Source organism: Meriones unguiculatus, chromosome 10 (assembly GCF_030254825.1).
Source record: "Meriones unguiculatus strain TT.TT164.6M chromosome 10, Bangor_MerUng_6.1, whole genome shotgun sequence".
NCBI classification, from domain to species: Eukaryota; Metazoa; Chordata; class Mammalia; order Rodentia; family Muridae; genus Meriones; species Meriones unguiculatus.
Genome location: NC_083358.1, coordinates 106,269,604 through 106,413,081, shown reverse-complemented (window position 1 = coordinate 106,413,081; position 143,478 = coordinate 106,269,604). Strand labels below are relative to the sequence as shown.

The 143,478-nt window shown below is 42.0% G+C and overlaps 2 protein-coding genes across 5 annotated transcripts; both read right to left on the bottom strand.

The window, feature by feature from the left end:
- Positions 1-28,350: 28,350 nt before the first annotated feature.
- Positions 28,351-133,648, bottom strand: LOC132656957 (3 beta-hydroxysteroid dehydrogenase/Delta 5-->4-isomerase type 2-like). Of its 4 annotated transcripts, none has more exons than XM_060392995.1 (4): positions 133,539-133,648; positions 120,904-121,099; positions 117,035-117,199; positions 28,351-29,533 (listed from the first exon to the last, which is right to left on the bottom strand). In XM_060392995.1, exons 2-4 carry the CDS (start codon positions 121,046-121,048, stop codon positions 28,722-28,724), a joined length of 1,122 nt encoding a protein of 373 aa, XP_060248978.1. In that variant the 5' UTR covers positions 121,049-121,099; positions 133,539-133,648; the 3' UTR covers positions 28,351-28,721. The 4 variants fall into 4 exon arrangements, with proteins under 4 accessions (XP_060248978.1, XP_060248976.1, XP_060248975.1 ...); XM_060392993.1 differs by lacking the exons at positions 117,035-117,199; positions 120,904-121,099; positions 133,539-133,648 and adding exons at positions 30,693-30,857; positions 34,788-34,983; positions 41,597-41,725; XM_060392992.1 differs by lacking the exons at positions 117,035-117,199; positions 120,904-121,099; positions 133,539-133,648 and adding exons at positions 30,693-30,857; positions 34,788-34,983; positions 38,476-38,663.
- Positions 64,319-71,177, bottom strand: LOC132656956 (3 beta-hydroxysteroid dehydrogenase/Delta 5-->4-isomerase type 1-like). The gene is made up of 4 exons (XM_060392991.1): positions 70,753-71,177; positions 66,640-66,809; positions 66,476-66,477; positions 64,319-65,477 (listed from the first exon to the last, which is right to left on the bottom strand). Exons 1-4 carry the CDS (start codon positions 70,895-70,897, stop codon positions 64,673-64,675), a joined length of 1,122 nt encoding a protein of 373 aa, XP_060248974.1. The 5' UTR covers positions 70,898-71,177; the 3' UTR covers positions 64,319-64,672.
- Positions 133,649-143,478: the final 9,830 nt, after the last annotated feature.

Genomic DNA, 143,478 nt, shown 5'->3' with positions numbered 1-143,478 from the left:
CGGCCTTTGTCGCTCAGGTAAGTCAGGAGGTGGCCAGATTTGGGGGGATTATTTGGAAATTACATTGTGCTTATAGACCCCAAAGTTCAGGACAGGTAGAAAGAATGAATAGAACTGTAAAAGAGACCCTTACCAAATTGACCATGGAGACTGGCGGTGACTGGGTAGTACTCCTCCCTCTGGCTCTCTTTAGGGTCAGAAATACTCCTACTTTGCTAAACCTTACACCTTTTGAACTATTGTATGGAGTTCTCACTCCCTTAACTCTCCTTGGGGCCCCCCTTGACATAACCAGTAGTAACTCTGACTTGTTGTCCAGGTTAAAAGGACTGCAGCTTATTCAAAAAGAAATCTGGAGCAAGGTTGGCAATGCATATATACCAGGATCCTTAGAGGTGCCCCATCAATTCCAAGTTGGAGACTTGGTTTATGTACGACGACACCGTAGACAGAATTTGGAACCCTGGTGGAAAGATCCTTACTGAGTCCTGCTCACCACCACAATAGCTGTGAAGGTAGAAGGCATTGCTGCTTGGATCCACGCATCGCACATCAAACCCACTCCAGAGGACTCCACTTCTGACTGGAAAATCCAGCCCAGTGACAATCCCTTAAAACTTAAGCTTGTTAAAAATGTTGACCGTCAGTAATATCCACAAACTGCTGGTGCTTTTGGCTCTGCTAAATACTTGCTTGGGCTCCAGTCCTCACCAGCCCAAACTTTTGACTTGGGAAGTAACTAATCAGAGACATATTATAATTTGGTCTCAAAGGTAGCCCCACTCTTCACATGGTGGCTGGACTTGTACCCTGAACTTTGTAAAATGGTTTTAGGGGCACTTGCAAAATGGGATTTGCAAAGCCACCTAGACCCCGACGTGGTTGCTGAGCACTCCAGATGTGGGCCTTACAGCGAGAGGGGCTTAGATTCCTGGGGGTGGGGGGCTCTGGGACCACTAACCACCTCTGTGAGTCCTAACCTTTTATGTATGTCCAGAACCCCATCAGCAACCTAAATTAGTAAACAAATGTGGAGGAAGAAATGACTTCTACTGCAAAAGTTGGGGTTGTGAGACCACTGGCAATTCTTACTGGAAGCTTACTTCCAGTTGAGATTACATCATTGTTAGAGCTAATTATAGTCATGCCGAGCCCCCAGACCGGGGACCGAACAATAGGTGGACTTATCAGCCAATATGTAACACTTGGTGTCACCCCCTGCTAATCCGGTTCACAGATGCGGGGAAACAAATTTCAACCAATTGGTTGACGGGGTTCACTTGGGGCCTGCGAATGTATAAGGAAAGATATGATGATGGGTTGTTCTTCATCATCAAACTAAAAATAACAACCCCATCTGCTGAAGTGGGACCAAATAAAGCTGGCCCTTGTCTAGTTCCCACCAGTAAAATTGGACCCCAGACTACGGTCCCGCCTCCAACACTCCCCTCTCTGACTCCTAACTCAAAAATAGAAGATTTTTCCCCTAAGCCTCCTGGACCATACATTATTTCCCTAGCACAGGGAGCCATCCAGGCCCTAAATAACACCAATCTGGAAGCTACTGAGTTTTGTTGGTTATGTTTTGGGATTGATCCTCCATATTATGAAGGAATTAACTTTACAGATGAGATAAATAATACCCAAGAGTCAAGAGCCTGTTGTTGGACACAAGGGGAGGCTAGACTTTCCCTGTCTGCTGTTTCAGGGCAAGGACACTGTGTAGGTAGTATCCCTCCACCCCTGTTATCAGTTTTTATGCAACCAAACCTATAATGTTACAGACCAGTCAGGGTATCTCATACAACCGACCAATGGATGGTGGACCTGTGTGACAGGAATTACTATTTGTGTCAGTACTCAGGTGCTAGCTAATTCATCTGACTACTGTGTCCTGGTCCAAGTAATCCCCCGTGTCACTTACCACCCATATGAAGAGCCCTTTCGATACTGGGACTCTATGCGGGAACCATTAATACGAACAAAAAGAGATTTGGGGATTTCCCTAGCTATAATGCTTGGGATCAGACTGGGAGCAGCAGGGACAGCACTTGGAGGGTCAGCTATAGCCCTCCAAAATAGTGGATTAAATGAGCTCAGGACAACTGTTGATGAGGACATAGAAAGATTAGAGAGTACAATTAGAGAGCTAAATAATTCTCTACAGCCACTATCAGAGGTTGTGTTACAGAATAGAAGGGGCTTAGATTTATTGTTTCTGCAACAAGGGGGTTTATGCGCTGCCCTAAAAGAAGAATGTTGCTTCTATGTTGACCATACTGGAGTTGTCACTGAGACCCTAGACAAGGTCAAAGAAGGCTTAGAAAAGAGAAAGTGAGAACGAGCCTAAAGCCTAGGGTGGTTTGAAGGATGGTTTAATTCTTCTCCATGGTTGACCACTCTAATCTCCACCTTGCTTGGTCCTTTGCTAATTCTTCTCCTAACCTTTGGTTCCTGCATTTTAACAAGCTGCTTAACTTCATGAGAAAACTGATTAGTACCATCCAGGTCCTTATGCTTCAGCAGCAGTATCAGAGGTTAGATGTGCAGGCTGAATCTAGCCTTTAATTTTAGGGTTAACATTATGTCAAAGAAAAAGGGGGAATGAGAAACGAGACCAACCCAGACTAGAAAGCAAAACAACTAAACCTTGAATAAGGTCCAGATTAGAAAGAAAAACAACTGGGGCTACAGAACCTTGAATAGAGATCAGACCTGATGGCCCTCCCTATAGGGCAGAATGAGCTTATTTTGAGAACGAGGGAACCTGGGGTAGGGTGGACTGCTCTTGGAAGAAACCAGAAGCTGCCAGCTGCAAAACTATTTTTTTATGTTATCTTTCTGCTGACCAGTCAATGTAAAGAAACATGTGTGGTCTGGTTTTTAGGTATAAAAACTCTGTGCTTTGTATGCTCAGGGTCGTCTCCCGACTTCAAGGCACGACCACATCGCAATCAGAATAAACTTATGCCTCTTGCTTTTCCATCGAACCACAGTCTGTGAGTGTCTTTGGGAGGGGAGCTGTCCGGAGTTCCTGCATCGGGACTGCAGGTCTTACAGGCATAACAATGGTTACTGGTTCTAGCGGTAAACTCACATGTACTGACATACTGAGAGCCTAATCTGAGAGCCAGACCATTCCCTCAATTCCAGACTCAAACATGTTTCTCTCAAATGTCCTTTAACATCTGTGCTCAGAAAGATTCCTACTTCTTAACCCTTGTGCTATAGAGCAAGGAGAACAGAACATATTTAAGGGTATTCAAGACACTGTGCCCTTGAGAACAGCTAGAACTACCATTGCCAGCAGAGGCTACTATTTCCTGCCCATGGTATAAATATACATAGTGAGGGCATAACGAACAGAGAGCTCACCCAAGAAAGTTGAAACCTTCTTAACAGGCAGTGCAATCACTGCTTTCTTTGCTATTACAAAACTCCACAGCCAAAGCAACCTATGAGAGAAGGCATTGGAGCTGACTTACTCAGTGTTGGAGAAGCTGAAGGCAGGCCCAACTGAGAGCTCCCTTCTTGATCTGGAAGGAGGTAGTAAATATTTTCCAAATAAGGTTCAATGTTCAGGTTTATTTTTCAGATCCCTAAGCTTAGCTGGCTCTGACTTGGTGTGACTTATATACCTCAGGGTTTTGTGAAAGAAATCGATATGTAAAAAACATTTAATGAAATCCAAGCAACAATCACCTTTCCCTATAAATAGTTATAGATATAATTCTTACAGTTTAACAGTTTTATGGGAAGATAATCTTGATTAGGTAAACTAGGTCATACATGTAATTTGCATTTAACTCTTTTAAAAATATTTTATTAATTCTTTGAGCATTTCATAATATACATTTTGATCACATTCCCCTGTATCTCCCCCTTCTTAAATGTTCTCAGTTTGACCCTCCATTCAACTTAGACAGAAAAGAGTTTGTAGGTAAGTAGATAAAATTAGAAAAAAAAATCATTCTGAGTGATATAACCTAGACCCCAAAAGACAAGAAAATATTTATTCAGTTATTTGTTCACTGTTCAGTCTTTGATAAGCAAGCTACTATCCTTATAACCACAGAGGTTAGGTATATATATGGAGCTAGTGAAGAGGGAAGAAACTCTTTGGGGAAAGGGAAAAAGAATAGTTATGGAAGAATAGTGAGGGGCAAGAAAGGGAGACTCAAAAGGTCAGGGGAGGAAAGGAGGGGCAAGAAAGGGAATACAGAAAGGAACTGCTAAAACTAAGTGTCATTTGAGGGGTTATATGGAAATTTAATACAGTAGAAGCTTCTGAAAATAAAACATATATATGATATAAAATAACTATAAATTGGAAACATTAATAACAAGGGAGACAATGCCCTAACTGGACATCTCTTATCATCAAATTAAACCACCTGCACTGAGAATGGATTCCATCTAACTCATTTGTTGGCCCAAGGGGTACCATGGAAATCCCCCAAATAACCCAGGCTATTGTCAAGGCTACTGTCTGCTGACTACAAACTGATGGCAAGGCTTTAGAGGTGACAACAATACCTACTTAACTCAGTGAACATAGAGAAGTTGAGCTTTCATGCCTGCTGAATACTAGTGTTCATGGTACCAGAAGACACTCTGTGGACTACCAGAGGGTAAATATAAACATAAACCTGGCTGTAAAACCTGAAGTCAACATGGTGTTCTACCTACAAAGATATCCTGGTGTGGTAGTGGCACAAACGTCCTGTGAGCAACCACTCTCTTATTGTAATTAAGGCCTACACTTTGAGATAGAACCCATGCCTGACACTGCTCCAGTGGTCAAGAACATGAGGCTAGACAGGCCAGGGACCTAGGAGAAACCAAACACTATAGATCTTCTAGAGGTATGTAGCAATAGAATGACTCCTAATGACATCTTCTATGCTCATAGATCAGCATATTGCTCATTTGTCATCAGAGAAACTCCTTCCTGCAGAAGATGACAACGAATACAGAGACCCACAGCTGCACACTATGCAGAGCATGAGACCTGAAAACTCAATCTCAAATGCATTGTCTTCATCAAAACCCTATATTCCTCAGAGAACTCTACAAAAGAAGAGGCAGAAGTCATGTAAGAGCCAGTAGGGATGGAGGGCACCATGGAAACATGGCCCTATAGACACAACAAGTCTTAAACAAAAGTGAATTCATAGAAACTGTGGTAGCATACACAAGGCCTCACAGGAATAACTAGATGGGGTTCCAGTGCTGAGAGTGGAAATAGACACAACCCCTCTTTCCTACCCAGAATCCATCTCCATTTGATAATGGCATTCAGAGGGAAAGGAGTTGTTTTTCCAACCAATTCTCACTGAGTATGCAAACCGCACTGAATGACAGGCCTCATGACCAGCATAGTTGGCCAACACAAAATGAACAAAATGGTATTTATTGTTTTTTGTTTACACTACAGACCATTTGCTTACCTACTATGGTTCCCGATTTTGTTCTTATGGGTTTTCTGTCTGTGGAAATGTGTTATTGAAGTGGAGGGAGTTGAAATCTTGCTTCCAGATGAGACTCTTGTGATGTCTATGGTACCTAAAGTCAGAAGAGACAATATCCAAGTTTCGAAGGTGTCAACATTTATCCCTGCAAGACTGCCAGCCTCATACATCATTTGAATTGTCACTGTCTCTGTGGACATGACAGGGGTTTTAGGTTTCATTTCCTTGTATAGCTAAGAACCATTTTATAAGCTATTCAGACTTATTGTTTTCTCTCACATTTATTTATACATTTATGTATGTATGCATTTATCTATTGTATATGTGTACATATGCATGTATGTCTCTGTGCATGCATGAACTTGCATGTCTTGGCAAGTATGTCTAGAATCAGTTCTCTTATTCCACTAGGTAGGTCCTAGGGATTGAAATCAGGTGGTCCAGCTTGATGGCATGTGCCTTTAATCTCTGATTCTTGCCATGCCTCAAATGTGTCTTGATTTGTTCTTTCTTTTCAGGAAAATAGGGAGATGACAAGAAAGGAAGTGGACTAAGGGTCAACGAGGATGCAACTGTACATAGGAAGAGATGTGGATATGGAGGAGAAAGGAGAAAAAGTTAAATATAAATGGAAGGATAGTGCTTCAGAACTCACATTCAGTGGGAGATAATTTGGGGAGAAACTAAATATTTTGTCTTCATTTTCCTGGGACTCATAATTTGTCTCCTGGGTGTGAATGAAAACTGAAATGTGGGAATAACCATATACCCAGCTGTGTTCTAGAACTCTCTCTTTTACTGAGAGTGGACATTGTTGGTAAAATTCTTTCCCTTGAGGAGAAGTAAACTATATCTTTCTCCTTCTCTACTGTTCAACTGACACACTAAGGCAATGGTACCAACTTTCATCCTTAATACTAATGGGTTGACTGTGCTTACTTTCAGTGCATAGGTGAGAGGTTACTTCCATGAGTATGGGTGCTCCGTGTAAAAGGATGCCCTAGAAAATCTTTTCCTAGCCGGGTTCTGACTTTCTCATAGTTGAATAGACAGTGCTCTCTTTACCCTAGTCTTTCCCAACTGTATACCCTAGCCTCTCCATTAGGCCACATGTAATTAGAGTAGAATCATATATAACATGCTATGGAGTGGCTGGATACCCAGGTGAGGGTTCCTTGATCCTCCCTGTCTCCTTTTTCTACAGGGTGATAGCAAGGATTGATAGTCCAGCTAGGATGATTTTCTGCATTTAGGGACAGCTGGACTTTTAAGACAGCAGTTGTTTGGCTGGCTAGATAGTCTTGTTCAACAGAAGTGTAAGCTAAGAACATTTCTGCTTCTTCTTTTCTGACTAGGACCATGTATTAAGACCCATAGGAATTCTAAGTCCCCCTACAGGCTTTTGCTGATCCATTGAGGATCATGTTCAGGGCTGTGCTGGAGGGAAGCCAAGAGATCCAGGGCTCTGTCAGGGAGCACCAGCCTGTATTCAGTGCTCTAATATTCCTCTGACAAAGCAGTACAGTTATAGGAGCCTGTGGGAAGATGAAGGCTTTCAAACCAAAAGCCTTCATCTGGTGAACTGTGTTTTCTCCTTTTAGAGGAAAGCAAGATGAGAAAAAGAGCCAGTTCATCAGGAACAGAGGACTGGTCCAGTTGGAATTAAGGCAGAGTACCCAGACCTTGCTTAGGGTGCATTTTAAATCACCATAACTTTGGTGAGGTGTTTCATCTGTGATGTAGTAGAACTGTCCTTTGGTACTTGGTGACTTCTGGACTGAGGTCCCTGGCTGCCAGAAAATTTGGCCAAGCCACATTGTTGACACACAATTGTTTGACTCTGGATAATGTGCCAGTAACATTCAGAAGGCAGTGTTCTGGCTTGATATCAGGCAGGTGGAGCAAATAGGAGAATGGCCAGTCTGGCTGGACACCCTCTATGGCTGAGCAGGTTGGTGAGTGTCAACAGCCTGACCTCCCTGGATGCTCCAAGGAATAAAACACCATGGAGCTGGGAGATCTGTCAAAGTAGGAACTCAGTTTATTAAATTAAGCAGCCCCTCTTATAGGTTTGAGTCAAGGGGCAGGATTAAGGAAGTGAGATAAGATGATATAGAGGGTGAGGTTAGGTAATACAAGGGGAGGTGGGCCAGTGAGAAAACTCCATATAACAGTTACCTGGCAGGGTTGATTTTTTTTGTGTGTGTGTATTTTTCATTTGCATATTTTATTTTTTTTATTATTATTTTAATTTTTTCTTAATTACACTATGTTCATTTTGTATTCCCCCATAGGCCTCTCCTTCCTCCCCTCCCGATCCCAGCCTCCCTCCTCTTTCTGCATACATGCCACTCCCCAAGTCCACTGATAGGGGAGGTTCTCCTCTCCTTTCTGGTCTTAGTCTATCAGTTCACATCAAAAGTGGCTGCATTGTCCTCTACTGTGGCCTGGTAAGGCTGCTACCCCCCCAGGGGGAGGTGATGAATGAGCAGGCCAGTCAGATTATGTCACAGGCAGTCCCTCTTCCCATTACTATGTAACCCACTTGGACACAACTGCCATGGGCTACATCTGTGCAGGGGTTCTAGGTTATCTCCATGAATAGTCCTTGGTTGGAGTATGAGTCTCTGGGAAGTTCCCTGTGTTCAAATTTTCTTGTTCTGTTGCTATCTTTGTGGAGACCCTGTCTTCTCCAGCTCTTACTATTTCCCACTTCTTACATAAAATTCCATTCACTCTGCCCAACAGTTGCCCATCAGGCTCAACATCTGCTTTGATAGTCTGTAGGGCAGAGGCTTTCAGAGGCCCTCTATGGTAGGTTCCTAGTTTGTTTCCTGTTTTCTTCTGTCTTTCAGTAGCCCTCTGTAGCAGGTTCATAGGTTGTTTCCTGTTTTCTTCTTCTTCTGATGAACATCCTCTTTGTCTTTCAGGATGGGGATTGAACGTTTTAGTTAGGGTCCTCTCTCTTGCTTAGTTTCTTTAGATGCACAGATTTTAGTGGGTTTGTCCTATGTTGTATGTCTATATGAGTGAGTATATACCGTGTGTGTCTTTTTGCTTCTGGGACAACTCACTCAGGATGATCCTTTCCAGGTCCCACCATTTACCTGGCAGGGTTGATTTTAAGGCAGATATGCTGAATCACTTTTGCCCAGAAGTGGCACCTCTTAAATCAGAAGCTAAAGACAGGTCTCCAAATTTAAGCCAGGCTCAGGTAGATGCAGCAGGCCTTATCAGGCCCAACAGCAGTGAATTTTGAGAGCCTTGATCAATGTGTTGAAAACGTATGTTCTTTTCTTCTCATAAATGTACATGAGTTTTAAAGCACACGTATCCAAAGTGCCAGTCTCTTTCAGGGTCACCTATTAGCTGCTAGCACTGCCTTCTTGCCCATCTTTTTGATGTATGAGTATGGCTCAGACTCTGTACTCTCATGATGTTCTTCCTCATGGTAATTCAGGACCATTTCCTTTTATGAGTTGGGTCCTGCCATATCAACTGAGCTAGTAGATGAAGGATGGCACATCAACTTCAACTTAGGCCTCTAACAAGTTCTAGGTACCTAATCACACACAACATCTTGCCAGTGTCTGGTAATAAACCAAGAAGTCCACATGATTTCTGTTCATTTCTATTGTTAAATCCAGCTCCTTTGTACAATCTTCACATTTACTGAACCAACACAACTATGCATTTGGCACAGGAGCAATGAAAAAACAAGGAATTGACTCCTGTTATTTGCTTGCCCACAAACACTGGGTTGGCTATCAGGAATTTGTCAGGGATACCTAAAGTATCTTTATATTGAAGACCCCAATCATATTGTCAGAAAGGAACAGTTTTACCTTGCCATGAATGAACATTTTTTTCAGGCTGCCAGCACTGCCTTCTTGTCCATCATTTTGCTGAATCTGGTGTGGATCAGACCATGCATTTTCATGTTGCTCTTCCTCATGGCCATTTAGGTGAAAAATCTTATAGGAGTGGGCCTTGCATTATCAACGGAACTGGTGAGGATGAAGGCTGGAACATCCTTCAACACAGTTTGGACACAGACCTTCAACATATTTGGGCACCTAGTCACATACACTGTTGGTGTTAGAAAATAAATCAGGAGTCCCCATGATTCCTATTCATTTCTACGTAACCCTGGCTTCCTGGTGCATTCTTCACTGTTCTTGGTTAAAGGGGACCATGGATCGCAGTGGGATAGTGTGAGGACATGAGCAATTTAAAAAAAAATGGAATGACTGTGGTGTCAGGTAGCCAAGGTTTCTAGCCCTCAGCTTCTCTTTCTCTCTTTCTCTCTCATTCTTATTAAGTACTTTGATTTTAGAAAAGATGAAAATCTTTGTAGTGTATGCTTTGTCAACACAGATTTAAAATGATAATTTGTCATTTCATTATGAAGAAACAATTTTTAAATTGAAACAGTTCATGCAGCACATTCAAAGACAGTTTAGAATCCAGATGCTACAGTACCACCCCCAGTTGTACAAAGGCAATTGTACACTGAGATAGATGTTATGATGTTGGAGCTCCTCTTAATCTAATGAGGGCCCTAAAAGTGTCAAGAGGACCATCAACAGTGTCTGAGCAGTGAATACTGATCTGTGGAGAGATTTAATGTTTTCTTTGACTGAGGTATCCCATCTCTTCCACCTTGTCTTCAGCACCCAAGAATCTTTTTTTTCCATGTCTTTGACTGTTTGGTTTTTGTTTGATTCCCTAAACTATTCATTTCCAGTTTTGTCTCAGTTTGGGTGTTCCTTAGCAATTCAATTTCTACTTTTATGTCTTGAACCATTTTGTTCCTTTTACTCAGTGTTCCTTTATATTTTCATAGACATCATTATGGGATTTTTTCATATCCTCTTCAAGGTCCTTGAACATAGTCATAATTGCTGTTTTCAAGTCCTTGTGTTTTCATGTTGGTGTCTAGGCATTTAGTTAAGGGGCCTGGAGAGATTCCATGTGTTGATATCCGGTCTGTGTTGGGTGGGTTTTCTGTTCATTGGTTTCTGTCGCTGTCTCTGGATCTTAGGAAAGTGTGGTGCCTGTGGGTTTCCTGGGACAGATGTTTTTACAGGTTGGTTGGTGGCAAAGAGGAGAAGAGGTGAGCTAGTTTTAAAAAGCTGAGCATACTCCAGGAATGAGGTTAGGGGCTCCTGTGCACATCAAGAGATGGGTTCCCAAGAGTGTTGAGGTGTGGTGTGAAGAGGGCCTCAGCAAGTAGCTGGCACTAAGGCAAAGGATGATCTGGAGAGACAGGAATGAATGAAGCCTTCAAGGGTGAAAATTCCATTGAAATCAATTGAAGCGGATGAGAGTGCAGAGGTCCTAATGGAGGACAGGTAGGAGAGTGCGATTCACTAACCTAAATCCCTGCCAGATGTGGCCTGACACTGCTGTAACACTCTCTTCCCCTCACTACCAGAAGGGGCGGGAGAAAAACATTTGTTCCCTCTCTAACAGAACTTTTGTCATAGCTCCATTATTCTTCCCTTCATTGTGTCACTCTTCACCAATCCAGACAAAAACAAAGAACAGAGGACACTGAGAAGAACAATTATATGAACTTAGAATACCACCTTAGGTTCAGGAAGACATGCTTTTTAAAAAAGTGACACAGGATGTTATTTCCCATCAGCTCTAGGAGCAGACAAAGCTTTCTCCAGAGCTCCTATTAGACAACCACAAAAGCCACTGGTTTCTGTTTGTCTCAGGGATTCTCAGGAAATTGCTAACAAATATGTCAAACATAAATGTTAAAGAGCCAAAATCAGTTCCCCTGCACAGGAGAGAGAGCTAGCAAGAGAGAGAAACAGAGAGAGGGGAAGAGAAAGAGAGAGAGAAAGAGAGAGAGAGAGAAAGAGAGGAAGACAGAGAGAAAATGCTGTGTCCATCCAAAGGAGTGGAATATTACCACCACCACCCCCAGTAGAAGAAAGTGTCCACAAGGAATCAGTTTGCAATGCAGTTTCATGTATGGAGAGATGTTCCCACATGACAGGAACCCTAAGTGCACATGTTTCTTATCCAAAACCCATACAAATTGGGTTCAAAGAAACGGGAGCCACTTTCTTAGGCAAAGAATTCGGAGGGACACCATTCTTTACATTTTTAGAAACTGGAGAAAGTAAATGAGAGGAATGAAGAACAATCAAGAATCGTTTCCTGAGAACGTTCCAGTCATGAAACCAACAGCACAGCTTCCTTGCAAGCAAGGTCAGGCTGGAACCGATCACGCAATCTCTTTACCTAATGCATTACCAAATGAGAAATAATGTTAATGGGGAGATGAAACCAATGGAGAGAGCTCTGAACAACAAGAAATGCTGAGAGATTAGAACCAGGAGCTGAGGCCCAGTGGCCTGTGTGTCCCTGGGCAGGTGCTTGGGGAAGAAAGCTTATGGCTGGGTCAGTGCCTGGCAAGGTTTCTGGAAACTTGAGGAAGACACTAAGGTGGCCTCTGTGTCAAAGGGTGGCAAGAGGACCAAGGTTATGCTTCTGTCTCTTTTGAGGACCTGACAATGATTTTTGATAAGACCCAGGGCCGTGTCTTTGCCATTTTCACATCACTGAGTCTTTGAGTTCAGTATCTACTGAACAGTATCTCCTTTGAGTTCAGTATCTCTTGAGTTCAATTATCTCCTGCTTCACTAGTGTCCTGATCCATGCTGAGGTTTTTTGCTTTGCTTCCTCTCAGCTGACACGCAGTTCATAATCCAGATATCTCTGAGCTTTCTTATAGGAGAAGGAAAACATGCTGTTTGACTGTGTGATCAAGTGGCGGTGAAAGGGATGACCCAGTACACAGGTCATTTCCAAAAAGAGCTTAAGATGAAAGGGGAGAAAGTCCTCCCCAATCTGAGGACTTTGAAAGGGGCAGGGAGAAGCTGAGGGAGGGAGGGTGGGATTGGGAGGGAATAAGGGAGTGGGATACAGCTGGGATACAGGGTTAATGAAATGTAACTAATACTAATAAACAATAATAAAAAAAAGAAAAAAAGAGAGGGGCTGAGAATTGGGTGGGACAAGAGACACAAAGAATGAAGACCAAAGCAGGCTATCTGATCAAGGTCTCCGTTTACTTCTTTTAGTATATCCTTTATATAGGCAGGACAAAAGGAATATAATTACCTTTAGCAGGGTTACTAAGTAACTAGGAGTCACAGGATGACCCACCACAGAAGTCACAAGGTGTGTTAATAATGATTGTTTAAAAAGTTCCTCAGAAGTGTTGCTCAGGGTGCAATTTAAATCATCATAGCTTTGGTGAGAGGTGTCATTGGTTATTTGAGGTCTTGTAGGCCCCTGGCTGCCATGTTTGCCCAGGTCAGATTATCAACATATACTGGATTGGCTCTGGAGAATTTGCCAGTAACATCCAGAACACCCATATTTTCAAGGGCCTGAATAATCATTAAGTAATCATTATTTAAAATAATGGAATTTCTTTCTCCTTAAATGTACATGAGCCAGAAGGCAAAAGTGTGCAATATGCCATCATTTCTCAGTGTGCACTCACTGGCTTCTAGCCCCACCTCCTCAGCCATTTCTTTGCTGTATTGGGTAAGGATCAGTCCATGAACTTTCCAGATGGTCTTCCTCACAGCCATTCAGGACAGGCTCCTTGTAGTTTGGTCCAGCTACTAAGCTGCTGCAGATGAAGACTGCCACACTGACTGCCACACAAGCATCCAACAGGATCTGAGTACCTGCTCACAGGAAGCTCACCATCACTGTTGAGAAATCAGCCAAAGGGCCCACTCTGGCAATGGAGTCAGAGCCAACTCCATCCCAACTCCACTGGAAGGGTTACTACAGATCTAAATGCTTTCTTACCTGATCATGAATCCAATCTAACATCCTGTGACCACAGAATGACCCAAAATGTAAAGAGGTGACATTTACATTCTGGAAAACAGAGATTTCCAGGTTTCTAAGTTTATGTAGTACACACCCCCGGGAGTGTATGTGTTTGTATGTGCTTGTTTTTTCATTTGTTTTTTTTTTTTCAGTCCTAGTGAACAACCCTAGGCTCTTCCACATGTTACACATGCCCCTCCCACTGAGCCACTGTCCTACATTGTTCTAACAACAAGAGGAGAAAAGGGTTCATACATGTCCAGATCACAGCTCATCTCTGAGTAAAGTCACTGCAGGAACACAGGCAGCAACCATGGATGCTCCTACCTACTACCTTGCTTCCATGGGCTGCTCAGCTCGCTTACTCAGATAACCCAGGAACACCTGCTCTATGTAGACACAGCCCACAGTAGGCGGGACCCTCCCATATGAATAATTAATCTAGGAAATAACCTACAAAAATACTCCCATGACCATGTCGTGGAATCAGTTCCTCAGTGAGGTTCCTTCTTTCCAGGTGATTTATATGTGTCGAGCTGAAGAAAACCAAATTGGCGTTCTTACTTTGGAAAGTACTTCCCTAGTTGTTCCTTTAGGTTTTCTAAAAACTGACATCAATAAATATGTTTGGGGATACTGCTCAGTGATTGATGGTTTGCATGTTTTCATGTTGTGATAGCTAGAAACAACAAAAAAACGTTTAAAAGGATGCCCACACCAAATTAAAGCACTTACTAATATTCATGCATTTCCCGTCATTAAGGAGGGAGAGATTTAAATCCGAAAATGCACATTTTCAAAGGTAGTTCAGAACTTACAGCATGCATACTCAGGTATAGGGTATAGGCAATATGTATGTTTATTTACTTTTATTTTCTAGATAGAGTCCTTAATGGCAGTGTGCCTCATGCAGGGTGTATCAATACTCCACACTGGCTGAGCTTGACACTTTTCACATGATTTTCTTAGTTTGCGCTTTCCTTTTTCAGCTATCTCATGATGATGGGGATTCTGTTGTTCCTGGTATAGGTTGGGGAAACACAGAAAACTCCAGGGACACACATCAGCCTACTGAAGGGTCTAATGTACCTGTGCCTCAGTCCAATCCATGCTCACTTCATGCACGTAAGCACATGGCTGACTGTTTGGGGACAACTCTTCTGAGACATTCATGTTAACTGAATTTGCAAGGAAGCCAAAGAAGAGTTTGACAGAGGCAGAAGTAGAAATCGACAGCTGGGGATATGGATATCTCTCTTGGGACAGATTAAAACTTCTGCTGGATTAGTTTACTCTAGGTTCCTCTCTCCATTCAGGCAACCCCGAGGAAGGCCTCGAAGAAGAGAAAGATGGGTATGTTAGTTAGGCTTTCTGTAGCTGGGAAGAGACACCATGATCAGGATAACTCTCATAAAGGAATATATTTAATTGGACCTGGCTTACAGTTTTAGAGGTTTGGTCCATTACCATGGTAATAAGCACGGCAGTATGCAGGCAGACTGGTGCTGGGGGAGCCAAGAGTTCTACATCTTGATCCTCAATTGGCAGAAGGAGACTGCCTTCCACATTAGGCATAACTTGAGCATAGAAGAGCTCAAAGCTCATTCCCACAGTGACATACTTCTTCTAACAAGACCACCCTGTCTAATATGCCACTTTTTATGTGCTAGCTTTAACCACAAGTATTGATGGGGCTCATTATTATTCAAACAACCACAATAAGGAATAGCTGTCCGTGAAGAAGACAGGTACCAGGAGGTGGGTCTCTTTCTGCATGCTCTTTCCTCTCCTTTGCGCTGACATTACACAGACTGTATCAAATGAATGGCTATGACATGGCAGGTGGAGCCAGACACAGAGTGTAGTAGATTCACACCTTGGTTCTTTGCTGGTGTTGTGATCCCAGGAGGGGGCATCGTGGGTGCTTTCTGGTATAGCCACAGCTCCCACATTGGGACTTGTGGGACACTGTGGACTTGGCAATTGTTCTGCAGTGTCACATCATGGAGCTGATGTCATGCTGTGAGCTGCAGTAGAAGGAGATCAAGAGAGAGGCTCCCACACACCAACCTTTAAGAGGACAGAGCTCCTGGACCCCAGTCTTTCTTTCCCTTATCTTAGCTGCGGTCTCTTGGGGATTTCACCTAACATCTGTATTGCCTCCTTCTCTGTGTAATCAGAAGACAAAGTCACCTTTGCTTACTCATTTCTTGGGACAGGGGTGGACAGTGTCATAAGAAGTTTCCATCATTAAGATGTCTCTTTGGGTGGATGACACATAATGAACATCAGTACAAAGTCCCATTTTATTTCTAATATCAGAGATCAGACCTCTACTCTTGCCTGATGCATCTAAAACAAAAAGGGGGAATTGTAGAGAGCTGAGTAATGCCGCACCTTAAAGATGGAGCTGGTTTCCGCCTTCCACCTTCCAGATGGTGAGTGCTCTCTGTCACGAACAACTCCACATTTGGCTAAGGCTGAGGATCTGGCTTGCTTCCATGTATGTGGACCTATCTGCATTGCCCAAGTAGCATGCTGGTGTTGGCTACCCAGAGGCTATTTAAGCTGTGGTCTGGCTTTTTCCAGGGTCAGATGATTGTTCAAGGTTCCTGAATAAACTGCATTGAAAAAAAAATAAGATGTCTCTGATGCAAAATGGACACCAGAAGGATCTTCTGCTGTTACTGAGAGGAGGGAGCCTCAACTAAAAAAAAAATTCCTCCATAACATAGTGCCAAGGGAAGCCTGTAGGGCATTTTATCATTAGTGATCTACATGGGAGGGTACTTTCAATTGTGGGTGGGGCCATCGCTGGGCAATCATACATATGTTTTATAAGAGAGCAGGCCTATCAATCCATGAGAGCAGGCTATTAAGTAACACTTTATGTCCTCTGCATCAGCTCCTGCTTCCAGTTCCTGAACCATTTGAATTCCTATCTTGGTTTCCTTCAATGATGAATAGTGATCTAGAAGCTTAAACCAAATAAACTCTTTTCTCCCCACATAGTTTTTGGTCCTGATGTTTTATCACAGCAATAGTAACCCCTAACTTAGACAGAACTATCATGTTATTTATTTCTTTTGCTTGCTTGCCTTGACACAGGGTGTCTAGGTTATTTCTAAGGATGTTACAAAAACTATAAAACATTTGGTATTTGGGTATATGAAACAAAGGGAAACAACTAAGTATGAGGAGAAAGTGTGACATGTTTTACTAGGATGTGTAAGGAGAATTATAAAATAGAATATTTCGTTGTGAATAAGGGTTAAGGTAATGTTTGTTTGTTTGCTTGCTTGTTTTCCCTAAAACTAAAATCTGCTGTGTTTCCATTACTGAAGAAAGAGATAAGACCCAGAGTGATAGAAACTTTTGGATCATTCCCAAAGGGTTTCATAAAACTGCACAAGAATTTCAGAAAGGCACAGGACTTCTTGTAGATTCACAGAAGTTCTTGTGCCCACTGTAAGAACCTAGAACGTAAGCATACAGATCTGGTCCTTGAAGGAAAGAAATGAAGTGCTAGTTATCTGTCCAGAAGCCTGGAATCACATGTACATTCTAGCCTGGTGAGCTCTGTACAGTCTGTGTGGCTGGAGACCACACTGAACCCTCCCCTACACCCTTATCATACGGGTTGTTTTTCAATCTATAGAACCCATCTTTGTATATGGACTTTACAAAGTGTTTCGATGTGTTATGTCTGGTATTTATTTACCTTACTTTGTTCCTCAAGGAGATTGATGTGAGCTTTCTTGTGTACATGAGATTGAGTTATTTATCACCAGGGAAGTTTTCTCCAAATTGTGCTGTGCTTTACAATTCTAAATTAAACCACTTGGATCACACTCCAGAAAAGTGAGGCAACACCAGGTACTTAATCATGCTGATCTGAACTACCTTCTTGCCTCCCATGGATTGTTACCCTGTTGGTCTTGGTGGTGGAAGAGACCCTCAACTTCTCAGACAGATACATATGAGATCAAACAGTGCTGACTTTTGTAGATTAGAACAGATATTGTATTGCCAGTTTCAAGGGACCTTAGAGACTACCAGGAGGTGACTCAATGCAATAGCAAAAGAGCTTTATTACGAGAGTGATTAACCTCTGTACCCAAGTCTCTATGACACAGCAGTAGAGAAGTGAGACCCCAAGCTCTGAGTGAACAGGATGTTTAAAAGGAAAGTCTGTGAGCAGGGCATTTCCATGGCAGCAAGGAGAGGGGCACAAGTCTTGGGAGTTACAGTATTGGGTGAAGTTTAGCATGGTGAGATGACCTTTTCTGAGGCACACAATCACAATGGCTAAGGCATATAATTACAATGACTATTTTTCTAAACCATATCTGAAACATTGGGGAGAATTTTCCCACCCAATTCTCAGCTGATTCCCATTGATTATTGCCAGGGAGTTTGTCTCTATTTTCTATGAAGCATTTATTCTGCTGTATTTACTGGAGGCGGTTGCTAGGAGAGTTAACTTTGTTTTCTGCCAGCTGTATATTTTATGATATTTCCTGGTACCTGAATTCAGTTCCCAGTCAAGATCTTTATTTCAAAATGGAGCTATATTCAAGCTAAGTTAAACTCTTCAATATCAGGAAATAGGAAACATTGGTCTTGTAGTCAAGCCTTTGATTCTCCATGTCCAAATTGGAGAGTTTTCTCAACAAACATACAAACAAACAAAGAAACAAACAAACAAACAGGCTTTGGATTCAATCACCAATTCCATGAAAAAAATGAAACTTTGATTCTCCATTTTCCATTGGAGAATTTTCCCAATAAACAAAAATCCTTTGTGTTCAATCCCCACTACTCTGTAAACCAAAAAACCATATAAAGGTTAATTACATCTGATTTAGTAAAGGATTGTCACATCTTCCTGCTCCCTCTCTGGCACAGGCGGGAAATACAGATTCAGATATTTCTTATGCTTTTATTTTAAATTTGTGACTTGTGTGTGTGTTGTTTTGTAATATTACCAAATACTGTAACCTCTTCTATCTTTTTCAAACTAAAATTATTTTGGTTTTTAAAAAATTGTCTTACTTATTTTTGTGTTATAGTCACTGACTTTAGCCTACACATATGCCTATGCAAGGGTGGCAGGTCCCTTGAAACTGGAACTATACACAGTTGTTAGTTGCCACGTGGGTGCTGGGATTTGAACCCCTGTCCTGTGGAAGAACACCCAGGAATCTTAACCACTGAGCCATCTTTCCAGCCCCGAAATCCTATGTTTTACTACTGCCTCTGGGATTTCAGAAAGCCCTGCATATCCAAGGTATATGTATATAGAGATACGTATTTACAAATACGCCTTTGTACATGTCCCAAGTTTATATAAGCACTCTAGAAATCTGATATGTTTAAATATATTTTATGAACTGTCATTCTAGAATAATATATCTAAATGCTTCAAAAATCACCAAATCAATTTTTTCTATTTTTCTTAGGGCAAAAATGAAATTGCATCAAAAATGTGTTTTTTTGGATCAAAACTAGTATAGGAATAGAATTTGCTTTGTTTTTCTAGGTTTTGTTTTGTGTTTGTATGTGTATTTTCCTTTTAAATTTTGCAACTGTCAGTTCCCCAAACTGTGAGGATTATTCTCTTAAAAGAAGAATACTGGCTCAGAACCTTGAGATGTTAAACGTTCTTCTAAAATAGATAAAATTAAACTTGACCGTGGAGTCCAGGTAAGTTTGGCCAGAGAACCACTCTTTCTAATCCGCAAATGTGTCTTAGAGTGTTTAGACACTGACTTGTGGTGGGTAGAATGAGAATGGCCCCAGGTGATTTGTGTATTTGTATACCTGGTCCTGGTGGGTGGAAATGTTAGGGGGTGTGGCTTTGTTGGAGGAGGTGTGTCAGTGGAGGTGGCCTTTGAGGCTTTCGAAGATTTGCAGCATTCCCAGTTAGTTCTCTGCTTTGTGCTTGTTGATCAAGATATGAGCTCTCAGCAACTGCAATAGTGCCATGCCTTTCTGCATGCTGCCATGCACCCTGCCATGATGGTCATAGGTTCTCATCATCTGAAACTGTAACTCCCTAATCTGTTCCTTCTATAAGTTGCCTTGGTCATGGTGTCTTATCAAAGCTAAGTAAGATGGGTTAGGGTTAGAGTTAAGGTTGAGGCTTCAGTCACCTTCCTTCTTCATAGGACCAAATCAGACCAGCTCCAGGGATAGGTTCACCTTGGGAAGTGGGGACAATCAAAATGAAACTCTAGGATTTCTGAGAAGTGATTTGATCCAGACTCAATCTTATAAAGCTAGGGATGGGTGGGTGGAATCCAAGAAACTCGTTGTAAATGAACTCTGGGGAATATGGAGGAAGAGATGGCATTCATGATGGCCTTACAGCAGTAGCAGAGGACCTTCCTCAATACACCTCCACAGAAGGAGGTAAGAATGTAGAATCTGGGAAACTACACTTCAATCCAGTGTTTACACTTGGCCTTGGGGTGAGGTAGAGAGAACAGAAAAAAAAATAAAGTACCTCTCTAGCAAAGTGTTGTCACTTTCTCTGAGGATGAAAGACAGAGAGGAGGAATGATGGGAAAGACTTTGGGGGATTCCTGATGACATATGTGAAGTCCTGTGCCTCTCACTATGTTTCTGTACTGTCCATATGCTTTCCAATCTCCTTCTGCCCCATCCTCACTCCCCTTCCTTACAGCCTTCATAAGTTTATCTTTACATTATAATCACTGCCTGCTATGATCTGAATACTCTTTCTAGTCATTAATAAACATAATAAACATAGGCAGATTGAGAACATTCAAATGAGGCATTGGCCACTGCTAAGTTCTCTGAGTTAACCTTTTTAGTATGGCACAATATTTCCAAGTTCAGACTCTTTGTGACATTAAAGAACATTCAATAAAATGGGAACCCTCATCTGCAATCTAAAGAGATCACCTGCAAACCCAAGGTGATCCCCTCTGTTTATTTCCACCATTTTCTAGTTCTGGGTCAAGCCAGAACCACTTTGTCCAACTGTGCAATGGCTTTTGTGCTGTGCAAACCATGATTATTTCTGCTGAGGTCATTTATTGATCCACCTGTTTTTTTTTTTTTATTGGGCAGACAAGTAAGCATTCCAAGAATGCCTAACTCTTCACTTCTCCACAGATCAGGAGACTCGGCTTTCCTGTATCAGTTAACAATAAGGTCAACGTCCCATAGGTCAATGTGATCTAGGCAATTTTTCAATAGAGGTTTCCTGTTCCTCATGACTCTAGGTTATGTCAAGTTTACAACCAAGGCTACTCAATACCTGGCCAAAGGGTAGTCTTTCTGGGGCTTACATGTAATGCTTTTTGTTATTGTTTATAAAATCTTCTCTTGGCCTCAACCTCTTTGAGCATCTCAAAGTCAACTGTAGTCATGCATGTGCTCATCTGAAAGACATATCACTGTTTACTGGAATAAGATGCTTTTGGTGTTTGTTTGTTCAGATTGACAACAGTAGCTGAGTAAAGGAATGGCCTTATGGGAGAAACACACTAAGGCTTATGCAATCTACAGCCCAAAGGCCCATGTGGCCAAGAATCGCTCTGAATGCAGCCCAACATGATGTTGAGATTTTACTTAGAACATGATGAACAGTTCATGCCATTTAGTGACTTTATTATGAGGTTTCTGACCATGAGCTTTGGAGGTGACCAAGTCTAGGTGTATGGAAGGGACTCACAGCCTTTTGGTGTTTGAGGTTCACATGGAGCCCAGTGTAGGTCCCACATGGGACTACTGTGCAGAACCTTTCTCTACAATCACAGCAGCCTTTACTTTGTACAGGAGAGCTCATATGTTGTGCTGGTTCACACCTAGCATAATACCTGAAAGTGGTATAAACATGGGAAGGGCCGTGCTTAGGTTACTGAGTTATGTAGGTAAAGAATCAGAAGATTCCAGAGAAGGCACCAGAAACAATCTCATGGGTTTGCACATCCAGGAATCCTATAAAAACAATCAACTGAAAGACATATACACAAGGTATCTGTATGATAAAAAGAGAAAATATATAAATTAAATAAAGTAACATAATAACAATTAGATAAAAATAAGAGAGGTCTGACATGATCTTATGAAACAAAAAACACCTCCAATGATGCCATTGCTTTAGTCTTCTGTTGGCCAACTAGTGCCTGACATGCATTCTACTCTTATGAGTAAGTAATTTGTTTCCCCAGTGAGACTTCCTTAGAAGAAACTAAATTTTCACTTACAAGTGTTTGAACTGGAGATTGTTTCTTAGCCAGGAATGGGAGCATTTGTTCACGTCTTCTTTTATCTCTAGGACTCCAGTCCATGCAGACTTGCACAGGCCTTGACGTGCTGCCTCAGTCTCCTTGAGTTCACACGTGTATTGATCATAGGGAATAAAAAGGCATTGTGTTTTTGGTGTTCTCCAGGCCCTCTGGCTCTTGCTATTTTTGCCTCCTCAACCATGGGGTTTCCTGAGCCCTTTCTGGGCTCTCATATTTATATCTCTCAGAGTCCTAGACCATGTCCCATCTGTATGCTGCATGAGGCGGGCTGTTATCAGCTGGCAAGGACCATGTCTTTAAGGAGGCAATTACCAGCTGTGGACAAACTAAAGCCCAAACTAAAATCCTGCACTTGGCATAAAAACAAAAACGTATTTACAAAACACAAAGAAACCAAAACTTCCAGTACAGATGGGACCCAGTCCTGGTACCTGAAGCTTCATTTGCTGACAGGAGATACTCAGTTTGGGCTCTGTCTCACCCAGTATTTGTTCATTTTATTTAGACCACCTTCATTTATGCATATATTTTAGGAAGTTTCTACTATACCAGGTGTACATGTTACCCATCAAATGGCCTTTAACTTTAGCTGTCTCCCAGTATTACCTTCATCTACTCCTTCTTTCCTCATTGAGTTAATTCTCTCATTCCAGTCACTTCTCTTCATCCACTCATAGATATTTATTCTATTTCCTTTCCCTAGGGAGATCTATCTGTTTGTCCCCAAATCATTTATTGTATGCCTAAACATGGATGTTTTAATAATTGTAGCTTCTTATCACTGACTCAATAGATAAATATCCACACATAAGCAAATACATACCATATTTATCTTTCTGGGTCAGAGTTATCTCACTCATGCTGTTACTTTTCTTCTCAACAGTTTTCCCACATTTTCACTATTCATTCATTTTTTGATGGACATCTAAGCTGTTTTTAATTTCTGGCTCTTATCAGGAGAGCATCGATACACTTGGCTGAGGAAGTATCTCTATGGCAGGATGAAATGTCCTTTGGGTATATGCCCAAGAGTCTTGAGGTAGATCAATTCTCACCTTTCTGAGGAACTCACAATAACTTCCATATTATTTGTACAAGTTTGCACTCCCAACAAGAATGGATGAGTGCTACCTTTGTTTTACATCCTCACCAGCATGAGCTATTACTCATTTCATTGACCTTATCCACCCTGACTGGTGTAAGGTAAAATCTCAAAGTTGTTTTCATTTGCATTTCCCCATTGACTAAGGATGTTGAACATCTTTAAGTCTTTCTCAAGCATTTGAGGTTTTTTTTTCTTTTAGTCTTGTACATCACTTTTAACTGGGTTGTTTTCTTGTTATCTAGTTTGTTGAGCTCTTTATATAATTTGCATATTAGCCCTCTATATTGAATGTGTAGTTGGTAAAACACTTTTCCCATTTTGTAGTCTGCTGCTTTGTCTGAATTCTGGTATCTCTTGTCCTGCTGAAGCCTTTCAGTTTCATTAGATCCTATTTGTTAATTATTGATCTTAGGGCCTGTGCTAACAGTGTTCTGTTCAGAATGTCTTTTCCTGTGCCTATGGGTTCAAGGCTATGTCCCACTTCCTCTTCTTTCAACATCAGTATATTTGGTTTAGTGTTCAAGGTCTTTGATTTATTGGGTGTTGAGTTTTTACAGAGCGGTAAGTATGCATCTATGTGTGCTTTTCTACATTCAGGCATCTAGTTTGACCAGTACCATTTGTCAAAAATGCTGTCTTTTTTTCCAGTGTACATTTAAATTTGTATTTAAAATTAATTTGTCCATATGTTTGTGGATTTATGTCTCAGTCTTCCATTTGATTCCATTGATTGTATCTGGTTTTGTACTAATAGTACGTTGTCTTTAACATTATAGGACTGTTGTACAAATGAGAATCAGACATAGTGATACCTCTAGAAGTTCTTTTATAATTCAGGAATGATTCATCTAGGCCAGGGTGTGTGTGTGTGTGTGTGTGTGTGTGTTTCCATATGAAGATCTTTGAAGAATTGTCTTGGAATTTTGGCAGGGACTGCACTGAATCTGCATGTTTGCCTTTGATAGGATGGCCATAGTTACTATGTTAATCCTTCCGATGAGCACAGACATTCTTTCCATCTTCTAATACCTTTTTCAAGGTCTAAAAATTTTTAGCATTCAATCTTTAACTTGCTCGATTATAGTTATCCTAAGATGTTTTATATTATTTTAGGCTATTGTAGCGACTTTTGTTTCTCCAATTTATTTCTATGTCTATTTGTCATTTGTGTATAGGAGGCTACTGTGTTTTGTGAATTAATTTTCTGTCCTGATACTTTGCTCTAATTTATTATCAAATCTAGGAGTTTTCTTGTGGAATTTTTCATACCATTTAAGTATACTGTCAAAGTGTCTGCAAATAAAGATGTTTTGACTTCTTCCTTTTCAATATGTATCCCTTTGTTCCCCTTCAGTTGTCTTATTGCTCTAGCTAAGACTTCAAGTACTATATTGAATAGGCATGGAGAGACTGAACAAGATTGTCTTGGTCCTGATGCTAATGAAAATGTTTTGAGTTTCTCTCTGTTAGGCTGATGTTGGCTATAGGTTTGATGTAAACTGTCTTCACTATGTTGAAGTATATCCCTTGTATCCCTTATTTCTACAGGACTTTTCTGATGAAAGGACTTTGGATTTTGTCAAAGGCCTTTCTGCTTGTAATGAGATGATCCTAAGGATTTTGGCTGTCAGTTGGTTTATATGGCCTATGCTTATCAACATACACTTGTTGAACCATCCCTGCATCTCTGGGATTAATCCAAGTTGACCATGGTGGATGATCTTTTTGATGTGTTCTCAGATTCATTTGAAAGCATTTTATTGAGTATTTTTGCATCTATGTTCAAAAAAAAATTGTTCTGTAACTTTCTATTCCTTGGTTTCTAACTTTTTTTGGCTCTCAGGGTACTTGTGACATCATAAAACAATTTGGTCACTATTTTTTTTTTTGTTTCTTTCTTGTTTTTTTTTTTTTTGAATAAATTGAGGAGTACTGGCAAAAACATTACTTGGAAAATCTGGCAGAATTCTCTTTTAAAATCCTCTGGCCCTGGGCTTTTGTTGGTGGTGCTGTTGCTGGGAGAATTTTAATGACTGTTGCTATTACACTAGGTTGAGTAAGTCTGCTTAAATTGGCTTATCTGATCTTGACTTAACTTTGATAGGTGATGGGTATCAAGAAAACTATCCATTTGTTTTTGATTTTTCAGTTTGGTGGAGTACATGTTTTTACACTACGTCTTTATAATTGCAATTTCTTCAGTATCTGTTATGTTCCCTTTTGCGCTCATACTTGTTAATTTAATTTTTCTCTGCTTTTTGTTCATTGGTTATAAGGGTTTGCCAATATTATTGATTTTCTCAGAGAATCAGCTCTTTCTACTGATATTTTCATATGCTTTTGCTTCTGTTTCACATATTTCAGCCTTGAGTTTAATTATTTCTTGCTGTCTACTTTTTTCCTGAATGCTAGCCATGACATTGGGAAGCTGGATTAGGGTTTCTTTGAAGGCAGTAGTCTAGCTCTGGTTCTACCTTTGCTCTCTTCCTCATGGTACACCATGATGTAAAGAGGTTAGAGAATTCCTAGATAGTCATAAACATATTGTAAGGCATGACTGGTCTGAGAGTAGAAGATTAGAATGCCAATATATATGTATTTGTAAACACTATTTCCATGTGAACTGTATTATTTCAAATGTAAATGAAGACTTTAGTGGGCCAGAAACAACTTGTCTTAGGTTTTGACAATCTCTTTGTCAAAAAGTGTAAGTGCAATCTCTTGACAAAACCTAAGACAAGTGGTTTCTTTGGGCAGAGTGCAGGGAATTCTTTGAAAGAAGTGGAAAAAATTAAGATCAGGAGAGGACAGGAACTGTAAAAGGAGAGCAAGAGAACCAAAAAATCTGAGCACAGGAGGCTTTCCTGAGACTGATACTCCAATCAAGGACCATGCATGGAGGTAACCTAAGACCCCCGCACAGATGTAACCAATGGCAGTTCAGTATCCAAGTGGGTTCCACTGTAATAGGAACAGGGACTGTCTCTGACATGAACTGATTGGTCTGCTCTTTAATTACCTCTGCCTGAGGGGGAAGCAGCATTACCAGGCCACAGAAGAAGACAATGCAGCCACTCCTGATGAGACGTAATTGATTAGGATCAGAAGGAAGGAAAAGAAGACCTCCCTTATCAGTGGACTTGAGGAGGAGCATGCATGCAGAGGGTGGAGGAATGGAAGGATTGGGATGGGAGGAGGGATAGAACCACGGGGCTTCATACAAAATGAATAAAGTGTAATTAATAAAGAGTTAAAAAAAGAGAGATTGTCTTTGTTTCACTCATCCTCTAAAATATTTGACTAAAGTTCAAGTCAAAAGTAGTGGGCTAACTAATCTGGAAAAGGAAATCTCACCAGGACACTGTGGTTTTTTGCATTTAGGCTCCACTGGATAAAAGTGTAAGTGCATTTGAATACACTAGCATTCAGAATAGAGTAATTTTGAGAGCCCTAAACCTTGTCTCAGAAAGGAACATTCTTCTCTTCTCATAAATGTACATGGGCCTTAAGGTACAAGTATGAAAAGTGCCGTCATTGGTCACCCATTGACTAACACTGCGTTCCTGCCCATTTGTTTGCTGTGTGAGTATGGATCACACCATGTACTTTCTTTTTTATTTTATTTCAGTGTATTTACTTTACATCCCAAAGGTGTCCCTCCCTCCTCTCCTTCCAGTTTCCCCTTTACCTCCTTCCCTCTTCCCCTCTTCCCTTCTTCCCAGGAAAGGGGAGCCTCCCTCACCCCATATCAACCCTCACCAGAACATCAAGTCACATCAGAACTGAACATATCCTCATCCCCGAGGAGAGGCAAGGCAGCACTCCCAGAGGGAAGTGATCCCTGTGCAGTATAGTGTGAAATCAGGGATGTTGCACCACCACTATGATTACCCTATCGTTCTACCTGTAGGAATTTAAGTAATTGCCGAACACTTAAGGGGGAACCAGATAAAGAGAGAAATCTTCATGCTCCTCTTTGTAGGATTAGGCCTGTCCTCTCATCAGGGGGGAAAAAGGGGCCTCTGGAAAAGCACTAGTACAGACACAGCTCCTGGCTGACAACTTCCAGGACTCTTTTGACCAGGTCATGGCTTCCACACTGCAAGCCTCCAGTCCCTCCAGCAGCAGATAACCTCCCTTGTTGGGTTGTCTTACAAAGCAGGAGAGCTCTTGACCTGCTGAAGTCTGGGTTAGGAGGGACTTGTGTTGTACTGGGGGAGGAATGCTGTTTATCTGTTCAAGAATCTTGGCTGGTGGAACAAAAGATACAGGTATTAAGGATCTCCTGTGAGATCTCTGAGCATGCTATGCCCAAGTACTCAAGCTCTCTGGTAGCTTGGATCTTCCCCATTTTGGCCCTTTACTGTCCATTGGGACCTTCCTCCTCTTGGCCCCCTGTTTCAATTTCTAAAAGAGAAAACCTCAAAGCCAAGTCAGTTTTCCTTCACAGTCAAGGGGGTGAGGGAGGGAGTGAGAAAAGAAAGGAGGGAGAAAGAGAAGGGGGGAGTGAGAGACAGAGAGAAAGAAACACAAGGAGAGAAAGAGAGAGAGAGAGAGAGAGAGAGAGAGAGAGAGAGAGAGAGAGAGAGAGAGAAATGCAGAGGGAGGGAGGGAGAAAAAGAGAGAGATGTGTTCAGCCCCAGGTGTGGAATGTTACCATAGAAGAGAAGTGTCCACAAGGAATCAGTTTGCAATAGTTTCAGGTATGGAAAGAAGTTCCTACATGACAAGAATCCTAAGTGCTCCTTTTTCTTACCCAACCCTTTACACAGTGGGTTCAAACAAACAGGGGACCCTTTCTTAAAGCTAAGAGTTCTGAGAAGAAAGCATGCTTCATATTTTCCTGAAACTGGAGAATGTAAATAAGAAGAATTAAGAATTTTTAAGGACAATTAACTGAGAACTTTTCAGTTACAAAACCTGACAGTACAGCTTTCATTCTTATAAGGCCAGGCTGGAACCTAAAGCTAAATCTATTTATGAATATGCCTTAAGAGGCAGTTGATACAAACAAGCTCTGAAAAGCAGAGTGGTGGTGGGGGGGGTCTCCCTACCCAAAATGCTGGAACCATGCAGCAACAAGACAAGACACTCTCTACTGGGGAGCCTTGTCAAAACCTGGTCCTAGAGTCTGGGATCTGAGGACCATCTCTCTGTACTTTCCAAAGAAAAACCGGGAAATCAGTAGCTTGTGAAGGTGGGTGGGTTTATTTATAGTTCTGTCTTGACTATGGAGGGAAACTTTCTCATGTCTCCCTACCTTTCTTATAGCAGTGTTACAATTTTATAAAAGAACGGGAACAAAATCCTCCAGCCAGGTGTCCATTTTGTTGTGAGAAAACGTGTAAACCTGAGAATGTTCTTTTAGAGATGCCTCACCGGGACCCAGCATGGGTGGGATCTCCTGCAGAAACTGTGAATCTTTGGCATTCCTTCTGTCATGGTTCTTCCTACACAAAATACAGTAATCTATTCTAGTCATGTATTACACCGCAAAAAGACAATGTGCTGGGATTAGTCTCACACCCCCTCTGTTCATGGCTTTTCCTCAGTCCCTCAAATCCACAATCTATTTCTGATCCAGCATGGCCACGTTTATTCACAGAAAAATGTCTGCAGATGAGCTCTTAACACATGTTTATTGTTTCTTTCACTCAACTGCATAAACCAAAGCAGAATTTTCCAAAGATGAGAAATGCTGTTAATGGGAAATGACACCCATGGAGAGAACTCTTGAGCAACAAGAAGCGCTTAGTAGTTAGGAAGCAGGAGCTGAGGCACAATGGCCTGTGTGTCTCTGGGCAGGTGTTTGGGGAAGAAAGCTTGTGGCTGGGTCAGTGCCTGGCAAGGATTCTGGGTACTTTAGGAAGACACTAAGTTGGCTTTTATGTCAAAGGGTGGCAGTAGGACCTGGGTTGTGCCTGTATCCTTTCTGAGGACCTGAGGATGATTTCTGATAACACCCAGGGCCATGTCCCTGCCATCTTTACATCACCGAGTCTTTGAGTTCATTGTCTCTTTGTGCTGTTCCACTAGTGTCCCGATCCACTCTGAGGTTTTCTGCTTGGCTTCCTCCCAGGTGACACACGGCTCATAGCCGAGATCATGCTGGGCTTTCTTGTAGGAGAAGGCAAATGTGCTGTTGGACAGCGTAACCAAGTGGCAGGTAAAGGGGGGCCGGTAGTTGTAGACTGGACGCAGCAGGAAGCTCACAGTTTCCAGCAGGAAGGCAAGCCAGTAGAGCAGGGGCAGAGGAAGGCTCCAACTGGAATCAAGGCAGAGGCCCCATTCCTTGCTCAGGGCATAATTTAAATCATCATAGCTTTGGTGAGGGGTGTCATCTGAGATGTAGTAGAACTGTCCTTGGATGCTGGGTGACTTCTTGGGGTCTCGTAGGCCCCTGACAGCCAGAATGTGTGCCCAGGCAACGTTGTCCACATACACTGGGTTGGCTCTAGAGAATTTGCCAGTAGTATCCAAAACACCCTTATTTTTCAGAGCACAAGTTACTGTGTCATAAAGGAATGAGCTTTTTTCCCCATAAATGTACATGGGCCTTAAGGCACAAGTATGTAAAGTGCCACCATTTCTCAGGGTACACCCATTGGCTGCCAGCACTGCCTTCTCAGCCATCTTTTTGCTGTATGGATATGGATCAGACCATGTACTTTCTAGATTGTCTTCTTCATGGCCATCCAAGATGATCTGCTTGTAGGAGTTGGGCCCTGCCACCTCAACTGAGCTGGTGAAGATGAAGACTGGCACACTAGCTTGGACACAGGCTTCCAATAGGTTCTTGGTACCTAATCATAGACAATGCATTGTCAGTGTCAAGAGATAAGCCAGGGGCCCAGTGTGTGCACAGCTTCAGGATTATTCTTGTCTTTTTGCCCAACAATACAACGTTTACAGATTACAGTTCATCTTCCCTACCTGGACTCAGCTACCAAGCTGTTCCCAGAAGACAACAGGTGGGTTCCAGAGAGCACGTATCTCTAGGCTTTTGTGTTCATTGTCTTGTGGATATGTGCAAGTGTGAGTGTATGTGACTGAGTGGGGTTTTCTTTATTATTACTTTAAAATGCTTTAAAGCTTCTCATTAATGCATTCCTAAAGTGCCCATGAAATAAGTATAATTTCATGCATATCAATTCATCCATGATTTTTAAATTATAGAACCAGGTCACATTCTTAGATTGTGAACGAGAATAGTTATTTTTCACCAAGAATCATTGAAGAATTAACATCATTCAGGCTCAAGTATACTGTGTACAGTTGATATGCATGTTACGTAACCATTTCATGGGTACAGCTTGTTGTTGTTGTTATTTGATAAGAATCAAAATGGGCCAAGGACAACAAGTCTGACTCAGGGAACAGATGGTTATTGGGTTTGGGGAGATGTAGAGAAACAGCTGTATTCCTGATTGTATGCACAATGTTCAAAACACTTTTGGTTCTATCTATGACTTCATTTTACCTGGCTATATAAAGTAGGGGTGATACATATTCCTTCTAGTTTCATTCTGGAACCCAGCACTGGTATCTGTTGCTCTTAGTAGGAAACTAAAAGGGCTGGGCATTCCTGTAATGGCAGGACATTGTGAGGTCCTGAAGACAGAACAGCCTGCAGAGCAGGTTCCTGCAAAGTCTAGGCAGAAAATGGGTGGGTGCTTGTCAACTGCTTGGAGTTGGAGTTCGGTCTCCTCTGCATGGAGGACAACAGAAGAGCTTTTCTTGAAGGTGGAGTGACATGGCTGTGGCCTTACATCCAGGGTTACCTACTTTCTAACTGTTGAGCCTTAGCCATGGAATAGCACTGATCTCTTCCAGCAGGGTATGGTGAGCCGAGGCATTAGACTCAGAGAATGGCAGGTATTCTATGGTGAGAGCATTCCTTCTCAATCTGTGTTAACATTTTCAACCTCCCAAATCTCACCTTCTCCTCTGCAGATACTCTACCTTTCAGATTGACATCTAGGATGGTTTGTCTGGGAATGACCCCTGAGACATCAATGACAGCAGCGGTGTGGATGACCACAGAGATGCCCTGGCAGGCTCTCTTCAGGTACTGGGCATCCAGAATGTCTCCCTCCAGCAATGACACCTTTGTGTTTGTCTTGAGGTCTGTGGAACACAAGGCAGGTCATTGAGAAGCTCTTCTCTGGGCTAAGATGTTCCCTGTACACAGGTGTTGACTACCTATACCATCAAGAATTGTCCAGGAAGACACACATGGTATGTATCTGTATAAGCACATTTCAGTTACATAGTCCAAGATAGACAAAATCCAATTTACAGACCCAAGAGTATAAGTTACAAGGAGGACCCAAGGAGGTTGCTTAAATTTCACTCAGAGTATGAAATTGAATAGGCAGGAGAAATGTCTGAAGAGACGGAACAAGACAAGACCCTACCATAGCTGTCCTCTTAGAGGCTCCACCCAGCATCAGATGAAAACATATGCTGAGACTCACAGGCAAATATTGGGTGAAGAGCAGGGAAAGTGGAAAAGTGGGAGGAAGGATCAAAAGACCTGAAAGTGCCAGAAGCTCCACAAGAAGACTACCAGAGCAAACTAACCAGGCCCCAGAGGGGCTTTGGGGGACTGAAACACCAACCACGGATCACGAATAGACTGGACATAGGCTCCCTACACAGGTGTAGCAGATGGGCAGCTCAGGGTTTGTGTGGGTTACCTGGTAAGGGGAGAAGAGGCTGTCTCTGACATGGACTCTGATGCCTGCCTGCTCTATGATCACTGCTTCCTGTCAGGGCTGCTTCACCACTCCATGGGGGGAAGAGGATTCCATCAGTTCTGATTTGACTTAATGAGTTGGGGTGTGTGGGTATGTATGGCTCCCCTTATCTGAGGAACAGGAGAGGGAGAATAGGTTTATAATGAGAAAGCTTGAGGATGAGAGCAGAGGAGGGAGAGGGCTATGATCCCAGTGTAAAATGAATAAAGAATTTTTCAAAAGAGAATTGTTCTAGGGAGAAACCGGTTAGAGAGGAAGGCTGGAAAGAAGGGAAAACATTGTTTCTTTCTTCAGGAAAGCAAATCAGCTTAGGAAGCTGTCAAATGTGCCTGGGATATGAACTTGTTCAAGATAGTGTTTGGAAGTTCATCCATCCACAAAGTGACTCAGCAGCTAATAGAGAGTTGGGGAGAAGTGGGTAGCAATCAGAATGTCTGTCCCAGGGTTTTGATGAGGAACACATTTCTAGCAGTGGCAGCAGAAGGAAGACTCAAAAATATATATCTTGGGTGTTCCCCTTGCCAGAGCCTGGTATTATCTGGGTCTCTGCAGGGCCCAAAAGAAGAGTTAACTCAGAGCCAATGGCTTGGCTTCAGTGACCCAGGGAGGTCAGAAGCTCTGGCAACATGATTAGGATGGGCCCAATTTGGATAAATCGGAATATCTCCTGTGAGACATTATCAAGAGCAGATGTCAATGCTCTAACATGCTTTCTCAGGACTTCCTTGTACCATCTATTCCAAGGCCCTAAATACACTAGCATGTTCATGTTCTTCTGGACTCAGCACATAACACTGCCTAATATTTTGTCACTTAATTCGCAAAATGAACTGTTTGCCACACACAGTCTTTGCCAGTACTCTACACTTGCTGTGCTTCATAATTGAAACCCAGGTTCAAGACTATGCTTCCTTCTTTCCCACACTTCCTAGAGACTGGTCCTGTGTGCCCTGCTTAATAGATGAGCAAAGTGATGCCCAAGGAGCCTGAGGACACAGTTATTCCTATACCTACTGAGGACCCCTTGCTTGCCCTTTGCCTACACCTGTGCCATTAGCCTATGCTCTGGCATTGCTTGAAATCAATTTTTCAGGGAGAGATTAAGGACATTCAAGTGACCTGAAATTGTCCCTGAAGCCAAACAGTGAGAAAGACAGGAGAAATCCAAGGCTAAAGAAACATCTCCAAGGTACGAAAATAGAATGGCTTGCCCCTAATCTCAGCACTCAGGATACCCTATCGAAGCCCCTCCTCTCACCATGCAACTCCCAGAAGGCCCTGAATTAGAAAAATGTAAATTTCGGGCTGCTCAGAAGGTATTATCTGCCTGAGGGTTGAATTCTATTATTATGATCTGATCTCCCCACTTCTTCCTTTTTCTTCCTTGATAGTGATATTAGACCTGTGGTGACTCCCAACCAAAAAAAAATTATTTTCAGTTGCTACTTCATGACTGTAATTTTGCTACTGTTATGAATTGCATTGTAGTATCTGGTATGTAGGATACCTGATCTAAAGTCCCTCTAAAAGGTTAGTGAAAGCTCAGTGGTCTCGTGACCCACAGGATAAAAACCACTGTTCTAGACAGACTGGTTCAGGGATGTGGCTGTGACAAGAGGAGAACTCCAGACCTGTAGTGAAAGACTTACATCCATGAGCTCTCTGGGGACCCTGAGGTCCTAGGAGAGGGCCTGTAGAGAGTGGTTTGGTGAAGCCATAGCTGCTGCATGATCTAAGTTGTCCTTATGTACAGATTATTGCACAACAACCACCTGGGGTGGTGCAACGTATGAGCTAGATTAGAAGGAGACCCAGGTAAACGCCTCCACCCACCGGGTGTGAAGATCATAACGGCTGCAGCTAGTCTTCCCGATCTCCACCCCAGTGTGTTTATTCTAGCTCTGGCATTTGTGCAAACCAGTTAACCTTTGCACTATTCCTCTACAGAAATAGACGCTGGAAGCTTTAACTACATTCCAGGAACATTACACACAGCTAATGAGTTATCACCCCATTTTGCCCCACAGTCCCTGGCACAGAAAGGTCACTTCTAGGAAATCCCTCATTCTTATCTTTATGCAGGGCCTTCTCTGTCCATATCCACAGTGGAGCTATTTCTCCATCTGAACCTTGGCTCTTTGCAAATAACGCTGAGGAACAGTATCCCAATTAATAGAATTGTTGACTGTGTGTTAATATTTCACTTCTGGAAGGAACACTGTAGCTGACAGGAGGAAATTGACATCAGAGGAGATCAGAGACAAGAAGTAGAATAGAGGGTGAGTGCTGTTTCAGAGGACTGTGGTGGGTCCTGTGTGCAGGGCAGATCCCTAGGTAGAATAGATTTACACTTGACTCTGCAGAGGGGCAAAGAACCAGCTTGAGTCACATAGGAGCACCAGGAAACACTGAAGACTCTAGCCCAACAGCTGACCATTGATCAAAATAGTGGAGCATAGTGAGGGACCTCTATCTTCATCTGTGTTCCTCATTAATCAGGTGACACTGCTATAGTTATTTTTCTTTTTCCAATTCAAAGCCCTTGCTGACAAGGTGAGTGAGCCTGCTTTCCCACTTTCCCTGCAATTATTTTAATGGCCCAGGGTGCAGGCTGAATAGATGGTAAACTATACTACAAAATCAGTTGTTCCAGTTTCACCCAGTTGAACAAATTGGCATAATAATAACAGCCTGCAGTCTTATTCTTAGTGATGATAAACTCCAGTGAGGAATGGTAAGAAATCCTTCAGAACAATCCAGGCAAGGTATGGACAGTCCGGCTCATGCTGGCTTTGTTTCTGTCCCTTGGTTTGACCACATGCATTTACTCAGAAATTCTCTTCTTCAGTCTCTATCTCTTTCTGTCTGGCTGTCCATGTTCCTATCCCTACCTCTGTCTTCTTATACATCTTTTAATTTGATATTTTTTTTACTCTTTCTATTTTACTTCTGCCCAAGATGCTAAATGAAGACCACCACAAAGCAAACCAGAACAAAAGAATTAGATCAGTAGCAATTAGGAGAGACAGGGAGCTAGTGCTGAGCCCTCCAGCTTAGTAATGACAAGTGTACTTTAAAGAGCTACAGGAAATGGAGAGAGAACTTGTCAGTCCAAACCCAGTCTCTTCCTGACTGTACAATGTCATTTATGCTCAGTGGTGTGTTTTCTCCTGATAAGTGTGGACATGGAATGGTGTTATGACTACAAGTGTTTATGTACTAGACAAGGGAAGAGTCCTCCCTGCATCTACTCAGTGTTTGCTATGCAGTCACAGGACGAATCCTCAGGTTTACTTACTGAAGAATTCTTTCCTGGTTTCTGGTCTGAAGACCTTGTCCAGGACCCTGATCTCCTCCAGGTCGTTCTCCTGCACCAACATGTGGACGATTCTCTGGCCCAGAAACCCTCCTGCTCCAGTCACCAGGCAGCTCCACCCAGGCATGGCCAACACAGGAAGCAGATTGTAGTGGGAGGTGGGGTAATGTAGGGTGACCTTAGAGATGGCAAGAAAGAGAGACAGGGTGATTTACCCATGCTCAGTTTTCCCACCGCCCATTCATAACACAGATCACAAGACATGGGGCTATTTCTCCACAGCACTAAGCAATGCATTTCAATGTGTGTCAAGAGACTGTCAGACTCACAGTGTGTGGCTATGTTGTAAGATTTCTCCTTTTCCTAGATGCCTGTTGCTAGCCCATGTCATTGCACCTTTGCTTCATAACAAATGGTCACAACCTGTGGTTGAATAAAACCTTACCAAGCATGGCCAAGTTATATAAGCTGTTTGTGAAACTTAGAGAAGAGTTTACTTAACTTTGTTGGCCATAAAATGTTGGGATAGATGGTTGTAAGTCACCATGTGGTTGCTGGGAATTGAACTCAGGACCTCTGGAAGAGCAGACAGTGCTCTTAATCACTGAGGCATCTCTCAGATCCCAGTCATGTGCTCACAATTTATTTGGAAGATGAATACCGGCTGTTGGAAAATTTAAAGGATGGGGGGAAAGACATTGACTGGTGGTTGGAGAAGTACCCTGAGGCCTGGGCTGAGACAGCTGGCTTGGGAAAGGCAAGAAAACAACCGCCAGTCCAGATAGAGCTAAAACTTCAGGCAGCCCCAGTTGCAATGCGGCAGTATCTAATGTCTAAAGAAGCCCGTCATGGGATTCGCCCTCATATACAGCGACTCTTTGACCTGGGGGTTCTAAAAAGATGTCAGTACGCTTAAATACTCCATTACTGCCAGTATGAAAGCCTGGGAGCAATGATTTTCGACCTGTGCAGGACCTGAGGGAAGTTAATAAACAGGTCATGGACTTACTTCCAATGGTCCCCAACCCGTAAAACCTGTTGAACTCCCTTACCCCTGACAGAGCCTGGTATACTGTTCTAGACCTTAAAGACACATTCTTTTGTCTTCAACTTAGCCCTGCCAGCCAAGACATTTTTGCTTTTGAATGGAAGGATCACAACTCTGTGGTCTCGGGCCAACTAACATGGACTCGACTTCCCCAAGGGTTTAAAAATTCTCCTACCATATTTGATGAAGCCCTGCACTGAGACCTGGGACACTTCTGGGCCACAAATACCCAGGTAACTCTTCTCCAGAATGTGGATGACATCTTACTAGCTGCAGATTATCAGAAAACCTGTCTCGAAGCCACCGGCCAACTATTACAAGAATTGGGCGAATTTGGCTATAGAGAGTTGGCAAAAAAGTCCCAGATATGTCAGAAACAGGTCAGTTACCTGGGATATATATTAAAAGAAGAAAAAAGATGTTTATCAGAGGCTAGAAAAAGACTGTGTTTCATATTCCCCCTCGTCAAACTTCTAAACAATTGAGGGAATTTCTGGTACAGCAGGGTTCTGCCGATTATGGATTCCTGGGTTTGCTGAAATGGCAGCCCCTCTGTATGCCCTTACAAAGGGCAATGACGCTTTTACCTGGGTAAAAGATGAACAAGCTGCATTTGATAATATTAAATGGGCTTTAAGTCCAGCCTTGGGACTTCCTGAAGTAACTAAACCTTTTAATTCTATTTGGCTGAAAATCAGGGAATGGCTAAAGGAGTACTGACTCAAAAGATAGGACCCTGGAAGAGATCAGTTGCTTATCTATCTAAAAAGCTTGATCCAGTAGCAGCAGGATGGCCAACCTGCCTCCGAATAATAGCAGCAGTCGCTGCATTGGTAAAGGACACTGACAAGCTGACCTTGGGACAAGATCTTACTGTCTATGCCCCTCATGCCCTTGAGAATGTCCTTAGACAGCCACCTGATCACTGGCTCACAAATGCCTCATTACCAGATCTTGCTTTTAAATAACGACAGGATTACTTTTGCCCCAGCGCCGGGGCTAAACCCTGCTACCATGTTACCATATCCAGAAATTCGGCCCCCAGAGCATGATTGCTTGCAGGTGTTGGCAGAAGAACAGGGATGGCAAAAGTACTTAAAAGACCAGCCTTTGTTGGATGCAGAGGTGACATATCAAACAGATGGGAGTAGGTTTCTGGAAAATGGAAAAAGAAAAGCCAGAGCAGCGGTGGTGGATGGACACACGGTAATATGGGCCCAAGCGCTGCCAGAAGGCACCTCTACTCCACGGGCAGAACTAATTGCCTTAACTCAAGCATTAACTTTGGGGAAAGATAAAAAGACAAACATTTACACTGACAGCGGCTATACCTTCACTATGGCTCATGTGCACGGGGCCATCTACCAGCAGTGAGGCCTGTTGACATCAGCCAGTAAAGAAATTAAAAATAAAATGAAATTTTGGCCTTGCTCAATGCCCTACTACTGTCCACCAACATAAGCATAATTCACTGTGCAGGACATCATAGGGAAATTCGAAAGCGGCAAAGGGGAATAACATGGCTGATCAGGAGGCTAATGCAGCTGCTAGAGGAAGTCCTGCTCCAATGATATTAACTGCTGAGTTGCCAAGGAAGGAATGACTAAAATACTCAGAGGATGACCTGGAGCAAATACAGAAGAAACAGGGGACATTCGATGCTAAAGTGGGAGCATGGATTGACTCCAAAGGTAAGATCATTTTACCACAGGAAGATGCTAAGAGACTAATAGCACAAATGCATCAGTAGACTCATTTAGGGGCAAGAAAATTGACTGAAATTGTTCATCAATCTCCATACCGAATACTAAACCTCACTGCTCTAACTGAGAAAGTGGCTCAGGCATATACACCCCGTCAGAGAGTCAATGTACGAAAGAATTTCCAGAGCTCAGGAAAGCAGCTGAGAGGAACTAGACCTGGAATGCATTGGGAAGTAGAAATTACTGAAATCAAGCCAGCCAGGTATGGAAATGTATATATCTTGGTCTTTATGGATACCTTCTCAGGATGTGTGAAAGCTTTTCCCACCAAGAAAGAGACTGCTCTGGTTGTAGCCAAGAAAATTTTAGAAGACATTTTTCCCCAGTTTGGTATTCCAAAGGTAATTGTGTCAGAGAATGGGCCTGCCTTTGTTGCTCAGGTAAGTCAGGAGGTTGCCAGATTTTTGGGGATTAATTGGAAATTACATTGTGCTTATAGACCCCAAAGTTCAGGACAGGTAGAAAGAATGAATAGAACTGTAAAAGAGACCCTTACGAAATTGACCATGGAGACTGGCGGTGACTGGGTAGTACTCCTCCCTCTGGCTCTCTTTAGGGTCAGAAATATTCCTACTTTGCTAAACCTTACACCTTTTGAACTATTGTATGGAGCTCTCACTCCCTTAACTCTCCTTGGGGCCCCCATTGACATAACCAGTAGTAACTCTGAGTTGTTGTCCGGGTTAAAAGGACTGCAGCTTATTCAAAAAGAAATCTGGAGCAAGGTTGGCAATGCATATATGCCAGGATCCTTAGAGGTGCCCCATCAATTCCAAGTTGGAGACTTGGTTTATGTACGACGACACCATAGACAGAATTTGGAACCCCTGTGGAAAGATCCTTACTGTGTCCTGCTCACCACCACAACAGCTGTGAAGTTAGAAGGCATTGCTGCTTGGATCCACGCATCGCACATCAACCCACTCCAGAGGACTCCACTTCTGACTGGAAAATCCAGCCCAGTGACAATCCCTTAAAACTTAAGCTTGTTAAAAATGTTGACCGTGAGTAATATCCACAAACTGCTGGTGCTTTTGGCTCTGTTAAATACTTGCTTGGGCTCCAGTCCTCACCAGCCCAAACTTTTGACTTGGGAAGTAACTAATCAGAGACATATTATAATTTGGTCTCAAAGGTAGCCCCACCCTTCACATGGTGGCTGGACTTGTACCCTGACCTTTGTAAAATGGTTTTAGGGGCACTTGCAAAATGGGATTTCAAAGCCATCTAGATGCCGACGTGGTTCCAGAGCACTCCAGACGTGGGCCTTACAGCGAGAGGGGCTTAGATTCCTGGGGGTGGGTGGCTCTGGGACCACTAACCACCTCTGTGAGTCCTAACCTTTTATATATGTCCAGGACCCCATCAGCAACCTAAATTAGTAAACAAATGTGGAGGAAGAAATGACTTCTACTGCAAAAGTTGGGGTTGTGAGACCACTGGCAATTCTTACTGGAAGCTTACTTCCAGTTGAGATTACATCATTGTTAGAGCTAATTATAGTCATGCCGAGCCCCCAGACCGGGGACTGAACAATAGGTGGACTTATCAGCCAATATGTAACACTTGGTGTCACCCCCTTCTAATCCGATTCACAGATGCGGGGAAACAAATTACAACCAATAGGTTGACGGGGTTCACTTGGGGCTTGCGAATTTACAAGGAAAGATATGATGATGGGTTGTTCTTCACCATCAAACTAAAAATAACAACCCCATCTGCTGAAGTGGGACCAAATAAAGCTGGCCCTTGTCTAGTTCCCACCAGTAAAATTGGACCCCAGACTACGGTCCCGCCTCCAAAACTCCCCTCTCTGACTCCTAACTCAAAAATAGAAGATTTTTTCCCCTAAGCCTCCTGGACCATACATTACTTCCCTAGCACAGGGAGCCTTCCAGGCCCTAAATAACACCAATCTGGAAGCTACTGAGTCTTGTTGGTTATGTTTTGGCATTGATCCTCCATATTATGAAGGAATTACCTTTACAGATGAGATAAATAATACCCAAGAGGCAAGAGCCTGTTGTTGGACACAAGGGGAGGCTAGACTTTCCCTGTCTGCTGTTTCTGGGCAAGGACTCTGTGTAGGTAGTATCCCTTCACTCCCGTTATCAGTTTTTATGTAACCAAACATATAATGTTACAGACCTGTCAGGGTATCTCATACCACCGACCAATGGATGGTGGACCTGTGTGACAGGAATTACTATTTGTGTCAGTACTCAGGTGCTAGCTAATTCATCTGACTACTCTGTCCTGGTCCAAGTAATCCCCCGTGTCACTTACCACCCATATGAAGAGCCCTTTCAATACTGGGACTCTGTGGGGGAACCATTAATACGAACAAAAAGAGATTTGGGGATTTCCCTAGCTATAATGCTTGGGATCAGACTGGAAGCAGCAGGGACAGCACTTGGAGGGTCAGCTATAGCCCTCCAAAATAGTGGATTAAATGAGCTCAGGACAACTGTTGATGAGACATAGAAGGATTAGAGAACACAATTAGAGAGCTAAATAATTTTCTACAGCCACTATCAGAGGTGGTGTTACAGAATAGAAGGGGCTTAGATTTATTGTTTCTGCAACAAGGGGGTTTATGTGCTGCCCTAAAAGAAGAATGTTGCATCTATGTTGACCATACTGGAGTTGTCACTGAGACCCTAGACAAGGTCAAAGAAGGCTTAGAAAAGAGAAAGTGAGAACGAGCCTAAAGCCTAGGGTGGTTTGAAGGATGGTTTAATTCTTCTCCATGTTTGACCACTCTAATCTCCACCTTGCTTGGTCCTTTGCTAATTCTTCTCCTAACCTTTGGTCCCTGCATTTTAACAAGCTGCTTAACTTCATGAGAGAACTGATTAGTACCATCCAGGTCCTTATGCTTCAGCAGCAGTATCAGAGGTTAGATGTGCAGGCTGAATCTAGCCTTTAATTTTAGGGTTAAAATTTTGTCAAAGAAAAAGGGGGAATGAGAAACAGGACCATCCCAGACTAGAAAGCAAAACAACTAAACCTTGAATAAGGTCCAGATTAGAAAGAAAAACAACTGGGGCTACAGAACATTGAATAGAGATCAGACCTGATGGCCCTTCCTAGAGGGCAGAATGAGCTTATTTTCAGAACTAGGGAACCTGGGGCAGGGTGGACTGCTCTTGGAAGAAACCACAAGCTGCCAGCTGCAAAACTGTTTTTTTATGTTATCTTTCTGCTGACCAGTCAATGTAAAGAAACATGTGTGGTCTGGTTTTTAGATATAAAACTCTGTGCTTTGTATGCTCAGGGTCGTCTCGCGTCTTCAAGGCACGACCCCATCGCAATCAGAATAAACTTATGCCTCTTGCTTTTCAATCGAACCACAGTCTGTGAGTGTCTTTGGGAGGGGAGCAGTCCAGAGTTCCTGCATCGGGACTGCAGGTCTTACAGGCATAACAATGGTTACTGGTTCTAGTGGTAAACTCACATGTACTCACATACTGAGAGCCTAATCTGAGAGCCAGACCATTCCCTCAATTCCAGACTCAAACATGTTTCTCTCAAATGTCCTTTAAGATCTGTGCTCAGAAAGATTCCTACTTCTTAACCCTTGTGCTATAGAGCAAGGAGAACAGAACATATTTAAGGGTATTCAAGACACTGTGCATTTGAGAAAGCTAGAACTACCATTGCCAGCAGAGGTTACTATTTCCCGCCCATGGTATAAATATACCTAGTGTGGGCATAACGAACAGGGAGCTCACCCAAGAAAGTGGAAACCTCCTTAACAGGCAGTACACTGCTGGATTCAACTCTTTTAAAAATAATTTATTAATTCTTTGAGCATTTCATAATATACATTTTGATCACATTCCCCTGTATCTCCCCCTTCTTAAATGTTCTCAGTTTGACCCTCCATTCAACTTAGACAGAAAATCACTGCTTTCTTTGCTGTTACAAAACTCCATAGCCAAAGCAACCTATAAGAGAAGGCATTGAAGCAGACTTACTCAGTGTTGGAGACGCTGAAGGCAGGACCAACTGAGAGCTCCCTTCTTGAGCTGGAAGGAGGTAGTAAATATTTTCCAAATAAGGTTCAATGTTCAGGTTTATTTTTCAGATCCCTAAGCTTAGCTGGCTCTGACTTGGTGTGACTTATAAACCTCAGGGTTTTGTGAAAGAAATCGATAGGTAAAAAACACTTAATGAAAGCCAAGCAACAATCACCTTTCCCTATAAAAAGTTATAGATATAATTCTTACACTTTAACAGTTTTATGGGAAGAAAATCTTGATTAGGTAAACTAGGTCATACATGCAATTTGGATTCAACTCTTTTAAAAATATTTTATTAATTCTTTGAGCATTTCATAATATACATTTTGATCACATTCCCCTGTATCTCCCCCTTCTTAAATGTTCTCAGTTTGACCTTCCATTCAACTTAGACAGAAAAGAGTTTGTAGGTAAGTAGATAAAATTAGAAAAAAAAATCATTCTGAGTGATATAACCTAGACCCCAAAAGACAAGAAAATATTTATTAGTTATTTGTTCACTGTTCAGTCTTTGATAAGGAAGCTACTATCCTTATAACCACAGAGGTGAGTTATAGATATGGAGGTAGTGAGGAGGGAAGAAACTCTTTGGGGAAAGGGAAAATGAATAGTTATGCATGAATAGGGATCGGCAAGAAAGGGAGACTCAAAAGGTCAGGGGAGGAAAGGAGGGGAAAGAAAGGGAATACAGAAAGGAACAGCTAAAACTAAGTGTCATTTGAGGGGTTATCTGGAAATTTAATAAAGTAGAAGCTTCTGAAAATAAAACATATATATGATATAAAATAACTATAAATTGGAAACATTAATAACAAGGGAGACAAAGCCCTAACTGGATATCTCTTATCATCAAATTAAACCACGTGCACTGAGAATGGATTCCATCTAACTCAGTTGTTGGCCCAAGGGGTACCATGGAAATCCCCCAAATAACCCAGGCTATTGTCAAGGCTACTGTCTACTGACTACAAACTGATGGCAAGGCTTTAGAGGTGACAACAATACCTACTTAACTCAGTGAACATAGAGAAGTTGAGCTTTCATGCCTGCTGAATACTAGTGTTCATGGTAACAGAAGACACTCTGCGGACTACCAGAGGGTAAAGATAAACATAAACCTGGCTGTAAAACCTGCAGTCAACATGGTGTTCTACCTACAAAGATATCCTGGTGTGGTAGTGGCCCAAACGTCCTGTGAGCAACCACTCTCTTATTGTAATTAAGGCCTACACTTTGAGATAGTACCCATGCCTGACACTGCTCCAGTGGCCAAGAACATGAGGCTAGACAGGCCAGGGACCTAGGAGAAACCAAACACTATAGATCTTCTAAAGGTATGTAGCAATAGAATGACTCCTAATGACATCTTCTATGCTCATAGATCAGCACATTGCTCATTTGTCATCAGAGAAACTCCTTCCTGCAGAAGATGACAACAAATACAGAGACCCACAGCTGCACACTATGCAGAGCATGAGAGACTTGAAAAACTCAATCTCAAATGCATTGTCTTCATCAAAACCCTATATTCCTCAGAGAACTCTACAAAAGAAGAGGCAGAAGTCATGTCAGAGCCAGTAGGGATGGAGGACACTATGGAAACATGGCCCTATAGACACAACAAGTCTTAAACAAAAGTGAATTCATAGAAACTTTGGTAGCATACACAAGGCCTCACAGGACTAAACCAGATGGGGTTCCAGTGCTGAGAGTGGAAATAGACACAACCCCTCTTTCCTACCCACAATCCATCTCCATTTGATAATGGCATTCAGAGGGAAAGGAGTTGTTTTTCCAACCAATTCTCACTGAGTATGCAAACCGCACTGAATGACAGGCCTCATGACGAGCATAGTTGGCCAACACAAAATGAACAAAATGGTATTTATTGTTTTTTGTTTACCCTACAGACCATTTGCTTACCTACTATGGTTCCCAATTTTGTTCTTATGGGTTTTCTGTCTGTGGAAATGTGTTATTGAACTGGAGGGAGTTGAAATCTTGCTTCCAGGTGAGACTCTTGTGATGTCTATGGTACCTAAAGTCAGAAGAGACAATATCCAAGTTTCGAAGGTGTCAACATTTATCCCTGCAAGACTGCCAGCCTCATATATCGTTTGAATTGTCACTGTCTCTGTGGACATGACAGGGGTTTTAGGTTTCATTTCCTTGTATAGCTAAGAACCATTTTGTAAGCTATTCAAACTTACTCTTTTCTCTCACATTTATTTACACATTTATGTATGTATGCATTTATCAATTGTATATGTGTACATATGCATGTATGTCTCTGTGCATGCCTGAACTTGCATGTCTTGGCAAGTATGTCTAGAATCAGTTCTCTTATTCCACTAGGTAGGTCCTAGGGATTGAAATCAGGTGGTCCAGCTTGATGGCATGTGCCTTTAATCTCTGATTCTTGCCATGCCTCAAATGTGTCTTGATTTGTTCTTTCTTTTCAGGAAAATAGGGAGATGACAAGAAAGGAAGTGGACTAAGGGTCAACGAGGATGCAACTGTACATAGGAAGAGATGTGGATATGGAGGAGAAAGGAGAAAAAGTTAAATATAAATGCAAGGATAGTGCTTCAGAGCTCGCATTCAGTGGGAGATACCTTTGGGGAGAAACTAAATATTTTGTCTTCATTTTCTGGGACTCATAATTTGTCTCCTGGGTGTGAATGAAAACTGAAATGTGGGAATAACCACATACCCAGCTGTGTTCTAGAACTCTCTCTTTTACTGAGAGTGGACGTTGTTGGTAAAATTCTTTCCCTTAAGGAGAAGTAAACTATGTCTTTCCCCTTCTCTACTGTTCAACTGACACACTAAGGCAATGGTACCAACTTTCATCCTTAATACTAATGGGTTGACTGTGCTTACTTTCAGTGCATAGGTGAGAGGTTACTTCCATGAGTATGGGTGCTCCGTGTAAAAGGATGCCCTAGAAAGTCTTTTCCTAGCCGGGTTCTGACTTTCTCATAGTTGAATAGACAGTGCTCTCTTTACCCTAGTCTTTCCCACCTGTATACCCTAGCCTCTCCATTAGGCCACGTGTAATTAGAGTAGAATCATATATAACATGCTATGGAGTGGCTGGATACCCAGGTGAGGGTTCCTTGATCCTCCCTGTCTCCTTTTTCTACAGGGTGATAGCAAGGATTGATAGTCCAGCTAGGATGATTTTCTGCATTTAGGGACAGCTGGACTTTTAAGACAGCAGTTGTTTGGCTGGCTAGATAGTCTTGTTCAACAGATGTGTAAGCTAAAAATATTTCTGCTTCTTCTTTTCTGACTAGGACCATGTATTAAGACCCATAGGAATTCTAAGTCCCCCTACAGGCTTTTGCTGATCCATTGAGGATCATGTTCAGGGCTGTGCTGGAGGGAAGCCAAGAGATCCAGGGCTCTGTCAGGGAGCACCAGCCTGTATTCAGTGCTCTAATGTTCCTCTGACAAAGCAGTACAGTTATAGGAGCCTGTGGGAAGATGAAGGCTTTCAAACCAAAAGCCTTCATCTGGTGAACTGTGTTTTCTCCTTTTAGAGGAAAGCAAGATGAGAAAAAGAGCCAGTTCATCAGGAACAGAGAACTGGTCCAGTTGGAATTAAGGCAGAGGACCCAGACCTTGCTTAGGGTGCATTTTAAATCACCATAACTTTGGTGAGGCGTTTCATCTGTGATGTAGTAGAACTCTCCTTTGGTACTTGGTGACTTCTGGACTGAGGTCCCTGGCTGCCAGAAAATTTGCCCAAGCCACATTGTTGACACACATTTGTTTGACTCTGCATAATGTGCCAGTAACATTCAGAAGGCAGTGTGCTGGCTTGATATCAGGCAGGTGGAGCAAATAGGAGGATGGCCAGTCTGGCTGGACACCCTCTGTGGCTGAGCAGGTTGGTGAGTGTCAACAGCCTGAACTCCCTGGATGCCCCAGAGAATAAAACACCATGGAGCTGGGAGATCTGTCAAAGTAGGAACTCAGTTTATTAAATTAAGCAGCCCCTCTTATAGGTTTGAGTCAAGGGGCAGGATTAAGGAAGTGAGGTAAGATGATATAGAGGGTGAGGTTAGGTAATACAAGGGGAGGTGGGCCAGTGAGAAAACTCTATATAACAATTACCTGGCAGGGTTGATTTTTTTTGTGTGTGTGTTTTTAATTTGCATATTTTATTTTTTATTATTATTAGTTTAATTTTTTCTTAATTACACTATGTTCATTTTGTATCCCCCCATAGGCCTCTCCTTCCTCCCCTCCCGATCCCAGCCTCCCTACTCTTTCTGCATATATGCCACTCCCCAAGTCCACTGATAGGGGAGGTTCTCCTCTCCTTTCTGGTCTTAGTCTATCAGTTCACGTCAAAAGTGGCTGCATTGTCCTCTACTGTGGCCTGGGAAGGCTGCTACCCCCCCATGGGGAGGTGATCAAAGAGCAGGCCAGTCAGATTATGTCAGAGGCAGTCCCTCTTCCCATTACTATGTAACCCACTTGGACACTGAACTGCCATGGGCTACATCTGTGCAGGGGTTCTAGGTTATCTCCATGAATAGTCCTTGGTTGGAGTATGAGTCTCTGGGAAGTTCCCTGTGTTCAAATTTTCTTGTTCTGTTGCTATCTTTGTGGAGACCCTGTCCTCTCCAGCTCTTACTATTTCCCACTTCTTACATAAAATTCCATTCACTCTGCCCAACAGTTGCCCATCAGGCTCAGCATCTGCTTTGATAGTCTGTAGGGCAGAGGCCCTCTATGGTAGGTTCCTAGTTTGTTTCCTGTTTTCTTCTGGCTTTCAGTAGCCCTCTGTAGCAGGTTCCTAGGTTGTTTCCTGTTTTCTTCTTCTTCTGATGAACATCCTCTTTGTCTTTCAGGATGGGGATTGACCGTTTTAGTTAGGGTCCTCTCTCTTGCTTAGTTTCTTTAGATGCACAGATTTTAGTGGGTTTGTCCTATGTTGTATGTCTATATGAGTGAGTATATACCGTGTGTGTCCTTTTGCTTCTGGGACAACTCACTCAGGATGATCCTTTCCAGGTCCCACCATTTACCTGGCAGGGTTGATTTTAAGGCAGATATGCTGAATCACTTTTGCCCAGAAGTGGCACCTCTTAAATCAGAAGCTAAAGACAGGTCTCCAAATTTAAGCCAGGCTCAGGTAGATGCAGCAGGCCTTATCAGGCCCAACAGCAGTGAATTTTGAGAGCCTTGATCAATGTGTTGAAAACGTATGTTCTTTTCTTCTCATAAATGTACATGAGTTTTAAAGCACACGTATCCAAAGTGCCAGTCTCTTTCAGGGTCACCCATTAGCTGCTAGCACTGCCTTCTTGCCCATCTTTTTGATGTATGAGTATGGCTCAGACTCTGTACTCTCATGATGTTCTTCCTCATGGTAATTCAGGACCATTTCCTTTTATGAGTTGGGTCCTGCCATATCAACTGAGCTAGTAGATGAAGGATGGCACATCAACTTCAACTTAGGCCTCTAACAGGTTCTAGGTACCTAATCACACACAACATCTTGCCAGTGTCTGGTAATAAACCAAGAAGTCCACCTGATTTCTGTTCATTTCTATTGTTAATTCCAGCTCCTTTGTGCAATCTTCACATTTCCTGAACCAACACAACTATGCATTTGGCACAGGAGCAATGAAAAAACAAGGAATTGACTCCTGTTATTTGCTTGCCCACAAACACTGGGTTGGCAATCAGGAATTTGCCAGGGATACCTAAAGTACCTTTATATTGAAGACCCCAATCATATTGTCAGAAAGGAACAGTTTTACCTTTCCGGGAATTAACATTTTTTCAGGCTGACAGCACTGCCTTCTTGTCCATCATTTTGCTGAATCTGGTGTGGATCAGACCATGCATTTTCATGTTGCTCTTCCTCATGGCCATTTAGGTGAAAATTCTTATAGGAGTGGGCCTTGCATCATCAACGGAACTGGTGAGGATGAAGGCTGGCACATCCTTCAACACAGTTTGGACACAGACCTTCAACATATTTGGGCACCTAGTCACATACACTGTTGGTGTTAGAAAATAAATCAGGAGTCCCCATGATTCCTCCTCATTTCTACGTAACCCTGGCTTCCTGGTGCATTCTTCACTGTTCTTGGTTAAAGGGGACCATGGATAGTAGGGGGATAGTGTGAGGACATGAGCAATTTAAAAAAAAAATGGAATGACTGTGGTGTCAGGTAGCCAAGGTTTCTAGCCCTCAGCTTCTCTTTCTCTCTTTCTCTCTCATTCTTATTAAGTACTTTGATTTTAGAAAAGATGAAAATCTTTGTAGTGTATGCTTTGTCAACACAGATTTAAAATGATAATTTGTCATTTCATTATGAAGAAACAATTTTTAAATTGAAACAGTTCATACAGCACATTCAAAGACAGTTTAGAATCCAGATGCTACAGTACCACCCCCAGTCGTACAAAGGCAATTGTACACTGAGATAGATGTTATGATGTTGGAGCTCCTCTTAATCTAATGAGGGCCCTAAAAGTGTCAAGAGGACCATCAACAGTGTCTGAGCAGTGAATGCTGATCTGTGGAGAGATTTAATGTTTTCTTTGACTGAGGTATCCCATCTCTTCCACCTTGTCTTCAGCACCCAAGAATCTCTTTTTCCATGTCTTGGACTGTGTAGTTTTTGTTTGATTCCCAAAACTTTTCATTTCCAGTTTTATCTCAGTTTGGGTGTGCCTTAGCAATTCTATTTCTACTTTTATGTCTTGAACCATTTTGTTCCTTTTACTCAGTGTTCCTTTATATTATCATAGACATCATTATGGGATATTTTCATATCCTCTTCAAGGTCCTTGAACATAGTCATAATTGCTGTTATCAAGTCCTTGTGTTTTCTTGTTGGTGACTAGGCATTTAGTTAAGGGGCCCTGAAGAGATTCCAGGTGTTGATATCCGGTCTGTGTTGGGTGGGTTTTCTGTTCATTGGTTTCTGTCGCTGTCTCTGGATCTTAGGAAAGTGTGGTGCCTGTGGGTTTCCTGGGACAGATGTTTTTACAGGTTGGTTGGTGGCAAAGAGGAGAAGAGGTGAGCTAGTTTTAAAAAGCTGAGCATACTCCAGGAATGAGGTTAGGGGCTCCTGTGCACATCAAGAGATGGGTTCCCAAGAGTGTTGAGGTGTGGTGTGAAGAGGGCCTCAGCAAGTAGCTGGCACTAAGGCAAAGGATGATCTGGAGAGACAGGAATGAATGAAGCCTTCAAGGGTGAAAATTCCATTGAAATCAATTGAAGCGGCTGAGAGTGCAGAGGTCCTAATGGAGGACAGGCAGGAGAGTGCGATTCACTAACCTAAATCCCTGCCAGATGTGGCCTGACACTGCTGTAACACTCTCTTCCCCTCACTACCAGAAGGGGCTGGAGAAAAACATTTGTTTCCTCTCTAACAGAACTTTTGTCATAGCTCCATTATTCTTCCCTTCATTGTGTCACTCTTCACCAATCCAGACAAAAACAAAGAACAGAGGACACTGAGAAGAACAATTATATGAACTTAGAATACCACCTTAGGTTCAGAAAGATATGCATTTTTAAAAAAGTGACACAGGATGTTATTTCCCATCAGCTCTAGGAGCAGACAAAGCTTTCTCCAGAGCTCCTATTAGACAACCACAAAAGCCACTGGTTTCTGTTTGTCTAAGGGATTCTCAGGGAATTGCTAACAAATATGTCAATCATAAATGTTAAAGAGCAAAAATCAGTTCCCCTGCACAGGAGAGAGAGCTAGCAAGAGAGAGAAAGAGAGAGAGGGTAAGAGAAAGAGAGAGAGAAAGAGAGGGAGACAGAGAGAAAATGCTGTGTCCATCCAAACGAGTGGAATATTACCACCACCACACCCAGTTGAAGAGAGTGTCCACAAGGAATCAGTTTGCAATGCAGTTTCATGTGTGGAGAGATGTCCCCACATGACAGGAACTCTAAGTGCACATGTTTCTTATACAAAACCCATACAAATTGGGTTCAAAGAAACGGGAGCCACTTTCTTAGGCAAAGAATTCTGAGGGACAAGCATTCTTCACATTTTTAGAAACTGGAGAAATTAAATGAGAGGAATGAAGAACAATCAAGAACAGTTTCCTGAGAACGTTCCAGTCATGAAAGCCAACAGCACAGCTTCCTTGCAAGCAAGGACAGTCTGGAACCGATCACGCAATTTCTTTACCTAATGCATTACCAAATGAGAAATAATGTTAATGGGGAGATGAAACCAATGGAGAGAGCTCTGAACAACAAGAAATGCTGAGAGATTAGAACCAGGAGCTGAGGCCCAGTGGCCTGTGTGTCCCTGGGCAGGTGCTTGGGGAAGAATGCTTGTGGCTGGGTCAGTGACTGGCAATGCTTCTGGAAACTTGAAGAAGACACTAAGGTGGCCTATGTGTCAAATGGTGGCAAGAGGACCAGGGTTATGCTTCTGTCTCTTTTGAGGACATGACAATGATTTATGACAACACCCAGGGCCGTGTCTTCGCCATTTTCACATCACTGAGTCTTTGGGTTCAGTATCTCCTAAAGAGTATCTCCTTTGAGTTCAGTATCTCTTGAGTTCAATTATCTCCTGCTTCACTAGTGTCCTGATCCATGCTGAGGTTTTTTGCTTGGCTTCCTCTCAGCTGACACGCAGTTCATAGTCCAGATATCTCTGAGCTTTCTTATAGGAGAAGGAAAACATGCTGTTTGACTGTGTGATCAAGTGGCGGTGAAAGGGATGACCCGATCCACAGGTCATTTCCAACAAGACCTTAAGATGAAAGGGAAGAAAGTCCTCCCCAATCTGAGGACTTTGAAAGGGGCAGGGAGAAGCTGAGGGAGGGAGGGTGGGATTGGGAGGGAATAAGGGAGTGGGATACAGCTGGGATACAGGGTTAATAAAATGTAACTAATAATAATAAACAATAATAAAAAAAAGAGAGGGGCTGAGAATTGGGTGGGACAAGAGACACGAAGAATGAAGACCAAAGCAGGCTGTCTGATCAAGGTCTCCGTTTATTACGTTTAGTATATCCTTTATATAGGCAGGGCAAAAGGAATGTAATTGCCTTTAGCAGTGTTACTAAGTAACTAGGAGTCACAGGATGACCCACCACAGGAGTCACAAGGTGTGTTAATAATGATTGTTTAAAAAGTTCCTCAGAAGTGTTGCTCAGGGTGTAATTTAAATCATAATAGCTTTGGTGAGAGGTGTCATTGGTTATTTGAGGTCTTGTAGGCCCCTGGCTGCCATGTTTGCCCAGGTCAGATTATCAACATATACTGGATTGGCTCTGGAGAATTTGCCAGTAACATCCAGAACACCCATATTTTCAAGGGCCTGAATAATCATTAAGTAATCATTATTTAAAATAATGGAATTTCTTTCTCCTTAAATGTACATGAGCCAGAAGGCAAAAGTGTGCAATATGCCATCATTTCTCAGTGTGCACTCACTGGCTTCTAGCCCCACCTCCTCAGCCATTTCTTTGCTGTATGGGTAAGGATCAGTCCATGAACTTTCCAGATGGTCTTCCTCACAGCCATTCAGGACAGGCTCCTTGTAGTTTGGTCCAGCTACTAAGCTGCTGCAGATGAAGACTGCCACACTGACTGCAACACAAGCATCCAACAGGATCTGAGTACCTGCTCACAGGAAGCTCACCATCACTGTTGAGAAATCAGCCAAAGGGCCCACTCTGGCAATGGAGTCAGAGCCAACTCCATCCCAACTCCAGTGGAAGGGTTACCACAGATCTAAATGCTTTCTTACCTGATCATGAATCCAATCTAACATCCTGTGACCACAGAATGACCCAAAATGTAAAGAGGTGACATTTACATTCTGGAAAACAGAGATTTCCAGGTTTCTAAGTTTATGTAGTACACACCCCCGTGAGTGTATGTGTTTGTATGTGCTTGTTTTATCGTTTGTTTTGTTTGTTTTCAGTCCTAGGGAACAACCCTAGGCTCTTCCATATGTTACACGCGCCCCTCCCACTGAGCCACTGTCCTACATTGTTCTAACAACAAGAGGAGAAAAGGGTTCATACACATCCAGATCACCGCTCATCTCTGAGGAAAGTCACTGCAGGAACACAGGCATCAACCATGGATGCTCCTACCTACTACCTTGCTTCCATGGGCTGCTCAGCTCGCTTACTCAGATAACCCAGGAACACCTGCTTTATGTAGACACAGCCCACAGTAGGCGGGACCCTCCCATATGAATAATTAATCTAGGAAATAACCTACAAAAATACTCCCATGACCATGTCGTGGAATCAGTTCCTCAGTGAGGTTCCTTCTTTCCAGGTGATTTATATGTGTCGAGCTGAAGAAAATCAAATTGGCATTCTTACTTTGGAAAGTACTTCCCTAGTGGTTCCTTTAGGTTTTCTAAAAACTGACACCAATAAATACGTTTGGGGATACTGCTCAGTGATTGATGGTTTGCATGTTTTAATGTTGTGATAGCTAGAAACAACAAAAAACGTTTAAAAGGATGCCCACACCAAATTAAAGCACTTACTAATATTCATGCATTTCCTGAAATTAAGGAGGGAGAGTTTTAAATCCGAAAATGCACATTCTCAGAGGTAGTTCAGAACTTACAGCATGCACACTCAGGTATAGGGTATAGGCAATATGTATGTGTATTTACTTTTATTTTCTAGATAGAGTCCTTAATGGCAGTGTGCCTCATGCAGGGTGTACCAGTACACAAGTATTTTCAGGTAGCTCTGAATTTAATAGCATGATAGCATTAATCGCAATGTCACCCAACTGAGCTCACAAAATTAACAGTGTGCCTCATGCAGTCTGTACCAGTACTCCAAACTGGCCTGAGCTTCATACTTTTCACATGACTTTCTTAGATTTTGCTTTCCTTTTTCAGCTATCTCATGATAATGGGGATTCTGTTGTTCCCGGTATAGGTTGGGGAAACACAGAAAGCTCCAGGGACACACATCAGCCTACTGAAGGGTCTATTGTACCTGTGCCTCAGTCCAATCCATGCTCAGTTCATGCACATAAGCACATGGATGACTGTTTGGGGACAACTCTTCTGAGACATTCATGTTAACCGAATTTGCAGTGAAGCCAAAGAAGAGTTTGACAGAGGCAAAAGTAGAAATCGACAGCTGGGGATATGGATATCTCTCTTGGGACAGATTAAAACTTCTGCTGGATTAGTTTACTCTAGGTTCCTCTCTCCATTCAGGCAACCCCAAGGAAGGCCTCGAAGAAGAGAAAGATGGGTATGATAGTTAGGGTTTTGGTAGCTGGGAAGAGACACCATGATCAGGATAACTCTCATAAAGGAAAATATTTAATTGGACCTGGCTTACAGTTTTAGAGGTTTGGTCCATTACTATGGTAATAAGCACGGCAGAATGCAGGCAGACATGTTTCTGTGGGAGCCAAGAGTTCTACATCTTGATCCTCAGTTGGCAGAAGGAGACTGCCTTCCACATTAGGCATAACTTGAGCATAGAAGAGCTCAAAGCTCATCCCCACAGTGACATACTTCTTCTAACAAGACCACCCTGCCTAATATGCCACTTTTTATGTGCTAGCTTTAACCACAAGAATTTATGGGGCTCATTATTATTCAAACCACCACAATAAGGAAAAGCTGTCCGTGAAGAAGATAGGTACCAGGAGGTGGGTCTCTTTCTGAATGCTCTTTCCTCTCCTTTGCGCTGACTTTACACTGACTGTATCAAATGAATGGCTGTGACATGGCAGGTGGAGCCAGACACAGACTGTAGTAGACTCACACCTTGGTTCTTTGCTGGTGTTGTGATCCCAGGAGGGGGCATCGTGGGTGCTTTCTGGTAGAGCCAAGCTCCCACATTGGGACTTGTGGGAAACTGTGGACTTGGCAATTGTTCTGCAGTGTCACATCATGGAGGGGATGTCGTGCTGTGAGCTGCAGTAGAAGGAGATCAAGAGAGAGGCTCCCACACACCAACCTTTAAGAGGACAGAGCTCCTGGACCCCAGCCTTTCTTTCCCTTATCTTAGCTGCGGTCTCTTGGGGATTTCACCTAACATCTGTATTGCCTCCTTCTCTGTGTAATCAGAAGACAAAGTCACCTTTGCTTACTCATTTCTTGGGAGAGGGGTGGACAGTGTCATAAGAAGTTTCCATCATTAAGATGTCTCTTTGGGTGGATGACACCTAAATGAACATCAGTACAAAGTCCCAATTTATTTCTAATATCAGAGATCAGACCTCTACTCTTGCCTGATGCGACTAAAACAAAAAGGGGAACTGTAGAGAGCTGCGTAATGCCGTGCCTTAAAGATGGAGCTGGTTTCCACCTTCCACCTTCCCGATGGTGAGTGCTCTCTGTCACGAACAACTCCACATTTGGCTAAGGCTGATTATCTGGCTTGCTTCCATGTATGTGGACCTATCTGCATTGCCCAAGTGGCATGCTGGGGTTGGTTACCCAAAGGCTGTTTAAGCTGTGGGCTGGCTTTCCCCTTGGTCAGATGATTGTTCAAGGTTCCTGAATAAACTGCATTGAAAAAAAAAAAGATGTCTCTGATGCAAAATGGACACCAGAAGGATCTTCTGCTGTTATTGAGAGGAGAAAGCCTCAACTAAAAAAAAAAGAAAAAGAAAAAAAATGCCTTCATAACATAGTGCCAAGGGAAGCCTGTAGGGCATTTTATCATTAGTGATCCACATGGGAGGGTACTTTCCATTGTTGATGGGGCCATCACTGGGCAATCATACATATGTTCTATAAGAGAGCAGGCCTATCAATCCATGAGAGCAGGCTATTAAGTAACACTTTATGTCCTCTGCATCAGCTCCTGCTTCCAGTTCCTGTCCCATTTGAATTCCTATCTTGGTTTCCTTCAATGATGAACAGTGATCTAGAAGCTTAAACCAAATAAACTCTTTTCTCCCCACATAGTTTTTGGTCCTGATGTTTCATCACAGCAATAAGTAACCCCTAACTTAGACAGAACTATCATGTTATTTATTTCTTTTGCTTGCTTGCCTTGACACAGGGTGTCTAGGTTATTTCTAAGGATGTTACAAAAACTATAAAACATTTGGTATTTGGGTATATGAAACAAAGTGAAACAACTAAGTATGAGGAGAAAGTGTGACATGTTTTACTAGGATGTTTAAGGAGAATTATAAAATAGAATATTTCGTTGTGAATAAGGGTTAAGGTAATGTTTGTTTGTTTGCTTGCTTGTTTTCCCTAAAACTACAATCTGCTGTGTTTCCATTACTGAAGAAAGAGATAAGACCCAGAGTGATAGAAACTTTTGGATTATTCCCAAAGGGTTTCATAAAACTGCACAAGAATTTCAGAAAGGCACAGGACTTCTTGTAGATTCACAGAAGTTCTTGTGACCACTGTAAGAACCTAGAATGTAAGCATACAGAGCTGGTCCTTGAAGGAAAGAAATGAAGTGCCAGTTATCTGTCCAGAATCTTGGGATCAGATGTACATTCTAGCCTGGTGAGCTCTGTACAGTCTTTGTGGCTGGAGACCACACTGAACCCTCCCCTACACCCTTATCATACGGGTTGTTTTTCAATCTATAGAACCCATCTTTGTATATGGACTTTACAAAGTGTTTCGATGTGTTATGTCTGGTATTTATTTACCTTACTTTGTTCCTCAAGGAGATTGATGTGAGCTTTCTTGTGTACATGAGATTGAGTTATTTATCACCAGGGAAGTTTTCACCAAATTGTGCTGTGCTTTACAATTCTAAATTAAACCACTTGGATCACACTCCAGAAAAGTGAAGCAACACCAGCTACTTAGTCATGCTGATCTGAACTACCTTCTTGCCTCCCATGGATTGTTACCCTGTTGGTCTTGGTGGTGGAAGAGACCCTCAACTTCTCAGACAGATACATATGAGATCAAACAATGTTGACTTTTGTAGATAAGAACAAATATTGTATTGCCAGGTTCACGGGACCCTTAGAGACCACCAGGAGGTGACTCAATGCAAGAGCAAAAGAGCTTTATTACAAGAGTGATTAAACTCTGTACCCAAGTCTCTATGAAACAGCAGTAGAGAAGTGAGACCCTGAGCTCTGAGTGAACAGGATTTTTTTTTAAAGGGAAAGTCTGTGAGCAGGGCATTTCCATGGCAGCAAGGAGAGGGGCACAAGTCTTGGAGTTACAGAATTGGGTGAAGTTTAGCACGGTGGGATGACCTTTTCTGAGGCACACAATCACAATGGCTAAGGCATATAATCACAATGGCTATTTTTCTAAACCATATCTGAAACATTGGGGAGAATTTTCCCACCCAATTCTCAGCTGATTCCCATTGATTATTGCCAGGGAGTTTGTCTCTATTTTCTATGAAGCATTTATTCTGCTGTGTTTACTGGAGGCTCTTGCTGGGAGAGTTAACTTTGTTTTCTGCCAGCTGTATATTCTGTGATATTTCCTGGTACCTGAATTCAGTTCCCAGTCAAGATCTTTATTTCAAAATGGAGCTATATTCAAGCTAATTTAAACTCTTCAATATCAGGAAATAGGAAACATTGGTCTTGTAGTCAAGCCTTTGATTCTCCATGTCCAAATTGGAGAGTTTTCTCAACAAACATACAAACAAACAAACAAACAGGCTTTGGATTCAATCACCAATTCCATGAAAAAAAATGAAACTTTGATTCTCCATTTTCCATTGGAGAATTTTCCCAATAAACAAAAATCCTTTGTGTTCAATCCCCACTACTCTGTAAACCAACAAACCATATAGAGGTTAATTACATCTGATTTAGTAAAGGATTGTCACATCTTCCTGCTCCCTCTCTGGCACAGGTGGGAAATACAGATTCAGATATTTTTTATGCTTTTTTTTTTAAATTTGTGACTTGTGTGTGTGCGTTGTTTTGTAATATTTACCAAATACTGTAACCTCTTCTATCTTTTTCAAACTAAAATTATTTTGGTTTTTAAAAAATTGTCTTACTTATTTTTGTGTTATAGTCACTGACTTTAGCCTGCACATATGCCTATGCAAGGGTGGCAGGTCCCTTGAAACTGGAACTATACACCGTTGTTAGTTGCCACGTGGGTGCTGGGATTTGAACCCCTGTCCTGTGGAAGAGCACCCAGGAATCTTAACCACTGAGCCATCTTTCCAGCCCCGAAATCCTATGTTTTACTACTGCCTCTGGGATTTCAGAAAGCCCTGCATATCCAAGGTATATGTATATAGAGATCCGTCTTTACAAATACGCCTTTGCACATGTCCCAAGTTTATATAGGCACTCTAGAAATCTGATATGTTTAAATATATTTTATGAACTGTCATTCTAGAAAAATGTATCTAAATGCTTCAAAAATCACCAAATCAATTTTTTCTATTTTTCTTAGTGCAAAAATGAAAGTGCATCAAAAATGTGTTTTTTGGATCAAAACTAGTATAGGAATAGAATTTGCTTTGTTTTCTAGGTTTTGTTTTGTGTTTGTGTGTGTATTATCCTTTTAAAATTTTGCAACTGTCAGTTCCCAAAACTCTGAGGATTATTACTTTTAAAAGAAGAATACCGGCTCAGAACCTTGAGATGTTAATCGTTCTTCTAAAATACATAAAATTAAACTTGACCGTGGAGTCCAGATAATTGTGGCCAGAGAACCACAAATGTGGTTCTTTCTAATCCACAAATGTGTCTTAGAGTGTTTAGACACTGACTTGTAGTGGGTAGAATGAGAATGGCCTCAGGTGATTTGTGTATTTGTATACCTGGTCCCGGTGGGTGGAAACATTATGGGGTGTGGCCTTGTTGGAGGAGGTGTGTCAGTGGAGGTGGCCTTTGAGGCTTCTGAAGACTTGCAGCATTCCCAGTTAGTTCTCTGCTTTGTGCTTTTTGATCAAGATATGAGCTCTCAGCAACTGCAATAGTGCCATGCCTGTCTGCATGCTGCCATGCACCCTGCCATGATGGTCATAGGTTCTCATCATCTGAAACTGTAACTCCCTAATCTGTTCCTTCTATAAGTTGCCTTGGTCATGGTGTCTTATCAAAGCAACAGAAAGCTAACTAAGATGGGTTAGGGTTAGGGTTAAGGTTGAGGCTTCAGTCACCTTCCTTCTTCATAGGACCAAATCAGACCAGCTCCAGGGATAGGTTCACCTTGGGAAGTGGGGACAATGAAAATCAAACTCTAGGATTTCTGAGAAGTGATTTGATCCAGACTCAATCTTATAAAGCTAGGGATGGGGGGGGTGGAATCCAAGAAACTCGTTGTAAATGAACTCTGGGGAATATGGAGGAAGAGATGGCATTCATGATGGCCTTACAGCAGTAGCAGAGGACCTTCCTCAATCCACCTCCACAGACGGAGGTAAGAATGTAGAATCTGGGAAACTACACTTCAATCCAGTGTTTACACTTGGCCTTGGGGTGAGGTAGAGAGAACAGAAAAAAAAATAAAGTACCTCTCTAGCAAAGTGTTGTCACTTTCTCTGAGGATGAAAGACAGAGAGGAGGAATGATGGGAAAGACTTTGGGGGATTCCTGATGACATATGTGAAGTCCTGTGCCTCTCACTATGTTTCTGTACTGTCCATAAGCTTTCCAATCTCCTTGCTGCACCATTCTCACTCCCCTTCCTTACAGCCTTCATAAGTTTACCTTTACATTATAATCACTGCCTGCTATGATCTGAATACTCTTTCTAGTCATTAATAAACATAATAAACATAGGCAGATTGAGAACATTCAAAAGAGACATTGGCCACTGCTAAGGTCTCTGAGTTAACCTTTTTAGTATGGCACAATATTGCACAATATTTCCTAGTTCAGACTCTCTGTGACATTAAAGAACATTCAGAAAAAGGGGAACCCTCATCTACAATCTAAAGAGATCACCTGCAAACCCAAGGTGATCCCATCTGTTTCCACCAACTTCTAGTTCTGGGTCAAGCCAGAACCACTTTGTCCAACTGTGCAATGGCTTTTGTGCTGTGCAAATCATGATTATTTCACTGAGTTCATTTATTGATCCACCTGTTTTTTCTTTTTTTATTGGGCAGACAAGTAAGCATTCCAAGAATGCCTAACTCTTCACTTCTCCACAGATCAGGAGACTGGACTTTCCTTTATCAGTTAACAATAAGGTCAACGTCCCATAGGTCAATGTGATCTAGGCAATTTTTCAATAGAGGTTTCCTGTTCCTCATGACTCTAGGTTATGTCAAGTTTACAACCAAGGCTACTCAATACCTGGCCAAAGGGTAGTCTTTCTGGGGCTTACATGTAATGCTTTTTGTTATTGTTTATAAAATCTTCTCTTGGTCTCAACCTCTTTGAGCATCTCACAGTCAACTGTAGTCATGCATGTGCTCATCTGAAAGACATATCACTGTTTCCTGGAATAAGCTGCTTTTGGTGTTTGTTTGTTCAGATTGACAACAGTAGCTGAGTAAAGGAATGGCCTTATGGGAGAAACACACTAAGGCTTATGCAATCTACAGCCCAAAGGCCCATGTGGCCAAGAATCGCTCTGAATGCAGCCCAACATGAAGTTGAGATTTTACTTAGAACATGATGAACAGTTCATGCCATTTTTTACTTTATTATGAGGTTTCTGACCATGAGCTTTGGAGGTGACCAAGTCTAGGTGCATGGAAGGGACTCACAGCCTTTTGGTGTTTGAGGTTCACATGGAGCCCAGTGTAGGTCCCACATGGGACTACTGTGCAAAACCTTTCTCTACAATCACAGCAGCCTTTACTTTGCACAAGAGAGCTCATATGTTGTGCTGGTTCACACCTAGCATAATACCTGAAAGTGGTATAAACATGGGAAGGGACGTGCTTACGTTACTGAGCTATGTAGATAAAGAATCAGAAGATTCCAGAGAAGGCACCAGAAACAGACTCATGGGTTTGCACATCCAGGAATCCTATAAAAACAATCAACTGAAAGACATATACACAAGGTATCTGTATGATAAAAAGAGAAAATATATAAATTAAATAAAATAACATAATAACAATTAGATAAAAATAAGAGAGGTCTGACATGATCTTATGAAACAAAAAACACCTCCAATGATGCCATTGCGTTAGTCTTCTGTTGGCCAACTAGTGCCTGACATGCATTCTACTCTTATGAGTAAGTAATTTGTTTCCCCAGTGAGACTTCCTTAGAAGAAACTAAATTTTCACTTGCAAGTGGTATGAACTGGAGATTGTTTCTTAGCCAAAAATAGGAGCATTTGTTCACGTCTTCTTTTATCTCTAGGACTCCAGTCCATGCAGACTTGCACAGGCCTTGACGTGCTGCCTCAGTCTCCTTGAGTTCACACGTGTGTTGATCATAGGGAATAAAAAGGCATTGTGTTTTTGGTGTTCTCCAGGCCCTCTGGCTCTTGCTTTTTTGCCTCCTCAACCATGGGGTTTCCTGAGCCCTTTCTGGGCTCTCATATTTATATCTCTCAGAGTCCTAGACCATGTCCCATCTGTATGCTGCATGAGGCGGGCTGTTATCAGCTGGCAAGGACCATGTCTTTAAGGAGGCAATTACCAGCTGTGGACAAACTAAAGCCCAAACTAAAATCCTGCACTTGGCATAAAAACAAAAACGTATTTACAAAACACAAAGAAACCAAAACTTCCAGTACAGATGGGACCCAGTCCTGGTACCTGAAGCTTCATTTGCTGACAGGAGATACTCAGTTTGGGCTCTGTCTCACCCAGTATTTGTTCATTTTATTTAGACCACCTTCATTTATGCATATATTTTAGGAAGTTTCTACTATATCAGGTGTCCATGTTACCCATCAAATGGCCTTTAACTTTAGCTGTCTCCCAGCATTACCTTCATCTGCTCCTTCTTTCCTATTGAGTTAATTCTCTCATTCCAGTCACTTCTCTTCATCCACACATAGATATTTATTCTATTTCCTTTCCCTAGGGAGATCTATCTGTTTGTCCCCAAATCATTTATTGTATGCCTAAACTTGGTTGTTTTACTAATTATAGCTTCTTATCACTGTCTCAATAGATAAATATCCACACATAAGCAAATACATACCATATTTATCTTTCTGGGTCAGAGTTATCTCACTCATGCTGTTACTTTTCTTCTCAACAGTTTTCCCACATTTTCACTATCCATTCATTTGTTGATGGACATCTAAGCTGTTTTTAATTTCTGGCTCTTATCAAGAGAGCATCGATACACTTGGCTGAGGAAGTATCTCTATGGCAGGATGAAATGTCCTTTGGGTATATGCCCAAGAGTCTTGAGGTAGATCAATTCTCACCTTCCTGGGCAACCCACAATAACTTCCATATTATTTGTACAAGTTTGCACTCCCAACAAGAATGGATGAGTGCTACCTTTGTTTTACATCCTCACCAGCATGAGCTATTACTCATTTCATTGACCTTATCTACCCTGACTGGTGTAAGGTAAAATCTCAAAGTTGTTTTCATTTGCATTTCCCCATTGACTAAGGATGTTGAACATCTTTAAGTCTTTCTTAAGCATTTGAGGTTTCTTTTTCTTTTAGTCTTGCACACCACTTTTAACTGGGATGTTTTCTTGTTATCTAGTTTGTTGAGCTCTTTACAAAATTTGCATATTAGCCCTCTATATTGAATGTGTAGTTGGTAAAACACTTTTCCCATTCTGTAGTCTGCTGCTTTGTCTGAATTCTGGTGTCCCTTGTCCAGCTGAAGCCTTTCAGTTTCATTAGATCCTATTTGTTAATTATTGATCTTAGGGCCTGTGCTAACAGTGTTCTGTTCAGAATGTCTTTTCCTGTGCCTATGGGTTCAAGGCTATGTCCCACTTCCTCTTCTTTCAATGTCAGTATATCTGGTTTAGTGTTCGAGGTCTTTGATTTATTGGGTGTTGAGTTTTTACAGAGCGGTAAGTATGCATCTATGTGTGCTTTTCTACATTCAGGCATCTAGTTTGACCAGTACCATTTGTCAAAAATGCTGTCTTTTTTTTCCAGTGTACATTTAAATTTTTATTTAAAATTAAGGTGTCCATATGTTTGTGGATTTATGTCTCAGTTTTCCATTTGATTCCATTGATTGTATCTGGTTTTGTACTAATAGTACGTTGTCTTTAACATTATAGGACTGTTGTACAAATGAGAATCAGACATAGTGATACCTCTAGAAGTTCTTTTATAATTCAGGAATGATTCATCTAGGCCAGGGTGTGTGTGTGTGTGTGTGTGTGTGTGTGTGTGTGTGTGTTTCCATATGAAGATCTTTGAAGAATTGTCTTGGAATTTTGGCAGGGACTGCACTGAATCTGCATGTTTGCCTTTGATAGGATGGCCATCGTTACTATGTTAATCCTTCCTATGAGCACAGACATTCTTTCCATCTTCTAATACCTTTTTCAATGTCTAAAAATTTTCATCATTCAATCTTTAACTTCCTCGATTAAAGTTATCCTAAGATATTTTATATTATTATAGGCTATTGTAGTGACTTTTGTTTCTCTGATTTATTTCTATGTCTATTTGACATTTATGTATAGGAGGCTACTGTGTTTTGTGAATTAATTTTCTGTCCTGATACTTTGCTCTAAGTGTTTATCAACTGTAGGAGTTTTCTTGTGGAATATTTCATATCATTTAAGTATACTGTCAAAGTGTCTGCAAATAAAGATGTTTTGACTTCTTCCTTTTCAATATGTATCCCTTTGTTCCCCATCAGTTGTCTTATTGCTCTAGCTAAGACTTCAAGTACTATATTGAATAGGCATGGAGAGACTGAACAAGATTGTCTTGGTCCTGATGCTAATGAAAATGTTTTGAGTTTCTCTCTGTTAGGCTGATGTTGGCTATAGGTTTGATGTAAACTGTCTTCACTATATTCAAGTATGTCCCTTGTATCCCTTATTTCTACAGGACTTTTCTGATGAAAGGACTTTGGATTTTGTCAAAGGCCTTTCTGCTTGTAATGAGATGATCCTAAGGATTTTGGCTGTCAGTTGGTTTATATGGCCTATGTTTATCAACATACACTTGTTGAACCATCCCTGCATCTCGGGGATTAAACCAAGTTCACCATGGTGGATGATCTTTTTGATGTGTTCTCAGATTCATTTGAAAGTATTTTATTGAGTATTTTTGCATCTATGTTCATAAAAAAATTGTTCTGTAACTTTCTATTCCTTGGTTTCTAACTTGGTTTGGCTCTCAGGGTACTTGTGTCATCATAAAACAATTTGGTCACTATTTTTTTTTCTTTCTTTCTTTTTTTTTTTGGAATAAATTGAGGAGTATTGGCAATAACACTACTTGGAAAATCTGGCACAATTCTCTTTTAAAATCCTCTGGCCCTGGGTTTTTGTTGTTGGTGGTTTGCTGGGAGAATTTTAATGACTGTTTCTATTATACTAGGTTGAGTAAGTCTGCTTAAATTGGCTTATCTGATCTTGACTTAACTTTGATAGGTGATGGGTATTGAGAAAACTATCCATTTGTTTTTGATTTTTCAGTTTGGTGGAGTACATGTTTTTACACTACGTCTTTATAATTACAATTTCTTCAGTATCTGTTATGTTCCCTTTTGCGCTCATACTTTTTAATTTAGTTTTTCTCTGCTTTTTGTTCATTGGTTATAAGGGTTTGCCAATATTATTGATTTTCTCAGAGAATCAGCTCTTTCTACTGATATTTTCATATGTTTTTGCTTGTGTTTCACGTATTTCAGCCTTGAGTTTAATTATTTCTTGCTGTCTACTTTTTTCCTGAATGCTAGCCATGACATTGGGAAGCTGGATTAGGGTGGCTTTGAAGGCAGTAGACTAGCTCTGGTTCTACCTTTGCTATCTACCTCATGGTACACCATGATGTAAAGAGGTTAGAGAATTCCTAGATAGTCATAAACATATTGTAAGGCATGACTGGTCAGAGAGTAGAAGACTAGAATGCCAATATATATGTATTTGTAAACACTATTTCCATGTGAACTGTATTATTTCAAATGTAAATGAAGACTTTAGTGGGCCAGAAACCACTTGTCTTAGGTTTTGACAATCTCTTTGTCAAAAAGTGTAAGTGCAATCTCTTGACAATACCTAAGACAAGTGGTTTCTTTGGGCAGAGTGCAGGGAATTCTTTGAAAGAAGTAGAAAAAATTAAGATCAGGAGAGGACAGGAACTGTACAAGGAGAGCAAGAGAACCAAAAAATCTGAGCACAGGAGTCTTTCCTGAGACTGATACTCCAATCAAGGACCATGCATGGAGGTAACCTAAGACCCCCGCACAGATGTAACCAATGGCAGTTCAGTATCCAAGTGGGTTCCAGTGTAATAGGAACAGGGACTGTCTCTGACATGAACTGATTGGTCTGCTCTTTAATTACCTCTGCCTGAGGGGGAAGCAGCATTACCAGGCCACAGAAGAAGACAATGCAGCCACTCCTGATGAGACCTAATTGATTAGGATCAGAAGGAAGGAAAAGAAGACCTCCCTTATCAGTGGACTTGAGGAGGAGCATGCATGCAGAGGGTGGAGGAATGGAAGGATTGGGATGGGAGGAGGGATAGAACCACGGGGGACAATGTGCTGGGATTAGTCTCACACCCCCTCTGTTCATGGCTTTTCCTCAGTCCCTAAAATCCACAATCTATTTCTGATCCAGCATGGCCACGTTTATTGACAGAAAAATGTCTGCAGATGAGCTATTAACACATGTTTATTGTTTCTTTCACTCAACTGCATAAACCAAAGCAGAATTTTCCAAAGATGAGAAATGCTGTTAATGGGGAGTTGAAGCCCATGGAGAGATCTCTGAGCAACAAGAAGCGCTTAGTAGTTAGAAACCAGGAGCTGAGGCACAATGGCCTGTGTGTCTCTGGGCAGGTGTTTGGGGAAGAAAGCTTGTGGCTGGGTCAGTGCCTGGCAAGGATTCTGGGTACTTTAGGAAGACACTAAGTTGGCTTTTATGTCAAAGGGTGGCAGTAGGACCTGGGTTGTGCCTGTATCCTTTCTGAGGACCTGAGGATGATTTCTGATAACACCCAGGGCCATGTCCCTGCCATCTTTACATCACCGAGTCTTTGAGTTCATTGTCTCTTTGTGCTGTTCCACTAGTGTTCTGATCCACTCTGAGGTTTTCTGCTTGGCTTCCTCCCAGGTGACACACGGCTCATAGCCGAGATCGTGCTGGGCTTTCTTGTAGGAGAAGGCAAACATGCTGTTTAAAAGTATAACCAAACGGCAATTAAAGGGGGGCCGGGAGTTGTAGAATGGACTCAGCAGGAAGCTCACAGTTTCCAGCAGGAAGGCAAGCCAGTAGAGCAGGGGCAGAGGAAGGCTCCAACTGGAATCAAGGCGGAGGCCCCATTCCTTGCTCAGGGCATAATTTAAATCATCATAACTTTGGTGAGGGGTGTCATCTGAGATGTAATAGAACTGTCCTTGGATGTTGGGTGACTTCTTGGGGTCTCGTAGGCCCCTGGCAGCCAGAATGTGTGCCCAGGCAATGTTGTCCACATACACTGGGTTGGCTCTAGAGAATTTGCCAGTAGTATCCAAAACAGCCTTATTTTTCAGAGTACAAGTTACTGTGTCATAAAGGAATGAGCTTTTTTCCCCATAAATGTACATGGGCCTTAAGGCACAAGTATGTAATGTGCCACCATTTCTCAGGGTACACCCATTGGCTGCCAGCACTGCCTTCTCAGCTATCTTTTTGCTGTATGGATATGGATCAGACCATGTACTTTCTAGATTGTCTTCTTCATGGCCATCCAAGATGATCTGCTTGTAGGAGTTGGGCCCTGCCACCTCCACTGAGCTGGTGAAGATGAAGACTGGCACACTAGCTTGGACACAGGCTTCCAATAGGTACCTAATCATAGACAATGCATTGTCAGTGTCAAGAGATAAGCCAGGGGCCCGGTGTGTGTACAGCTTCAGGATTATTCTTGTCTTTTTGCCCAACAATACAATGTTTACAGATTACAGTTCATCTTCCCTACCTGGACTCAGCTACCAAGCTGTTCCCAGAAGACAACAGGTGGGTTCCAGAGAGCACGTATCTCTAGGCTTTTGTGTTCATTGCCTTGTGGATATGTGCAAGTGTGACTGAGTGGGGTTTTCTTTATTATTACTTTAAAATGCTTTAAAGCTTCTCATTAATGCATTCCTAAAGTGCCCATGAAATAAGTATAATTTCATGCATATCAATTCATCCATGATTTTTAAATTATAGAACCAGATCATATTCTTAGATTGTGAACGAGAATAGTTCTTTTTCACCAAGAATCATTGAAGAATTAACATCATTCAGGCTCAAGTATAGTGTGTACAGTTGATATGCATGTTACGTAACCATTTCATAGGTACAGCTTTTTGTTGTTGTTGTTATTTGATAAGAATCAAAATGGGACAAGGACAGCAAGTCTGACTCAGGGAACAGATGGTTATTGGGTTTGGGGAGATGTAGAGATACAGCTGTATTCCTGATTGTATGCACAATCTTTAAAACACTTTTGGTTCTATCTATGACTTCATTTTACCTGGTTATATAAAGTAGGGGTGATACATATTCCTTCTAGTTTCATTCTGGAACCCAGCACTGGTATCTGTTGCTCTTAGTAGGAAACTAAAAGGGCTTGTGAGCCCCCTGCTGGGCATTCCTGTAATGGCAGGACATTGTGAGGTCCTGAAGACTGAACAGCCTGCAGAGCAGCTTCCTGCAAAGTCTAGGCAGAAAATGGGTGCATGCTTGTCAACTGCTTGGAATTGGAGTTCAGTCTCCTCTGCATGGAGGACAACAGAAGAGCTTTTCTTGAAGGTGGAGTGACATGGCTGTGGCCTTACATCCAGGGTTACCTACTTTCTAACTGCTGGGCCTTAGCCATGAAATAGCACTGATCTCTTCCAGCAGGGTATGGTGAGCAGAGGCATTAGACTCAGAGAATGGCAGCTATTCTATGGTGAGAGCATTCCTTCCCGATCTTTGTTAACATTTCCAACCTCCCAAATCTCACCTTCTCCTCTGCAGATACTCTACCTTTCAGATTCACATCTAGGATTGTCTGTCTGCGAAAGACCCCTGAGACATCAATGACAGCAGCGGTGTGGATGACCACAGAGATGCTCTGGCAGGCTCTCTTCAGGTACTGGGCATCCAGAATGTCTCCCTCCAGCACTGACACCTTTGTGTTTGTCTTGAGGTCTGTGGAACACAAGGCAGGTCATTGAGAAGCTCTTCTCTGGGCTAAGATGTTCCCTGTACACAGGTGTTGACTACCTATACCATCAAGAATTGTCCAGGATGACACACATGGTATGTATCTGTATAAACACATTTCAGTTACATAGTCCAAGATAGACAAAATCCAACTTACAGACCCAAGAGTATAAGTTACAAGGAGGACCAAAGGAAGTTGCTTAAATTTCACTCAGAGTATGAAATAGAATAGGCAGGAGAAATGTCTGAAGAGAGGGAACAAGACAAGACCCTACCATAGCTGTCCTCTTAGAGGCTCCACCCAGCATCAGATGAAAACATATGTGGGGACTCACAGGCAAATATTGGGTGAAGAGCAGGGAAAGTGGAAAAGTGGGAGGAAGGATCAAAAGACCTGAAAGTGCCAGAAGCTCCACAAGAAGACTACCAGAGCAAACTAACCAGGCCCCAGAGGGGCTTTTGGGGACTGAAACACCAACCACGGATCACGAATAGACTGGACATAGGCTCCCTACACAGGTGTAGCAGATGGGCAGCTCAGGGTTTGTGTGGGTTACCTGGTAAGGGGAGAAGAGGCTGTCTCTGACATGGACTCTGTTGCCTGCCTGCTCTCTGATCACTGCTTCCTGTCAGGGCTGCCTCACCAGTCCATGGGGGAAGAGGATTCCATCAGTTCTGATTTGACTTAATGAGTTGGGGTGTGTGGGTATGTATGGCTCCCCTTATCTGAGGAACAAGATAGGGAGAATAGGTTTATAATGAGAAAGCTTGAAAATGAGAGCAGAGGAGGGAGGGGGCTATGATCCCAGTGTAAAATGAATAAAGAATTTTTCAAAAGAGAATTGTTCTAGGGAGAAACTGGTTAGAGAGGAAGGCTGGAAAGAAGGGAAAACATTGTTTCTTTCTTCAGGAAAGCAAATCAGCTTAGGAAGCTGTCAAATGTGCCTGGGATATGAACTTGTTCAAGATAGTGTTTGGAAGTTCATCCATCCACAAAGTGACTCAGCAGCTAATAGAGAGGTGGGGAGAAGTGGGTAGCAATCAGAATGTCTGTCCCAGGGTTTTGATGAGGAACACATTTCTAGCAGTGGCAGCAGAAGGAAGACTCACAAATATATATCTTGGGTGTTCCCCTTGCCAGAGCCTGGTATTATTTTGGTCTCTGCAGGGCCCAAAAGAAGAATTAACTCAGAGCCAATGGCTTGGCTTCAGTGACCCAGGGCGGTCAGAAGCTCTGTCACCATGATTAGGATGGGCCCAATTTGGATATATCGGAATATCTCCTGTGAGACATTATCAAGAGCAGATGTCGATGCTCTAACGGGCTTTCTCAGGACTTCCTTGTACCATCTATTCCAAGGCCCTAAATACACTAGCATGTTCATGTTCTTCTGGACTCTGCACATAACACTGCCTAATATTTTGTCACTTAATTCGCAAAATGAACTGTTTGCCACACACAGTCTTTGCCAGTACTCTACACTTGCTGTGCTTCATAATTGAAACCCAGGATCAAGACTATGCTTCCTTCTTTCCTACACTTCCTAGAGACTGGTCCTGTGTGCCCTGCTTAATAGATGAGCAAAGTGATGCCCAAGGAGCCTGAGGACACAGTTATTCCTATACCTACTGAGGACCCCTTGCTTGCCCTTTGCCTACACCTGTGCCATTAGCTTATGCTCTGGCATTGCTTGGAATCAATTTTTCAGGGAGAGATTAAGGACATTCAAGTGACCTGAAATTGTCCCTGAAGCCAAACAGTGAGAAAGACAGGAGAAATCCAAGGCTAAAGAAACATCTCCAAGGGACGAAAATAGAATGGCTTGCCCCTAATCTCAGCACTCAGGATACCCTATCGAAGCCCCTCCTCTCACCATGCAACTCCCAGAAGGCCCTGAATTAGAAAAATGTAAATTTCGGGCTGCTCAGAAGGTATTATCTGCCTGAGGGTTGAATTCTATTATTATGATCTGATCTCCCCACTTCTTCCTTTTACTTCCTTGATAGTGATATTAGACCTGTGGTGACTCCCAACCAAAAAAAATTATTTTCAGTTGCTACTTCATGACTGTAATTTTGCTACTGTTATGAATTGCATTTTAGTATCTGGTATGTAGGATACCTGATCTAAAGTCCCTCTAAAAGGTTAGTGAAAGCTCAGTGGTCTCGTGACCCACAGGATAAAAACCACTGTTCTAGACAGACTGGTTCAGGGATGTGGCTGTGACAAGAGGAGAACTCCAGACCTGTAGTGAAAGACTTACATCCATGAGCTCTCTGGGGACCCTGAGGTCCTAGGAGAGGGCCTGTAGAGAGTGGTTTGGTGGAGCCATAGCTGCTGCATGATCTAAGTTGTCCTTATGTAAAGATTATTGCACAACAACCTCCTGGGGTGGTGCAACTTATGAGCTAGATCAGAAGGAGACCCAGGTAAACGCCTCCACCCACCAGGTGTGAAGATCATAACGGCTGCAGCTAGTCTTCCCGATCTCCACCCCAGTGTGTTTATTCTAGTTGTGGCATTTGTGCAAACCAGTTAACCTTTGCACTATTCCTCTACAGAAATAGACGCTGGAAGCTTTAACTACATCCCAGGAACATTACACACAGCTAATGAGTTATCACCCCATTTTGCCCCACAGTCCCTGGCACAGAAAGGTCACTTCTAGGAAATCCCTCATTCTTATCTTTATGCAGGGCCTTCTCTGTCCATATCCACAGTGGAGCTATTTCTCCATCTGAACCTTGGCTCTTTGCAAATAACGCTGAGGAACAGTATCCCAATTAATAGAATTGTTCACTGTGTGTTAATATTTCACTTCTGGAAGGAACACTGAAGCTGACAGGAGGAAATTGACATCAGAGGAGATCAGAGACAAGAAGTAGAATAGAGGGTGAGTGCTGTTTCAGAGGACTGTGGTGGGTCCTGTGTGCAGGGCAGATCCCTAGGTAGAATAGATTTACACTTGACTCTGCAGAGGGGCAAAGAACCAGCTTGAGTCACATAGGAGCACCAGGAAACACTGAAGACTCTAGCCCAACAGCTGACCATTGATCAAAATAGTGGAGCATAGTGAGGGACCTCTGTCTTCATCTGTGTTCCTCATTAATCAGGTGACACTGCTATAGTCATTTTTCTTTTTCCAACTCAATGCCCTTGCTGACAAGATGAGTGAGCCTGCTTTCCCACTTTCCCTGCAATTATTTTAATGACCCAGGGTGCAGGCTGAATAGATGGTAAATTATACTACAAAATCAGTTGTTCACGTTTCACCCAGTTGAACAAATTGGCGTACGAATAACAGCCTGCACTAGTGAATTCTGCAGTCTTACTCTTAGTGATGATAAACTCCAGTGAGGAATGGTAAGAAATCCTTCAGAACAATCCAGGCAATGTATGTACAGTCCGGCTCATGCTGGCTTTGTTTCTGTCCCTTGGTTTGACCACATGCATTTACTCAGAAATTCTCTTCTTCAGTCTCTATCTCTTTCTGTCTGGCTGTCGATGTTCCTATCCCTACCTCTGTCTTCTTATACATCTTTTAATTTGATATTTTTTTTACTCTTTTTATTTTACTTCTGCCCAAGATGCTAAATGAAGACCACCACAAAGCAAACCAGAACAAAAGAATTAGATCAGTAGCAATTAGGAGAGACAGGGAGCTAGTGCTGAGCCCTCCAGCTTAGTAATGACAAGGGTACATTAAAGAGCTACAGGAAATGGAGAGAGAACTTGTCAGTCCAAACCCAGTCTCTTCCTGACTGTACAATGTCATTTATGCTCAGTTGTGTGTTTCCTCCTGATAAGTGTGGACATGGAATGGTGTTATGACTACAAGTGTTTATGTACTAGACAAGGGAAGAGTCTTCCCTGCATCTACTCAGTGTTTGCTATGCAGTCACAGGACGAATCCTCAGGTTTACTTACTGAAGAATTTTTTCCTGGTTTCTGGTCTGAAGACCTTGTCCAGGACCCTGATCTCCTCCAGGTCGTTCTCCTGCACCAACATGTGGACGATTCTCTGGCCCAGAAACCCTCCTGCTCCAGTCACCAGGCAGCTCCACCCAGGCATGGCCAACACAGGAAGCAGATTATAGTGGGAGGTGGGGTAATGTAGGGTGACCTTAGAGATGGCAAGAAAGAGAGACAGGGTGATTTACCCATGCTCAGTTTTCCCACCGCCCATTCATAACACAGATCACAAGACATGGGGCTATTTCTCCACAGCACTAAGCAATGCATTTCAATGTGTGTCAAGAGACTGTCAGACTCACAGTGTGTGGCTATGTTGTAAGATTTCTCCTTTTCCTAGATGCCTGTTGCTAGCCCATGTCATTGCACCTTTGCTTCATAACAAATGGTCAAAACCTGGGGTTGAATAAAACCTTACCAAGCATGGCCAAGTTATATAAGCTGTTTGTGAAACTTAGAGAAGAGTTTACTTAACTTTGTTGGCCATAAAATGTTGGGATGAGGAGAGTCACAGAGTGAGGCATGAACGGAGGGATCAGGAGTTTGTATGCTCTTGGGGAATATACTGCCCTCCAGAAAGCACTACAGTTTCAGTGATCTGGGAAGACAGGGAACTTGTGACTTGGGCTCTGTTTTGGACACTTCACTTATGGGCATGCTTGAACCTTGTGCTCTTTTGTTGAAATGTGATGGGACACAGAGTTTAGCCAAGTGCTGTCTGACTCCCTGGGTGGCGAAGTAATCCCTATCTTTGGAAATTCCTCAGTATTCCTTCCTTGTTGTTGTGCATCTCAACACAAATTTGAGAATTCACTTAGGCAAGAAGAATTCAAGAGTTTTGGTTACTAGGAAGCATTTACTTGCATTTTAAACAAAGCCTCCGAACTCAGAGCAAGGTATAGGAAGGATAGATTCCCTGTAGGAAGCCCACTAGAGACTGATGCATGGGGCTACAATGGTAATGCATAGCTGCAATGTAGACCTGATGATTTTAGAGATGTGTTGGAGGTTGGTCTGATGTGTGTTATTGGCCCTCAAGATCTGGGTACAGCTATCCTTGTTTTGTAAACATACCTGATTGACTGATTGACCTGGGCAGGGCAGAAAGTGGGTAGGTTTGGCTGAAGTTTTCTGACTTTTGAGGGCAGGAGAAAGAGGGAAGAAACACGCCATGATGGGTTAGCATGGAGAAGGAAGCAAGTGGTCTGGGAGGAAGGACTCCAATAAATGGCGTGCAGAGGCCCAGATGAAGAATAAAAGCGAGTATTTATAACATTATGGATAGAAGGTAGTTCAGATGAAGATGGTTAAGGAGGATAGCATTGGATGGAGGCTGGGAGTCCTGCCCAAGGTAAATAAGGCAATTATAAAATCTAACAGGTGTCGCTGTCTTAGTACTGGTGTTAGCAGGGTAAATAATACCACTGCAATGATTATAGAGTTAAGAATAATGATAAATAACATTATATAGCCCAACATTTAATTTTTTATTTACTATAGCAAATGGCTCTGAACTAATTTTGTGTATTCTCACTCTTTAAATCAAACTTTATCATAATTTGTTGGGAGGAGGGGAATAAGCTTCTACCTATACAATGCAAACTTAAAACCTAAAAACTCCAGGGGGGAAATAATGTCTCTTTAAGGGACTCTCTTAAACAGACCCACAAGCAAAAGGCAGCCTACCACAGACAGACCCAAACTGGGAAGCAAACACAGCAGACTTAAGGTCAGTTTCCTCTGGGGATGCACAAACATTGCTTCCTGCTGTTGCTGCTAGCTCAGTTCTCATAGAGCAACAACAGCCATGGTTATGAAGACATGGCAAGTTGGAGAGGTAAAACTGTGAGGTAAAGCTAGGTCTGGAACTGCATCTAAAATAAAAAATTCCATGACAGAGGATGCTTGAATTTCTTTTGGCTTTGTTTCAGTTTCCATAGTCATGGATCTGGTTACAATGTGTTTAATGGTAGTGGCTCTTTTCCGTGCCTTCTCCAAAAAAAATTCAAGTAGAAAATGGGGAGAAAGCCAAAAGATGGAATACTAAGTTATGGACAATAAAAAGGACATCCTTCCTTGTATAAACTAGGTTAATAATGGCTAAAATTCAAAGCTCTCTGGCTACAAGATGCTTGTCATCTCTTTCTGGGAAGGGCAACTCATACCCTTTATCAACAACTAAATTCCAAAAAATAATAAACTGGGCTTTACTTGTTACAGCTAAAATTTGTACATTTGGCCTAAAACTTAAATTTTTCTTGTTTCTTTGCTTGGTTTTTATTTCAGGGCTTTGAGTAACAAAGGCATTTGAGATGAAATATTTAAACAGAAAGATGATAGCACATGCCTTTAATCCCAACACACACACACACACACACACACACACACACACACACACACAGCACACAAAGGCTGATCTCAGAATTCTGGATCAACCCAACTTACACAAGTCAGGACAGGAACTCCTAGTGATTAGCCACTTGCAAAAAAAAAGTTTAGGATTCAAAATGACAAAGTTTTCCTTAAGATTTTCGTGTACATTATCTTTTCTTAATAATGAATGCTATGTCCTTATTGATCTACAGGTGGTTGGATTCACATCACTTTTAGGTTTCTATGAAGAGAGATGTCACACTGCTTAAACAGGCTAGCCAATCTCCTCAGAAGATGGGACTTCGACAGAAACCTGATGTCAAAGGCATTTGGGCTGAAGACATATGTTCTATTGGTCAATGTGAGGACCCAAAATTAGGCTGGGAGTTAAACATGCAAACTGCATGCCTCCCACGTGAAAATGGTTTTAAATACTAAGTAAATTAAGAAGTCACACTGCTCTGAAAGGAAGCTCATCCTTTTGGATATGAGACATTTTCATGGAGGACAAATGTTAGTCACGCCAAATGCCAAAAATTAACTGGAGACTTACAGATGGCAAAATACAGGCCAGACTAGTTAGGTCCTAAACACTCAAAAATTACCACTCTTGTATTTAAAGAAATGAAACTGTCCATTTGATATAAAAAAGAAAACAAGCCAAAGATAGCCACAACAGATGTAAAAACCCAGACACAAGATGCCTAGGATATACTGAAACTCTTTAAAGATAAAAAAGAGTTTATATAAAGTTTGGTTATCAAGGTAGGTTATTAAATCAACTCCTCAACTTAACGTTTTATTTGTTATTTTCAAATAAGGTTATTTTTAACTCATTGCTATAGGATTTTGTATAGTGGTGCAAAAATAAATGTATTTTTGACACATTGATATAAATGTTAGTGTATTGATTCAATTTCAAAATTACTTACAATACTTTGAAACTGCTATTACAAACTGTTTAGGATATAAGGTAATGCAAGTTACCTAATGTAAGTTAATCTACTCATGGTCATGTCAGACTGTAGTTTAATTTATCACAGGAATATGCATCCTAGGTTTAACAAATATAACTCTAAAGATAGATTATATAAAAATAAATAGATAAGTCTTTAAAAACCCAAGAGACCTACAGAATATTGTATATACACTGTTTTTATTATTTTAAAGATTCTTTGACAATTGGACAGATCATCTCCTGACAGAACCCTGACTACCTCAAAGAAGATGATGAGCATCGAGGAAGCTCCATATGGAGATGGCTTCAAATATGGCAAACCAGCCCCCTAGGCAATGAAAATGCCCTCACTTCACAACAAACAGAATTCTGCCCAAAATCGGCAAACTCAAATGCAGGCCAAGTTGACGGCTGAACTCTGCCCAGACGGGGTAAGCAAGTCCTAAATGGTTTTGATTCACATATATGTTTGTCAAAGATACCGGGCCAGAAGGCTGAAGATGATGCTCCACCATTATAGAGAGTTTTGGGTGGTTGTTCAGGTAGCAAACTGTCTCTGTCAATTTCTATTTTTAGAGGCTACTAACATGCATATCCTGTTTATTTAGGGTATAAATTTTATTCCTTCTTAAGTCTCTGATAGTGTTGAGAACCAGATGGTCTTTGTTTTACAATTAGCTTAGTTGCTTACAAATTAAAAAGATGTTTTAGGTCTAGATAGATGTTTTTAGGTTGATAGACACAAACTCTAAAAATAACTGAAGCACAAACCTTAGACCCTCATAGATAAGATATTTTTCTCAAGGTTGCCAAATGCATTTAACTTAGATATTATACATAATAGTCTTACCTATTTTAAAAATGTTTCATAATTTTTTTATTGTAAAAATGAGGCCTTTTTATTTAGACAGAAAAAGGGGAATTGTTGGAGGTTGGTCTGAGGTGTGTTACTGGCCCTCAAGATCTGGGTACACCTATCCTTGTTGTATAAACCTACCTGATTGGCTGCTTAAACAGCCTATACCTCAGCATGACAGAATGGGGTAGGCATGGCTAAGGTTCCCAGGCTTTGGAGCTCAGGAGATTCATGGGAAACAAATGGACAGGAAAAGAAGAGGAAGGAGGACACTGTGATGGATTAGCATGGAGAAGGAACCACATGGGCTGGGAGGAAGGACTCTAATAAAGGCATGAAAGGGCCCAGATGAAGAATAAATGCAAGTATTTATAAGATTACGGATAGAAGATACTTCAGATGAGGATGATTAAGGATAATGGCATTGGATGGGAGCTGGGAGGTGGATGGTGAGGTTATTGAGACTGTGTAGGTGAAATATCTTTCTGCCCCAATGTAAATAAGGCAATTATGAAATCTAACAGGTATCGTATCATTTGTGTTAATAAAGTTAAATAATACTGCCACAAAAATTATGGGCTACTACTAATAATAGAAAACATTACATATCCCAACACTTAGTTTTTTATTTAGTACAACGAAGGTGCCAAAACATGGAGCACCTGTAGAGGACACTTACAGGTGGAATCAGCTGGAGACCATGTGTGCTACAAGTAGCAAAGCCATCTGCATAGCATTGCCCAACCTTGTTGCAACATACTGGACATGGAGGGCAAAAGTCTTTCTTTACAGAGATTGTCTCCTTTCATTCTTGCCTTTTGCAAGTTCATGCAACTCATTTTGGACCTGATTTAGATATGAACACAGGTTTTTGATACAAGGTTCTCAGGTATTCTTCTAGAGTCGAGACAGACTTGTGGGGGGATCAATAAATTAGTGAACAAGTACAGTCATCAGGAAGTGTGAGCTCCTCAGCCTGTATTACACTTTCTCCAGCAGGCTGGAGAGTCCTTGGGAAAGGTAGCCTGAAGCAAGAGGACATGTCTGGGGAGTTGTATGAGAGAGAGTGAGCTGTGCTGCAGAAGGGCTAGTCCTGGAGGAGCCTTGATGTAGATGGAGTGTTTTCAATTGAAGGTAAAGGATGTTTTTCTCCCTCACTGTTTCCCTTCTTCTCTCCCTCCTTACATATGGTCCTCTCACCCTCTTTCTCTTTTAACCATAGATTTCTAGTGGCTTTCTGTTCTTTGATTCTCTTCAGGTTTTTACAACTGTCTCTTGTGTGTTTTGAATTTATAAATTTTTTAACATTAATCAATTCATTACACTGTATTCACTTTGTATCCCAGCGGTAGCCCCCTCCATTATCTTCTCCCAGTCTCACCCAACCCTCCCTCTTCTCCCGCTGTACTCCTACTTTTACAACTGGCTCATGTTAATCAGTTCTTGAAATTCCCTTGTATATTTATAGTCAAAGCATTCTGTCTCTTGTTCACCCTTCCCTCTTGTAACAGCTATTTGATAACACTTGTTTCTGCTGGACACCATTTTTCTGTTCTGTTACTCAGAGTAGCTTGCCTTGTCAGACAGTGTTGACATAGCAGTGATGTACGACATGTCTTCTCAATACAAAAAGAGGAAAATCACACTCAGTATATTTGTTAGGTTATAGCAGTTAGTTTTAGAGAAGTGATGGATGATTTGTAGTGAGAAATATTGTATAGTGAGGGAATAAGTACTTCAGAAGAATGTGTGAGCAGAAGACACATCTGTTGAAAGGTCCAAAATGCGAAATTTAATTGCTGGGGTAACATGTCTGTGGTCCTGGGTGCAAGTGTAGACAAAGAAGCAGACAAGTTAGGATAGACCCTTGTGCCCAGCCTTGAGGCCCTTGAAAGGCATCATTGCTTGGCAACCATAGCAGATGGCCAGCAGTCTCCCACACAGCTAGCCCCTCGCTGGTGATCAAGGTCACATAGTCCTGCTACTAGGAAAAAAACACACACACACACACAAGATGTGCTAATCATTTCCCCTCCCTAACAGGAGCAGATACCCTCCAGATAGATGGGCCAGGACCATTATAGCCTTGGTGCCTAAAATAAACAAAGGCTTGAAAGTTCCAGGCTTGTTGTATTGCCCTTTAAAAACCCTGTTCCTCCAGACCTCAGAGCCACATATGTGTCTTTTTCCACAGAGATCTTGCACCGGAGCTTGAGCTTGTATTAAACCCTAATGTGTTCACAGTGGAGTTGATTCCTGGTGGTCTTTGGGGGTCAAGTGAACTGGGCATGAGAAATGAGACCATTCCAGACTAGAAAGCAAAACAATTAAACCTTGAATAAGATCGAGATTAGAAAGAAAAACAACTGGAGCTACAAAACCTTGAATAGAGATCAGACCTGATGGCCCTCCCTAGTGGGCAGAATGAGCTTATTTTGAGAACTAGGGAACCTGGGGCAGGCGGGACTGCTCTTGGAAGAAACCACAAGCTGCCAGCTTCAAAACTGTTTTTTATGTTATCTTTCTGTTGACCAGTCAATGTAAAGAAACATGTGTGGTCTGGTTTTTAGATATAAAAACTCTGTGCTTTGTATGCTCAGGGTCGTCTCCCGCCTTGAAGGGGTGACTCCATCGCACTAGTAAAAAAGTGGACTCCATCCACCTAAGTAAAAAAGATGCAGTCTAGGGTCTCTATGCTTTTTCAGTTGCGGTTGTGGGGCTGGGTTAATGAGGTTTTTGATCTTTCTCTATGATTCCTGAAATAGCACAATTAACTATTCAAGGAAATATATTCTTGATAGATTATCAAGAGCTTTAACAAGAATAGGGTGGAAGAAAAGTAGTTTTAAAAGAAGTAATGAATTAGATTTAGTATTAAGAGAATTATAAGAATAGTGAAAAAATAATAGGCTCCTTCTTAAGAAAAAATAGCATGAGAAGTACAGCTGGTGGGAGTTTCCCCTCCCTTCAGTGCCTTGTTCCTAGGGAAGATTGTAAATCTTTAGCAGGACATATGAGAGGATGGTTAACAAAGGTGTAATTAGATTTTGATACAGAAAAAGATTTTGGCAGGCATCTGACTTAGCTCCTGACTTTCTTCTTCATTGGTTAGCAATAATGAAACTGCATTTGAGGTTTCTTTCCCTTTGTATGCATTGATCAAAAGTTTGCAGGCCAAGATTTCTTGTGGGCACTCCCCTATGTTAAAATGTAAACTTTGTATTCTTGGTAAAAGTCTGAATGTTCTGGGAAGTTTGCCAACTATAAGGTGGCATTTTGTTAAATCATTATAAAAATACTAGCTTGATTTCAGAAAAGTGCAGCAGAGACAAAACCATCAAGGTGTCTCTGTCTGTCAATTCATTGCCAAAACCGCGTCTTCCTGTCCAGAGCCTTGTTCCCCATGGACGCAGGGAATACAAATGGGCTGGTCTGTGGCAATTAGGGAAGACAGGGTTCGGACCCCCTCTCTGAGCCCAGAGTAACCCTTAAGGTGGAGGGGAAGCCAGTCCATTTTCTAGTGGACACTGGCACTCAGCATTGAGTTCTATTACAAGATTCAGGGGCTAAGAAAGAGAAAAAATCATGGGTTCAAGGGGCCACTGGATGTAAACAATACTCATGGACGAGCGGAAGAACAGTGGACCTCGGAGTGGGCCAGGTATCCTACTCGTTTTTAGTCGTGCCTGAATGCCCATACCCATTGCTGGGACGGGATATCCTGACCAAAATAGGAGCCCACATCTATTTTAAACCAGATGGCCCACAGGTTATAGACAACAAAGGGGATCCCAGTCATGTGCTCACAATTCATTTGGAAGATGAATACCGGCTGTTGGAAAATTTAAAGGATGGGGGGAAAGACATTGACTGGTGGTTGGAGAAGTACCCTGAGGCCTGGGCTGAGACAGCTGGCTTGGGAAAGGCAAGAAAACAACCACCAGTCCAGATAGAGCTAAAACTTCAGGCAGCCCCAGTTGCAATGCGGCAGTATCTAATGTCTAAAGAAGCCCGTCATGGGATTCGCCCTCATATACAGCGACTCTTTGACCGGGGGGTTCTAAAAAGATGTCAGTACGCTTGAAATACTCCATTACTGCCAGTATGAAAGCCTGGGAGCAATGATTTTCGACCTGTGCAGGACCTGAGGGAAGTTAATAAACAGGTCATGGACTTACTTCCAATGGTCCCCAACCCGTAAAACCTGTTGAACTCCCTTACCCCTGACAGAGCCTGGTATACTGTTCTAGACCTTAAAGACACATTCTTTTGTCTTCAACTTAGCCCTGCCAGCCAAGACATTTTTGCTTTTGAATGGAAGGATCACGACTCTGTGGTCTCGGGCCAACTAACTTGGACTCGACTTCCCCAAGGGTTTAAAAATTCTCCTACCATATTTGATGCAGCCCTGCACTGAGACCTGGGACACTTCTGGGCCACAAATACCCAGGTAACTCTTCTCCAGAATGTGGATGACATCTTACTAGCTGCAGATTATCAGAAAACCTGTCTCGAAGCCACTGGCCAACTATTACAAGAATTGGGCGAATTTGGCTATAGAGAGTTGGCAAAAAAGTCCCAGATATGTCAGAAACAGGTCAGTTACCTGGGATATATATTAAAAGAAGAAAAAAGATGGTTATCAGAGGTTGGAAAAGACTGTGTTTCATATTCCCCCTCGTCAAACTACTAAACAATTGAGGGAATTTCTTGGTACAGTGGGGTTCTGCTGATTATGGATTCCTGGGTTTGCTGAAATGGCAGCCCCTCTGTATGCCCTTACAAAGGGCAATGACGCTTTTACCTGGGTAAAAGATGAACAAGCTGCATTTGATAATATTAAACGGGCTTTAAGTCCAGCCTTGGGACTTCCTGAAGTAACTAAACCTTTTAATTCTATTTGGCTGAAAATCGGGGAATGGCTAAAGGAGTACTGACTCAAAAGATAGGACCCTGGAAGAGATCGGTTGCTTATCTATCTAAAAAGCTTGATCCAGTAGCAGCAGGATGACCAACCTGCCTCCGAATAATAGCAGCAGTCGCTGCATTGGTAAAGGACACTGACAAGCTGACCTTGGGACAAGATCTTACTGTCTATGCCCCTCATGCCCTTGAGATTGTCCTTAGACAGCCACCTGATCACTGGCTCACAAATGCCTCATTACCAGATTTTGCTTTTAAATAACGACAGGATTACTTTTGCCCCAGCGACGAGGCTAAACCCTGCTACCATGTTACCATATCCAGAAATTCAGCCCCCAGAGCATGATTGCTTGCAGGTGTTGGCAGAAGAACAGGGATGGCAAAAGGATTTAAAAGACCAGCCTTTGCTGGATGCAGAGGTGACATATCATACAGATGGGAGTAGATTTCTGGAAAATGGAAAAAGAAAAGCCAGAGCAGCGGTGGTGGATGGACACAAGGTAATATGGGCCCAAGCGCTGCCAGAAGGCACCTCTGCTCCACGGGCAGAACTAATTGCCTTAACTCAAGCATTAACTTTGGGGAAAGATAAAAAGACAAACATCTACACTGACAGCAGGTATGCCTTTGCTATGGCCCATGTGCACGGGGCCATCTACCAGCAGTGAGGCCTGTTGACATCAGCCAGTAAAGAAATTAAAAATAAAATGAAATTTTGGCCTTGCTCAATGCCCTACTACTGTCCACCAAGGTAAGCATAATTCACTGTGCAGGACATCAATAGGGAAATTCGAAAGCGGCAAAGGGGAATAGCATGGCTGATCAGGAGGCTAATGCAGCTGCTAGAGGAAGTCCTGCTCCAATGATATTAACTGCTGAGTTGCCAAGGAAGGAATGACTAAAATACTCAGAGGATGACCTGGAGCAAATACAGAAGAAACAGGGGACATTCGATGCTAAAGTGGGAGCATGGATTGACTCCAAAGGTAAGATCATTTTACCACAGGAAGATGCTAAGAGACTAATAGCACAAATGCATCAGTAGACTCATTTAGGGGCAAGAAAATTGACTGAAATTGTTCATCAATCTCCATACCGAATACTAAACCTCACTGCTCTAACTGAGAAAGTGGCTCAGGCATATACACCCCGTCAGAGAGTCAATGTAGGAAAGAATTTCCAGAGCTCAGGAAAGCAGCTGAGAGGAACTAGACCTGGAATGCATTGGGAAGTAGAAATTACTGAAATCAAGCCAGCCAGGTATGGAAATGAATATATCTTGGTCTTTATGGATAACTTCTCAGGATGTGTGAAAGCTTTTCCCACCAAGAAAGAGACTGCTCTGGTTGTAGCCAAGAAAATTTTAGAAGACATTTTTCCCCAGTTTGGTATTCCAAAGGTAATTGGGTCAGAGAATGGGCCGGCCTTTGTTGCTCAGGTAAGTCAGGAGGTTGCCAGATTTTGGGGGATTAATTGGAAATTACATTGTGCTTATAGACCCCAAAGTTCAGGACAGGTAGAAAGAATGAATAGACCTGTAAAAGAGACCCTTACGAAATTGACCATGGAGACTGGCGGTGACTGGGTAGTACTCCTCCCTCTGGCTCTCTTTAGGGTCAGAAATACTCCTACTTTGCTAAACCTTACACCTTTTGAACTATTGTATGGAGTTCTCACTCCCTTAACTCTCCTTGGGGCCCCCCTTGACATAACCAGTAGTAACTCTGACTTGTTGTCCAGGTTAAAAGGACTGCAGCTTATTCAAAAAGAAATCTGGAGCAAGGTTGGCAATGCATATATGCCAGGATCCTTAGAGGTGCCCCATCAATTCCAAGTTGGAGACTTGGTTTATGTACGACAACACCGTAGACAGAATTTGGAACCCCTGTGGAAAGATCCTTACTGTGTCCTGCTCACCACCACAACAGCTGTGAAGGTAGAAGGCATCGCTGCTTGGATCCACACATCGCATGTCAAACCCACTCCAGAGGACTCCACTTCTGACTGGAAAATCCAGCCCAGTGACAATCCCTTAAAACTTAAGCTTGTTAAAAATGTTGACCGTCAGTAATATCCACAAACTGCTGGTGCTTTTGGCTCTGCTAAATACTTGCTTGGGCTCCAGTCCTCACCAGCCCAAACTTTTGACTTGGGAAGTAACTAATTAGAGATATTATTATAATTTGGTCTCAAAGGTAGCCCCACCCTTCACATGGTGGCTGGACTTGTACCCTGACCTTTGTAACATGGCTTTAGGGGCACTTGCAAAATGAGATTTCAAAGCCACCTAGATCCCGACGTGGTTCCTGAGCACTCCAGACGTGGGCCTTACAGCGAGAGGGGCTTAGATCACTGGGGGCGGGGGGCTGTGGGACCACCAACCACCTCAGTATGCTGTGAGTCCTAACCTTTTATGTATGTTCAGGACCCCATCAGTAATCTAAATTAGTAAACAAAAGTGGAGGAAGAAATGACTTCTACTGCAAAAGTTGGGGTTGTGAGACCACTGGCGATTCTTACTGGAAGCTTACTTCCAGTTGAGATTACATCATTGTTAGAGCTAATTATAGTCATGCCGAGCCCCCAGACCGGGGACCGAACAATAGGTGGACTTATCAGCCAATATGTAACACTTCGTGTCACCCCCTGCTAATCCGGTTCACAGATGCGGGGAAACGGATTTCAACCAATTGGTTGACGGGGTTCACTTGGGGCCTGCGAATGTATAAGGAAAGATATGATGATGGGTTGTTCTTCACCATCAAACTAAAAATAACAACCCCATCTGCTGAAGTGGGACCAAATAAAGCTGGCCCTTGTTTAGTTCCCACCAGTGAAATCGGTCCCCAGGCTACGGTCCTGCGTCCAATACTCCCCTCTCTGACTCCTAACTCAAAAATAGAAGATTTTTCCCCTAAGCCTCCTGGACCATACATTACTTCCCTAGCACAGGGAGCCTTCCAGGCCCTAAATAACACCAATCCGGAAGCTACTGAGTCTTGTTGGTTATGTTTTGGCATTGATCCTCCATATTATGAAGGAATTACCTTTACAGATAAGATAAATAATACCCAAGAGGCAAGAGCCTGTTGTTGGACACAAGGGGAGGCTAGACTTTCCCTGTCTGCTGTTTCAGGGCAAGGACTTTGTGTAGGTAGAATTCCACCCTCCCACCCCCCTTTATCAGTTTTGATGCAACCAAACCTATAATGTTACAGACCTGTCAGGGTATCTCATACCACCGACCAATGGATGGTGGACCTGTGTGACAGGAATTACTACTTGTGTCAGTACTCAGGTGCTAGCTAAATTATCTGACTACTGAGTTCTGGTCCAAGTAATCCCCCGTGTCACTTACCACCCATATGAAGAGCCCTTTTGATACTGGGACTCTGTGGGGAAAAAATTAATATGAACAAAAAGAGATTTGGGGATTTCCCTAGCTATAATGCTTGTGATCAGACTGGGAGCAGCAGGGACAGCAGTTGGAGGTTCAGCTATAGCCATCCGACATAGTGGATTAAATGAGCTCAGGACAGCTGTTGATGAGGACATAGAAAGATTAGAGAGCACAATTAGAGAGCTGAAAAATTCTCTACAGCCACTATCAGAGGTGGTGTTACAGAATAGAAGGGGCTTAGATTTATTGTTTCTGCAACAAGGGGGTTTATGTGCTGCCCTAAAAGAAGAATGTTGCTTCTATGTTGACCATACTGGAGTTGTCACTGAGACCCTAGACAAGGTCAAAGAAGGCTTAGAAAAGAGAAAGTGAGAACAAGCCTAAAGCCTAGGGTGGTTTGAAGGATGGTTTAATTCTTCTCCACAGTTGACCACTCTAATCTCCACCTTGCTCGGTCCTTTGCTAATTCTTTTCCTAATTGTAACCTTTGGTCCCTGCATTTTTAACAAGCTGCTTAACTTCATGAGAGAAGCGATTAGTACCATTCATGTCCTTATGCTTCAGCAGCAGTATCAGAGGTTAGATGTGCAGGCTGAATCTAGCCTGTAACTATTTGTATTTACAACACTGGAAAAAGAGGATTCAAAGAGGGTCACTTTTCTGTTTTTTTTTTTTTTTTTTTTTTTTCAATGCAGTTTATTCAGGAACATTGAACAATCCTCGGACCCTGGAGAAAGCCAGCCCACAGCTTAAATAGCCTCTGGGTAGCCAACCCAGGCATGCCACGGGGGCAATGCAGATAGGTCCACATACATGGAAGCAAGCCATATCCTCGGCCTTAGCCAAATGTGGAGTTGTTCGTGACAGACAGCACTCACCATCGGGAAGGTGGAAGGCGGAAACCAGCTCCATCTTTAAGGCATAGCATTCCGCAGCTCTCTACAGTTCCCCCTTTTTGTTTTAGATGCATCAGGCAAGAGTAGAGGTCTGATCTCTGATATTAGAAATAAATTGGGACTTTGTACAGATGTTCATTTAGGTGTCATCCACCCAAAGAGCATCAGACCCGTCCGATACCTTTTTCTCAGAGGCGGGACCTGGGGCATCAACCCGCATGCAATCAGACATGCTCTTCTCTGGGTCCAAAGCGGCTGACCCTGAGTGCAGTGCTTAGCCTTGCATCCTGAGCGTATCATTTTAGCTTTTTATGGTATCCAACCATGCTTGGGGAGAATGTCCTGCTTCAATGGCTGTAAAGGCCTGAATGATCATGGCTGCATCACACTGTTGTGAGACTCTAATCTTGCATATATACCACAGGCAAACCAAGGAGACCAACACCAGAAGGCCTGCTAACACTCCCATGCCCGCCCATTCCTTCAGATGATTCATGGCTGCAGCAATCCATGTTGATAATCCTGTGGCTAGTCCTGCGTCCACTCCGGTAGAATTTACTGTGACAATGGCTACTCTCAGCTGATCCATCGTAGTATCGAATTCTCCAGTCCAATTACCTAAAATATAGCTCGACAATTGTTTAGACAGATTTGCAGCACAGGAAAAATTCTCATGTTGTATGCTAGTGACACAAAGTCCAGCATACTTTCATTGACAGCCAGGTTGAGCGATTTGCCATAGGGTATCAATTTGCTCCTGCACGAGGTCAATCCTCTGATTGAACACCATCAAGCTTCCTTTTAGTTGAGCATTAATTCCTTTATGTACAACTAAGGCATGAGCTACATTGGCTAAATGATTATTCAGGGTCTGAGCAGTCTGCCCAGTATGACTCATGGCTAATGCCCTGGTGGTAGCTCCAACAGCCGTCAATGAGATGGTAGTAACAATGGTGGCTGTAGTTCCAAGATCCCTTTTCTGTCTGAAGAGAGTCATAGCGTGAGGGGCATCAATGGGCACAAGCACCCAGTGAGGCATGCGAGTAACCAGGGCATACCTAAATTTACTAGCATTCCAGCAATGGGCAAAAAAGCAAGTATCATTACCGAAATTACTTGGCTCTATCTGGCTAATAATGAATAAAAATGGGGGATATAGACAAACAAGTGTGGGCTTATAGGAAATATTATGAGAAGCCTTAACCCCTCGTTGGAACATCCTGCGTCAGTTCTAGAACTAGCAGTGGTGGTGTCCGAGGTCTGAGTAGGTTCAGGAGACCATTGCCCCCAGGGGCGAGACGTGCTCCATGCCAATTGACTAACTCCATGTTTTCCTCCAATTTTGAAAGTCATTTAAGGTTCTTAAATTATTTTTTTCCCTTTTTTCTTAAATTTTTCATCAATTACACTTTACTCATTCTGCATCCCCCCATAAGCCCCTCCCTCCCCTCCCAATCCCACCCTCCCTCCTCCCTCTGCTTGCATGCCACTCCCCAAGTCCACTAATAGGGGAGGTTCTCCTCTCCTTTCTGATCTTAGTCTGTTAGTTCACATCAAAAGTGGCTGTATTGTCCTCTACTGTGGCCTGGTAAGGCTGCTCTCCCCCCCCCCCAGAGGGAGGTGACCAAAGAGCAGGCCAATCAGATTATGTCAGAGGCAGTCCCTCTTCACATTACTATGTAACCCAATTGGACTCTGAACTGCCCTGGGCTATATCTGTGCAGGGGTTCTAGGTTATCTCCATGAATAGTCCTTGGTTGGAGTATGAGTCTCTGGGAAGTTCCCTATGTTCAAATTTTCTTGTTCTGTTGCTCTCCTTGTGGAGACCCTGTCCTCTCCAGCTCTTGCTATTTCCCAGTTCTTACCTAAAATTCCGTTCACCTGCCCAACAGTTGCCCATCCGGCTCAGCATCTGCTTTGATAGTCTGAAGGGCAGAGGCTTTCAGAGGCCCTCTGTGGTAGGTTCCTAGGTTGTTTCCTGTTTTCTTCTTCTTCTGATGTCCATCCTCTTTGCCTTTCTGGATGGGGATTGGACGTTTTAGTTAGGTCCTCTCTCTTGCTTAGTTTCTTTAGATGCACAGGTTTTAGTGGGTTTGTCCTATGTTGTATGTCTATATGAGTGAGTATATACCATGTGTGTCTTTTTGCTTCTGGGACAACTCACTCAGGATGATCCTTTCCAGATCCCACCATTTACCTGCAAATTTCATGATTTCCTTATTTTTCATTGCTGAGTAATATTCCATTGTGTAGATGTACCACAATTTCTGCATCCATTCTTCAGTTGAGGGGTATCTGGGTTGTTTCCAGCTTCTGGCTATTACAAATGAAGCTGCTACAAACATGGTTGAGCAAATGTCCTTTTTGTGTACTTGAGCCTCTTTTGGATATATGCCCAGTAGTGGTATGGCTGGATCTTGACGAAGCGCTATTCCTAGTTGTCTGAGAAAGCGCCAGATTGATTTCCAGAGTGGTTGTACAAGTTTACATTCCCACCAGCAGTGGAGAAGGGTTCCCCTTTCTCCACAACCTCTCCAGCATGTGTTGTCACTTGAGTTTTTGATCTTGGCCATTCTCATGGGTGTAAGGTGAAATCTCAGGGTTGTTCTGATTTGCATTTCCCTAATGGCTAGTGAGGTTGAGCATTTCTTTAAGTGCTTCTTTGCCATTCGGTATTCCTCTACAGAGAATTCTCTGTTTAGCTCTGTTCCCCATTTTTTAAGTGGATTACTTGGTTTGCTGCTTTTCAGCTTCTTTAGTTCTTTATATATACTGGATATGAATCCTCTGTCAGATAAAGGGTTGGTGAAGATTCTTTCGCAATCTGTAGGTGGTCGCTTTGTTTTGATGACGGTGTCCTTTGCTTTACAGAAGCTTTTCAGTTTCATGAGGTCCCATTTATTGGTTGTTGCTCTTAGAGCCTGTGCTGTTGGTGTTCTGTTCAGGAAGTTTTCCCCTGTACCAATGAGTTCTAGGGTATTTCCCACTTTTTTTTCAAGCCGATTTAATGTGTCTGGTTTTATGTTGAGGTCTTTGATCCACTTGGACTTCAGTTTTGTGCAGGGTGACAAGTATGGATCTATTTTCATTTTTCTACATGTAGACATCCAGTTAGACCAGCACCATTTGTTGAAGATGCTATCTTTTTTCCATTGTATGGTTTTGGCGTCTTTGTCAAAGATCAGGTGTCCATAAGTGTGTGGGTTTATTTCTGGGTCCTCTGTTCGGTTCCATTGATCCACCATTCTGTTTCTATGCCAGTACCATGCAGTTTTTAAAACTGTTGCTCTATAGTACAACTTAAGATCAGGGATGGAGATACCTCCAGAAGATCTTTTATTGTAGAGGATTGTTTTAGCAATTCTGGGTTTCTTGTTATTCCAGATGAAGTTGAGAATTTTCCTTTCCAGGTCTGTAAAGAATTGTGTTGGTAATTTGATGGGCATTGCATTGAATCTGTAGATTGCTTTTGGTAAGATGGCCATTTTTACTATGTTAATCCTACCAAGCCATGAGCATGGGAGATCTTTCCATCTTCTCATATCTTCTTCTAATTCTTTCTTCAGAGATTTGAAATTTTTTTCATACAAGTCTTTGACTTCCTTGGTTAGGGTTACTCCGAGGTACCTTATGTCATTTGTGGCTATTGTGAAGGGTGTTGTTTCCTTAATTTCTTTCTCAGCCCTTTTGTCTTTTGTATACAGGAGGGCTACTGATTTTTTTGAGTTAATTTTGTATCCGGCCACTTTGCTGAAGGTGTTTATCAGCTGTAGGAGTTCCCTGGTAGAGTTTTTGGGGTCACTCACGTATACTATCATATCATCTGCAAATAGTGATAATTTGACTTCTTCCTTTCCAATTTGTATCCCCTTGATCTCCTTCAACTGTCTTATTGCTCTAGCAAGGACTTCCAACACTATGTTGAAGAGATATGGAGAGAGTGGGCAGCCTTGTCTTGTCCCTGATTTCAGTGGGATTGCTTTAAGTTTCTCTCCATTCAGTTTGATGTTGGCTATAGGCTTGCTGTATATCGCCTTTACTATGTTTAGATATGTGCCTTGTATCCCTGATCACTCCAATACTTTGAACATGAATGGATGTTGGATTTTGTCAAAGGCTTTTTCAGCATCTAGGGAGATTATCATGTGGTTTTTTTCTTTCAGTTTGTTATTATGGTGGATCACATTGATGGATTTCCGTATATTGAACCACCCCTGCATACCTGGGATGAAGCCTACTTGGTCATAGTGGATAATATCTTTGATGTGTTCTTGGATTCGGTTTCCAAGTATTTTATTAAGTATTTTTGCATCAATGTTCATAAGGGAGATTGGCCGATAATTCTCTTTCTTTGTTGAGTCTTTTTGAGGTTTAGGTACCAAGGTGACTGTGGCTTCATAGAATGATTTTGGTAATATTCCTTCTGTTTCTATTTTGTGGAATAGTTTGAAGAGAATTGGTGTTAGCTCTTCTTTGAAGGTCTGGTAGAATTCCGCGCTGAAGCCATCTGGTCCTGAGCTTTTTTTGGATGGGAGACTTTTGATGACCGCTTCTATTTCTTTGGGGGATATAGATCTATTTAGTTGATTTACCTGGTCCTGGTTCAGCTTTGGTAAGTCAAATCGATCAAGAAAATTGTCCATTTCATTTAGATTTTCAAATTTTGTGGCATATAGACGTTTGAAGTAAGTCCTAATGATTGTTTGGATTTCCTCAGTGTCTGTAGTTATATCCCCCTTTTCATTTCTGATTTTGTTGATTTGGGTGGTGTCTCTCTGCCTTTTAGTTAGCCTGGCTAAGGTTTTGTCGATCTTGTTGATTTTCTCAAAGAACCAGCTCTTGGTTTCATTGATTCTTTGAATTGTTTTATTTGTTTCCAATTGATTGATTTCAGCCCTGAGTTTGATTATTTCCAGCCGTCTACTCCTTCTTGGTGTGTCTGCTTCTTCTTTTTCTAGGGTTTTTACGTGAGCCATTAGGGTGCTTGAATGAGCTGTCTCGAATTTCTTCTTGAAGGCACTTAGTGCTATGAACTTTCCTCTTAGCACTGCTTTCATTGTGTCCCACAAGTTCGTGTATGTTGTGTCTTCATTTTCATTGATTTCTAGAAAGACTTTAATTTCTTTCTTTATTTCTTCCCTGACCCAGCTGTCATTTAGTAACAAGTTGTTCAGTTTCCATGTGTGTGTAGGCTTTTTGTTATTTCTGTTATTGTTGAGGTCCAGCTTTATTCCATGGTGATCAGACAAGATACATGGGATTATTTCAATCTTCTTGTATCTGTTGAGGCTTGCTTTGTGACCCACTATGTGGTCTATTTTGGAGAAGGTTCCATGAGGTGCTGAGAAGAAGGTAAATTCTTTTGTGTTTGGGTGTAAAGTTCTGTAAATATCTGTTAGGTCCATTTGATTCATGACCTTTGTCAGAGACATTGTTTCTTTGTTTAATTTCTGTTTGGTTGACCTGTCCTTTGTTGAGAGTGGGGTGTTGAACTCTCCCACTATTAATGTGTGGGGATCTATATGTGCTTTAAATTTTATCAATGTTTCTTTCACAAATGTGGGTGCCCTTGTATTTGGGGCATAGATGTTCAGGATTGTGATGTCATCCTGGTGGAATTTTCCCTTGATGTGTATGAAGTGTCCTTCCCCATCTCTTTTGATTAATTTTGGTTGAAAGTCTATTTTATCAGATATTAGAATGGCTACTCCTGCTTGCTTCTTGGGTCCGTTTGCTTGGAAAGTCGTCTTCCAACCCTTTACCCTCAGGTAATGTCTATCTTTGTGTCTTAGGTGTGTTTCTTGTATGCAACAGATTGCTGGGTTTTGTTTACGTATCCATTCTGTTAATCTGTGTCTTTTTATTGGAGAGTTGAGTCCATTGATGTTGAGAGAGATTAATGACCAGTGCCTGTTAGATCTCTTGATTTTGATGTTGGCTGTGGTCATCAGGTTGTGTGCTTGGTTGCTTTTTGTTTTACTGAAGTGAGGTTATTTATTTCCTGTGTTTTCTTGAATGTAGCTAGGTTTCTTGGGTTGTATTTTCCCTTCCAGTGTCTTCTGTAATGCTGGATTTGTTTGTAGGTATTGTTGAAATTTGTTTTTGTCATTGAATATCTTGTTTTCTCCATCTATGAGGACTGAGAGTTTTGCTGGGTATAGTAGCCTGGGCTGACATCTGTGTTCTCTTAGGGTCTGCATGATATCCGTCCAGGCCCTTCTGGCTTTCATAGTCTCTGTTGAAAAGTCAGGTGTGATTCTAATGGGTTTGCCATTATATGTTACTTGGCCTTTTTCCCTTGCAGCTTTTAGTATTTTTTCTTTGTTCTGTATACTTACTGTTTTGATTATTATGTGGCGGGAGGATTTTCTTTTCTGGTCAAATTTGTTGGGTGTTCTGTAGGCCTCATGTATTCTAAATGGCCTCTCCTTTAAGTTGGAGAAATTTTCTTCGATGATTTTGTTGAAAATATTTTCTGGGCCTTGGAGAAGGGAGTCTTCTTTTTCCTCTATACCTATTATTCTTAGGTTTTGTCTTTTCATATTGTCTTGCATTTCTTGGACGGTCTGTGTCAGGAATTTTTCGGATTTAACATTTTCTTTGACAGATACATCGATTTCTTCCATTGTATCTTCTACACCTGAGATTCTTTCTTCCATCTCTTTTAGTCTGTTGGTTATGCTTACCTCTGTAGTTCCTGTTTTCTTCCCTAGATTCTTCCTTTCCATTATTTCTTCCATTTGTGTTTTCTTTAATTTTTCCAATTCTATCTTCAGGTCTTGAGTTGTTTTGTTTACTTCCTTCACCTGTCTGATTGTACTTTCCTGTTTTTCTTTTAGTTCCTTCAACTCTGTTTCTATCATTTCATTCAGTGTTTTAAGCATTTCCTTTCTAAAGGCCATAAACTGTTTGGCTGCAGCTTCCTCTATTTCTTTACGGATGGCAATATTCTGTTTGAGTTTATCTTCCTCCATGTCTTTACGAATCTTATTTGTTTCCTCTGTTATCATCCTCATGAGCATACTTGTTAGGTCGTCTTCTTGGATTTCAGTTATGGTGGGGTGTCCAGGGCTACTTGCCCCTGGGTAACTGGGTTCTGGAGATGCCATATTGTTCTGTCTTTTGTTGCTTGAGCTTTTACGCTGGCCTCTACCCATTGTGTTATCTTAGGAGTTTGGGGTTATTTTCTGGTGGTTCCTGGGGATCCTGTGGTGGAGAGAATCCCCTTTGCAGAAAGCTGGTTTTTCCTGAAGGATGTCTTCTCAGCTTTTTGGGTATAGTCCCTGGATGGCTGGTGTTTTTTCAGGAGTTGCTCACCTCAGGGATATAGACCTGAGTGGTAACTGTGGTCTTTGTTATTCGAGAGGGTTCTCCTCTTACCCAGGGAAGTCCTGAGGGCAGCTGCCCTGTTTCTGGGTTTCTTGTTGCAAATTTAATGATCAGCTGCTGTGACCCAGTTGGACATCAGGCGCGCCTCAACTGTTTGTGCTTGTGTCTGGAGCACAGCTGAGTGCTGGCGCCTCGGCCCCACTAGACTGCTAGACTTTTTCTAGGGAAGGATTGGGTGTTTTAGATTAGTACAGTTTCCTTCCTTCCCGGTGGATTCTCTGGAGACAGGGACTCCTAGTGTCTTTTTTTGCCCTGGTGCACACTGCTCAGTGTCCGCCAGCTGGCTGGCCACAGAAATTTGCCTGTGCCTGGAGCACAACTGTGTGATGGCGGCTCAGTCTCTGCCAGCTGTCTGGTGCGCAGAAACTGCCTGTGTCTGCCTTTGCAGCTTTTGGGAGCCTGAGAGGCTCCCTAAGCTGGGTAATTTTCCGGGGACCTTTTCAGGTTGGGGGTGAGCTGAGTGCTCTGAGATCAGACCCGCCGTTTCTATTTCTGGCGGCGAATCAGGCGCGCAGGCAGGCAGGGCTCTGTGCGGGAACCTGGGTCCCCGGCTCTGGCTCCGGGCTGGCTCCTGGGGTGCCCGTGGAACCCGCCCGAGTCTTTTCCAGGGGATGTCTGGGTGACCTAAGGCCGGTCCCAATCGTTTCCTGTACCCTGGGGTTATCTCTCGACTGAAAATTCCAGTCTCTGATAGTGTGGTGCCCAAGGTTCAGTCTGGGACCATGACCAGAGACACTGGCTTGTGGCTCTGGGCTGGGGCTGGGGCTGGGGCTGGTGGCCGGCAGCCAAGCCTCTGGGGGAACCAGGATCTCTTCCGCGGATTAGCCGGGTGAGTTAAAAGCTGATTGAATCCCCCACTGTGGGGTATCCTCTCACCTGGGAAACACAATGACTGTGTTTTATGGCTGAGAGTTCTGATTGCTTTTCACTGTGCTGATCCTGCTGTGCTGCTGCTCAGAATGAGAGTCCTCCTGGCGCCGCCATCTTGCCCCTCCTCGGTCCCTGCATTTTTAACAAGCTGCTTAACTTCATGAGAGAAGCGATTAGTACCATTCAGGTCCTTATGCTTCAGCAGCAGTATCAGAGGTTAGATGTGCAGGCTGAATCTAGCCTGTAATTTTAGGGTTAAAATTATGTCAAAGAAAAAGGGGGGAATGAGAAACGAGACCATCCCAGACTAGAAAGCAAAATAATTAAACCTTGAATAAAGTCAAGAATAGAAAGAAAAACCACTGGGGCTACAGAACCTTGACTAGAGATCAGACCTGATGACCCTCCCTAGAGGGCAGAATGAGCTTATTTTGAGAACTAGGGAACCTGGGGCAGGGTGGACAGCTCTTGGAAGAAACCACAAGCTGCCAGCTGCAAAACTGTTTTTTATGTTATCTTTCTGCTGACCAGTCAATGTAAAGAAACATGTGTGGTCTGGTTTTTAGGTATAAAAAATCTCTGTGCTTTGTATGCTCGGGGTCGTCTCCCGTCTTCAAGGGGCAACCCCATCGCAATCAGAATAAACTTATGCCTCTTGCTTTTCCATCGAACCACAGTCTGTGAGTGTCTTTGGGAGGGGAGCGGTCCAGAGTTCCTGCATCGGGACTGCAGGTCTTACAGGCATAACAATGGTTACTGGTTCTAGTGGTAAACTCATATGTACTGACATACTGAGAGACAAATCTGAGAGCCAGACCATTCCCTCAATTCCAGACACAAACATGTTTCTCTCAAATGTCCTTTAAGATCTGTGCTCAGAAAGATTCCTACTCCTTAACCCTTGTCCTATAGAGCAAGGAGAACAGAACATATTTAAGGGTATTCAAGACACTGTGCCCTTGAGAACAGCTAGAACTACCATGGCCAGCAGAGGTTACTATTTCCCGCCCATGGTATAAATATACCTAGTGTGGGCATAATGAACAGGGAGCTCACCCAAGAAAGTGGAAACCTCCTTAACAGGCAGTACAATCACTGCTTTCTTTGCTATTACAAAACTCCACAGCCAAAGCAACCTATAAGAGATGGCATTGAAGCAGACTTACTCAGTGTTGGAGACGCTGAAGGCTGCCCAACTGAGAGCTCCCTTCTTGATCTGGAAGGAGGTAGTAAATATTTTCCAAATAAGGTTCAATATTCAGGTTTATTTTTCAGATCCCTAAGCTTAGCTGATCTGACTTGGTGTGACTTTTAAACCTCAGGGTTTTGTGAAAGAAATCGATATGTAAAAAACATTTAATGAAATCCAAGCAACAATGACATTTCCCTATAAAAAGTTATAGATATAATTCATACAGTTTAACAGTTTTATGGGAAGATAATCTTGATTAGGTAAACTAGGTCATACATGCAATTTGGATTTAACTCTTTTAAAAATATTTTATTAATTCTTTGAGCATTTCATAATATACATTTTGATCACATTCCCCTGTATCTACCCCTTCTTAAATGTTCTCAGTTTGACCCTTCATTCAAGTTAGATAGAAAAGAGTTTGTATGTAAGTAGATAAAATTAGAAAAGAAATCATTCTGAGTGATATAATCGAGACCCCAAAAGAAAAGAAAATATTTATTCAGTTATTTGTTCACTCTTCAGTCTTTGATAAGCTAGCTACTATCCTTATAACCACAGAGGTGATGTATAAATATGGAGCTAGTGAAGAGGGAAGAAACTCTTTGGGGAAAGGGAAAAAGAATAGTTATGGATGAATAGAGAAGGGCAGGAAAGGGAGACTCAAAAGGTCAGGGGAGGAAAGAAGGGGCAAGAAAGGGAATACAGAAAGGAACAGCTAAAACTAAGTGTCATTTGAGGGGTTATATGGAAATTTAATACAGTAGAAGCTTCTGAAAATAAAACATATATATGATATAAAATAACTATAAATTGGAAACATTAATAACAAGGGAGACAAAGCCCTAACTGGACATCTCTTATCATCAAATTAGACACCAGCACTGAAAATGGATTACATCTAACTCAGCTGTTGGCCCAAGGGGTACCATGGAAATCCCCCAAATAACCCAGGCTATTGTCAAGGCTAATGTCTGCTGACTACAAACTGATGGCAAGGCTTTAGAAGTGACAACAGTACCTACTTAACTCAGTGAACATAGAGAAGTTGAACTTTCATGCCTGCTGAATACTAGTGTTCATGGTACTAGAAGACACTCTGCGGACTTCCAGAGGGTAAAGATAAACATAAACCTGGCTGTAAAACCTGCAGTGAACATGGTGTTCTACCTACAAAGTTATCCTGGTGTGGTAGTGGCACAAAAATCATGTGAGCAACCCCTCTCTTATTGTAATTAACGCCTACTCTTTGAGATAGTACCTATGCCTGACACTGCTCCAGTGGCCAAGAACATGAGGCTAGACAGGCCAGGGACCTAGGAGAAACCAAACACTATAGAGCTTCTAAAGGTATGTAGCAATAGAATGACTCCTAATGACAACTTCTATGCTCATAGATCAGCACATTGCTCATTTGTCATCAGAGAAACTCCTTCCTGCAGAAGATGACAACAAATACAGAGACCCACAGCTGCACACTATGCAGAGCATGAGAGACTTGAAATACTCAATCTCAAATGCATTGTCTTCATCAAAACCCTATATTCCTCAGAGAACTCTTCAAAAGAAGAGGCAGAAGTCATGTAAGAGCCAGAAGGGATGGAGGACACTATGGAAACATGGCCCTATAGACACAACAGGTCTTAAACAAAAGTGAATTCATAAAAACTGTGGTAGCATACACAAGGCCTCACAGGACTAAACCAGATGGGATTCCAGTGCTGAGAGTGGAAATAGACACAACCCCTCTTTCCTACCCACAATCCATCTCCATTTGATAATGGCATTCAGAGGGAAAGGAGTTGTTTTTCCAACCAATTCTCACTGAGTATGCAAACCGCACTGAATGACAGGCCTCATGATGAGTATAGTTGGCCAACACAAAATGAACAAAATGGTATTTATTGTTTTTTGTTTACCCTACAGGCCATTTGCTTACCTACTATGGTTCCCGATTTTGTTCTTATGGATTTTCTGTCTATGGAAATGTGTCATTGAACTGGAGGGAGTTGAAATCTTGCTTCCAGGTGAGTCTCTTGTGATGTCTATGGTACCTTGCCACGGACCAACCCAACCGGGTCCCACAACCGTGGGAGAATGAGGGGATTTGGATATCAGGAAGGCACAGTTTCAAGCGAATGACAGAATGAGAGTCAGAGACGACACCCAGATGGTTTTGACCCTGCTGTAATTTTACTGAAGTCAGGCTAATAATTTTATAGTGATTTCACAAGGAAGCACCTTAAAATTGGCATGCTTTCCAGAACATTCAAACTTTTACCAAGGATACAAAGTTTATGTTTTAACTGGAAAGTGTAGCCAAGCATAAAGCAATGCCCACAAGAAATCTCAGCCTAGAAACTTTCTGATCAACGCAAACAAGAAACAAAAACCTCAAACTGTGGTTTCATTTTCACTGACTAGTGAAGGGGAAAGTCAGGAGCTGTAATAGTCCTCCGAGCAAAGTCAAATACCTGCCAAAGTCTTTTTCTACATTAAAGTCTAAATACACCTTGGTCACCCATCCTCCCATATGTCTTGATAAGATTTATAATCTTCCTTAGAAACAAGATGCTAAAGGGAGGCATGCTCAAGCCTGCTGTACTTGCTTATGCTATTTTTTCCTAAGAAGAAGCCCATTATTTATTCACTATTCTTATAATGCTTTCTAATACTAAATCTGATTTATTACTTATTTTTCTTTTCCTCTATTCTTACAAAAGCTTTTCATAATCTATCAAAAGTATATTTTCTTGAATAGTTAGCTGTGCTGTACCAGGAATCATAGAGAAAAATCAAAAGGCTCATTCAATCCTTCATCTGAAAAAGCAGGATTTTTAGAGTACATCTTTTTGGCAAAGATGGCCAGGGGGAACAACCAGGGACTTCAAGGGAGCAGATTCCCGTAGGAAACATATCTCCTCGTCTTAGCAGCACAATTTTATGCTTATATAGCATATTTTTATGCTCATATAGACTCTGGACGTTTTCTTTGACTGAGGTATCCATCTTTTCCACCTTGTCTTCAGCACCCAAGAATCTCTTTTTCCATGTCTTGGACTGTGTGGTTTTTGTTTGACACCCTAAACTTTTCATTTCCAGTTTTATCTCAGTTTGGGTGTTCCTTAGCAATTCTATTTTTACTTTTATGTCTTGAACCAGTTGTTCCTTTTACTCAGTGTTCCTTTATATTTTCATAGACATCTTTATGGGATTTTTTTTTTCATATTCTCTTCAAGGTCCTTGAACATAGTCATAATTGCTGTTTTCAAATGCTTGTGTTTTCATGTTGGTGTCTAGGCATTTGAGTTAAGGGGCCCTGAAGAGATTCCAGGTGTTGATATCTGGTCTGTGTTGGGTGGGTTTTCTGTTCCTTGGTTTCTGTTGCCCTCTCTGGATCTTAGGAAAGTGTGGTGCCTGTGGGTTTCCTGGGACAGAGTGCTTCTGCAGGTTGGTTGGTGGCAAAGAGGAGAAGAGGTGAGCTAGTTTTAAAAAGCTGAGCAGACTCCAGGAATGAGGTCAGGGGCTCCTGTGCATATCAAGAGATGGGGTCCCAAGAGAGCTGAGGTGTGGTGTGAAGAGGGCCTCTGCAAGTAGCTTGCACTAAGGCAAAGGATGATCTGGAGAGACAGGATTGAATGAAGCCTTCAAGGGTGGAATCTCCAGTGAAATCAACTGTAGAGGCTGAGAGTGGAGAGGTCCTAATGGAGGACAGGCAGGAGAGTGCGATTCACTAACCTAAATCCCTGCCAGATGTGGCCTGACACTGCTGTAACACTCTCTTCCCCTCACTACCATAAGGGGCTGGAGAAAAACATTTGTTCCCTCTCTAACAGAACTTTTGTCATAGCTCCATTATTCTTCCCTTCATTATGTCACTCTTCACCAATCCAGACAAAAACAAAGAACAGAGGACACTGAGAAGAACAATTATATGAACTTAGAATACCACCTTAGGTTCAGGAAGACATGCTTTTTAAAAAAGTGACACAGGTTGTTATTTCCCATCAGCTCTAGGAGCAGACAAAGCTTTCTCCAGAGCTCACATTAGACAACCACAAAAGCCACTGGTTTCTGTTTGTCTCAGGCATTCTCAGGGAATTGCTAACAAATATGTCAAACATAAATGTTAAAGAGCCAAAATTAGTTCTCCTGCACAGGAGAGAGAGCTAGCAAGAGAGAGAAAGAGAGAGGGGGGAGAGAGGAAGAGAAAGAAAGAGAGGGAGAGAGAGAGAGAGAGAGAGAAAATGCTGTGTCCATCCAAAGGAGTGGAATGTTAATCCCCCCCTCCCAGTAGAAGAGAGTGTCCACAAGGAATCAGTTTGAAATGCAGTTTCATGTGTGGAGAGATGTCCCCACATGACAGGAACCCTAAGTGCACATGTTTCTCTTCCAAAACCCTATAGAAATTGGGTTCAAAGAAACAGGAGCCACTTTCTTAGGCAAAGAATTCTGAGAGACAAGCTTTCTTTACATTTTTAGAAACTGGAGAAAGTAAATGAGAGGAATGAAGAACAATCAATAACAGTTTCCTGAGAACGTTCCAGTCATGAAAGCCAACAGCACAGCTTCCTTGCAAGCAAGGTCAGGCTGGAACCGATCACGCAATCTCTTTACCTAATGCATTACCAAATGAGAAATGCTGTTAATGGGGAGTTGAAGCCCATGGAGAGAGCTCTGAGCAACAAGAAATGCTGAGAGATTAGAACCAGGAGCTGAGGCCCAGTGGCCTGTGTGTCCCTGGGCAGGTGCTTGGGGAAGAAAGCTTGTGGCTGGGTCAGTGCTTGGCAAGGCTTCTGGAAACTTGAGGAAGACACTAAGGTGACCTCTGTGTCAAAGGGTGGCAAGAGGACCAGGGTTATGCTTCTGTCTCTTTTGAGGACCTGACAATGATTTCTGATAAGACCCAGGGCTGTGTCTTTGCCATTTTCACATCACTGAGTCTTTGAGTTCAGTATCTACTGAACAGTATCTCCTTTGATTTCAGTATCTCTTGAGTTCAGTATCTCCTGCTCCACTAGTGTCCCGATCCATGCTGAGATTTTTTGCTTGGCTTCCTCTCAGCTGACACACAGTTCATAATCCAGATATCTCTGAGCTTGCTTATAGGAGAAGGAAAACATGTTGTTTGACCGTGTGATCAAGTGGCAGTGAAAGGGATGACCCGGTCCACAAGTCATTTCCAACAAGACCTTAAGATGAAAGGGGAGAAAGTCCTCCCCAATCCGAGTATTTGGAAAGGGGCTGGGAGAAGCTGAGGGATGGAGGGTGGGATTGGGAGGGAATAAGGGAGTGGGATACAGCTGGGATACAGGGTTAATAAAATGTAACTAATAATAATAAACCATAATAAAAAAGAAAAAAAATAGAGGGGCTGTGAATTGGGTGGAACAAGAGACGGGAAGAATGAAGACAAAGGCAGGCTGTCTGATCAAGGTCTCCGTTTATTACTTTTAGTATTACTTTTAGTATTACTTTTGCCTGCCTTTATATAGGCAGGGCAAAAGGAATGTAATTGCCTTTGGCAGGGTTACTAAGTAACTAGGAGTCACAGGACGACCCACCACAGGAGTCACAAGGTGTGTTAATAATGATTGTTTAAAAAGTTCCTCAGAAGTGTTGCTCAGGGTGCAATTTAAATCATCATAGCTTTGGTGAGAGGTGTCATTGGATATTTGAGGTCTTGTAGGCCCCTGGCTGCCATGTTTGCCCAGGTCAGATTATCAACATATACTGGATTGGCTCTGGAGAATTTGCCAGTAACATCCAGAACACCCATATTTTCAAGGGCCTGAATAATCATTAAATAATCATTATTTATAATAATGGAATTTCTTTCTCCTTAAATGTACATGAGCCAGAAGTCAAAAGTGTTTTATATGCCATCACTTCTCAGTATGCACTCACTGGCTTCTAGCCCCACCTCCTCAGCCATTTCTTTGCTGTATGGGTAAGGATCAGGCCATGAACTTTCCAGATGGTCTTCCTCACAGCCATTCAGGACAGGCTCCTTGTAGTTTGGTCCAGTTACTAAGCTGCTGCAGATGAAGACTGCCACACTGACTGCCACACATGCATCCAACAGGATCTGAGTACCTGCTCACAGGAGGCTCACCATCACTGTTGGGAAATCAGCCAAAGTCCCACTGTGGCAATGGAGTCAGAGCCAACTCCATCCCAACTCCGGTGGAAGGGTTATCCCAGATCTAAATGCATTCTTATCTGATAGTTTCTCCAATGTAACATCCTGTGACCACAGAATGACCCAAAATGTAGAGAGGTGACATTTACATTCTGGAAAACAGAGATTTCCAGGTTTCTAAGTTTATGTAGTACACACCCCCGTGAGTGTATGTGTTTGTATGTACTTGTTTTTTCATTTGTTTTGTTTGTTTTCAGTCCTAGGGAACAACCCTAGGCTCTTCCACAGGTTACACAGGCCCCTCCCACTGAGCCACTATCTTACGTTGTTCTAACAACAAGAGGAGAGAAGGGTTCATACACGTCCAGATCATAGTTCATCTCTGAGGAAAGTCACTGCAGGAACACAGGCAGCAACCATGGATGCTCCTACCTACTACCTTGCTTCCATGGGCTGCTCAGCTCGCTTACTCAGATAACCCAGGAACACCTGCTCTATGTAGACACAGCCCACGGTAGGCGGGACCCTCCCATATGAATAATTAATCTAGGAAATAACCTACAAAAATAGTCCCATGACCATGTCGTGGAATCAGTTCCTCTGTGAGGTTCCTTCTTTCCAGGTGATTCATATGTGTCGATCTGAAGAAAACCAAATTGGCGTTCTCACTTTGGAAAGTACTTCTCTAGTTGTTCCTTTATAATTTCTAAAAACTGACACCAATAAATATGTTTGGGGATACTGCTCAGTGATTGATGGTTTGCATGTTTTCATGGTATGATAGCTAGAAACAACAACAAAAAAAAACGTTTAAAAGTATGCCCATACCAAATTAAAGCACTTACTAATATTCTTGCATTTCCCGTCATTAAGGAGGGAGAGTTTTAAATCCGAAAATGCATATTCTCAGAGGTAGTTCAGAACTTACAGCATGCACACTCAGGTATAGATAGCCAATATGTATGTTTATTTACTTTTATTCTCCAGATAGAGTCCTTAGTGGCAGTGTGTGGATGGACATCAAGCATTTGGTGATGGAGTCCAGCCACTTTGGTGTGGAGAGACAGGAGAACTCTCCTGGCAAAGGCCTATCATGGGTTTGTTCTTATGTCCTTTTTTCTCTGACTTCATGTGGGGCTACTCTTCCTTCCTCTCTCAGCCTGTGTTCTTCTTCTAAACACCAAGGACCTCAGCCCTCAGTTCTGCCAGCTGGGCTGCCAGGAAGATGCATCTGACTTGACCAGAGCACAGTAGGCATTTCATGGTTGGCACTGTCCTTTCTGTCCTCTTGTTACTTGGCAATACTAATTCTCCCACCTGCTCCAACTCTTCCTCCAGATGTTCCCTCCCCAACCTCTTTGTTGTTTTCATTTTCCTACCTGCTCTATATCTTTCTCAGGTACTATTCATATTGACAGCTAGGATGGTCAGCTCACTTGTGTATTCGTGGTTTAGACAAAGCCCAGGAATTTTGCCTCAAGAATATTGTTGCTATCCTGCCTTTCCATGTTTGTCTTGTATATCAAGAGTGACAGGAAACCTCACAGCTTATTATCTCACTCTGTTGGGCCTATTTCCTGTAGAATCTTATGAATATGAATTAGAATTCCTGATGATGATTCTAAATTCACTCAAGTAACTGCTATTCTCCTGTGAATTAGCTAAAAGCTCTGTGAAGCACTTGATTTATAAGCAAGAAGGAAAACAAAATAGAAACAAATTAATAATCAAGGAAAATACATTCATTCTAGATTTAGTCCAGGAATATGGCCTAAGTGTATACCATGATAAAAAGACTATGTGAATATAGAAACAAAAAAAATGATTAGCTGTATAAGACAAGGCACACACCATTTCTTTGAAAAAACCTTGACATAAAAAATCCCTTGCTTTGAACACAGAATGTACACTTAAAATAAAAAAAACATAAAACTTTTGCCTTGAACTGATGATGAGCATATAGATAAAACCACTGCTTTAAAGTTATAATAAACAAAAGTATCTAGTTAGAATATAGTAATAATGAAAGAACTTAGAATCAGTTGTCCTACTGTAACTTCCTTTTAGTAAATATTGTATTTACTTTTGAATCAGGTGATTTTACCATACATAGAGAACCTTTGTATTAGATTGTATAAAAACACAAGACAGAATTAAATGTTTGTTGAAGCCACCTGCTTCATCCCAAAACCTGTCTGTCTATCTGGTTGTTTATGTATGTATGTATGTGTGTGTGTGTGTGTATACATGTGAAATTGTGAAGCCTGTGAAAACTTTTTTGTTGCAGTCCTCTGCTTCATGCAAAAATGTGTCTGTCTATCTCATTGTCTATGTTTTTATGAATGATCTGTGGGATCTCAGTATGTTTGTGTGAATGTATTACTTTTCTTTCTTTCTTTCTTTCTTTCTTTCTTTCTTTCTTTCTTTCTTTCTTTCTTTCTTTCTTTCTTTCTTTCTTTCTTTCTTTCTTTCTTCCTGTTGCAACCAGCAGCCCCAAATTAGAAAGCTAGAAGCCTGAAAGCTTGAAAGTTAACTATATAGAGAGATGCCGAAGAGCAACCAACTCCTTTTGGCCCTATAATGGAAGCTGCTGTCCCACAACTGCCACCCCTGGACTCTGTGTTGTCAAAGCTCGTTTTTTCTACATTCAGGTGATCATTTCTTGTCAGATAGATACATTGTAAATGAGGGAGTTTTCAAGGGACCACACTACAGCTTTGTAGCTAAGGGCACTAGATACACAAGTATTTTCAGGTAGCTCTGAAATTAATAGCATGATAGCATTAATCGCAATGTCACCCAAATGAGCTCACAAAATTAACAGTGTGCCTCATGCAGTCTGTACCAGTACTCCAAACTGGCCTGAGCTTCATACTTTTCACATGACTTTCTTAGATTGTGCTTTCCTTTTTCAGCTATCTCATGATAATGGGGATTCTGTTGTTCCCGGTATAGGTTGGGGAAACACAGAAAGCTCCAGGGACACACATCAGCCTACTGAAGGGTCTATTGAACCTGTGCCTCAGTCCAATCCATGCTCACTTCATGCACGTAAGCACATGGCTGACTGTTTGGGGACAACTCTTCTGAGACATTCATGTTAACCGAATTTGCAGTGAAGCCAAAGAATAGTTTGACAGAGGCAGAAGTAGAAATCGACAGCTGGGGATATGGATATCTCTCTTGGGACAGATTAAAACTTCTGCTGGATTAGTTTACTCTAGGTTCCTCTCTCCAGTCAGGCAACCCCAAGGAAGGCCTTGAAGAAGAGAAAGATGGGTATGTTAGTTAGGGTTTCTGTAGCTGGGAAGAGACACCATGATCAGGATAACTCTCATAAAGGAAAATATTTAATTGGACCTGGCTTACAGTTTTAGAGGTTTGGTCCATTACTATGGTAATAAGCACGGCAGAATGCAGGCAGACATGGTGCTGGGGGAGCCAAGAGTTCTACATCTTGATCCTCAATCAGCAGAAGGAGACTGCCTTCTACATTAGGCATAACTTGAGCATAGAAGAGCTCAAAGCTCATCCCCACAGTGACATACTTCTTCTAACAAGACCACCCTGCCTAATATGCCACTTATTATGTGCTAGCTTTAACCACAAGAATTTATGGGGCTCATTATTATTCAAACCACCACAATAAGGAAAAGCTGTCCGTGAAGAAGACAGGTACCAGGAGGTGGGTCTCTTTCTGAATGCTCTTTCCTCTCCTTTGCGCTGACTTTACACTGACTGTATCAAATGAATGGCTGTGACATGGCAGGTGGAGCCAGACACAGAGTGTAGTAGACTCACACCTTGGTTCTTTGCTGGTGTTGTGATCCCAGGAGGGGGCGTCGTGGGTGCTTTCTGGTAGAGCCACAGCTCCCACATTGGGACTTGTGGGACACTGTGGACTTGGCAATTGTTCTGCAGTGTCACATCATGGAGGGGATGTCGTGCTGTGAGCTGCAGTAGAAGGAGATCAAGAGAGAGGCTCCCACACACCAACCTTTAAGAGGACAGAGCTCCTGGACCCCAGCCTTTCTTTCCCTTATCTTAGCTGCAGTCTCTTGGGGATTTCACCTAACATCTGTATTGCCTCCTTCTCTGTGTAATCAGAAGACAAATTCACCTTTGCTTACTCATTTCTTGGGACAGGGGTGGACAGTGTCATAAGACGTTTCCATCATTAAGATGTCTCTTTGGGTGGATGACACCTAAATGAACATCAGTACAAAGTCCCAATTTATTTCTAATATCAGAGATCTGACCTCTACTCTTGCCTGATGCATCTAAAACAAAAAGGGGGAACTGTAGAGAGCTGCGTAATGCTGTGCCTTAAAGATGGAGCTGGTTTCTGCCTTCCACATTCCCGATGGTGAGTGCTCTCTGTCACGAACAACTCCACATTTGGCTAAGGCTGAGGATCTGGCTTGCTTCCATGTACGTGGACCTATCTGCATTGCCCAAGTGGCATGCTGGGGTTGGTTACCCAGAGCCTGTTTAAGCTGTGGGCTGGCTTTCCCCAGGGTCAGATGATTGTTCAAGGTTCCTGAATAAACTGCATTGAAAAAAAAAAAAAAGATGTCTTTGATGCAAAATGGACACCAGAAGGATCTTCTGCTGTTACTGAGAGGAGAAAGCCTCAACTAAAAAAAAAAAAAAAAAAAAAAAGAAAAAAATGCCTCCATAACATAGTGCCAAGGGACGCCTGTAGGGCATTTTATCATTAGTGATCCACATGGGAGGGTACTTTCCATTGTGGGTGGGGCCATCGCTGGGCAATCATACATATGTTCTATAAGAGAGCAGGCCTATCAATCCATGAGTGCAGGCTATTAAGTAACACTTTATGTCCTCTGCATCAGCTCCTGCTTCCAGTTCCTGTCACATTTGAATTCCTATCTTGGTTTCCTTCAAAGATGAACAGTGATCTAGAAGCTTAAACCAAATAAACTCTTTTCTCCCCACATAGTTTTTGGTCCTGATGTTTCATCACAGCAATAGTAACCCCTAACTTAGACAGAACTATCATGTTATTTATTTCTTTTGCTTGCTTGCCTTGAGACAGGGTGTCTAGGTTATTTCTAAGGATGTTACAAAAACTATAAAACATTTGGTATTTGGGTATATGAAACAAAGGGAAACAACTAAATATGAGGAGAAAGTGTGACATGTTTTAGTAGGATGTGTAAGGTGAATTATAAGATAGAATATTTTGTTGTGAATAAGGGTTAAGGTAATGTTTGTTTGTTTGCTTGCTTGTTTTCCCTAAAACTAAAATCTGCTGTGTTTCCATTACTGAAGAAAGAGATAAGACCCAGAGTGATAGAAACTTTTGGATTATTCCCAAAGGGTTTCATAAAACTGCACAAGAATTTCAGAAAGGCACAGGACTTCTTGTAGATTCACAGAAGTTCTTTTGCCCACAGAAATGCACTGTAAGAACCTAGAATGTAAGCATACAGAGCTTTTCCTTGAAGGAAAGAAATGAAGAGCCAGTTATCTGTCCAGAAGCCTGGGATCAGATGTACATTCTAGCTTGGTGAGCTCTGTACAGTCTGTGTGGCTGGAGACCACACTGAACCCTCCCCTACACCCTTATCATACGGGTTGTTTTTCAATCTATAGAACCCATCTTCGTATATGGACTTTACAAAGTGTTTCGATGTGTTATGTCTGGTATTTATTTACCTTACTTTGTTCCTCAAGGAGATTGATGTGAGCTTTCTTGTGTACATGAGATTGAGTTATTTATCACCAGGGAAGTTTTCACCAAATTGTGCTGTGCTTTACAATTCTAAATTAAACCACTTGGATCACACTCCAGAAAAGTGAAGCAACACCAGCTACTTAGTCATGCTGATCTGAACTACCTTCTTGCCTCCCATGGATTGTTACCCTGTTGGTCTTGGTGGTGGAAGAGACCCTCAACTTCTCAGACAGATACATATGAGATCAAACAATGTTGACTTTTGTAGATAAGAGCACATATTGTATTGCCAGGTTCATGGGACCCTTAGAGACCACCAGGAGGTGACTCAATGCAATAGCAAAAGAGCTTTATTACGAGAGTGATTAAACTCTGTACCCAAGTCTCTATGACACAGCAGTAGAGAAGTGAGACCCCGAGCTCTGAGTGAACAGGATTTTTTTTAAAGGGAAAGTCTGTGAGCAGGGCATTTCCATGGCAGCAAGGAGAGGGGCACAAGTCTTGGAGTTACAGAATTGGGTGAAGTTTAGCACGGTGGGATGACCTTTTCTGAGGCACACAATCACAATGGCTAAGGCATATAATCACAATGGCTATTTTTCTAAACCATATCTGAAACATTGGGGAGAATTTTCCCACCCAATTCTCAGCTGATTCCCATTGATTATTGCCAGGGAGTTTGTCTCTATTTTCTATGAAGCATTTATTCTGCTGTGTTTACTGGAGGCTCTTGCTGGGAGAGTTAACTTTGTTTTCTGCCAGCTGTATATTCTGTGATATTTCCTGGTACCTGAATTCAGTTCCAGGTCAAGATCTTTATTTCAAAATGGAGCTATATTCAAGCTAAGTTAAACTCGTCAATATCAGGAAATAGGAAACATTGGTCTTGTAGTCAAGCCTTTGATTCTCCATGTCCAAATTGGAGAGTTTTCTCAACAAACATACAAACAAACAAAGAAACAAACAAACAAACAGGCTTTGGATTCAATCACCAATTCCATGAAAAAAAATGAAAATTTGATTCTCCATTTTCCATTGGAGAATTTTCCAAATAAAAAAAAATCCTTTGTGTTCAATCCCCACTACTCTGTAAACCAACAAACCATATAGAGGTTAATTACATCTGATTTAGTAAAGGATTGTCACATCTTCTTGCTCCCTCTCTGGCACAGGTGGGAAATACAGATTCAGATATTTCTTATGCTTTTTTTTTTAATTTGTGACTTGTGTGTGTGTGTTGTTTTGTAATATTTACCAAATACTGTAACCTCTTCTATCTTTTTCAAACTAAAATTATTTTGGTTTTTAAAAAATTGTCTTACTTATTTTTGTGTTATAGTCACTGACTTTAGCCTGCACATATGCCTATGCAAGGGTGGCAGGTCCCTTGAAACTGGAACTATACACAGTTGTTAGTTGCCACGTGGGTGCTGGGATTTGAACCCCTGTCCTGTGGAAGAGCACCCAGGAATCTTAACCACTGAGCTATCTTTCCAGCCCTGAAATCCTATGTTTTACTACTGCCTCTGGGATTTCAGAAAGCCCTGCATATCCAAGGTATATGTATATAGAGATCCGTATTTACAAATACGCCTTTGCACATGTCCCAAGTTTATATAGGCACTCTAGAAATCTGATATGTTTAAATATATTTTATGAACTGTCATTCTAGAAAAATGTATCTAAATGCTTCAAAAATCACCAAATCAATTTTTTCTATTTTTCTTAGTGCAAAAATGAAAGTGCATCAAAAATGTGTTTTTTGGATCAAAACTAGTATAGGAATAGAATTTGCTTTGTTTTCTAGGTTTTGTTTTGTGTTTGTGTGTGTATTATCCTTTTAAAATTTTGCAACTGTCAGTTCCCAAAACTCTGAGGATTATTACTTTTAAAAGAAGAATACCGGCTCAGAACCTTGAGATGTTAATCGTTCTTCTAAAATACATAAAATTAAACTTGACCGTGGAGTCCAGATAATTGTGACCAGAGAACCACAAATGTGGTTCTTTCTAATCCACAAATGTGTCTTAGAGTGTTTAGACACTGACTTGTAGTGGGTAGAATGAGAATGGCCTCAGGTGATTTGTGTATTTGTATACCTGGTCCCGGTGGGTGGAAACATTATGGGGTGTGGCCTTGTTGGAGGAGGTGTGTCAGTGGAGGTGGCCTTTGAGGCTTCTGAAGACTTGCAGCATTCCCAGTTAGTTCTCTGCTTTGTGCTTTTTGATCAAGATATGAGCTCTCAGCAACTGCAATAGTGCCATGCCGGTCTGCATGCTGCCATGCACCCTGCCATGATGGTCATAGGTTCTCATCATCTGAAACTGTAACTCCCTAATCTGTTCCTTCTATAAGTTGCCTTGGTCATGGTGTCTTATCAAAGCAACAGAAAGCTAACTAAGATGGGTTAGGGTTAGGGTTAAGGTTGAGGCTTCAGTCACCTTCCTTCTTCATAGGACCAAATCAGACCAGCTCCAGGGATAGGTTCACCTTGGGAAGTGGGGACAATGAAAATCAAACTCTAGGATTTCTGAGAAGTGATTTGATCCAGACTCAATCTTATAAAGCTAGGGATGGGGGGGTGGAATCCAAGAAACTCGTTGTAAATGAACTCTGGGGAATATGGAGGAAGAGATGGCATTCATGATGGCCTTACAGCAGTAGCAGGGGACCTTCCTCAATCCACCTCCACAGAAGGAGGTAAGAATGTAGAATCTGGGAAACTACACTTCAATCCAGTGTTTACACTTGGCCTTGGGGTGAGGTAGAGAGAACAGAAAAAAAAATAAAGTACCTCTCTAGCAAAGTGTTGTCACTTTCTCTGAGGATGAAAGACAGAGAGGAGGAACGATGGGAAAGACTTTGGGGGATTCCTGATGACATATGTGAAGTCCTGTGCCTCTCACTATGTTTCTGTACTGTCCATAAGCTTTCCAATCTCCTTGCTGCACCATTCTCACTCCCCTTCCTTACAGCCTTCATAAGTTTACCTTTACATTATAATCACTGCCTGCTATGATCTGAATACTCTTTCTAGTCATTAATAAACATAATAAACATAGGCAGATTGAGAACATTCAAAAGAGACATTGGCCTTTTAAGGTCTCTGAGTTAACCTTTTTAGTATGGCACAATATTGCACAATATTTCCTAGTTCAGACTCTCTGTGACATTAAAGAACATTCAGAAAAAGGGGAACCCTCATCTACAATCTAAAGAGATCACCTGCAAACCCAAGGTGATCCCATCTGTTTCCACCAACTTCTAGTTCTGGGTCAAGCCAGAACCACTTTGTCCAACTGTGCAATGGCTTTTGTGCTGTGCAAACCATGATTATTTCGCTGAGTTCATTTATTGATCCACCTGTTGTTGTTTTTTTTTATTGGGCAGACAAGTAAGCATTCCAAGAATGCCTAACTCTTCACTTCTCCACAGATCAGGAGACTGGGCTTTCCTGTATCAGTTAACAATAAGGTCAACATCCCATAGGTCAATGTGATCTAGGCAATTTTTCAATAGAGGTTTCCTGTTCCTCATGACTCTAGGTTATGTCAAGTTTACAACCAAGGCTACTCAATACCTGGCCAAAGGGTAGTCTTTCTGGGGCTTACATGTAATGCTTTTTGTTATTGTTTATAAAATCTTCTCTTGGTCTCAACCTCTTTGAGCATCTCACAGTCAACTGTAGTCATGCATGTGCTCATCTGAAAGACATATCACTGTTTACTGGAATAAGCTGCTTTTGGTGTTTGTTTGTTCAGATTGACAACAGTAGCTGAGTAAAGGAATGGCCTTATGGGAGAAACACTCTAAGGCTTATGCAATCTACAGCCTAAAGGCCCATGTGGCCAATAATCGCTCTGAATGCAGGCCAACATGAAGTTGAGATTTTACTTAGAACATAATGAACAGTTCATGCCATTTAGTGACTTTATTATGAGGTTTCTGACCATGAGCTTTGGAGGTGACCAAGTCTAGGTGCATGGAAGGGGCTCACTGCCTTTTGGTGTTTGAGGTTCACATGGAGCCCAGTGTAGGTCCCACATGGGACTACTGTGCAGAACCTTTCTCTACAATCACAGCAGCCTTTACTTTGTACAGGAGAGCTCATATGTTGTGCTGGTTCACACCTAGCATAATACCGGAAAGTGGTATAAACATGGCAAGGGACGTGCTTAAGTTACTGAGCTATGTAGGTAAAGAATCAGAAGATTCCAGAGAAGACACCAGAAACAGACTCATGGGTTTGCACATCCAGGAAACCTATAAAAACAATCAACTGAAAGACATATACACAAGGTATCTGTATGATAAAAAGAGAAAATATATAAATTAAATAAAGTAACATAATAACAATTAGATAAAAATAAGAGAGGTCTGACATGATCTTATGAAACAAAAAACACCTCCAATGATGCCATTGCGTTAGTCTTCTGTTGGCCAACTAGTGCCTGACATGCATTCTACTCTTATGACTAAGTAGTTTGTTTCCCCAGTGAGACTTCCTTAGAAGAAACTAAATTATCACTTGCAAGTGGTATGAACTGGAGATTGCTTCTTAGCTAAGAATGGGAGAATTTGTTCATGTCTTCTTTCATCTCCAGGACTCCAGTTCATGCAGACCTGCACAGGCCTTGACGTGCTGCCTCAGTCTCCGTGAGTTCACATGTGTAATGATCATAGGGAATAAAAAGGCATTGTGTTTTTGGTGTTCTCCAGGCCCTCTGGCTCTTGCTATTTTCGCCTCCTCAACCATGGGGATTCCTGAGCCCTTTCTGGGCTCTCATATTTATATCTCTCATAGTCCTAGACCATGTCCCATCTGTACGCTCCATGAGGCGGGCTGTTATCAGCTGGCAAGGACCATGTCTTTAAGGAGGCAATTACCAGCTGTGGACAAACTAAAGCCCAAACTAAAATCCTGCACTTGGCATAAAAACAAAAACGTATTTACAAAACACAAAGAAACCAAAACTTCCAGTACAGATGGGACCCAGTCCTGGTACCTGAAGCTTCATTTGCTGACAGGAGATACTCAGTTTGGGCTCTGTCTCACCCAGTATTTGTTCATTTTATTTAGACCACCTTCATTTATGCATATATTTTAGGAAGTTTCTACTATATCAGGTGTCCATGTTACCCATCAAATGGCCTTTAACTTTAGCTGTCTCCCAGTATTACCTTCATCTGCTCCTTCTTTCCTCATTGAGTTAATTCTCTCATTCCAGTCACTTCTCTTCATCCACTCATAGATATTTATTCTATTTCCTTTCCCTAGGGAGATCTATCTGTTTGTCCCCAAATCATTTATTGTATGCCTAAACTTGGTTGTTTTACTAATTATAGCTTCTTATCACTGACTCAATAGATAAATATTCACACATAAGCAAATACATACCATATTTATCTTTCTGGGTCAGAGTTATCTCACTCATGCTGTTACTTTTCCTCTCAACGGTTTTCCCACATTTTCACTATCCATTCATTTGTTGATGGACATCTAAGCTGTTTTTAATTTCTGGCTCTTATCAAGAGAGCATCGATACACTTGGCTGAGGAAGTATCTCTATGGCAGGATGAAATGTCCTTTGGGTATATGCCCAAGAGTCTTGAGGTAGATCAATTCTCACCTTCCTGGGCAACCCACAATAACTTCCATATTATTTGTACAAATTTGCACTCCCAACAAGAATGGATGAGTGCTACCTTTGTTTTACATCCTCACCAGCATGAGCTATTACTCATGTCATTGACCTTATCCACCCTGACTGGTGTAAGGTTAAAATCTCAAAGTTGTTTTCATTTGCATTTCCCCATTGACTAAGGATGTTGAACATCTTTAAGTCTTTCTCAACCATTTGAGGTTTTTTTTCTTTTAGTCTTGTACACCACTTTTAACTGGGTAGTTTTCTTGTTATCTAGTTTGTTGAGCTCTTTATATAATTTGCATATTAGCCCTCTATATTGAATGTGTCGTTGGTAAAACACTTTTCCCATTCTGTAGTCTGCTGCTTTGTCTGAATTCTGGTGTCCCTTGTCCAGCTGAAGCCTTTCAGTTTCATTAGATCCTATTTGTTAATTATTGATCTAAGGGCCTGTGCTAACAGTGTTCTGTTCAGAATGTCTTTTCCTGTGCCTATGGGTTCAAGGCTATGTCCCACTTCCTCTTCTTTCAATGTCAGTATATCTGGTTTAGTGTTCGAGGTCTTTGATTTATTGGGTGTTGAGTTTTTACAGAGCGGTAAGTATGCATCTATGTGTGCTTTTCTACATTCAGGCATCTAGTTTGACCAGTACCATTTGTCAAAAATGCTGTCTTTTTTTCCAGTGTACATTTAAATTTTTATTTAAAATTAAGATGTCCATATGTTTGTGGATTTATGTCTCAGTCTTCCATTTGATTCCATTGATTGTATCTGGTTTTGTACTAATAGTACTTTGTCTTTAACATTATAGGACTGTTGTACAAATGAGAATCAGACTTAGTGATACCTCTAGAAGTTCTTTTATAATTCAGGAATGATTCATCTAGGCCAGGGTGTGTGTGTGTGTGTGTGTGTGTGTGTTTGTGTGTGTGTTTCCATATGAAGATCTTTGAAGAATTGTCTTGGAATTTTGGCAGGGACTGCACTGAATCTGCATGTTTGCCTTTGATAGGATGGCCTTCGTTACTATGTTAATCCTTCCGATGAGCACAGACATTCTTTCCATCTTCTAATACCTTTTTCAATGTCTAAAAATTTTTATCATTCAATCTTTAACTTGCTCGATTAAAGTTATCCTAAGATATTTTATATTATTTTAGGCTATTGTAGCGACTTTTGTTTCTCTGATTTATTTCTATGTCTATTTGTCATTTATGTATAGGAGGCTACTGTGTATTGTGAATTAATTTTCTGTCCTGATAATTTGCTCTAAGTGTTTATCAACTGTAGGAGTTTTCTTGTGGAATATTTCATATCATTTAAGTATACTGTCAAAGTGTCTGCAAATAAAGATGTTTTGACTTCTTCCTTTTCAATATGTATCCCTTTGTTCTCCATCAGTTGTCTTATTACTCTAGCTAAGACTTCAAGTACTATATTGAATAGGCATGGAGAGAGAGACTGAACAAGATTGTCTTGGTCCTGATGCTAATGAAAATGTTTTGAGTTTCTCTCTGTTAGGCTGATGTTGGCTATAGGTTTGATGTAAACTGTCTTCACTATGTTGAAGTATGTCCCTTGTATCCCTTATTTCTACAGGACTTTTCTGATGAAAGGACTTTGGATTTTGTCAAAGGCCTTTCTGCTTGTAATGAGATGATCCTAAGGATTTTGGCTGTCAGTTGGTTTATATGGCCTATGTTTATCAACATACACTTGTTGAACCATCCCTGCATCTCGGGGATTAAACCAAGTTCACCATGGTGGATGATCTTTTTGATGTGTTCTCAGATTCATTTGAAAGTATTTTATTGAGTATTTTTGCATATATGTTCATAAAAAAATTGTTCTGTAACTTTCTATTCCTTGGTTTCTAACTTGGTTTGGCTATCAGGGTACTTGTGACATCATAAAACAATTTGGTCACTATTTTTTTCTTTCTTTCTTGTTTTTTTTTTTTGGAATAAATTGAGGAGTATTGGCAATAACACTACTTGGAAAATCTGGCAGAATTCTCTTTTAAAATCCTCTGGCCCTGGGCTTTTGTTGTTGTTGGTGTTGCTGGGAGAATTTTAATGACTGTTTCTATTATACTAGGTTGAGTAAGTCTGCTTAAATTGGCTTATCTGATCTTGACTTAACTTTGATAGGTGATGGGTATTGAGAAAACTATCCATTTGTTTTTGATTTTTCAGTTTGGTGAAGTACATGTTTTTACACTACGTCTTTATAATTGCAATTTCTTCAGTATCTGTTATGTTCCCTTTTGCGCTCATACTTTTTAATTTAGTTTTTCTCTGCTTTTTGTTCATTGGTTATAAGGGTTTGCCAATATTATTGATTTTCTCAGAGAATCAGCTCTTTCTACTGATATTTTCATATGTTTTTGCTTGTGTTTCACGTATTTCAGCCTTGAGTTTAATTATTTCTTGCTGTCTACTTTTTTTCTGAATGCTAGCCATGGCATTGGGAAGCTGGATTAGGGTGGCTTTGAAGGCAGTAGTCTAGCTCTGGTTCTACCTTTGCTCTCTACCTCATGGTACACCATGATGTAAAGAGGTTAGAGAATTCCTAGATAGTCATAAACATATTGTAAGGCATGACTGATCAGAGAGTAGAAGACTAGAATGCCAATATATATGTATTTGTAAACACTATTTCCATGTGAACTGTATTATTTCAAATGTAAATGAAGACTTTAGTGGGCCAGAAACAACTTGTCTTAGGTTTTGACAATCTCTTTGTCAAAAAGTGTAAGTGCAATCTCTTGACAAAACCTAAGACAAGTGGTTTCTTTGGGCAGAGTGCAGGGAATTCTTTGAAAGAAGTGGAAAAAAGTAAGATCAGGTGAGGATAGGAACTCTACAAGGAGAGCAAGAGAACCAAAAAATCTGAGCACAGGAGTCTTTCCTGAGACTGATACTCCAATCAAGGACCATGCATGGAGATAACCTAAGACCCCCGCACAGATGTAACCAATGGCAGTTCAGTATCCAAGTGGGTTCCACTGTAATAGGAACAGGGACTGTCTCTGACATGAACTGATTGGCCTTCTCTTTAATTACATCCCCCTGAGGGGGAAGCAGCATTACCAGGCCACAGAAGAAGACAATGCAGCCACTCCTGATGAGACCTAATTGATTAGGATCAGAAGGAAGGAAAAGAAGACCTCCCTTATCAGTGGACTTGAGGAGGAGCATGCATGCAGAGGGTGGAGGAATGGAAGGATTGGGATGGGAGGAGGGATAGAACCACGGGGGTTCATACAAAGTGAATAAAGTGTAATTAATAAAGAGTTAAAAAAAGAGAGATTGTCTTTGTTTCACTCATCCTATAAAATATTTGACTAAAGTTCAAGTCAAAAGTAGTGGGCTAACTAATCTGGAAAAGGAAATCTCACCAGGACACTGGTTTTTTGCATTTAGGCTCCACTGGATAAAAGTGTAAGTGCATTCGAATACACTAGCATTCAGAATACAGTAATTTTGAGAGCCCTAATCATTGTCTCAGAAAGGAACATTCTTCTCTTCTCATAAATGTACATGGGCCTTAAGGTACAAGTATGAAAAGTGCCGTCATTGGTCACCCATTGACTAACACTGCGTTCCTGCCCATTTGTTTGCTGTGTGAGTATGGATCACACCATGTACTTTCTTTTTTATTTTATTTCAGTGTATTTACTTTACATCCTAAAGGTGTCCCTCCCTCCTCTCCTTCCAGTTTCCCCTTTACCTCCTTCCCTCTTCCCCTCTTCCCTTCTTACCAGGAAAGGGGAGCCTCTCTCACCCCATATCAACCCTCACCAGAACATCAAGTCACATCAGAACTGAACATATCCTCATCCCCGAGGAGAGGCAAGGCAGCACTCCCAGAGGGAAGTGATCCCTGTGCAGTATAGTGTGAAGTCAGGGATGTTGCACCACCACTATGATTACCCTATCGTTCTACCTGTAGGAATTTAAGAAATTGCCGAACACTTAAGGGGGAACCAGATAAAGAGAGAAATCTTCATGCTCTTCTTTGTAGGATTAGGCCTGTCCTCTCATCAGGAGGGGAAAAAGGGGCCTCTGGAAAAGCACTAGTACAGACACAGCTCCTGGCTGACAACTTCCAGGACTCGCTTGACCAGGTCATGGCTTCCAAACTGCACAGCCTCCAGTCCCTCCAGCAGCAGATAACCTCCCTTGTTGGGTTGTCTTACAAAGCAGGAGAGCTCTTGACCTGCTGAAGTCTGGGTTAGGAGGGACTTGTGTTGTACTGGGGGAGGAATGCTGTTTCTCTGTTCATGAATCTTGGCTGGTGGAACAAAAGATACAGGTATTAAGGATCTCCAGTGAGATTTCTGAGCCTGCTATGCCCAAGTACCCAAGCTCTCTGGTAGCTTGGATCTTCCCCATCTTGACCCTATACTGTCCATTGGGACCTTCCTCCTCTTGGCCCCCTGTTTCAATTTCTAAAAGAGAAAACCTCAAAGCCAAGTCAGTTTTCCTTCACAGTCAAGGGGGAGAGGGAGGGAGTGAGAAAAGAAAGGAGGGAGAAAGAAAAGGGGGGAGTGAGAGACAGAGAGAAAGAAAGAGGAGAGAGAGAGAGAGACAAAGGCAGAGGGAGGGATGGAGAAAAAGAGAGAGATGTGTTCAGCCCGAGGTGTGGAATGTTACCATAGAAAAGAAGTGTCCACAAGGAATCAGTTTGCAATAGTTTCAGGTATGGAAAGAAGTTCCTACATGACAAGAATCCTAAGTGCTCCTTTTTCTTACCCAACCCTTTACACTGTGGGTACAAACAAACAGGGGACCCTTTCTTAAAGCAAAGAGTTTTGAAAAGAAAGCATGCTTCATGTTTTCCCGAAACTGGAGAATGTAAATAAGAAGAATTAAGAATTTTTAAGGACAATTTACTGAGAACTTTTCAGTTACAAAACCTGACAGTACAGCTTTCTTTCTTATAAGGCCAGGCTGGAACCTAATGCTAAATCTATTTATGAATATGCCTTAAGAGGCAGTTGATACAAACAAGCTCTGAAAAGCAGAGTGGTGGTGGTGGAGATCTCCCTACCCAAAATGCTGGACCCATGCAGCAACAAGACAAGACACTCTCTACTGGGGAGCCTTGTCTTAACCTGGTCCTAGAGTCTGGGATCTGAGGACCATCTCTCTGTACTTTCCAAAGAAAAACCGGAAAATCAGTAGCTTGTGAAGGGGGGTGTGTTTATTTATAGTTCTGTCTTGACTATGGAGGGAAACTTTCTCACGTCTCCCTACCTTTCTTATAGCTGTGTTACAATTTTATAGAAGAACGGGAACAAAATCCTCCAGCCAGGTGTCCATTTTGTTGTGAGAAAACGTGTAAACCTGAGAATGTTCTTTTAGAGGGAGCCTCACCGGGACCCAGCATGGGTGGGATCTCCCATGCTGGTGATACATATTCCTTCTAGTTTCATTCTGGAACCCAGCACTGATATCTGTTGCTCTTAGTAGTAAACTAAAAGGGCTTGTGAGCCCCCTGCTGGGCATTCCTGTAATGGCAGGACATTGTGAGATCCTGAAGATAGAACAGCCTTCAGAGCAGGTTCCTGCAAAGTCTAGGCAGAAAATGGGTGGGTGCTTGTCAACTGCTTGGAGTTGGAGTTCGGTCTCCTCTGCATGGAGGACAACAGAAGAGCTTTTCTTGAAGGTGGAGTGACATGGCTGTGGCCTTACATCCAGGGTTACCTACTTTCTAACTGTTGAGCCTTAGCAATGGAATAGCACTGATCTCTTCCAGCAGGGTATGGTGAGCCGAGGCATTAGACTCAGAGAATGGCAGGTATTCTATGGTGAGAGCATTCCTTCTCAATCTGTGTTAACATTTTCAACCTCCCAAATCTCACCTTCTCCTCTGCAGATACTCTACCTTTCAGATTGACATCTAGGATGGTCTGTCTGGGAATGACCCCGGAGACATCAATGACAGCAGCGGTGTGGATGACCACAGAGATGCCCTGGCAGGCTCTCCTCAGGTACTGGGCATCTAGAATGTCTCCCTCCAGCACTGACACCTTTGTGTTTGTCTTGAGGTCTGTGGAACACAAGGCAGGTCATTGAGAAGCTCTTCTTTGGGCTAAGATGTTCCCTGTACACAGGTGTTGACTACCTATGTCATCAAGAATTGTCCAGGAAGACACACATGGTATGTATCTGTATAAGCACATTTCAGTTACATAGTCCAAGATAGACAAAATCCAATTTACAGACCCAAGAATATAAGTTACAAGGAGGACCCAAGGAGGTTGCTTAAATCTCACTCAGAGTGTGAAATAGAATAGACTGGAGAAGTGTCTGAAGAGAGGGAACAAGACACGACCCTACCATAGCTGTCCTCTTAGAGGCTCCACCCAGCATCAGATGAAAACATATGCTGAGACTCACAGGCAAATATTGGGTGAAGAGCAGGGAAAGTGGAAAAGTGGGAGGAAGGATCAAAAGACCTGAAAGTGCCAGCTCCACAAGAAGACTACCAGAGCAAACTAACCAGGCCCCAGAGGGGCTTTTGGGGACTGAAACACCAACCACGGATCACGTATAGACTGGACCTAGGCTCCCTACACAGGTGTAGCAGATGGGCAGCTGAGGGTATGTGTGGGTTACCTGGTAAGGGGAGAAGAGGCTGTCTCTGACATGGACTCTGTTGCCTGCCTGCTCTCTGATCACTGCTTCCTGTCAGGGCTGCCTCACCAGTCCATGGGGGAAGAGGATTCCATCAGTTCTGATTTGACTTAGGAAATAAGCTTAGGAAGCTGTCAAATGTGCCTGGGATATGAACTTGTTCAAGAAAGTGTTTGGAAGTTCATCCATCCACAAAGTGACTCAGCAGCTAATAGAGAGGTGGGGAGAAGTGGGTAGCAATCAGAATGTCTGTCCCAGGGTTTTGATGAGGAACACATTTCTAGCAGTGGCAGCAGAAGGAAGACTCACAAATATATATCTTGTATGTTCCCCTTGCCAGAGCCTGGTATTATCTGGGTCTCTGCAGGGCGCAAAAGAAGAGTTAACTCAGAGCCAATGGCTTGGCTTCAGTGACCCAGGGAGGTTAGAAGCTCTGGCAACAAGATTAGGATGGGCCCAAGTTGGATATATCGGAATGTTTTCTTTGAGACATTATCAAGAGCAGATGTCAATGCTCTAACAGGCTTTCTCAGGACTTCCTTGTACCATCTATTCCAAGGACCTAAATACACTAGCAAGTTCATGTTTTTCTAGACTCGGCACATAACACTGCCTAATATTTTGTCACTTAATTCGCAAAATGAACTGTTTGCTACACACAGTCTTTGCTAGTACCCTACACTTGCTGTGCTTCATAATTGAAACCCAGGTTCAAGACTATGCTTCCTTCTTTCCCACACTTCCTAGAGACTGGTCCTGTGTGCCCTGCTTAATAGATGAGCAAAGTGATGCCCAAGAAGCCTGAGGACACAGTTATTCCTATACCTACTGAGGACCCCTTGCTTGCCCTTTGCCTACACCTGTGCCATTAGCCTATGCTCTGGCATTGCTTGGAATCAATTTTCAATTAAAGACATTCAAGTGACCTGAAATTGTCCCTGAAGCCAAACAGTGAGAAAGACAGGAGAAATCCATGGCTAAAGAAACATCTCCAAGGGACAAAAATAGAATGGCTTGCCCCTAATTCAGTACTCAGCATACCTTATCCAAGCCCCTCCTCTCACCATGCAACTCCCAGAAGGCCCTGAATTAGAAAAATGTAAATTTGGGGCTGCTCAGAAGGTATTATCTGCCTGAGAGTTGAATTCTATTATTATAATCTGATCTCCCCACTTCTTCCTTTTTCTTCCTTGATACTGATATTAGACCTGTGGTGACTCCCAACCAAAAAAATTATTTTCAGTTACTACTTCATGACTGTAATTTTGCTACTGTTATGAATTGTATTGTAGTACCTGGTAGGTAGGATACCTGATATGAAGTTCCTCTAGAAGGTTTGTGAAAGCCCAGTGGTCTCGTGACCCATAGGATAAAAACCACTGTTCTAGACAGACTGGTTCAGGGATGTGGCTGTGACAAGAGGAGAACTCCAGACCTGTAGTGAAAGACTCACATCCATGAGCTCTCTGGGGACCCTGAGGTCCTAGGAGAGGGCCTGTAGAGAGTGGTTTGGTGGAGCCATAGCTGCTGCATGATCTAAGTCTTCTTCATGTACTGATAATTGCACAGCAACCTCGTGAGGTGGTGCAACTTATGAGCTAGATGAGAAGGAGACCCAGGTAATCGCCTCCACCCACCGGGTGTGAAGATCATAACGGCTGCAGCTAGTCTTCCCGATCTCCACCCCAGTGTGTTTATTCTAGTTGTGGCATTTGTGCAAACCAGTTAACCTTAGCACTATTCCTCTATAGAAATAGACGCTGGAAGCTTTAACTACATCCCTGGAACGTTACGCACAGCTAAGGAGTTATCATCCCAGTTTGCCCCACAGTCCCTGGCACAGAAAGCTCACTTCTAGGAAATCCCTCATTCTTATCTTTATGCAGGGCCTTCTCTGTCCATATCCACAGTGGAGCTATTTCTCCATCTGAACCTTGGCTTTTTGCAAATAACGCTGAGGAACAGTATCCCAATTAATAGAATTGTTCACTGTGTGTTAATATTTCACTTCTGGAAGGAACACTGAAGCTGACAGGAGGAAACTGACATCAGAGGAGATCAGAGACAAGAAGTAGAATAGAGGGTGAGTGCTGTTTCAGAGGACTGTGGTGGGTCCTGTGTGCAGGGCAGATCCCTAGGTAAAATAGATTTACACTTGACTCTGCAGAGGGGCAAAGAACCAGCTTGAGTCACATAGGAGCACCAGGAAACACTGAAGACTGTAGCCCAACAGCTGACCATTGATCAAAATAGTGGAGCATAGTGAGGGACCTCTGTCTTCATCTGTGTTCCTCATTAATCAGGTGACACTGCTATAGTCATTTTTCTTTTTCCAACTCAATGCCCTTGCTGACAAGGTGAGTGAGCCTGCTTTCCCACTTTCCCTGCAATTATTTTAATGACCCAGGGTGCAGGCTGAATAGATGGTAAATTATACTACAAAATCAGTTGTTCACGTTTCACCCAGTTGAACAAATTGGCGTACGAATAACAGCCTGCACTAGTGAATTCTGCAGTCTTACTCTTAGTGATGATAAACTCCAGTGAGGAATGGTAAGAAATCCTTCAGAACAATCCAGGCAAAGTATGTACAGTCCGGCTCATGCTGGCTTTGTTTCTGTCCCTTGGTTTGACCACATGCATTTACTCAGAAATTCTCTTCTTCAGTCTCTATCTCTTTCTGTCTGGCTGTCGATGTTCCTATCCCTACCTCTGTCTTCTTATACATCTTTTAATTTGATATTTTTTTTACTCTTTTTATTTTACTTCTGCCCAAGATGCTAAATGAAGACCACCACAAAGCAAACCAGAACAAAAGAATTAGATCAGTAGCAATTAGGAGAGACAGGGAGCTAGTGCTGAGCCCTCCAGCTTAGTAATGACAAGGGTACATTAAAGAGCTACAGGAAATAGAGAGAGAACTTGTCAGTCCAAACCCAGTCTCTTCCTGACTGTACAATGTCATTTATGCTCAGTTGTGTGTTTCCTCCTGATAAGTGTGGACATGGAATGGTGTTATGACTACAAGTGTTTATGTACTAGACAAGGGAGGAGTCCTCCCTGCATCTACTCAGTGTTTGCTATGCAGCCACAGGACGAATCCTCAGGTTTACTTACTGAAGAATTCTTTCCTGGTTTCTGGTCTGAAGACCTTGTCCAGGACCCTGATCTCCTCCAGGTCGTTCTCCTGCACCAACATGTGGACGATTCTCTGGCCCAGAAACCCTCCTGCTCCAGTCACCAGGCAGCTCCACCCAGGCATGGCCAACACAGGAAGCAGATTATAGTGGGAGGTGGGGTAATGTAGGGTGACCTTAGAGATGGCAAGAAAGAGAGACAGGGTGATTTACCCATGCTCAGTTTTCCCACCGCCCATTCATAACACAGATCACAAGACATGGGGCTATTTCTCCACAGCACTAAGCAATGCATTTCAATGTGTGTCAAGAGACTGTCAGACTCACAGTGTGTGGCTATGTTGTAAGATTTCTCCTTTTCCTAGATGCCTATTGCTAGCCCATGTATTGCACCTTTGCTTCATAACAAATGGTCACAACCTGGGGTTGAATAAAACCTTACCAAGCATGGCCAAGTTATATAAGCTGTTTGTGAAACTTAGAGAAGAGAGTACTTAACTTTGTTGGCCATAAAATGTTGGGATGAGGAGAGTCACAGAGTGAGGCATGAACGGAGGGATCAGGAGTTTCTATGCTCTTGGGGAATATACTGCCGTCCAGAAAGCACTACAGTTTCAGTGATCTGGGAAGACAGGGAACTCGTGACTTGGGCTCTGTTTTGGACACTTCACTTATGGGCATGCTTGAACCTTGTGCTCTTTTGTTGAAATGTGATGGGACACAGAGTTTAGCCAAGTGCTGTCCGACTCCCTGGGTGGCGAAGTAATCCCTATCTTTGGAAATTCCTCAGTATTCCTTCCTTGTTGTTGTGCATCTCAACACAAATTTGAGAATTCACTTAGGCAAGAAGAATTCAAGAGTTTTGGTTACAAGGAAGCATTTACCTGCATTTTAAACAAAGCCTCCGAACTCAGAGCAAGGTATAGGAAGGATAGATTCCCTGTAGGAAGCCCACTAGAGACTGATGCATGGGGCTACAATGGTAATGCATAGCTGCAATGTAGACCTGATGATTTTAGAGATGTGTTGGAGGTTGGTCTGATGTGTGTTATTGGCCCTCAAGATCTGGGTACAGCTATCCTTGTTTTGTAAACATAATTGATTGACTGATTGACCAGGGCAGGGCAGAAAGTGGGTAGGTTTGGCTGAAGTTTTCTGACTTTTGAGGGCAGGAGAAAGAGGGAAGAAACACGCCATGATGGGTTAGCATGGAGAAGGAAGCAAGTGGTCTGGGAGGAAGGACTCCAATACATGGCGTGCAGTGGCGTGCAGAGGCCCAGATGAAGAATAAAAGCGAGTATTTATAACATTATGGATAGAAGGTAGTTCAGATGAAGATGGTTAAGGAGGATGGCATTGGATGGAGGCTGGGAGGTAGATGATGAGGTTATTGAGTCAGCTTAGGTGAAATATTTATCCTGCCCAAGGTAAATAAGGCAATTATAAAATCTAACAGGTGTCGCTGTCTTAGTACCTGTGTTAGCAGGGTAAATAATACCACTGCAATGATTATAGAGTTAAGAATAATGATAAATAACATTATACAGCCCAACATTTAATTTTTTTTATTTACTACAGCAAATGGCTCTGAACTGACTTTATGTATCCACACTCTTTAAATCAAACTTTATCATAATTTGTTGGGAGGAGGGGAATAAGCTTCTACCTATACAATGCAAACTTAAAACCTAAAAACTCCAGGGGGAAATAATGTCTCTTTAAGGGACTCACGTAAAAAGACCCACAAGCAAAAGGCAGCCTACCACAGACAGACCCAAACTGGGAAGCAAACAGAGCAGACTTAAGGTCAGTTTCCTCTGGGGATGCACAAACATTGCTTCCTGCTGTTGCTGCTGGCTCAGCTCTCATAGAGCAACAACAGCCATGGTTATGAAGACATGGCAAGTTGGAGAGGTAAAACTGTGAGGTAAAGCTAGGTCTGGAACTGCATCTAAAATAAAAAATTCCATGACAGAGGATGCTTGAATTTCTTTTGGCTTTGTTTTGGTTTCCATAGTCATGGATCTGGTTACAATGTGTTTAATGGTGGTGGCACTTTTCCATGCCTTCTCCAAAAAAATTCAAGTAGAAAATGGGGAGAAAGCCAAAAGATGGAATACTAAGTTATGGACAATAAAAAGGACATCCTTCCTTGTATAAACTAGGTTAATAATGGCTAAAATTCAAAGCTCTCTGGCTACAAGATGCTTGTCATCTCTTTCTGGGAAGGGCCACTCATACCCTTTATCAACAACTAAATTCCAAAAAATAATAAACTGTGCTTTATTTGTTACAGTTTAAATTTGTACATTTGGCCTAAAACTTAAATTTTTCTTGTTTCTTTGCATGGTTTTTATTTCAGGGCTTTGAGTAACAAAGTCATTTGAGATGAAATATTTAAACAGAAAGATGATATCACATGCCTTTAATCCCAACACACACACACACACACACACACACACACACACACAGCACACAAAGGCTGATCTCAGAGTTCTGGATCAGTCCAACTTACTCAAGTCAGGAAAGGAACTCCTAGTGATTAGCCACTTGCAAAAAAAGTTTAGAATTCAAAATGACAAACTTTTCCTTAAGATTTCCGTGTACATTATCTTTTCTTAATAATGAATGCTATGTCCTTATTGATCTACAGGTGGTTGGATTCACATCACTTTTAGGTTTCTATGAAGAGAGATGTCACACTGCTTAAACAGGCTAGCCAATCTCCTCAGAAGATGGGACTTCGACAGAAAACCTGATGTCAAAGGCATTTGGGCTGAAGACATATGTTCTATTGGTCAATGTGAGGACCCAAAATTAGGCTGGGAGTTAAACATGCAAACTGCATGCCTCCCACGTGAAAATGGTTTTAAATACTAAGTAAATTAAGAAGTCACACTGCTCTGAAAGGAAGCTCATCCTTTTGGATATGAGACATTTTCACGGAGGACAAATGTTAGTCACGCCTAATGCCAAAAATTAACTGGAGACTTACAGATGGCAAAATACAGGCCAGACTAGTTAGGTCCTAAACACTCAAAAATTACCATTCTTGTATTTAAAGAAATGAAACTGTCCATTTGATATAAAAAAGAAAACAAGCCAAAGATAGCCACAACAGATGTAAAAACCCAGACACAAGATGCCTAGGATATACTGAAACTCTTTAAAGATAAAAAAGAGTTTATATAAAGTTTGGTTATCAAGGTAGGTTATTAAATCAACTCCTCAACTTAACGCTTTATTTGTTATTTTCAAATAAGGTTATTTTTAACTCATTGCTATAGGATTTTGTATAGTGGTGCAAAAATAAATGTATTTTTGACACATTGATATAAATGTTAGTGTATTGATACAATTTCAAAATTACTTACAATACTTTGAAACTGCTATTACAAACTGTTTAGGATATTAGGTAATGCAAGTTACCTAATGTAAGTTAATCTACTCATGATCATGTCAGACCGTAGTTTAATTTATCACAGGAATATGCATCCTATGTTTAACAAATATAATTCTATAGCTAGATTATATAAAAATAAATAGATAAGTCTTTAAAAACCCAAGAGACCTACAGAATATTGTATATAAACTGTTTTTATTATTTTAAAGATTCTTTGACAATTGGACAGATCATCTCCTGACAGCACCCTGACTACCTCAAAGAAGATGATGAGCATCGAAGAAGCTCCATATGGAGATGGCTTCAAATATGGCAAACCAGCCCCCTAGGCAAAGAAAATGCCCTCACTTCACAACAAACAGAATTCTGCCCAAAATCGGCAAACTCAAATGCAGGCCAAGTTGACGGATGAACTCTGCCAAGACAGGGTAAGCAAGTCCTAAATGGTTTTGCTTCACATATATGTTTGTCAAAGATACCGGGCCAGAAGGCTGAAGATGATGCTCCACCATTATAGAGAGTTTTGGGTGGTTGTTCAGGTAGCAAGCTGTCTCTGTCAATTTCTATTTTTAGAGGCTACTAACATGCATATCCTGTTTATTTAGGGTATAAATTTTATTCCTTCTTAAGTCTCTGATAGTGTTGAGAACCAGATGGTCTTTGTTTTACAATTAGCTTAGTTGCTTACAAATTAAAAAGATGTTTTAGGTCTAGATAGATGTTTTTAGGTTGATAGACACAAACTCTAAAAATAACTGAAGCACAAACCTTAGACCCTCATAGATAAGATATTTTTCTCAAGGTTGCCAAATGCATTTAACTTAGATATTATACATAATAGTCTTACCTATTTTAAAAATGTTTCATAATTTTTTTATTGTAAAAATGAGGCCTTTTTATTTAGACAGAAAAAGGGGAATTGTTGGAGGTTGGTCTGAGGTGTGTTACTGGCCCTCAAGATCTGGGTACACCTATCCTTGTTGTATAAACCTACCTGATTGGCTGCTTAAACAGCCTATACCTCAGCATGACAGAATGGGGTAGGCATGGCTATGGTTCCCAGGCTTTGGAGCACAGGAGATTCATGGGAAACAAAGGGACAGGAAAAGAAGAGGAAGGAGGACACTGTGATGGATTAGCATGGAGAAGGAACCACATGGGCTGGGAGGAAGGACTCTAATAAAGGCATGAAAGGGCCCAGATGAAGAATAAATGCAAGTATTTATAAGATTACGGATAGAAGATACTTCAGATGAGGATGATTAAGGAGAATGGCATTGGATGGGAGCTGGGAGGTGGATGGTGAGGTTATTGAGACTGTGTAGGTGAAATATCTTCCTGCCCCAATGTAAATAAGGCAATTATGAAATCTAACAGGTATCGTATCATTTGTGTTAATAAAGTTAAATAATACTGCCACAAAAATTATGGGCTACTACTAATAATAGAAAACATTACATATCCCAACACTTAGTTTTTTATTTAGTACAACGAAGGTGCCAAAACATGGAGCACCTGTAGAGGACACTTACAGGTGGAATCAGCTGGAGACCATGTGTGCTACAAGTAGCAAAGCCATCTGCATAGCATTGCCCAAACCTGTTGCAACATACTGGACATGGAGGGCAAAAGTCTTTCTTTACAGAGATTGTCTCCTTTCATTCTTGCCTTTTGCAAGTTCATGCAACTCATTTTGGACCCGATTTAGATATGAGCACAGGTTTTTGGTACAAGATTCTCAGGTAGTCTTCTAGAGTCTAGAGAGACTTGTGGGAGGATCAATAAGTTAGTGAACAAGTACAGTCATCAGGAAATGTGAGCCCCTCAGCCTGTATTTAACTTTCTCCAGCAGGCTGGAGAGTCCTTGGGAAAGGTAGCCTGAAGCAAGAGGACATGTCTTTGGAGCTATATGACAGAGAGTGAGCTGTGCTGCAGAAGGGCTAGTCCTGGAGGAGCCTTGATGTAGATGGCGTGTTTTCAAGTGATGGTAAAAGATGGTTTTCTCCCTCACTGCTTCCCTTCTTCTCTCCCTCCCTACATATGGTCCTCTCTCCCTCTTTCTCTTTTGACCATAGACTTCTAGTGGCTTTCTGTTTTTTGATTCTCTTCAGGTTTTTACAACTGTCTCTTGTGTGTTTTGAATTTATTAATTTTTTTAACATTAATCAATTCATTACACTGTATTCACTTTGTATCCCAGCTGTAGCCCCCTCCATTATCTCCTCCCAGTTTCACCCAACCCTCCCTCTTCTCCCCCTATACCCCTACTTTTACAACTGGCTCATGTTAATCAGTTCTTGAAATTCCCTTGTACATTTATAGTCAAAGCATTCTGTCTCCTGTCCACCCTTCCCTCTTGTAACAGCTATTTGATAACATTTGTTTCTGCTGGACACCGTTTTTCTGTTCAGTTACTCAGAGTAGCTTGCCTTGTCAGACAGTGTTGACATAGCAGTGATGTACGACATATCTTCTCAATACAAAAAGAGGAAAATGACAATCAGCATATTTGTTAGGTTATAGCAGTTAGTTATAGAGAAGTCGTGGATGATTTGTAGTGAGAAACATTGTGTAGTGAGGGAATAAGTAGTTCAGAAGAATGTGTGAGCAGAAGACACATCTGTTGAGAGGTCCAAAATGCGAAATTTAATTGCTGGGGTAACATGTCTGTGGTCCTGGGTGCAAGTGTAGACAAAGAAGCAGACAAGTTAGGATAGACCCTTGTGCCCAGCCTTGAGGCCCTTGAAAGGCATCATTGCTTGGCAACCATACCAGATGGCCAGTAGTCTCCCACACAGCTAGCTCCTAGCTGGTGATCAAGGTCACATAGTCCTGCTACTAGAAAAAAAAAAAAAAACCACAAGATGTGCTAATCATTTCCCCTCCCTAACAGAAGCAGATACCCTCCAGATAGATGGGCCAGGACCATTATAGCCTTGGTGCCTAAAATAAACAAAGGCTTGAAAGTTCCAGGCTTGTTGTATTGCCCTTTAAAAACCCTGTTCCTCCAAACCTCAGAGCCACATATGTCTCTTTTTCCACAGAGATCTTGCACCCGAGCTTGAGCTTGTATTAAACCCTAATGTGTTCACAGTGGAGTTGATTCCTGGTGGTCTTTGCGGATCAAGTGAACTGGGCATGAGAAATGAGACCATCCCAGACTAGAAAGCAAAACAATTAAACCTTGAATAAGGTCCAGATTAGAAAGAAAAACAACTGGGGCTACAGAACCTTGAATAGATATCAGACCTGATGATCCTCCTTAGAGGGCAGAATGAGCTTATTTTGAGAACTAGGGAACCTGGGGCAGGGGGGACTGCTCTTGGAAGAAACCACAAGCTGCCAGCTTCAAAACTGTTTTTTATGTTATCTTTCTGCTGACCAGGCAATGTAAAGAAACATGTGTGGTCGGGTTTTTAGGTATAAAACTCTGTGCTTTGTATGCTCGGGGTCATCTCCCGCCTTGAAGGGGTGACTCCATCGCAATCAGAATAAAGTTATGCCTCTTGCTTTTGCATTGAACCACGGTCTGTGAGTCTCTTTGGAAGGGGAGCAGTTCCTGCATGGGGACTGCAGATCTTACATGTGGTGCTGTGGTTGGGAAACCGACGTGTCCTTTCCCTGACCCTCACCAGACTGGGCTTGTAGGTCAGGCCAGGTTAGTCTTTTCTATTTGTCAGATCTCTATTTTACTCTGTTTCTGCATAGGAGCCTGTCTCAACCTTCTTTGTTGTTTGCTTAAGCCATTGTGGTAGACAGATGCGTCAGATTATCGCTTGGCTGGGAAACTGGAGGACGCTCCAGATTCCCTTTGGGAGGTTGGCTCTGAGACAGTCCTCCTCTAGTTTGATTTTTGTAGAGAATGACAGCCACCAGACAGCCATTCTATCAGGGTATTGTGGTACCACCCACAAGGGCGTCTTTGTTTGATTACTTGCCTGATTCTTTTTGTTTCTGTTGTTGTTGCCTCTCTGACATTTTTGACAGATGATTTCATTATGGGACAGACTGTGACTACACCCTTATCCCTCACCCTTGACCATTTCTCAGAAGTGAGATATAGGGCACATAACCTCTCAGTGGAAGTTAGGAAAGGAAAGTGGCAAACTTTTTGTTCCTCAGAGTGGCCTACCTTTCAGGTTGGATGTCCACCGGAGGGCACCTTTCACCTTGATATGATCCTTGCTGTTAAGGCTAAGACCCTCCAAGCCCGAGGGGGTCATCCTGATCAAGCACCTTATATTCTAACCTGGGAATACATTGTTCGCCACCCTCCCCCTTGATTGTGCCCCTTTGTTCCTTCCACAGCGACTCCTTGGACAACTGTTTTTGCCATTAAGGAAGAAAAGTGCTCACTTCTCCAGAGGCAGATCTCCTCCTTTTTAACCTTCTGCCCCCTTATCCACCTGCCATCTCCCCTGCCAGTTCTTCGGCTATTTTTCCCGCCAGACCTCCAACTGTTTCCTCTGTCAGTCTTCCGAAGGCTGTCAGTTCTCCTGCAGGGCCTAGGGCAGGGCCTGCACGCAGTTTTTCCAGTCCCCTTATAGGAACTTCACCAGGAGCTGCTAGTCCCTCAGCACTGCTGCAGACACTGCCAGAGGTCCTGCTGCAACTAATGCCTGATCTTCAGAATGAAGATTACCCAGCAGCTGGAACACAAAGAACAGCTCAGCCAGACTTGGTGGCCCTCCCAATACGAGCTTATGGGTTCCCTGATAAGCATGGGAATCAACTCCTCCAATACTGGCCTTTCTCTTCAGCTGATCTCTATAACTGGAAGGCCCACAATCCCCCTTTTTCTGAGAATCCCCAAGCTTTAACTTATTTATTTGAATCTGTCCTCTTCTCTCACCAGCCCACTTGGGATGGTTGCCAACAGCTTTTACAGCCTGACTACTGAGGAGAGGGGACGGGTCCTTCTAGAAGCAAGAAACAATGCCCCAGGGGAGGTTGGGAGGCCTACAGTTCTCCCTGACAAGATTAATGATGGGTTTCCCCTCTCATGTCCTAACTGGGATTACAATACACCAGAAGGTAGGCAGTGCTTGAAGGTCTGTAACCAGACTCTGATGGCAGGTCTCTGTGGGGCTGCTCAAAGACCCACTAATTTGAATAAGGTAAGAGAAGTGATCCAGGGGCCGCAGGAATCTCCTGCAGCCTACTTAGAATGGCTGATGGAAGCATACCTCTGGTTTACTCCCTATGACCCTACTTCAGATGAGCACAAGGTAACAGTGGCTGTATCTTTTATAGATCAGTCAGCTAGAGATATTCGTAGAAAACTTTAAAATTTAGAAGGTCTGCAGGATAAGTTGTTGAAGGATTTAGTGCAAGGGGCAGAGAAAGTTTTCTATAGTCGAGAGACAGAAGAAGAGAAAGAGGAAAGAAAGCAGAAAGAACAGGAGATGAGAGAAAAAGGAAGAGACAAGAGACAGGATAAAAGTTCACTAAGATTTTGGCCACTGTAGTACAGAAAAGTTGTACTGAAAGGGAGAGAGTTCCTGGCAACCGTAGGGGCCCTCTGTCTAAGGACCAGTGTGCCTACTGCAAGGAAAAGGGACACTGGGTCAAAGATTGCCCCAAAAGAAAAAAAAAAAGCAGCTAAATACTAGAGCCCCAGGGACCTGAGTCCTAATCTTGAATGATGACAGTGATTAGGTGCCACACCCACTCCAGCATCGCAAATGTAGCATATCAATAGATTGTGCTACAGGGTGGGAGATACGCTTTTTTCTGAAATTCACTCCCTGGAGGCCACTGGCAGGTCTTTCGGACCACCTAATTAAAATAGATGCAGTCTAGGGTCTCTACGCTTTTTCGGTTGCGGTTGTGGGGCTGGGTTAATGAGTTTTTTGATATTTCTCTATGATTCCTGAAACAGCACAATTAACTATTCAAGGAAATATATTCTTGATAGATTATCAAAAGCTTTAACGAGAATAGGGCAGAAGAAAAGTAGTTTTAAAAGAAGTAATGAATTAGATTTAGTATTAAGAGCATTATAATAATAGTGAAAAATAATAGGCTCCTTCTTAAGAAAAAATAGCATGAGAAGTACAGCTGGTGGGAGTTTCCCCTCCCTTCAGTGCCTTGTTCCTAGGGAAGATTGTAAATCTTTAGCAGGACATATGAGAGGATGGTTAACAAAGGTGTAATTAGATTTTGATATAGAAAAAGATTTTGGCAGGCATCTGACTTAGCTCCTGACTTTCCTCTTCATTGGTTAGCAATAATGAAACTGCATTTGAGGTTTCTTTCCCTTTGTATGCATTGATCAAAAGTTTGCAGGCCAAGATTTCTTGTGGGCACTCCCCTATGTTAAAATGTAAACTTTGTATTCTTGGTAAAAGTCTGAATGTTCTGGGAAGTTTGCCAAATTTAAGGTGGCTTTTTGTTAAATCATTATAAAAATACTAGCTTGATTTCAGAAAAGTGCAGCAGAGACAAAACCATCAAGGTGTCCCTGTCTGTCAATTCATTGCCAAAACCCGCTTCTTCCTGTCCAAAGCCTTGTTCCCCATGGACGCAGGGAATTCAAATGGGCTGGTCTGTGGCAATTAGGGAAGACAGGGTTCGGTCACCCTCCCTGAGCCCAGAGTAACCCTTAAGATGGAGGGGAAGCCAGTCCATTTTCTAGTGGACACTGGCACTCAGCATTGAGTTCTATTACAAGATTCAGGGGCTAAGAAAGAGAAAAAAATCATGGGTTCAAGGGGCCACTGGATGAAAACAATACTCATGGACGACCCGAAGAATAGTGGACCTCGGAGTGGGCCCGGTGTCCCACTCATTCTTAGTCGTGCCTGAATGCCCATACCCATTGCTGAGTCGGGATATCCTGACCAAAATAGGAGCCCACATCTATTTTAAACCAGATGGCCCACTGGTTACAGACAACAAAGGGGATCCCAGTCATGTGCTCACAATTCACTTGGAAGATGAATATCGGCTGTTTGAAAATTTTAAAGGATGGGGTAACAGACATGGACTGGTGGTTGGAGAAGTACCCTGAGGCCTGGGCTGAGACAGCTGGCTTGGGAAAGGCAAGAAAACAACCGCCAGTCCAGATAGAGCTAAAACCTCAGGCAGCCCCAGTTGCAGTGGGGCAGTATCTAATGTCTAAAGAAGCCCGTCATGGGATTCGCCCAGATATACAGCGACTCTTTGACCTGGGGGTTCTAAAAAGATGTCAATATGCTTGAAATACTCCATTACTGCCAGTCTGAAAGCCTGGGAGCAATGATTTTCGACCTGTGCAGGACCTGAGGGAAGTTAATAAACAGGTCATGGACATACATCCAACGGTCCCCAACCGGTATAAACTGCTGAGCTCCCTTCCCCCTGACAGAGCCTGGTATACTGTTCTAGACCTTAAAGATGCATTCTTTTGTCTTCAACTTAGCCCTGCCAGCCAAGACATTTTTGCTTTTGAATGGAAGGATCCCGACTCTGGGGTCTCGGGCCAACTAACATGGACTCGACTTCCCCAAGGGTTTAAAAATTTTCCTACCATATTTGATGAAGCCCTGCACTGAGACCTGACACACTTCTGGGCCACAAATACCCAGGTAACTCTTCTCCAGAATGTGGATGACATCTTACTAGCCGCAGATTATCAAAAAACCTGTCTCAAAGCCACCGGCCAACTATTACAAGAATTGGTCGAATTTGGCTATGGAGTGTTGGCAAAAAAAGCCCAGATATGTCAGAAACAGGTCAGTTACCTGAGTTATATATTAAGAGAAGAAAAAAGATGGTTATCAGAGGCTAGAAAAAGACTGTGTTTCATATTCCCCCTCGTCAAACTACTAAACAATTGAGGGAATTTCTTGGTACAGCGGGGTTCTGCTGATTATGGATTCCTGGGTTTGCTGAAATGGCAGCCCCTCTGTATGCCCTTACAAAGGGCAATGATGCTTTTACCTGGGTAAAAGATGAACAAGCTGCATTTGATAATATTAAATGGGCTTTAAGTCCAGCCTTGGGACTTCCTGAAGTAACTAAACCTTTTAATTCTATTTGTCTGAAAATCGGGGAATGGCTAAAGGAGTACTGACTCAAAAGATAGGACCCTGGAAGAGATCAGTAGCTTATCTATCTAAAAAGCTTGATCCAGTAGCAGCAGGATGGCCAACCTGCCTCCGAATAATAGCAGCAGTCGCTAAATTGGTAAAGGACACTGACAAGCTGAACTTGGGACAAGATCTTACTGTCTATGCCCCTCATGCCCTTGAGATTGTCCTTAGACAGCCACCTGATCACTGGCTCACAAATGCCCACATGACTCATTACCAGATCTTGCTTTTAAATAATGACAGGATTACTTTTGCCCCAGCGACGGGGCTAAACCCCGCTACCACGTTACCAGATCCAGAAATTCAGCCCCCAGAGCATGATTGCTTGCAGGTGTTGGCAGAAGAACAGAACCTTTAATAGAGATCAGACCTGATGGCCCTCCCCAGAGGGCAGCATGAGCTTATTTTGAGAACTAGGGAACCTGGGGCAGGGTGAACAGCTCTTGGAAGAAACCACAAGCTGCCAGCTTCAAAACTGTTTTTTATGTTATCTTTCTGCTGACCAGTCAATGTAAAGAAACATGTGTGGTCTGGTTTTTAGGTATAAAAACTCTGTGCTTTGTATGTTCAGGGTCGTCTCCTGTCTTCAAGGGGCAACCCCATCGCAATCAGAATAAACTTATGCCTCTTGCTTTTCCATCGAACCAGTCTGTGAGTGTCTTTGGGAGGGGAGCGGTCCGGAGTTCCTGCATCGGGACTGCAGGTCTTATAGGCATAACAATGGTTACTGGTTCTAGTGGTAAACTCACATGTACTGACATACTGAGAGCCAAATCTGAGAGCCAGACCATTCCCTCAATTCCAGACTCAAACATGTTTCTCTCAAATGTCCTTTAAGATCTGTGCTCAGAAAGATTCCTACTCCTTAACCCTTGTCCTATAGAGCAAGGAGAACAGAACATATTTAAGGGTATTCAAGACACTGTGCCCTTGAGAACAGCTAGAACTACCATTGCCAGCAGAGGTTACTATTTCCCGCCCATGGTATAAATATACCTAGTGTGGGCATAACAAACAGGGAGCTCACCCAAGAAAGTGGGAACCTCCTTAATAGGCAGTACAATCACTGCTTTCTTTGCTGTTACAAAACTCCACAGCCAAAGCAACCTATAAGAGAAGGCATTGAAGCAGACTTACTCAGTGTTGGAGACGCTGAAGGCAGGCCCAACTGAGAGCTCCCTTCTTGATCTGGAAGGAGGTAGTAAATATTTTCCAAGTAAGGTTCAAAATTCAGGTTTATTTTTCAGATCCCTAAGCTTAGCTGGCTCTGACTTGGTGTGACTTATAAACCTCAGGGTTTTGTGAAAGAAATCGATATGTAAAAAGCATTTAATGAAATCCAAGCAACAATGACATTTCCCTATAAAAAGTTATAGATATAATTCATACAGTTTAACAGTTTTATGGGAAGATAATCTTGATTAGGTAAACTAGGTCATACATGCAATTTGGATTTAACTCTTTTAAAAATATTTTATTAATTCTTTGAGCATTTCATAATATACATTTTGATCACATTCCCGTGTATCTCCCCCTTCTTAAATGTTCTCTGTTTGACCCTCCATTCAACTTAGATAGAAAAGAGTTTGTAGGTAAGTAGATAAAATTAGAAAAGAAATCATTCTGAGTGATATAATCGAGACCCCAAAAGAAAAGAAAATATTTATTCAGTTATTTGTTCACTGTTCACTCTTTGATAAGCAAGCTACTATCCTTATAACCACAGAGGTGACGTAAAAATATGGAGCTAGTGAAGAGGGAAGAAACTCTTTGGGGAAAGGGAAAATGAATAATTATGGATGAATAGAGAAGGGCAGGAAAGGTAGACTCAAAAGGTCAGGGGAGGAAAGAAGGGGCAAGAAAGGGAATACAGAAAGGAACAGCTAAAACTAAGTGTCATTTGAGGGGTTATATGGAAATTTAATACAGTAGAAGCTTCTGAAAATAAAACATATATATGATATAAAATAACTATAAATTGGAAACATTAATAACAAGGGAGACAAAGCCCTAACTGGACATCTCTTATGAACAAGTAGACACCAGCACTGTCAATGGATTACATCTAACTCAGCTGTTGGCCCAAGGGGTACCATGAAAATCCCCCAAATAACCCAGGCTATTGTCAAGGCTAATGTCTGCTGACTACAAACTGATGGCAAGGCTTTAGAGGTGACAACAATACCTACTTAACTCAGTGAACATAGAGAAGTTGAGCTTTCATGCCTGCTGAATACTAGTGTTCATGGTACTAGAAGACACTCTGCGGACTTCCAGAGGGTAAAGATAAACATAAACCTGGCTGTAAAACCTGCAGTCAACATGGTGTTCTACCTACAATGTTATCCTGGTGTGGTAGTGGCACAAAAATCATGTGAGCAACCACTCTCTTATTGTAATTAAGGCCTACTCTTTGAGATAGTACCCATGACTGACACTGCTCCAGTGGCCAAGAACATGAGGCTAGACAGGTCAGGGACCTAGGAGAATCCAAACACTATAGAGCTTCTAAAGGTATGTAGCAATAGAATGACTCCTAATGACATCTTCTATGCTCATAGATCAGCACATTGCTCATTTGTCATCAGAGAAACTCCTTCCTGCAGAAGATGACAACAAATACAGAGACCCACAGCTGCACACTATGCAGAGCATGAGAGACTTGAAATACTCAATCTCAAATGCATTGTCTTCATCAAAACCCTATATTCCTCAGAGAACTCTTCAAAAGAAGAGGCAGAAGTCATGTAAGAGCCAGTAGGGATGGAGGGCACTATGGAAACATGGCCCTATAGACACAACAAGTCTTAAACAAAAGTGAATTCATAAAAACTGTGGTAGCATACACAAGGCCTCACAGGACTAAACCAGATGGGGTTCCAGTGCTGAGAGTGGAAATAGACACAACCCCTCTTTCCTACCCACAATCCATCTCCATTTGATAATGGCATTCAGAGGGAAAGGAGTTGTTTTTCCAACCAATTCTCACTGAGTATGCAAACCACACTGAATGACAGGCCTCATGACGAGCATAATTGGCCAACACAAAATGAACAAAATGGTATTTATTGTTTTTTGTTTACCCTACAGACCATTTGGTTACCTACTATGGTTCCCGATTTTGTTCTTATGGGTTTTCTGTCTGTGGAAATGTGTTATTGAACTGGAGGGAGTTGAAATCTTGCTTCCAGGTGAGTCTCTTGTGATGTCTATGGTACCTTGCCACGGACCAACCCAACCGGGTCCCACAACCGTGGGAGAATGAGGGGATTTGGATATCAGGAAGGCACAGTTTCAGGCGAATGACAGAATGAGAGTCAGAGACGACACCGAGATGGTTTTGACCCTGCTCTAATTTTACTGAAGTCAGGCTAATAATTTTATAGTGATTTCACAAGGAAGCACCTTAAAATTGGCATACTTTCCAGAACATTCAAACTTTTACCAAGGATACAAAGTTTATGTTTTAACTGGAAAGTGTAGCCAAGCATAAAGCAATGCCCACAAGAAATCTCAGCCTAGAAACTTTCTGATCAACGCAAACAAGAAACAAAAACCTCAAACTGTGGTTTCATTATCACTGACTAGTGAAGGGGAAAGTCAGGAGCTGTAATAGTCCTCTGAGCAAAGTCAAATACCTGCCAAAGTCTTTTTCTACATTAAAGTCTAAATACACCTTGGTCACCCATCCTCCCATATGTCTTGATAAGATTTATAATCTTCCTTAGAAACAAGATGCTAAAGGGAGGCATGCTCAAGCCTGCTGTACTTGCTTATGCTATTTTTTCCTAAGAAGAAGCCCATTATTTATTCACTATTCTTATAATGCTTTCTAATACTAAATCTGATTCATTACTTATTTTTCTTTTCCTCTATTCTTGCAAAAGCTTTTCATAATCTATCAAAAGTATATTTTCTTGAATAGTTAGCTGTGCTGTACCAGGAATCATAGAGAAAAATAAAAAGGCTCATTCAATCCTTCATCTGAAAAAGCAGGATTTTTAGAGTACATCTTTTTGGCAAAGATGGCCAGGGGGAACAACCAGGGACTTCAAGGGAGCAGATTCCCGTAGGAAACATGTCTCCTCGTCTTAGCAGCACAATTTTATGCTTATATAGCATATTTTTATGCTCATATAGACTCTGGATGTTTTCTTTGACTGAGGTATCCATCTTTTCCACCTTGTCTTCAGCACCCAAGAATCTCTTTTTCCATGTCTTGGACTGTGTGGTTTTTGTTTGACTCCCTAAACTTTTCATTTCCAGTTTTATCTCGGTTTGGGTGTTCCTTAGCAATTCTATTTCTACTTTTATGTCTTGAACCATTTGTTCCTTTTACTCAGTGTTCCTTTATATTTTCATAGACATCTTTATGGGATTTTTTTTCATATTCTCTTCAAGGTCCTTGAACATAGTCATAATTGCTGTTTTCAAATGCTTGTGTTTTCATGTTGGTGTCTAGGCATTTGAGTTAAGGGGCCCTGAAGAGATTCCAGGTGTTGATATCTGGACTGTGTTGGGTGGATTTTCTGTTCCTTGGTTTCTGTTGCCCTCTCTGGATCTTAGGAAAGTGTGGTTCCTGTGGGTTTCCTGGGACAGAGTGCTTCTGCAGGTTGGTTGGTGGCAAAGAGGAGAAGAGGTGAGCTAGTTTTAAAAAGCTGAGCAGACTCCAGGAATGAGGTCAGGGGTTCCTGTACATATCAAGAGATGGGGTCCCAAGAGAGCTGAGGTGTGGTGTGAAGAGGGCCTCTGCAAGTAGCTTTCAGTAAGGCAAAGAATGATCTGGAGAGACATCATTGAAGGAAGCCTTCAAGGGTGGAATCTCCAGTGAAATCAACTGAAGAGGCTGAGAGTGGAGAGGTTCTAATGGAGGACAGGCAGGAGAGTGCGATTCACTAACCTAAATCCCTGCCAGATGTGGCCTGACACTGCTGTAACACTCTCTTCCCCTCACTACCAGAAGGGGCTGGAGAAAAACATTTGTTCCCTCTCTAACAGAACTTTTGTCATAGCTCCATTATTCTTTCCTTCATTGTGTCACTCTTCACCAATCCAGACAAAAACAAAGAACAGAGGACACTGTGAAGAACAATTATATGAACTTAGAATACCACCTTAGGTTCAGGAAGACATGCTTTTTAAAAAATTGACACAGGTTGTTATTTCCCATCAGCTCTAGGAGCAGACAAAGCTTTCTCCAGAGCTCACATTAGACAACCACAAAAGCTACTGGTTTCTGTTTGTCTCAGGCATTCTCAAGGAATTGCTAACAAATACGTCAAATATAAATGTTAAAGAGCCAAAATCAGTTCTCCTGCACAGGAGAGAGAGCTAGCAAGAGAGAGAAAGAGAGAGGGGGGAGAGAGGAAGAGAAAGAGAGGGAGAGAGAGAGAGAGAGGGAGAAAATGCTGTGTCCATCCAAAGGAGTGGAATGTTAATCCCCCCCCCCCAGTAGAAGAGAGTGTCCACAAGGAATCAGTTTGCAATGCAGTTTCATGTGTGGAGAGGTGTCCCCACATGACAGGAACCCTAAGTGCACATGTTTCTCATCCAAAACCCTATAGAAATTGGGTTCAAAGAAACAGGAGCCACTTTCTTAGGCAAAGAATTCTGAGAGACAAGCATTCTTTACATTTTTAGAAACATGGAGAAAGTAAATGAGAGGAATGAAGAACAATCAATAACAGTTTCCTGAGAACGTTCCAGTCATGAAAGCCAACAGCACAGCTTCCTTGCAAGCAAGGTCAGGCTGGAACCAATCACGCAATCTCTGCTGGAACCGATCACGCAATCTCTTTACCTAATGCATTACCAAATGAGAAATGCTGTTAATGGGGAGTTGAAGCCCATGGAGAGAGCTCTGAGCAACAAGAAATGCTGAGAGATTAGAACCAGGAGCTGAGGCCCAGTGGCCTGTGTGTCCCTGGGCAGGTGCTTGGGGAAGAAAGCTTGTGGCTGGGTCAGTGCCTGGCAAGGCTTCTGGAAACTTGAGGAAGACACTAAGGTGGCCTCTGTGTCAAAGGGTGGCAAGAGGACCAGGGTTATGCTTCTGTCTCTTTTGAGGACCTGACAATGATTTCTGATAAGACCCAGGGCTGTGTCTTTGCCATTTTCACATCACTGAGTCTTTGAGTTCAGTATCTACTGAACAGTATCTCCTTTGATTTCAGTATCTCTTGAGTTCAGTATCTCCTGCTCCACTAGTGTCCCGATCCATGCTGAGATTTTTTGCTTGGCTTCCTCTCAGCTGACACACAGTTCATAATCCAGATATCTCTGAGCTTTCTTATAGGAGAAGGAAAACATGCTGTTTGACCATGTGATCAAGTGGCAGTGAAAGGGATGACCCGGTCCACAAGTCATTTCCAACAAGACCTTAAGATGAAAGGGGAGAAAGTCCTCCCCAATCCGAGTATTTGGAAAGGGGCTGGGAAAAGCTGAGGGATGGAGGGTGGGATTGGGAGGGAATAAGGGAGTGGGATACAGCTGGGATACAGGGTTAATAAAATGTAACTAATAATAATAAACCATAATAAAAAAGAAAAAAAATAGAGGGGCTGTGAATTGGGTGGAACAAGAGACGGGAAGAATGAAGACAAAGGCAGGCTGTCTGATCAAGGTCTCCGTTTATTACTTTTAGTATATCCTTTATATAGGCAGGGCAAAAGGAATATAATTGCCATTAGCAGGGTTACTAAGTAACTAGGAGTCACAGGACGACCCACCACAGGAGTCACAAGGTGTGTTAATAATGATTGTTTAAAAAGTTCCTCAGAAGTGTTGCTCAGGGTGCAATTTAAATCATCATAGCTTTGGTGAGAGGTGTCATTGGATATTTGAGGTCTTGTAGGCCCCTGGCTGCCATGTTTGCCCAGGTCAGATTATCAATATATACTGGATTGGCTCTGGAGAATTTGCCAGTAACATCCAGAACACCCATATTTTCAAGGGCCTGAATAATCATTAAATAATCATTATTTAAAATAATGGAATTTCTTTCTCCTTAAATGTACATGAGCCAGAAGGCAAAAGTGTGCGATATGCCATCATTTCTCAGTGTGCACTCACTGGCTTCTAGCCCCACCTTCTCAGCCATTTCTTTGCTGTATGGGTAAGGATCAGGCCATGAACTTTCCAGATGGTCTTCCTCACAGCCATTCAGGACAGGTTCCTTGTAGTTTGGTCCAGCTACTAAGCTGCTGCAGATGAAGACTGCCACACTGACTGCCACACATGCATCCAACAGGATCTGAGTACCTGCTCACAGGAGGCTCACCATCACTTTTGGGAAATCAGCCAAAGGGCCCACTGTGGCAATGGAGTCAGCGCCAACTCCATCCCAACTCCGGTGGAAGGGTTATCCCAGATCTAAATGCATTCTGATAGTTTCTCCAATGTAACATCCTGTGACCACAGAATGACCCAAAATGTAAAGACATGACATTTACATCCTCGAAAACAGAGATTTCCAGGTTTCTAAGTTTATGTAGTACACACCCCCGTGAGTGTATGTGTTTGTATATACTTATTTTTTCATTTGTTTTGTTTGTTTTCAGTCCTAGGGAACAACCCTAGGCTCTTCCACAGGTTACACAGGCCCCTCCCACTGAGACACTTTCCTATGTTGTTCTAACAACAAGAGGAGAGAAGGGTTCATACATGTCCAGATCACAGCTCATCTCTGAGGAAAGTCACTGCAGGAACACAGGCAGCAACCATGGATGCTCCTACCTACTACCTTGCTTCCATGGGCTGCTCAGCTCGCTTACTCAGATAACCCAGGAACACCTGCTCTATGTAGACACAGCCCACGGTAGGCGGGACCCTCCCATATGAATAATTAATCTAGGAAATAACCTACAAAAATACTCACATGACTATGTTGTGGAATCAGTTCCTCAGTGAGGTTCCTTCTTTCCAGGTGATTTATATGTGTCAAGCTGAAGAAATCCCAACTGGCGTTCTTACTTTGGAAAGTACTTCCCTAGTTGTTCCTTTAGGTTTTCTAAAAACTGACACCAATAAATATGTTTGGGGATACTGCTCAGTGATTGATGGTTTGCATGTTTTCATGGTATGATAGCTAGAAACAACAAAAAACGTTTAAAAGGATGTCCACACCAAATTAAAGCACTTACTAATATTCATGCATTTCCGGTCATTAAGGAGGGAGAGTTTAAATCCGAGAATGCACATTCTCAGAGGTTGTTCAGAACTTACAGCATGCACACTCAGGTATAGGGTATAGGCAATATATATGTTTATTTACTTTTATTCTTCAGATAGAGTCCTTAGTGGCAGTGTGTGGATGGACATCAAGCATTTGTTGATGGAGTCCAGCCACTTTGGTGTGGAGAGACAGGAGAACTCTCCTGGCAATGGCCTATCATGGGTGTGTCCTTATGTCCTTCTTCTCCTACTGACTACATGTGGGGCCACTCTTCCTTCCTCTCTCCGCCTGTGTTCTTCCTCCAAATACCAAGGACCTCAGCCCTCAGTTCTGCCAGCTGGGCTGCCAGGAAGATGCATCTGACTTGACCAGAGCACAGTAGGCATTTCATGGTTGGCACTGTCCTTTCTGTCCTCTTGTTACTTGGCAATACTAATTCTCCCACCTGCTCCAACTCTTCCTCCAGATGTTCCCTCCCCAACCTCTTTGTTGTTTTCATTTTCCTACCTGCTCTATATCTTTCTCAGGTACTATTCATATTGACAGCTAGGATGGTCAGCTCACTTGTGTATTCGTGGTTTAGACAAAGCCCAGGAATTTTGCCTCAAGAATATTGTTGCTATCCTGCCTTTCCATGTTTGTCTTGTATATCAAGTGTGACAGGAAACCTCACAGCTTATTATCTCACTCTGTTGGGCCTATTTCCTGTAGAATCTTATGAATATGAATTATAATTCCTGATGATGATTCTAAATTCACTCAAGTAACTGCTATTCTCCTGCGAATTAGCTAAAAGCTCTGTGAAGCACTTGATTTATAAGCAAGAAGGAAAACAAAATAGAAACAAATTAATAATCAAGGAAAATACATTCATTCTAGATTTAGTCCAGGAATATGGCCTAAGTGTATACCATGATAAAAAGACTATGTGAATATAGAAACAAAAAAAATGATTAGCTGTATAAGACAAGGCACACACCATTTCTTTGAAAAAAACCTTGACATAAAAAAAACCCTTGCTTTGAACACAGAATGTACACTTAAAATGAAAAAAACATAAAACTTTTGCCTTGAACTGATAATGAGCATATAGATAAAACCACTGCTTTAAAGTTATAATAAACAAAAGTATCTAGTTAGAATATAGTAATAATGAAAGAACTTAGAATCAGTTGTCCTACTGTAACTTCCTTTTAGTAAATATTGTATTTACTTTTGAATCAGGTGATTTTACCATACATAGAGAATCTTTGTATTAGATTGTATAAAAACACAAGACAGAATTAAATGTTTGTTGAAGCCACCTGCTTCATCCCAAAACCTGTCTGTCTATCTGGTTGTTTATGTATGTATGTATGTGTGTGTGTATATACATGTGAAATTGGGAAGCCTGTGAAAACTTTTTGTTGAAGTCCTCTGCTTCATGCAAAAATGTGTCTGCCTATCTCATTGTCTATGTTTTTATGAATGATCTGTGGGATCTCAGTATGTTTGTGTGAATGTATTACTTTTCTTTCTTTCTTTCTTTCTTTCTTTCTTTCTTTCTTTCTTTCTTTCTTTCTCTGTCTCTCTCTTTCTCTCCCTTTCTTTCTTTCTTTCTTTCTTTCTTTCTTTCTTTCTTTCTTTCTTTCTTTCTTTCTTCCTGTTGCAACCAGCAGCCCCAAATTAGAAGGCTAGCAGCCTAAAAGCTTGAAAGTTAACTATATAGAGAGATGCCGAAGAGCAACCAACTCCTTTTGGCCCTATAATGGAAGCTGCTGTCCCACAACTGCCAACCCTGGAATCTGTGTTGTCAAAGCTCATTTTTTTTTTACATTCAGGTGATCATTTCTTGTCAGATAGATACATTGTAAATGAGGGAGTTTTCAAGGGACCACACTACAGCTTTGTAGCTAAGGGCACTAGATACACAAGTATTTTCAGGTAGCTTTGAAATTAATAGCATGATAGCATTAATCGCAATGTCACCCAAATGAGCTCACAAAATTAACAGTGTGCCTCATGCAGCCTGCACTAGTACTCCACACTGGCTGAGCTTGACAATTTTCACATGACTTTCTTAGTTTGCACTTTCCTTTTTCAGCTATCTCATGATAATGGGGATTCTGTTGTTCCCGGTATAGGTTGGGGAAACACAGAAAGCTCCAGGGACACACATCAGCCTACTGAAGGGTCTATTGTACCTGTGCCTCAGTCCAATCCATGCTCACTTCATGCACGTAAGCACATGGCTGACTGTTTGGGGACAACTCTTCTGAGACATTCATGTTAACCGAATTTGCAGTGAAGCCAAAGAAGAGTTTGACAGAGGCAGAAGTAGAAATACACAGCTGGGGATATCTCTCTTGGGACAGATTAAAACTTCTGCTGGATTAGTTTACTCTAGGTTCCTCTCTCCAGTCAGGCAACCCCAAGGAAGACCTTGAAGAAGAGAAAGATGGGTATGTTAGTTAGGGTTTCTATAGCTGTGAAGAGACACCATGATCAGGATAACTCTCATAAAGGAAAATATTTAATTGGACCTGGCTTACAGTTTTAGAGGGTTGGTCCATTACCATGGTAATAAGCACGGCAGTATGCAGGCAGACATGGTGCTGGGGGAGCCAAGAGTTCTACATCTTGATCCTCAGTTGGCAGAAGGAGACTGCCTTCCACATTAGGCATAACTTGAGCATAGAAGAGCTCAAAGCTCATCCCCACAGTGACATACTTCTTCTAACAAGACCACCCTGCCTAATGTGCCACTTTTTATGTGCTAGGTTTAACCACAAGTATTTATGGGGCTCATTATTATTCAAACCACCACAATAAGGAAAAGCTGTCCGTGAAGAAGACAGGTACCAGGAGGTGGGTCTCTTTCTGCATGCTCTTTCCTCTCCTTTGCGCTGACTTTACACTGACTGTATC

Bases quoted from the DNA above. Each gene is read 5' to 3' on its own strand.
- LOC132656957 (XM_060392992.1), bottom strand. From the start codon at position 38,532: ATGTGCGATGCGTGGATCCAAGCAGCAATGCCTTCTAACTTCACAGCT. The intron at 34,984-38,475 runs GTGAGCAGGACA...GCCATCTCTAAG, and splicing joins ACTTCACAGCTGTTGTGGTG to GTCACCCTACATTACCCCAC. The intron at 29,534-30,692 runs GTAGAGTATCTG...GTCTATGATTAG, and splicing joins CCTAGATGTCAATCTGAAAG to GTACCAAGAACCTATTGGAA.
- LOC132656956 (XM_060392991.1), bottom strand. From the start codon at position 70,897: ATGCCTGGGTGGAGCTGCCTGGTGACTGGAGCAGGAGGGTTTCTGGGC. The intron at 66,810-70,752 runs GTAAGTAAACCT...TGTGTTCCACAG, and splicing joins AACCAGGAAAAAATTCTTCA to ACCTCAAGACAAACACAAAG.